General features: G+C 34.5%; 9 protein-coding genes across 9 annotated transcripts in view; 4 read left to right on the top strand and 5 right to left on the bottom strand.

The window, feature by feature from the left end:
• The window catches only part of LOC134262464 (low-density lipoprotein receptor-related protein 1-like), a 70,363-nt gene extending 64,550 nt beyond the window's left edge, over nucleotides 1–5,813 (bottom strand). The window contains exon 1 of the mRNA XM_062744854.1: nucleotides 5,581–5,813. Within this exon, the coding sequence (XP_062600838.1) occupies nucleotides 5,581–5,656 (76 nt within the window). The 5' untranslated portion in view covers nucleotides 5,657–5,813. The remainder of the gene's footprint in view (nucleotides 1–5,580) is intronic.
• Nucleotides 5,814–9,852: 4,039 nt separating this feature from the next.
• Nucleotides 9,853–13,530, bottom strand: LOC134262468 (uncharacterized protein C7orf57 homolog). Its single transcript, XM_062744858.1, has 7 exons — nucleotides 13,415–13,530; nucleotides 12,879–13,058; nucleotides 12,478–12,601; nucleotides 11,554–11,877; nucleotides 11,170–11,397; nucleotides 10,821–10,931; nucleotides 9,853–10,571 (listed from the first exon to the last, which is right to left on the bottom strand). The coding sequence occupies exons 1-7, from the start codon at nucleotides 13,443–13,445 to the stop codon at nucleotides 10,505–10,507; spliced, it is 1,065 nt and encodes a 354-aa protein (XP_062600842.1). The 5' UTR covers nucleotides 13,446–13,530; the 3' UTR covers nucleotides 9,853–10,504.
• A 92-nt stretch (nucleotides 13,531–13,622) lies between these two features.
• Nucleotides 13,623–15,346, top strand: LOC134262470 (protein N-lysine methyltransferase METTL21A-like). The gene is made up of 3 exons (XM_062744859.1): nucleotides 13,623–13,913; nucleotides 14,436–14,547; nucleotides 14,653–15,346. Exons 1-3 carry the CDS (start codon nucleotides 13,623–13,625, stop codon nucleotides 15,033–15,035), a joined length of 786 nt encoding a protein of 261 aa, XP_062600843.1. The 3' UTR covers nucleotides 15,036–15,346.
• Nucleotides 15,302–25,160, bottom strand: LOC134262467 (2-oxoglutarate and iron-dependent oxygenase JMJD4-like). The gene is made up of 7 exons (XM_062744857.1): nucleotides 24,884–25,160; nucleotides 21,424–21,589; nucleotides 20,185–20,313; nucleotides 19,773–19,858; nucleotides 19,490–19,671; nucleotides 17,988–18,131; nucleotides 15,302–15,813 (listed from the first exon to the last, which is right to left on the bottom strand). Exons 1-7 carry the CDS (start codon nucleotides 25,158–25,160, stop codon nucleotides 15,388–15,390), a joined length of 1,410 nt encoding a protein of 469 aa, XP_062600841.1. The 3' UTR covers nucleotides 15,302–15,387.
• A 349-nt stretch (nucleotides 25,161–25,509) lies between these two features.
• On the bottom strand, nucleotides 25,510–42,359 carry LOC134262466 (rab3 GTPase-activating protein catalytic subunit-like). The gene is made up of 24 exons (XM_062744856.1): nucleotides 42,312–42,359; nucleotides 40,861–40,913; nucleotides 36,283–36,358; nucleotides 35,921–36,089; nucleotides 35,630–35,708; nucleotides 35,432–35,551; nucleotides 34,616–34,781; nucleotides 34,310–34,409; nucleotides 32,737–32,818; nucleotides 32,548–32,616; nucleotides 32,270–32,343; nucleotides 31,757–31,846; nucleotides 31,281–31,450; nucleotides 31,058–31,153; nucleotides 30,774–30,946; nucleotides 30,430–30,484; nucleotides 28,476–28,847; nucleotides 28,134–28,354; nucleotides 27,633–27,811; nucleotides 27,392–27,513; nucleotides 27,195–27,291; nucleotides 26,931–27,031; nucleotides 26,598–26,816; nucleotides 25,510–26,125 (listed from the first exon to the last, which is right to left on the bottom strand). The coding sequence occupies exons 1-24, from the start codon at nucleotides 42,324–42,326 to the stop codon at nucleotides 25,907–25,909; spliced, it is 3,117 nt and encodes a 1,038-aa protein (XP_062600840.1). The 5' UTR covers nucleotides 42,327–42,359; the 3' UTR covers nucleotides 25,510–25,906.
• A 12,327-nt stretch (nucleotides 42,360–54,686) lies between these two features.
• Nucleotides 54,687–66,448, top strand: LOC134262463 (glioma pathogenesis-related protein 1-like). Its single transcript, XM_062744853.1, has 6 exons — nucleotides 54,687–54,783; nucleotides 62,550–62,614; nucleotides 62,739–62,885; nucleotides 65,085–65,229; nucleotides 66,074–66,177; nucleotides 66,329–66,448. The coding sequence occupies exons 1-6, from the start codon at nucleotides 54,687–54,689 to the stop codon at nucleotides 66,446–66,448; spliced, it is 678 nt and encodes a 225-aa protein (XP_062600837.1).
• A 247-nt stretch (nucleotides 66,449–66,695) lies between these two features.
• On the top strand, nucleotides 66,696–111,710 carry LOC134262465 (fibrocystin-L-like). Its single transcript, XM_062744855.1, has 54 exons — nucleotides 66,696–66,805; nucleotides 67,398–67,593; nucleotides 68,037–68,151; nucleotides 68,461–68,675; nucleotides 69,032–69,105; nucleotides 69,429–69,474; nucleotides 70,004–70,185; nucleotides 70,326–70,415; nucleotides 70,653–70,918; nucleotides 71,425–71,516; nucleotides 71,892–72,024; nucleotides 72,737–72,896; nucleotides 80,240–80,398; nucleotides 80,817–80,983; nucleotides 81,345–81,563; nucleotides 81,894–82,027; nucleotides 82,703–82,857; nucleotides 82,965–83,134; nucleotides 83,823–83,919; nucleotides 85,593–85,750; nucleotides 86,192–86,417; nucleotides 86,642–86,908; nucleotides 87,560–87,684; nucleotides 87,926–88,055; nucleotides 88,439–88,628; nucleotides 88,877–89,127; nucleotides 93,363–93,551; nucleotides 94,026–94,199; nucleotides 94,462–95,937; nucleotides 96,201–96,350; nucleotides 96,671–96,842; nucleotides 97,738–97,885; nucleotides 98,462–98,618; nucleotides 99,106–99,185; nucleotides 99,364–99,493; nucleotides 99,931–100,299; nucleotides 100,564–102,056; nucleotides 102,316–102,478; nucleotides 102,738–103,001; nucleotides 103,166–103,423; nucleotides 103,987–104,229; nucleotides 104,442–104,609; nucleotides 104,844–105,077; nucleotides 105,165–105,458; nucleotides 105,844–106,263; nucleotides 106,366–106,531; nucleotides 106,731–106,963; nucleotides 107,057–107,302; nucleotides 107,474–108,028; nucleotides 108,201–108,511; nucleotides 108,667–109,041; nucleotides 109,160–109,553; nucleotides 109,681–109,859; nucleotides 110,051–111,710. Exons 1-54 carry the CDS (start codon nucleotides 66,778–66,780, stop codon nucleotides 110,312–110,314), a joined length of 13,350 nt encoding a protein of 4,449 aa, XP_062600839.1. The 5' UTR covers nucleotides 66,696–66,777; the 3' UTR covers nucleotides 110,315–111,710.
• A 2,399-nt stretch (nucleotides 111,711–114,109) lies between these two features.
• LOC134262462 (small ribosomal subunit protein eS25-like) lies at nucleotides 114,110–121,861 on the bottom strand. Its single transcript, XM_062744852.1, has 4 exons — nucleotides 121,796–121,861; nucleotides 119,665–119,757; nucleotides 114,575–114,758; nucleotides 114,110–114,219 (listed from the first exon to the last, which is right to left on the bottom strand). The coding sequence occupies exons 1-4, from the start codon at nucleotides 121,796–121,798 to the stop codon at nucleotides 114,137–114,139; spliced, it is 363 nt and encodes a 120-aa protein (XP_062600836.1). The 5' UTR covers nucleotides 121,799–121,861; the 3' UTR covers nucleotides 114,110–114,136.
• Nucleotides 121,862–122,091: 230 nt separating this feature from the next.
• On the top strand, nucleotides 122,092–136,724 carry LOC134262460 (etoposide-induced protein 2.4 homolog). The gene is made up of 16 exons (XM_062744851.1): nucleotides 122,092–122,274; nucleotides 124,356–124,500; nucleotides 124,828–124,888; nucleotides 126,471–126,537; nucleotides 126,865–126,989; nucleotides 127,100–127,216; nucleotides 127,506–127,617; nucleotides 127,825–127,936; nucleotides 128,176–128,250; nucleotides 129,698–129,849; nucleotides 130,706–130,879; nucleotides 131,703–131,756; nucleotides 133,972–134,107; nucleotides 134,306–134,527; nucleotides 134,659–134,859; nucleotides 136,622–136,724. The coding sequence occupies exons 1-16, from the start codon at nucleotides 122,211–122,213 to the stop codon at nucleotides 136,698–136,700; spliced, it is 1,896 nt and encodes a 631-aa protein (XP_062600835.1). The 5' UTR covers nucleotides 122,092–122,210; the 3' UTR covers nucleotides 136,701–136,724.
• The last annotated feature ends 7,455 nt before the right edge of the window (nucleotides 136,725–144,179 follow it).

Raw genomic sequence — 144,179 nt, 5'->3', positions numbered from 1 at the left:
CACCAATGCACCAACTAACTTTTATATTCATAGCATGCAAGGTTATTAATGAATTGGCAAACATACCAGATGGAACTTCAATTGTACTTAAATAAATTATTATGAGTTGACATTTGAGGGTAGGCCAAATTGAATTGAATACATAACATAAAGTGCATAAAAACAGCCAGAAAATACAAGCTTTCAGTGGATCCTGATTTCTTTTGTTGGGGAGGGCCCATAGAGCTCTAAGACAAGGTGTTTTACAGGAGAATACCTGGTTTTACATTACAGAGGTGAACGGACCCCATAAATTTTGTCAAACCACCTCCACAATTGTGGGGACAATGACTTTATACTGTTGTATTAGCAATCAGTTCACCAGCTTGAAACGTATTGTCCAGAGGACCTTGTGAAAATTTGGGACTCATACTAACCTTCAATTTTTCCTCTGCACTGTCAATTATAAATTCATGAGTAAAATGCATAGCCAATCAAACTATTGTAAAACTGCATTGTACTGATTATGGTTGGTCCATTTTGATTTTTTTTTGCATGTCTACCCATCTACCCATCTATAAATAGTCTATCTACCAATTTAATAAAAACACACCAGCCAAAAATTAAAATGGAAATTTTTTTAGTCAGAAAAATATTTTCCATGCATTCAATATATTTGACTTCATTAATCTATTTTTCTAATATACATGTATACCTAATATTACAGATTCTAGACAAATACAGAAAGAAACAGAATTCAAAAGTTTTGGCCAAAAGAATCAGTTTCAAGACTATTGAGATTTTTTGAATGTTTTTTTTCTGAACTTAAATGTCAACCCTCCACCGATGCTTGCAGATGCTTACAAACAAAGAACAATCTTGGAATGGCCTTGTCATGAAATATCAATATATAAATCAAGATATTATAAACTGCATGAGGAACCATATTCCATATTCCATCCAAGCACAATGAACAGTTCTAGATATTTATTTGATTGGTAGATGCCACTTTGATTCCTCTATTTCCACTATCTTATGAAAACCTCTGGCATACAAATTCCTCTCTATCCCACAGCTGTCCAACACTATGCCAAACTATTGACAATCTTGCCATAAAATCATTATCTGTAGCACTTTCTTTGGTTTCTCTGAGACTTGCATGGTCACAAGACAATAAATCTTCTATACTACTGAAAATCATGCAAACTCACTCTAGAATGAAATGCACAGTTCATTGGGAAAATTTCAAATCAACATTTCTTTAAAAAGAGGTAAAGATAAAGTCATCATTTAGTTTGAAAATAAATTTTCTTAAGTCTGTGTAAACATGAGTAACTAAAAATTTACAGTTCATACTGATATTAATTGCTTTCATTACTATACCTACATTCCTGTGATGTCATAGATTCAAGTCTTGTTGAGATTTAGCAAGTGTATGTACCAGTGATGCATATTATATGATTACTAATTTTTGTCCACTACTTTCACTGAAAGTGGGTAAATATTAATTTGGGGCTGTCTGTCCATCCATCTGTGAGTCTGTTTTTCTGTCAGTCTCTGTAACACTTTCATTTCTGTGCAATATCTCATGAAGCATTTAACCTTTTGCAATGTCTCTATGACATGAGGAAGACCTGAACTGATTTTGAGGTCAAAGGTCAAGGTCACAGATTCTTAGATTCTGTCTGTCTGAAACTGTGTAATACTTGTTTCCACAAGATATCCCGAAAAGCCTTTGAACTTTTGCAATTACATTTTATACCAAAACTCCCTTTACTGATCCATCTAATGTCTTTTTCAAATGAGTTATGCTTAAAGTTATACAATTACTATTCTTGCCAACTGCCAATCTTAACTTTGTGCATCTTCCTTTCTATTGAATTTATTAAATCTCTAACTTCCTCCTTTAATAAAATGTATTTGCAAGTTCATATTATACTAAATTTGGTAAAGAGCAGAACAAGTCTCTACAGATTCACTTTTGACAACCAAATTTTTTTTTTTTCAGTGAAACCATCTTTAAGCCTATCAAAATATATGAAAGTTACTATCTTGAGGCTATAAGTGATTTTTCAATTTTAAAGTGGCTCTCAAGATTGACAAAATAACATCCTCATTTTTACTGTATAAAATTTTGTTAGTTCAGCCTCACATCCGTGTCTCTAACAGTCAGCTAATGCATGAGAGTTAAAACCTGCTAGATGCAGGTGAGTAAAGTGGATCACAGGCCTCTTGTTCTGTAATTCTTATATCACAAAATCCTTATAATAAGCTCCTATTTTAATGAGGATTCCAACACTAAATCTGTTCCTTTTCAAGTTTGTGATTTATGGGAAACAAGAATTTTCTGCTAATTGGAACATTGTAGGTCTAATGGAAACATACATAAATAACATGGGTAAAAGTTGTTAAAAGTTTCCTCTTCCTTAGATCTTACATAGTCTTAGGTTTCATAAAAATGCAAAAAGGATTAGTTAATGCATGTTTTTTCAAACCAAATAAAACATCAAATGACTACCTTGATGTGTTGAATTTAGAATAATGAAGAAAATAATCTAGAAACATGAACTAACTACTTAGCTTTATAATTATCATCCTGTTCGCTTTCTATACCTGAACTCGAAACTCAGTTTGTCAGATAACTTTTTACATGTTACATTTTAAGGTCATACGCAATGTAGTTTGAACTTTATTGGGTTCTTCCTTGGAGTTGAAGAGTTCCACAAAATGAAGGACCCCTGTGCAATACTTTTAATGACTATGTATGGATTTTTATCCCGCTTCAGACAAATTTGTAGATTGCTGATTGGATAAAAGCTAATCACATGACGCCCTGAAATTTTCCGTATTACGTCTCCGTCGAGGCGTAATATGAAAATCGGGCACGCGATTCCGTTCGAAGCGTTGTTATTGTAAATAAAAATGGCGGCTAAGAAATGGTTTACGTAGGTAGTTTAGTTAAATTTCTTGCTACCGTAATGATATTATATGTTGATTGTTATTGGATTAAAACTTAATACTTTCATAATATGCACAAATATTTTTTTTTTATCCCGCTTCACACATATTTGTCGATTACTATTGGATAAAAGCGAATCACGTGACGCCCTGAAATACGTCTCCGTCAAGGCGTAATATGAAAATCGGGCACGCGATTCCGTTCGAAGCGTTGTTATTGTAAATAAAAATGGCGGCTAAGAAACGGTTTACGTAGGTAGTTTAGTTAAATTTCTTGTTACCGTAACGATATTTTATGTTGATTGTTATTGGATTAAAACTTAATATTTTCATAATATGCACAAATATTTTTTTTTTTTGAAAAAGGTCTTCAGCGGGATAAATTCGTAACACAGTCAGTTAGTGACCTAATACAGATTCATACAGGGTGAAATGGAAATCCGTTTCCATTTCACACCCTGTATGAATCCGTATTAGGTCACTAACTTACTGTGTAACTAATAGTACACCTCCTCTAAAACATTTTTTGATGAAAAATAATCTGGAATTTATGTTTTGTAATTTTTGTGCATTTTTCTTTAAATAATGCAAAATTTTTCACAATTTGATATCTTTTCAAAACCCCTGGTAACGCATGCTGATTTTTTTGTCTAAGAACAATTAATGATATTGTAAGTTTAAATTTAGAATATCTTGAAACATTATCAGTAGGTGAGCTACCTTGTGTATGTCCTTAAAGCAAACTTGCCAGAGAGCCTTCTTTGATAGAGGCCGGGATTCGATTTTGGGTACATGTATCTCAAAAGGAAGGCTTAACTTGGGAGGTTAAATTCATAAATAGGAAAATATGATGAGGTCATAAAAAAATGATAAAGTCACTTTGTAAAGAACCACTAAGCAAAATAAAAAAGCTTTATATATGTAAGCTTCTTCAATCCAATATGTAAATTTACAGTCTGAGGCTGGACAGGTAGAGTCTGGCAGTCACAATTATGGTATAGGGAGATACAAGGAATAATGAGTAAAACATGGTTATAAGTAATATAACCAATACACTTAAAATGAATTGACACGAATAGCGAAGTGATTTCATTGCTTTAAAATATACTTCTGAATCCTTATAATTACAATATATGGTTGCGGCCCTATGCTTGGTCGTGGCCCTATGCTCCCCAAGGAGTGAACAGGAATAAGTCAAGTCATTATAATCATGTTGTATGGTATTATTTTCTTTTGACTCCCACTTGTCTCCCCATCCCTGCGGTTCAGGGTGAGACCACAAAAATGATTTAATTGAAACCTTTTCTTTAGATCATGAATTCTATTCCAGTCAGATCTTATAAACTGGTTTTACAGATATTATAACATGTATATCTTATATAACAGTAATCTGTCATCATTGAAATTCTTAAAAAAATGCATATTAACAAGATACATGTAACAGTTTTGATATTACTTAGTTTAAATGGATGGTACATTCATATTTGATTTCATCAAATCGTACCCCTGTGATCCTACCACTGACTCACAAAATTCTAGGGCCTATCGGCTTCAGTGTCAATCTGTAAGCAACCTTTTGTGAGATATATTATAACACAAAATCAATTCAAATAATTTTTTAATCATTTTATATTTATGGAGTTATCAACTTTTTCAACAGTTAAACCATCTAGAAAACTAGTCAACCTATTACCTGACCAGCATAATCCATAACACCAAACCATAGTCTATATAATTATTCCTCTGTTTGATAAAAGGTGTACCCACCCAGCTTTTTTATGTGATATGAAATAAAAACTGGACACAAAAAAATCAAAACACAAAGTGGGCTTAGTATTATTCATGTGTTTATGTGTTGAGTTTAAATCTGGCTGTCAAAGATTTATAAATAAATTTGTCTACATACTGAAGATAACATTTATCTCGAGTATTAATATGTCATACTGTGCATGCATATCAACCATACACAATAATAAGTGTGTACCGCATGGATAAAATCATCAACCGAAAAGTCAGCCATTTCTCTACAGGTATTCATAAAAAATTTGCATATCAAGCTTAATGCGAAGTTTTTTAAAACTGAAAGTTTAATACCATAAATATTTGATGTCACATATCAAAAGCACAAGAAAATCTTGTCGAGATCAAAACACATGCAAGATGGACAAATACTAGATAATTTTGTTACAAACTCATCATCATCAGACATGTTTAGGTTTGTAATAGTCCTAATATCAGCTGTGTTTACACAAGGAGAGTATGGGGTCCCTACTGAGCAAGTCAACTAAATAGCCAGCTGACGTTTTCGGTCACCTTTATTCCGAACAAAGGCTTTAAACAAAATTACTAAGTTTAACACAAAATATTCACGCAATATTGTGCTCTATCCATTCACCAGACCACCGTGTACCCGATTATACAACACCGTATTACAATATAGCACCGATCACAAGGATCCATGTCCCCAGTTTGAAGGACATTTATAAACACCAATAAAACATTAAACAATTATATTTTTTCGCTACGAGAAAGTTAATCCGCTTTTATAAATAACCAAAGACGACGACTATAAAATAGTGTTTAAAATAAAAATACAGGTGAGACGACCCCTCGGCGATCCCCAGGTGTGACAAAATTCCTTACCTCTAGAGTATGTGACGGCAGTTACCCAAATCAAAAACACGGTGGGGAAAAGTGCAGACGGCAATTTCGCCTGCATGGCGGGCTAAGAGCCTTCCCTGATCCTTTTAAGTTGCACTCTTACTTAATCTGAGGATTTGCACACACATAGGAAATTCACAGTAAATCCATTGCATTTCCCACACCATGTGCCCGTGTTGAAGTTTCCACTAAGAGCGTTTGAATGATGTTGACTCGGAAATACGTGACGTCAGTTTTCGTATTTTATTTTTAGAATGGGGAAGTCGCAATTTATTTAAAGAGGGACAACTCCAACTTCCACATAGGCTATTTATTTATTTTCCGAAAGTACATTTTTTAAAATAATTATATAGCATAGATTTAAAAATCTATTTTATACCACAAAATAGCCCCTACTTTTTCCCAAACACAACATTTTTTTTTCAATATTGAAATTGTTCTTTGAAAAATTGACCCCCCACACACACTTTCTGTTGCCCCCCTCCCCCACCCCCGCTTTTGATCTCGTGACCTTGACCTTGATGTTAACCAATTTTTCAAGAATTTTAACATTACTTCAAATTGGTCATAACTTTTGAAAGAGAAAAGATAGGGCTTTCATATTACAATTGAAGACCATTCTAAATATATAACCAAAAAAAGAAACCTGACCCTGTGAGCCTTGACCTACTTTCAAAAAATGTTATCTTTGCTTTTAACTTTTAATTGAAAGAGAAAGGGCTTTCATACCTGACATGTATATTACCTATTTGAGGTACTATGATGTTTTACCCTGACCTGTTTGACATATAATTTTGTATATGTCAAACAGGTCAACTTTAACTTTAACTTTAGTGGTTACATGTACTTTGAATGACATATGATAGGGCATTCATATTTGATACATTATACCATAAATAATGGCATCCCATCCACTAAGACACCAAAAACAGGGGACCAAATTTCTTTGAATTTGCTAATGTTCTTAAGATCAATTTTTATGCCCCCTGGGGTAAGTATGCAGGCGCGTAGCTGCCTATACGCAAGTACGCAAGTGCGTACACATCATTTTCCAAAAAAAAAAATAGAAAGAAAGAAAGAGGGATAAAAGAAAAGAAGGAAAAAAAGAAAGAGAGAAATTTATTCGGGAAAAAAGAGACACTACCCGTGTTTCAAATTATTTTGCGTGTTATTTTTTCGATTCAAATTTTTTTCAGCATGTCTGCACATTCAAATTTAGTCCTTTATAAAATCAATTTCAAAACATCTTTCAACATTCTTGAGAAAAAAAAATACACATGTATTGTTGAACCAAAATTTTCCACTGTTATTCCGCGTAATCCTGATTATCCGGACAAATATTTGATGAAGGAAAGCCATCTAAGGGACTTTGATCCAAAGAAAAAGTTAGAAAGGTCTTGAACGACTATACAAGATTTTTAATATCCGTAGAGGTAATGAATAAATGTCGGTAAACAATTTAAGTTATGGTGAACAAAATAAATAATAATATAGCATCTCTTAATGATGTTACCAATTTAAAGAATTATATTATAATTGAAGCATTCTCGAATCGTTTCAGCCATCAAATATGAAGGTAATCAAAAAACAACAACACTCCCTATATATTTTGAAATATTTAAACTCCAATGATAACGATATTATCTTGATACAATTGGAAACTTTTTCCAATACCAATATATGCGTATATTAATTTGATAAATTATCGTTCTCTTCCCGAAGTATCAATGGAAGCAGTATAACTTAGCTACGTTAGTAAGTGTTTGCTCGAGAAAAGTGATATTATCATGATTTCTTTTGCAAGAAAATGACTGAAAAATTTCGTAAATCCAGGAGCTTCCGGGGGCCTCGCCCCCTGGGCCCCCACCAGGGCTTCGCCCTGGACCCACTGGGGGCCTCAGGGCGGCCCCCAGACCCCCGACCGTTTTCTGCGTACACTTCATTTCCATGCTGACTATGCGCCTGGTATGTCCATCACTCTGGCTACTGGTACCAGTCTGTCTGTTTGTCCAAAAAAATTTAACCTTTATATGGTATATTTGATTTCTAGACCTTCCAGTTTGACATATGGCCACTTTTAGAAAAATTTAGCGAACTTTTTTCTTGACATTAACTTTCAAACAGTTGGAGCTAGAACTTTGAATTCGTATTTCACATGTTTATTCATTGTGACAAGACCTTTCCATGAATATAAATATTTGTTGACCTTGATCCTTGAGGTTGACCCATGTTGATCTTGGACAATACTTTTGAAAAGTATTAAGTAGTATGGCTTTTATATTTCACAAGTATATCCATTATAACAAGGCTTTCTTTTGGAAAGCAACATATTTGACCTTGATTACAATGCCTTACCCTGTGTAGCTTCTTTGACCTTGACCTTCAAGTTTGACATTGTTTAAAAACTTTAACCTTGGCTATAACTTTTGAATGGTTAGAGCTAGGGCTTTCATAATTAAAGGTACAAGTTCTTTCTTGGGGTAACCATTTTTAATCTCTATTGAGGAACCTTCAGCCTTTGTCAATGCTGGGACATCAATGTGTTGTTCAGCATATTTCAGAATGTAAAACACAGACATCCCTTTAATGGCTTGTCCTCCCCATACCAAGAGTTGAGGGAAGGGGACATGATTTGAAGAATGTAAACTTAACCTATTGGTAGCTTTCATGTTAAAATGCCATAACATGATTCTACTGTACTAAGAGAAGAAGACTTCCAAGATTTTCCCCCTATATATTCCACAATATCAAGCCTAAATTTGGCCTTCTATCAGTGCCGTTCTTGTAATAATGATTCTTAGAAGATTTTTCTTCCTGTTGCTCCAATTTAAAATAATTTAACACCTTTAAGTGGCTTAACACACCTGCCCTCTCCTGGAGGGCATGGACTAAGGAATCTTGAGTCCACACATCTTAAGGATGCTTCTATCAAATGACTAAACATGGCGCTTAGTTCTAGAGAAGAATTTAAAATGTTTCCAGTATATTCTCATATTAATTAAACTTTAATCCCATATTGTGACTAAAATTTCTACCCTATGAAGCTACTGGTATATTTGTGACAAAAGTGAATCTGTACTACCTGAGGATGCTTGTATAATGTATTAATTCTCATCTTACTGTTCTCGAGAAATGATCAAGATTTCTTCCAAAGCAATATTTCCTGTAAACTCAGTTCTTCTTAATGTGGCCCCCCGATTTGAACAACCTTGAGTCTACACTACCTGAGTCTGCACTACCTGAGGATGGAATGTTCTTTATCAATCCAACTTATCAAGGCATGTGTAACTTTCATACAGGTTCTTTTTTAATTATTATTTATTTGCAAAATGGCAAATATTATATTAAAAGTAAATAAAGTAACATACTGATTTTTCGTACATTTTTTATACATTGTAATAAAACATTAAAGAAGTTTTTTTTTTTAGAAATCTTGTTATAATTTTATGTGACTGGTTTTATTTCATGTGGTTCTCAAAAAGTTTTTTATTTTTTTACAAAGATAATGCCATTAATTATTTTCAACAATTCTTAATCATCTCTCATTGAAAGAAGGCTTAAACTCTCAGTATAAGTACTGGTAAACCTGGGATTGATGTGTCCATTTGTAAAGGGTTGCTCTGTTTTGTGATAGCCTAAATTGTTTTACTTATAAGTAATATGGAAAGGGGAATTAAAATGCACATAAATAACAAAAATAAATTTTAACCATTTATTTCATTTAAATATTTAAAAATTGCATTAAATTGTTAAAACATATCTACATATATTTATATATACAAATAATCAATTGGTTATCTAAAAGCAAATTAAAACAATACTTTAAAAAATGTCAGACTCCAAACTGTTTTTCTTGTTTTGTTTCTCTTTTCTCATTTTGTAACTACCTATTAAGAGAAACTAGGTCTTAAATTAAATTATATAAATGAATTACATACTCTTAGAATATAGCTTGGGAACTGAATCAATTCAATATAATCCTTATAATAGAAAATAAATACAGAAAAAAATTAATCTTCAGGGGTATTTTTTTTTATTCTGAATAGTTCATAGATTCTGAGACACTGAATTTACTTGCATTCATTAAATTTCTAATACATGCCACCTTTCATTTGCTGGAGTGACTATTTTGGATCTAAGATCCTAATTTTTTAGCCTTAAACTTGTAGGAAGATGCTTTAACATCGATATGAAAATAAATGAAAAATTTATATTTTTTCTTATCATAAACCAACAGTGAGATTTTTACCCCCCCCCCCCAAAAAATACATTAATCTAAATTCTACATGCTGTTTAGATTTTGAAGTCCTAATAAAATTCTTCCTGCATAGCTACTGGTAAAAAATACTCATCAGCCTATTTAATCCTTTTTTTTAAAGAAAGCTTCTTTGTCGCACTTGTTAATACTGTTCTTTTGAGACATCATGGTTCAATTAATACCCTAACAAATTTATCAAGTCATGATAATCGAGATAAACCATAATGGAAATATTATGCACCAGCATCATAAAAATTGGATGCATTGTACAAGTAGTACTCAGTGGAAATATGCATACAGGACAAATCCACAGCCAAAAATACAGTAAAACATGGTTACAGTGATTCCACTAATAACTATTTCATGCTTATAGTGAAATGATTTCATTACCTGTAGACTTAAAAGGCATTATAAATTTATAATTTACATAATTACATAATGAATTATGTTTAAAAAAATTCAAGATGTTCCACTCTTACATGTTTTTCTGTATGTACAGTCATCAAATGCATTAATACTGACAGCAGCATTGAAAATCTTGTCCCAGCTGTGAGAGCTGATAATCAACTCAACCCTGTTTTCTTAATTATAAAAGTAATTAATTAGTATCACAGACAAAAAAAAATCCAGAGATGAATATGAAGCACGTTAATTTGTTGCAGCAATCATGGCCTTCGGCATGGTCTGGTCAACTCTAGAGGAAACATTTTTGAACCTATAAAAAGAAAAAAAATATGCTGCATCATTCTGGATTTTAACCTTAGCTGTTTACAGGATACACAAAACTAGCTCTTGGAAATTATAGTAAATCAACTCAAAATTCAGACTATGGTATAAAAGAAAATGAGCAATTTGCCACAGTCATAAAAACTGAGTAGAACAATTAGTGTCTTGTCTGTTCAGCATTAAAAAATTTCTGAGGTAAAATGTTGAATGCAATGACCTGCTCCCTATTTTGACTTACTTGGACATTTTGAAGAGCTCCTTCTCGGGGGCGGTTTTCTTTGAGGCTGTTGTGGAAGACACGGCTGAGCGACTGGAGTTATGAGCCGAGTCTACAGCATGTCCTCGTCTCCTGTAACAAAAAAAATAAAAATTATCCTGTCATCTCCACACAGAGGATTTTAACATACCAAAATTTGAATTTATCTATAGGTTGGAATTGATGGTCCTTAGCACTTTTTTTATACATTTAATTTCAATGTGTGAATCCCTTGAATATTTTGAATTTTTCTACTCAGTCTTAATTTGTTTTGAGATAAAAAGATTTGACTGTAGTATAGAACAATCTTAATCAACCAAATCAGACTTACTGTGGCTGGTACACGGGTTGCCTGGCTTTGCCGATGGTTGTGTTATACTCAGACACTAGAGGCTCCTTATTCTGAGGCCCCTGTGAAGCTATCATCTGTCTGTGTTTTTCCCTCAGTCTGTCCTGCTTATATTCCCATTTACGAACTTCATCCTGCCATTCTCTGTCATAAGCATAGGACAAGAGTTTGGTCATTTTGGGCTTCTCTGTCTTATCTGATGCTTCAGGTCTGTACAAATAAAAAAATTTCAAAAAACAATTCTAGATCCATAAGTAAGAAAGGAAGTTTTTTAAAGAATGGTGTGAATACAAAGTTCATAGAATTAATGACTTAAAACAAAACTTGACCACACTTCACTGACAATAAATTTTTTCCTATACATACAAAGGTAAGTATTTCAGTCTGTCTCGGCCATCTTCCCTTGTGGCCATTTTGGCAGTAGCGACTTGCTGGGAGGTTTTCATGCCTGCAGGGGGAGGGGGAGCTTTCTTGGTCCTGAAAGGTTTACTGCTTCGTACACCGTACCCAGGCTTGATCACTTCTGGAAGCTTGACGGTTTTGTCTGTTGCCCCCTTCCCATCTCGCTCAAAAGCTGATACATTATCAAAACCATAGGGTGCTCTTCTTGGTCTTTCATAAGAATCTGACTGTGCATCTGGATTGAACACTTCATGGTACATGTACTCAGGTACGGTAAACTGGTATGGTCTAAAATTAAAGTATAATTAAAGTCCTCACAAGTATGTTAAGTGTAGATATGAAGTACTTCTTTGATAACATAAAAAATGATGATACATTTAGTGGAGTGTATCAATAAACCTTAAAGAAAAAAAGGTACAGTCAAACTTTATTAGCTTAACCTTGATGGGACCAAAAAAACTTCAAGATTTCAAAGGATTTAAAGAATAACTGATTGGGACTTCAAAAATCACTTTGACATACCCATGGTATTTAACATAATAGTGTTTGAGATACCTAAGTTCAACTGTATCTACAAAATTGATCTAAATTATAATGTAAAAATTAAACCATGAACAATGGTAAACACAAAAATCAAGTAATATTTAACAATTTATATATATAGTTATACAATACTTCACTTTTTTTTTTTATATTATCAACATATTTTTTTTCCACAGAGGTCATAAATATGTGGAATCACAATTTCAGTACAAGCCATGGGTATAGTGAAAAAAAACTATCACACACAGAAAAAAACTATGACTACAGTATTTCACAATGAATAATCCATTTTCTACCTCACTTTTACTCTAGTTTACCACTCCCAGAATTAGATATTCCACCTACTCTGTTTTTTCTTTCTCCTCCTCTGCTTCCAGTCTATTGTCTTCTAGATAAAACCATTCATTCCTAGGATACGATACAGGCTCCCTCTCTCTCATGTTAAGATTCTCCTTGAATTGGAGTAAAGCTAAGTAAACAATTAAAAGAAAATGAATAATCTTATATAAAAAAAAGAGATATTGGCTATATATTTTTTTAACTTTTAGAATCCTGCATATTGTCATCCTTGCAATGCCAGGGGTTCTGAATCAAAATGTTCGGTCCAACAACAATTAGTTGTTGACTCAGGACCCCTGGTATTGTGAGAATTGAAAATTGGTTGGAGCTGTTTTTCTACAAATGTAAATGCACAAAACAGAAACAAAATTTTCATTGTATCTGATTAATCACCACTATTAGCTTACTTTGTCTGCCACCAGATTTGGCTAGACGAACATATTTGGTGTCGGTGTCTTTGAACAAAGACCTCTGGGCCTCCTCCTCAGGGGGAAGATCAGTATTCAGCCCTGGAATCTGGGAGGTGTAGGGAACTGGCACTGGTTCAGATTTTGGCTGTCTTTTAGCAGGAGCATGGTAAAACCAGCCTAGAAGGAAAGTACAAAGAAAAAATATAATTCATACATTAAACCTTCTTGAAATGTCTTTAATTTCTTGAATCTATGACTAAAGGTCCAACCATGACACCGTTTGTAAAATTGTGTCCCTTTGAGGTGTCATCAAAAAAGAAACAATAAATCTTTTCTTTTGATAACAGTAATGTATGTTAAGATCTTTTTTTTTGGGGGGGGGGGGGTTATTATACAGATATTTTTATTCATAAATTAAATCTAATGAGTGCATTGTTGAACAATTTCAATAAACATTAAAGCAATAGTAGAAATATCACAACGACTTAGCGATATAAATATTAGGGATTGTTCTTATAAATATGTATACTTACCACATTCCTTTATATTTTTATTCGTGGCCATTGAAACTGTTTGTAAATATCCTTTGAATATATTGCTACTGATTGTAAATACACATGGCCGACATAATATAAACGTCGTTATGGATACAGCTGATTTGCTTTTCGAACCCGACGATATTACATGACCAAAAACCTGTTTCCGGTGTAAACAATACAACGTGGCCTGCTACAATAATTGATGTTTTCGACTTTTATTACCCGTCTAGCTCTTATTGGAATATTTATTCGAGGTGACTGTTCTGGCATTCATCACTGTGTGAAGTCGAATTTTGACGATAACAGCTGTACTGCCGCGAAAGAAGGGTTAAAATCCGATGAACTGACAATGGCATTAGTTCCATACGATGCCAATAAAGATATTCTAGCTATCTTTAACAAACCAGAGCGAGTGTTTCATTTTGCTGGAAAGGAATTAAAGATACCACAGGACTGGAATAACTTAGGCGTAGCGGCTGTTGTCTGGGATGCGGTAGATTTATTTACACATATTCTAAAAATTTAATTTGTATCAAACACACACTGATTTAGGTTAAAAACTTGTCACAGACATCTAAAAGTGTATCAATAGGCTGCATATAAAGAAATATATGAAAAAGCGTTGCCTTTGACTATGATGAGGGTCAGGTGGCAACTTGCTGATAAAATGTTCAGGTACTTGTGAAAGTATGAAATCAATCAGGACTGGACAGGACTAAGAGTCATAGGCTATGAGTAGGCTAATTTAGTTACTACTATCATAGAGTAGATGACTCTTTTTAGAAAGGTTATGATGAACTATTGACTTCTCAAACAGAGATAGGCCATCTCGGTCTTTGTTTCCCATCTGTGTGATACTGCATATATAGAATTTCTTGAAATTTCAGATAGGCACAGTCATAACCTCAATGATAGATTTTGGAAGCCTTGGCTCAGGTGAGCTAAAAAGGCTCTTTATTTAACAACTACGATATATGCAAATGGTCTTAAAGACTTATTATTTTCTGTATTGTAGGCAGTTGTTCTTTCTGAATACCTAGAAGCAGGGCATGTACATTTGGAGGGAAAGAGAGTGATAGAACTTGGAGCAGGATCTGGTCTAGTTGGTATGGTGGCTACATTACTGGGTGAGTTCTGCTCAGAACTTCAAATCGCTTGTACTTCATGTCATACAAGGTCTCAACCAGATTCAGTATGAAAAGACTGTTCTTTATCATTTGCGTTTCAAACAGGGGCTGAAACGATTCTGACAGATCAAGAAAAAGCAATTCCATATTTAACTAAAGTAGTTACCAGCAATCTACCTGAGGAACTTAAAGGAAAATCTGAAGTGAAGGCCTTGGACTGGCAAGGAAATTTAGAATCCTACCAAGAGACATTTGATGTGATCCTGGGAGCTGACATTATATACATTGAAGACACCTTTCCTGACTTGTTGAGAACTATTGAACACCTTAGTAATGAAGAGACATTAGTTTATATTTCTTGCAGAATAAGATATACAAGAGATTCAAACTTTTTGAAAATGTTTTCAGATGTGTTTGAACTGAAAAAGGTTCATGTTGATAGACAGCGGGATATTACAATCTACAAAGGGAGGAAAAAACCTAAATGAAACATGGTACATGTATATAAATATGGTTATCAGAAAAGACTGCAGAAAGTACTTTTATCAGATATAAGATTGAAAGGCCAGAATGCATTGTTTTTAAATTTGTAAAAATGTTACACTGAGTAATTTAAATGATGATATCTTGCAAAGGTTATACTCTAGAATAAGCTTGTCATTTATCACAGTTTCATGCAGAAGCATTCTCTTATATTGTTCAAAAAATGAGTTCAAATGAATTTAAAGATAGTCTTTTACTGATAAGTAAGAATTTTACATAGTATTTTCTCTTGTGAAAATAAAGTACATATATTTTAAATATATTAAATAAAACATTAAGAACAATAAATTTCATATTTTACAAAAAGTCGTTGATCATTTCTTCGATCTTTAAGATTAGTTTATTAGCCCTGCTTTCACATTCAGGTAAAGAAGTAAATTCTGAAGTACAAATCATATCACTCAATATGTCCTGGACACTGTGAAGATCAAATACACAATGATTTATCTGCCCCTCATCCATAGGCAATCCTTTATCTATAGTCAAGCTCATAGAATTATTTCCCTTTGTTTCTCCTGTTGATTTTTCTTCTGGAACACAAATGGCATTACCATGATTACATGTAATACCTTGAGTTTTGCCTGGTTCATTTTGATGTATGTCTGATTGATTTGTCATAAGCTTTATCTGGTTTTGCAGAAGTTTTATCCTGTTAAGGGCAATGACTTCCATAAACTGTAGAAACTCCTCATAATCAATTCCACAGCTTGCCTTTAGGATCAGCTAAGTCATGTAAAATTGTAGAACAATGTCATTGTTAACATCACTATAAACCATAGCAAAGAGTCAAAGATCTTAAAAAACAGCAACTATTTATTCATCATAATTATTAACAGTGATTCAAAATACCAATTCTGTGTGTCTGTCATGTCAAGATTTTTACCTAAGTGTGTTTGTCTGTCTGTTATGTCAAGATGTTTACCTGAGTTTGTCTGTCTGTCATGTCAAGATGTTTACCTGAGTTTGTTTGTCTGTCTGTCATGTCTAGATGTTAACCTGAGTTTGTTTGTCTGTCTGTTATGTCAAGATGTTTACCTGAGTTTGTTTGTCTGTCTGTCATTTCTAGATGTTTACCTGAGTTTGCTTGTCTGTTATGTCAAGATGTTTACCTGAGTTTGTTTGTCTGTCAGACATGTCTAGATGTTTACCTGAGTTTGTTTGTCTGTGTGTTATATCAAGATGTTTACCCAAGTTTGTTTGTCTGTCTGTCTTGTTTAGATGTTTACCTGAGTTTGTTTGTCTGTCTGTCATGTCTAGATGTTTACCTGAGTTTGTTTGTCTGTCTGTCATGTCTAGATGTTTACCTGAGTTTGTTTGTCTGTCTGTCATGTTTAGATGTTTACCTGAGTTTGTTTGTCTATCTATCATGTTTAAATGTTTACCTGAGTTTGTTTGTCTGTCATGTCTAAATGTTTACCTGAGTTTGTTTGTTTGTCTGTTCTGTCAAGATGTTTACCTGAGTTTGTTTGTCTGTCCTGTCAAGATGTTTACCTGAGTTTGTTTGTCTGTCTGTCATGTTTAGATGTTTACCTGAGTTTGTTTGTCTGTCTGTCATGTTTAGATGTTTACCTGAGTTTGTTTGTCTGTCTGTCATGTTTAGATGTTTACCTGAGTTTGTTTGTCTGTCTGTCATGTTTAGATGTTTACCTGAGTTTGTTTGTCTATCTGTCGTGTTTAAATGTTTACCTGAGTTTGTTTGTCTGTCTGTCATGTTTAGATGTTTTTCAATGTGTGTACACCTGTTGTAACAGAGTATGTGTGTTCGTGAGAGTACCCCTCTGTTGTTACCTGAGCTTGTGTGTCTGTTTGTGTGTACACCTCTGTTGTAACCTGAGTTTGTGTGTACTAGTGTGTGTGTTCACCTGTTGTAATAGAGTTTGTGTGTTTGTGAGTGAACACCTCTGTTGTTACTGATTCTGTGTGTGGTTACTGAGAGTCCGTGTGTCTGTCTGTTTGTACACTTCTGTGTTATCTGAATCTGTGCATCTGTGTGTACATCTGTGTAGTTACTTAGTCTGTGAGTCTGTATATCTCTGTGGTTACCTGAGTCTGTACATCTGTGTAGTTACTTAGTCTGTGTGTCTGTACATCTCTGTGGTTACCTGAGTCTGTACATCTGTGTAGTTACTTAGTCTGTGTGTCTGTACATCTCTGTGGTTACCTGAGTCTGTACATCTGTGTAGTTACTTAGTCTGTGTGTCTGTACCCCTCTGTGGTTACCTGAGTCTGTACATCTGTGTAGTTACTTAGTCTGTGTGTCTGTACATCTCTGTGGTTACCTGAGTCTGTACATCTGTGTAGTTACTTAGTCTGTGTGTCTGTAAATCTCTGTGGTTACCTGAGTGTGTACATCTGTGTAGTTACTTAGTCTGTGTGTCTGTACATCTCTGTGGTTACCTGAGTGTGTACATCTGTGTAGTTACTTAGTCTGTGTGTCTGTACATCTCTGTGGTTACCTGAGTCTGTGCATCTGTGTAGTTACTTAGTCTGTGTGTCTGTACATCTCTGTGGTTACTTGAGTCTGTACATCTGTGTAGTTACTTAGTCTGTGTGTCTGTACATCTCTGTGGTTACCTGAGTGTGTACATCTGTGTAGTTACTTAGTCTGTGTGTCTGTACATCTCTGTGGTTACCTGAGTGTGTACATCTGTGTAGTTACTTAGTCTGTGTGTCTGTACATCTCTGTGGTTACCTGAGTCTGTGCATCTGTGTAGTTACTTAGTCTGTGTGTCTGTACACCTCTGTGGATACGTGGGTCTGTACATCTGTGTGTGTACCTCTGTGTAGTTACTTAGTCTGTGTGTTTGTACACCTCTGTGATTATCTGAGTCTGTACATCTGTGTGTGTACCTCTGTGTAGTTACTTAGTCTGTGTGTCTGTACCCCTCTGTGGTTACCTGACATTGCTGATCCCAGCCTTCCATCCCTCTACAGTCCTCAATCTCCCGCTGGACTTGGACCAGGTTGTTCTTGATGTACTGCCAACAAATGTCTACATTACAACCATTCAGCCAGTTATGATTAATCGAGATGGTATCTTCCTAAATTGAACAGAATTATCATAACCTAGAAAATACTCATTGACATTTAGATATTTAGGAAATAGTAATATTAGTAAAAACTTTTTTAAATACCAGTATTTATTTGTTGTCAGAAGTAAATGCATTTTCTATGCATGTATAATAATGTATTTGTAACAATTCATCTTAAAAATATCTGATATACTTAACTTTATTTCTTTCATAATAGATTTGAAAAGTGCAACACAGAAGACTTCAGCTTCTTTGATTTTCTATGATTAAACACAATGATAAAATGGTAGAGGAATACAGGTGTTTCGGGTTAAAAGATTAAGTATCTTTAAAATAATTTATATAAACACTTTCCCAATACTTTGTGTTAATGGACAAACCAAAGTTCATGTATTAGGATATCAATCATACCCCTCCCCAGTTCTAAAGCTCTATTCATTAAGCAAATGTTGTTTTCAAGTTTTCATCCACTGTGGTACTTGGATATACATGTGCAGTCAAAAGGAATATCAAACATGAATTTATTCTCAAGATTACTTTAAGGGGGCCGACTATAGTTTTTTTGTGTGAAAACTACAATAGCGAAACTCTTCATTTTTATACCATATATAACTCACATTAACTTCAGTGTACATGCAAAGTTTGGGGGAAATCTACCGTCCAGGTATTTTTGAGGGACCGTCTCAAAATACAGGTACATTTACTAAAGGATTATATAGGAAAATGCCAATTTTTAGCACTTTAAAGCAAATTATACAAATACTACAATAGACATTTTGTTCAAACTATAATATTTGATGAGTAATACTATATTATACAATATATGTAAGAAACACAAAATTCTACCGTCTTGTTACCAGAGGGGGCATCTCAAAATGCAAAAAATTAGCAATTTTTACTATTTATATAGAGTATTACAAAATATGACGTACACAATGGATTCAAATGAAAACATAATAAAAATATTGGAGATATTCTCAAATTTCTATGTTTTAAATTTCAAGAGCGTATGTTTATTACTTTTTCTTCAATAATATTTTTATTACCCCTTTCTTTAAGAGCTACAGATTATCATAACGTCAAAAACACACTGCAACGACGTCAACCTACCTACCAATTGCAAAACCGGTTAAAAAATCAGTTATATCAAATTGTAATTACATTTGTATACCTATAATTAATTATTTTTGTTTAATTTAAATAATTAAGCGAAAAAAGTTGCATTAAAACAGTAAATACGCTTTATTTTACTATGATGCGCGAAATATTGCGCAATGAAAACTATAGTCGGCCCCCTTAAATCCTAGACTCAATATCCATGCATGCTATAGTTTGTGAAGATTTTTAAATGAGAAGGAAGTTCTCACCAAATTATAGACTTGGTGATGCCATCCACTGGGAACATAAATTATCTCCCCTGCCTCTTGTATGATTTCTATCCTAGATTTCACTTGAGTATATTTTGGGTACAAGATTACATCATCCAAATCACTTGAATTCACATCATAAACCAAATGTCCATATTTATTGCATAGATTTTCTTCTTCACCTGAAACAATATTTACATGTATATCAGTATAATGCATCTTTCTTTATGTGTGTTTTTTTAAACTTGTACAAAAAAGAGGTTAAGAAAAAACAAACATTTACCTGGAGGATAGAATATCCACCTCTTTTTCCCACAAATATTGGCAGACCAGCTAAACGACCTGAACACATCTGCATGGAAAGGTGTCCTGAAAAATAAATTTCCATCTCCGACAAGTCAAATTTTGTTGTCAGCTAATGCTCACAACAAATATTTTGATAAGGTACAGGGAATACAATTGAACTTGGGTATCTTAAACACTGATATCTCGTGAATATGTTGAAGTGATTTAGAAGTCCCAACCACATAATAATATCTCTTATTAAGTAATTTACCCTTGATATCTTGAATCTTTTGATATGTTGCATTTCTTTCTCAGTCCCATGGAGTTTGAGAATAACAAGAATTGACTATTAATATAAGTCATTATTATATGGAGGTAAGAAGGTTACTGTTTAGATATTCCACATTTACCAAGAGCCTTTGGGTCCCATGTAAACAAATCTGTAATCATCCCTGTCTTCCCTTGTGTCCCAGAACTCATTCAGCCAGTCTGACGTAAAGCCACACGGAGTCTCGTAGGCTTTGTATTCAGGAAACTCTCTACAAATCAGGAAATTTATGATCTTAATTGTTAAGAAAATGGTTGCAAAACCCATGTTTATCTTATAAATGCTGCAAGTGTTGGAAAAAAATTAAATGAAATCCTGCCTATCTTTTAGATGTGCCCATCTTAAAGGGTCCCTCTCTTTCAGGGCATTATAAAAGGGCTTTTAAAGGATTAAAATTGGTGTAAGACCTTGACATTTAGCTTAGATCTTTACTCACAGAAACTCTTTGGATAAGGTATGGGCCAGTTCATTGATTTCACACAAATCTGCAATGACCTTTACCTTTGATATAAAAAAATAGTTCTAGGTCACTGCATATCCTTTACCCATTGCATAGGGACTCTGCAGGTAAAGCATGAATCTGATATGGTCAAAAGAAAAGTATATATGCTTTGGACAAGGATTTTATCACAGACTACATGGCACAGAGGATCAGAATGAGGCATTATTTTTGCGAACTTGTTCACCAGAAAACTTGATGGACTCGCATGAAAGTAAAATTCTAATAAAAGCAGAAGTTTGAAAACTCAACTCCTGCTATTGAAAGTTGTCAAACCTGAGAAACTTTGACTTTTTTAGCAACATAAAGGTTGGGTGACAAAATTGAGACAACAAATCTAAGCGACAGAAGTTTACTAAAAAATTGTGACATCATTGTTTTTACAGTGTGCAAAGCCAAAAGATAATGTTGGATTCATCTGAGGTGAGTAGAATTTACTAATGATTACACAAATAAAACTGTGCTTGTCCTTACAGATTCACTGTCAAATATATATACTGTGAAATCACAAATTTTCGGCGGGGGGGGGGGGGGAGTAAATTTTCGCTCATCATTGCTTTCGAGGTATGAAGAGAACCACAAATTCATTTCCACCATGAAATGTAAAATGTACATACATAACTACTCAACAATTCTTTCATACACAAATTCAGATCCCCACGAACCAAGAGTTTTTACCCAAACCACGAAAATTTGATACCACGAAAATATATTATATAATAGTATACAAGAAAATGCTATCCTCCTTGTACATATGCTTATGGACTCTATGCATTATTTACAGAAAATATTTATCAACAATCTGACTTGTAGGACACCAACCTTATGAAGTGCCAGTCTTTTAAATACAAATTATCCATGCTATCAGGGTAGCCTGTCTCTATGTAGCTTTGCCAATAGTCCAAGAAATCAGAGAAGGTTTTCTCTTCTTTGGGCTGTGAAGAATATTTCTCCTTTTTGCAGTTTGCAACAGGCACACAAGCATGACCTTTGAATACAGACAACAATCATACTTCTCTCACAAATTCAATTAATCTATCAAAAATTTTAGTGAAGCTTTGAAAACAAATTACATGGATCAAGTTAGAAAAATTGTTGATCATGAAATCTGGATATAGCTAGTGTATAACAGGTGTGCATACAAGTTTATCACAGGCACTTAGCAAGAAAAGTTTTGGCACTGTTTACAGAGAGTAAAGAAAACTAAAACTGTCCAAATGGGACAAAAGGCCCCCACTGGGTTTTTCAGAGGTGCTAAATCATGAATATTTTATGGATCTATTAGAGAAGAGAGAAATGCTAAAACATTCTTAGTGCAAATGAAATTGCTCATTATATTTTTTTTATAAATGAAACGAAGGCACAGCCTAATAAAAAAAAAATTGACTAAATATACGGACCAGACAAGAGTTATGAACTTTTTCTGTCAGTGACCTTGAACTTGAATAAATGACCTTGATCCAAAGTCATGACACAGCCTCAGGTCATAAGCAATGTTTGTGTGAAGTAGTCGATTCAAGTTTTTCCATAATAAAGATATGTACCAAACATGAATTATGAATTTTTTCTTTCAGTGACCTTGAACTTCCCCAGATGACCTTGGGTCAAGGTCATGACACACCCTTAGGTCATGAGCAATCTTTGTGTGAAATGAGAACCTGCCAAGTTTATCCATAAGAAAGATATGGAACCGACACAAATTATGAAATTTTTCTTCCAGTGACCTTGAACTTGCCCAGATGACCTTGGGTCAAGGTCATGACACACCCTTAGGTCATGAGCAATCTTTGTGTGAAATGAGAACCTACCAAGTTTATCCATAAGAAAGATATGGACCAGACACAAATTATGAAATTTTTCTTCCAGTGACCTTGAACTTCCCAAGATGACCTTGGATCAAGGTCATCACACACCCTTAGGTCATGAGCAATCTTTGTGTGAAATGAGAACCTACCAAGTTTATCCATACGAAAGATATGGAACGGACACAAATTATGAAATTTTTCTTCAGTGACCTTGAACTTCCCCAGATGACCTTGGGTCAAGATCATGACACACCCTTAGGTCATGAGCAATGATTGTGTGAAATGAGAATCTACCAAGTTTATCCACATGAAAGATATGGAACGGACACAAATTATGAAATTTTTCTTCCAGTGACCCCCAAATTACCTTGGGTCAAGGTGATGACATATCCTTAGGCCATTTGTGAAATGAGAACCTACCAAGTTTATCCATTAGAAAGATATGGACCGGACACGACTTATGAAATTTTTGTTTTGTGCTTTGTGTTGAGTAGTAGATTCTAATGTTCCTCTGTAAGAAAGATATGGACCTGACATGTTTGCACAGACAGACGGACAAGCTGATTTCTATATACCCCCTCAAACTTCGTTTGCAGGGGGTATAATAAAGACAAGCATGCCATACCCTGGTATATGGTTTTGTAAATAAATTATCTTAGAAAACAATGGTAATAAACAGTTTGCTCAACATGCTCATGCAGTTATTGTGGTACTATGGATTGAAAATTATTTTAGAATATTTACATCCGCTGAATATTTTCTCCTTTATTTCTTAAGAAAACCGATTGCGTTAATCACTGCATGAACTACAGTCGGCATGTCGCCTGTACAGATTTCTTGATCAGTGGCTGTTCCATCAATGAAACGTATAAAGACATTCGCATCATTAATACAATAATTAATTTTTTTAATCCTACTTTAAATGATTATTTAAACAATATAAATATAAACAACAAAATGCTTTCTTTGTTTGTTATTACTGGAATTAATGGTCGCAGCTACTGCAGAAAAAATTTACATATCCCATTTACGTATTTAAGTATTTTTTCTGCAACAGCTGCTTCCAATAATTCCAGTAATAACAAACAAAGAAAGCATTTTATTGTTTAAAACAAGTGCCTCCTGTGATGCAAATGCATACAATATACAATGTACTTCACAACCCAATCACAGGGGCTTACCACATTATTACTATTGACTGTTTATCCTGCACCAGGGATGGGGTCAATTACATAGGAAAGTAATTAATTAAATTACAATTACTCTCCCAAAACCTTCAATTAAATTACCATTACCATTACATGGATTTTGAAATGTAATTAATTAAATTACAATTACTTTGCAAATGTAATTAATTAAATTACAAATTACATTCAAAAATACACGTATAAAAGTAAATAGTCATGTATATTCCTTTACATTTATAGCAGATTATTTAACAATATTTTTTACAATAATATTATTAAAAGCTTCATACATTTTTCAAATACTGTTTCCCCTAAAAAAATTTGAAGATATCCTTTCCACTGTATTTTTGAGAAAAATGCATAGTATTACATGTAGATACTGACTATAGCTAGTAGAAAGTTTACAAATCGTTTTACCTTAATTCATGTTTAAATTTTGGAATCATTTTTAAGTTTTCCCATAAACAAGTGATAAATTTATGCTAAATGTACTTTTGATGCTTTATTTGCCTTTATATTTCCTTATTTCAGCATCATAGGTTTACCTCAAAATGTGGGTATGCAAACTACAATTTAAAGTCAAAGAGTACAATCAAAGGTAAAAATGTACTTCACAACTTCCAACACAAGCTCCAACAAAAGGATTAGAAGCCATTTGACTTCTTATTTTCATATGGATTTATTAAAAAATCAAAATATGAATTTCATTTGTAAACTTTACAAAGATTAATTTGATTTAAAAGTTGTTTTTTTTTTAATGAAAAGGGGCATTGTATTTAAACATCAATTGACATAAAAAGGAAAATTCTTTTCAAGAAATTTCACTTTTAAAATTTTTGGTCCAAAATATAAGTTATCAACCTTTCATAAATAATGTTTATGAAATTGATTGAGAGGAGACTATTTTTCATTTATTTAAAATCAGTGTAATTGAATGTAATTGAGAAGCAATTGTGAATTACATGCCTTTTTGGAAAGTAATTAATTAAATTACCATTACTTGTAATTGAAAACTTGGTCAATTACACATTACTTTCAATAACATCGAAATTTGTAATTAATTACAGTCAATTACCATTACACATTACCATTACCCCATCCCTGTCCTGCACTATAAAAGTAATGAAATACACTCTCTATTTTTTAATGTAGGGTTGGTCAAAAAGAACCATTGAGAAGCCCTTGTGATCATGGTGATCACGAGTTGCAATTTGTTCTTCCTACTCCTAGAAATTTACAAAAAAACAGTGTTAATCTATCTTTTAAAATATCACATATAAAAACTCATACCAAACTTCTCCCTCAAAAACTTAAAGTTTGGTTGTCCATTTTGGAGTACCCAGTCCTTCCTGCTGTTCCATGTGTCAGTATTCTGAGATGACAAGATGCAGGGCCGATTTCTCAACAAATAGCTTTCAAAGAATTCACTGTATGATTGGTTTGTAAGCACAGCACCTATACGTTCAACGTATATCTTTGAATAATCCCGCAACTTCTTCTTTCTTGCTGTATTACTTGCATCAAGTACAGAACTAGAAAGTTTGTTTATAATCATGGGGGCCGCCATTGTGATTTCTATATATTGTATCTCGATCTCGATCTTAAAGTTATAGCCTTTGCTATTCAAATTATTAATAATCTCATGAGATTTAGATAATCCAGGAGTGTGTTTAGTGAATGTAACAACTAAAAACAAGAAACGGTTTATTATAATAAGCCTTCAACTTCCAAATCTGGCCTAGAAATCCTAGTGTATATAAATTAAAGCAAATATGTTATTTCTGTAATGCTATATATATTTGCAGACTATAAATAAAACTAAATTGACTTGATTTACTTGACTTGAGTTCAAGGTAACTGCATAGCCAAATGTTTAACTCTTATATATATGTACTGAAAACACTGGTTCACATAAACAATTTTATCTATTATTTATTGTGTACATGAAGCACATTTATAGCATAACAATTTATATCAATAACTGATTTACATTTTTAAGTGTATTATAAATTAATTAATAATTAAGAGTACCAGGTAGTGGATATTTCAATGGATCAACCTGAAAAATCCAAATGTGAAGTCTTCTTCAGATAATTCAATTCCATATAGAATGAATTCTCTTTAACAAATCAAATGCTCCTTGTTGATAAAATGAAAAATAAGTTAAGTTTTTATAAATATATTATAGTGCATTATGGCCAGCACTCCTAATAAATAAATGCTCAGTCCCTAGACCTGCTCTACAACTATGTTTGACATCCTATATACTGCATACATAGATAGATAAAAAATTATTTACATGAACAGCTATGATCACTGAAATATTGTATCAGTAGCAAATGCTCCTGCTAGTCTGAATTCATGTCCTTCAATAATAGAACAAGTCATTTTATGTGGAAGGGATTTAGAATAGGGAGCTGGTCTAGGTGCAGCTGTCCTCAGTATATACTCGCGAGCTGAGGGGCGAGGAAAGTCTGGCACAGAGTTAAGTCCTGTGTCTCCTTCCTCATCTTCTATCACCATGTGCAAGTCCTGAAGAAAGTAAATTACGATTGTCAAGTTAAATTTTCAACACAGGAAGATTTCATAGATAGGTAACTTGTTTCAAGCAAACTTACTAACTTATTTGGTTAAATAAAATTGTGAATGCAGTTTGCTAGATTTAAAGTAAGAAGTTCATAACAATGTTTTAATGGTGTACTTAATTTTAATATAGTCATATAACTAAACTAGAGGTTCAATTGTGTACTTAAAACCACAAGACTTTGTGACATGTGACATTCAAAAATTCTTCATGGAAAACGTCCGATAGTGCTAATCAAGCATCTTAATCTTCGTAGAATATACATCTATCTCTTATGTCCCTTTCCAGGAATAATCTGAACACAGTAAGCTGAATTACTTTGGAGAGAACTCTTCAAGCTAACCATTTCTTTGTATAAGAACATTATTTACTCTACATCAACACTATCACTCATCTTTGAGTTTGACATTTTTATCTTACCTTCTGAGCGGCCACAAACAGTTTGTGTATCATGTCCCCAACGGGTCCTGAGGGTCCCCCACTGATAGGGACCTCTGTATGGTGAATTAGGTCACTGATGAACTTCTCCACCTCATCTTTTCCACTAGAACTCTCAATCAAAGATGCTGGAAATTTAGTCTTCAGGGATGTTGCTCTGGCTATTAACGTTTCTGTTAGGTTCAGGAGCTTGAATAATTCCTGATAAAATGAAAGTTATTGTTAGTACTGATGCTGATAAAAATTTTTGAAAGTAAACCTTAAGGGCATAATTATAATAATACATGTATATTTTTGGACTTTGAATGCATGTACCTCATATCTGCGGACATCTTGGTGAGGAGTTCTGGTAACCATTGCTGCCTTTGAAGCCAGGTGTTCTATCATATCTTTCAGTTTTTGGATATCTGAGTCCTCTACGAAAGTAAAATTGATTCTCTGTGTTTAGACTCCAATAGCAATTCATGTACTCTATCAGACAAGAAACTGGAAGGGCAGGAATTTCAAAGGCATAATATATTTTCAAAAGTGTAAATGCCTTTCTGTGTGCATGCCTGCTATTTTTTTTATTTCACTTACCATTATCAATGACCTTGACAACAGATGAATGAACCAGTACTGGTAATAAGTGGACCACAACATCTGATGGCTTCATGGCAGACAGAAAATGTAGTACCTAAAGAATTGTGAAGATCAAATACTTTACATGGATTTAACAGTAGAAAATTTTGATAAATATTTACACATGCTTTTGAGTCTTATTATCGTCCTCTCACCTTTTCCGCTTCTTTTGTGTCATCAAACAGTCTCTTCTGTCTCCTGGCTGGTACTGGTTTGGCACTCTGCCAAGCCTCGGTCCAAATGTTCCCAGGAATCTGCATCCTGGTACTCAAATGACCTTATTAAAACACCAGTATGATAAATATATAGTGTACAGTTCTTATATTTTTCAGAAATCTAATATTTTATTTCCCTTACATTTTAATAAATGAAAACATTCTTACACCAGATTCTCACCTTTGGGATTTTCAGTTGTTGATTCCTCATCCTCTATCCAGTCTCTAGGTGAGTACCACCTGACAAAGTCCTCGATCGTACAGCCTGGATTGGCGGCTTTAAATGACTCCATATCTGATACGAGACAGGCACTCTGCATCCTCGCTCTTAGCTGGGCCCCCTCAGATGATGTGCCTAACCTAAATAATGCAACAGACTGCTGTATTTATATATAAGCGGAAATCATAGGAATCATTCACAGAATGATAAGAATGTTCATAAAAAGCATATGCATTGTTATCATTAAACTTGTATAGATGTAGCCTAAGTTTAATTTTGGGAGATTTATTTTGATAAGGCTATACATTCTCTGTGTTTTGTGAATAGTGTAAGCATTTGTTTTGATAAGGCTATACATTCTCTGTGTTTTCTGTACAGTGTAGAGATTTGATTTGATAAGGCTTTATATGTTCTATGTATTTTCTGAACAGTGTAGGGATTTGTTTTTTCTGCACAGCGTACCTAGCTAGGACCTCAGCATGTTCCTCCAACATGTCCTCTGTCATGGGGGAGGGGTCCTGGGTGATAGGAATGTACAGGGGCTCGTCTATATTTAGAAGTCTGAGGTCGCTCGACTTGGCCAGCCGTCCTTCGGGTTTGTGTGTGACAGAATCTACGAAGGAGGAGGAGCTGGTCACAGAGGTTTCCATGGAAACCACCTCGCCCTCTGGTGTACAAGTTTCCTACAATATAAAACAACAGCTTTTTTATGAGCAAAGCTCTACATGCACCATCATGTGATATTAGCTAACAATATTGTGTTGTCAAAAATAGTACATGAACATGAATTAACAGCTTCTTTACGTTTGCTTTCAAGGTTTCCACTTCCATCTCTGAACTGTCCCCCTCCTCTTCTTCCTCCTCTTCCTCTTCATTCTCACACTCAAAGAACTCCTCCTCACTGGAACTGTCTAAGTGGGGCTTTTTAGCAGGAACATCCTCTTTATCCTTACTATTATCCTGTTTCTGCTTCTCCCCAGAAGGCCGACGCCCACTTTGTTTGCTTTGATCCAATTCTGAAGTAGCACCGGTTTCAGAATCTGAGGTAGATAAATGACTAGATTCCATTTCACCATCAGGACTTGCAGAGTCCTTTTGTTCGTCAAGCGTCTGTCCAGTGTAGCCCTTGTATAACTGTTCTCGCTTGATTTTTCTCTCTATACAACAATTCAACATCTGAAAATAAAACGTGCCTCAAAAATACTAAATGAAGCCCTCAAGATAAACATTACATGTAGTTGTAGAAGCACGTTTAGCCCATTTCTTTTATGTTTCCTTATGCAAAGTGTAAATAATTTATTGTCATTCAAGAATAAGCCACGTGTTACTCGTAGTCATGTAACAAGATCTGACATGTATGTCCTGCACGAGATAAAGCTCCTTGGTAAATACGAGGGTTGTTAGATATTTATTGTGTATTGTACGATATCTCACAAGCATTCGATTCAAATAGTCAAATGGACATTACATCCCTTCAAAGTATTCTCCGTGATTTGAAATACACAATTTTAATCTCTGAATCCATTTCTGAAATGCATCACGGTACACTGATTTAGGTCTACCTCTGAGGCACTGACTGATGACTGACTGACGGCTGAGCCAAGGGCCTGTCGGGACTTGTATCGACGACCAGATAAGAACTTTTTAAGTTTTGGAAAAAGGAAAAAGTCGCATGGTGCTAGATCCAGAGAGTATGGTGGGTGTGGCAAGACGGTAACCTTCTCAGACTTCAAAAATTGCTTCACAAGCTCAGATGTAAGTGATGGAGCATTATCATGAGGAAGGCGAACATGCCTAAATCCCGACACAGGACGTCGTTTCTAATAATATTTCTTGAGCTTTTTCAGTACAACATCTCGGTAATACCGACCTATAACACTTTTGCCCTTCGGCACCGGAATTTGCACGGCTAAACCATCACCAGAGAAGAATATGCAATAAAGGAGCTTCTTTGTGCTCATTGTCCTTTTGGCAACTACAGGCCTTCTACCGTGTTTGGTTAGCCATAATTTGTTTCCAACTTTTCTTACTGGTTCGAAATAGTGAACCCATGTTTCGTCACCAGTAACTATGTTTGCAAATTGTCTTTGATTTTGAAGTTTGGAAACATTTTTAGCAGTCGCTTAGCGGTTTGTATTCGTACCTTTTTTGGTCATCTGTCAATATATGGGGTATCCATCTGGCAGAAATCTTTCGTACTTTCAAAATACGCTTCAAAATGAAATGCACCCGCGATAGCGATATGCCAACAGCTTTGGCAATATCACGAATCGTGTACCTGCCATCACTTTCAATTATTTCCTTGATTTTTGAGACATTTGTCTTACCTGATACAGTCACAGGTCGACCCGATTTTGCTGCATCTTTGACGGACTCTGTGCCAGTCAGAAATTTCTGTCTCCACCTACGAACTGTCTCATAAGATACCTTATCAGACCCATAAACTTCCCCCAATTCAGTAAAAATCTGCTTTACCGAATTACCAAGTTTTGTGCAAACTTTTATATAAGCTCTGATTTCTTCAATATGCTCAACCCGTTTCCCAACCATTTTTACAACAGTGGTCAACAACTGGCTCTATTGAAATGACGATTATTTTATAACCATGTGTAGATGAAGGCTCGTGTTTATACTGTTGGCAAGGTTTTGAATAGAGTTATCCAGGCATATAAATATCGACGAAATCGTGCAAGGCGTTATCACGCTGTGGTACAATACACAATACATATCGAACAACCCTCGAAGACGAATGACTTACCTGTAACTTTTGATAGAGTAGACATGTTCCTAAGTTAGGAGACCCTGGGTCAACTCTGCAATAAAAGATAAAAACTTACTGCTATTAACAGTTGGAGATAAAAAACTAGGACTAGGGTAAGATAGCATTAAGGATAAAATGGTACCATACCATACCATGTACCGGTACCAAATACTGCCTAGGTCCAGTGAATGAGTTAACCCACTCACCCAATCGATTACATACTTGTTCTCTCACTGGAATCTCATCTTAGATACCGGGGGTAGTCCTCTCGCATCATACCCCAACATCTAATATCACTATAGATCTAAAATTAAGACCAGTGATCAAGATAGCATACTCACCCATCGATTAAATACTTGTTCTCCCACCGGAATCTCATCTCTAGGACAAACTCCTGCCATAACTGAGCCACACCACGGATTCCTCCATGATGCATGTTTACCATCACCAAGGCAACAACTAATTTATGGAGCAGACTGTCCTCAGGAGCAGACTTTAACTGTTTAGACAAATCCTGGACAAAGAGAGATGTGATTAATGGGAGAGGAAAAATAAACCACAGACCACTATTCACATAGACAATGAGATATTTAGAAGGTACCGTATATAACACATTTCTTCTTACCTCTGTAATGTGGGAGTATTTACTGATTGGTTTTTCACTTTCATTATCAGTCTTATCATCCTTCTCTAGTTTAGGTTTTGCATCAGGAAACAGAAACTGCAAATATTCATACCAACATTTCAGTATACATTTATACATATCGTGGATGAAGCAAGATTTATCATATTTGATGCATTTTGAAGGTCCATGAATAGGTTACTTTCAGCGGATGAATTGTACTCACATATAACAGGTCCGTGAGAGTGTCTCCATCTATTGGTGCCTGTCCAGGCTTGATAGCCAGTTTACTGCTGGCGGTATGAACCACATTACTGAAGGAAGGAATGCCATACATTTTAGACACCTTTGGTTCAGTCAGTTTCTGTAAAGCCTGGCTAATATCACCTGTTTGATCTACAAAACAGAAGTGTTAAAACTATGTTAACTCTAGCGATTAATTAATTTGAAAGTAATGGAAAGTTAATGAAACTTGAAGGCTTTTTCCATTACATAGCTACAGTAGAGACTTATTAATCTAAATGCTTCATCTTCTGAATGAAATCTTTAGGGAACAGAATTAATATTTATATCTGCAGATTTTAATATGTCTGTTTCAGATGTTCATTAATCTGCCTGGGAACACAAACACCTTTATCAATGAGGTTCAACTGTTACTAAATACTTTAACCTTACAGCTAGTGAATGCTATAACAATCTCACCATCTTCTTCTTTAGATAATACATTCCACAGTAAATCCTCAACTGTATCTTTTCTGTGTGAAATTTTCATAAAATCACCCAAGTATTTACCTAAACCAAAGACACATCCTTACTATTGAGTTATCATACTTTAAACATATATAAGATATCAGCAAATTTAATACACATAAGCATGTTCTTACATTGATTCTAATCAAAAGCTCAATCACTACTGTTGACTATGAAAAGAGAAGAAAGTTATATTTCTTATACGAATAACTTTGGTCAGACAATGGTTTAGACACAAATCAAGGAAAATATTTCCTTGCCAGAGGAATGTGAACTTTCTCAGAAGTTAATTAATTTAACATCAAAATGCAGTAACTTACTACATCTTTTCTGAAAGAAAGTAAATCTATGCAAAAAATGCAATTAATTTACCCCCTACCATTCAAAGAGCACCTGACTTTTTCTAGCACTAAATTAGTATGTAAAGTTAATTACAAATAATTGACTTACGGACAAATGACTCACCAAGAAGACAGTTAGGATCCTCTGTCATGATGATACGTACAGCCCATTGTGGGGCCTGCATGGGGTCAAGGTCACTGAAATGTCAACTCACAAACTTTACATGAGAGCAATGAACAGATGTCTCAAGTATAATAAACAGTTTGATTTAGGCATGCACTTAAATTTATATGTATTATCAATGAAATATGGCATAAATATTGCCAACTCAGCATAAACCAATGGACTATAAATTATAAATAGATTTACCTAATATCAGTTATGAATATGTAAATATATACCTGTAGCTCTGGTTTTCAACAATCATGTCCTCAGATAAGCTTGGCCAAGTGCATGCCAGCTGCATCTCACTAAAATGTAATGCATATGATATATACAAATGTGTACTGGTACATGGAATACCGAAAATTCAACATAATTGTAGTTTTTACTTTATAAGCATTCTTTTTGAAGAAATGAATGTGGCTCACCTTACTGGATCTTCGCATGCCCCAAATGGCAGATTCCCGAAATCTGAACAACCAACTTCATCTTCCATTGGAGATGACAAATCTTCGAATAGAAGAAACACATACAATAGATATTTTTTCCTTTATGACATGAGAAAATATAATTTTTAAACAATTAAAATGAAATATAATGGAATAACAGTATCTTAAATTTGAGGGAATTCGGCAAAACGTCAAAATATCCATAGGTTTGAGATATCCAAAGTTGTCTTTCTGAATCATTAACTTCCTGTATGTTTGTAAATATCTTTTCATATACGTGTGTATGTGAAGTTTTGTCAATCCATGCTATTAGAATTAGAAATATGTCCATAGAATATGCAGCATACAGGGTTTATTTGTATTGCAAACATGAAAATTTGTTGAAATGTATGAATTCCAAGAAAATACATGTATCTTGAATAGTTTCTTTAAACCTACAGAGTAAGTTTTATACTCAATAATAAGTAAAGTCAATGATCACTGGAGAGGGCAAGTAAATAAATTTGGATACAGTTGAAGTTGATAAATTTTTCATCAAATTAAGTATCACTGCAGAAGCTTACACACTAATATTTTGACTTGCTTCTTCGAAACTGAGTGCATTGAAGGTGACAATATGACTAATCATGGACCTGCTGTTCCTGAGAAGACTTTTTCTACATCATTTCTTATTCATTCCTGTATAAATCAATATTTTACATCTGATCTCTCTTTTGAGTGGTTAGAGACTTGGAACTGACATGTTATAAAATAGCTTGCATTCGAAGGAAGGGAACTCTAATCTTAAAGCTTCACCTGTAAAAATCACAGAAGCACACTAACATCCTGTCACCATGCATTATCTTACCTGTAGATTTAAACTGTACTAAAAGTAAAGAAATTCATAAAATTAAGCCTACTGGCATAGGTTTTCATCAAGTGACCTTTATTACATATGATATTACATTAAATAACCTATCAGGGGAACTACTTGGAATTTAATGTTCTTGAAAGTGATTACTTTTGTCATTCCTTTAATATTTCTAATAGCTCTAAATAAAAATATTTTTATGGGCCCAAATCTGTCTGTCTGTTTGTCTGTCTGCTGTCAACTTTAACCTTAGACATAACTTTTGAACTGTGAGAGATACAGACTTCATATTTGGTATGCGTACTCCACTTATTAAGCTTTTTCAAATGACACCAAGGTCATTGACCTTTTGACCTTGACTTTGACCTATATGCTAAAAATAGCTTCTTCAAACTTTGTTGCCGCCGGGCGCATTGTGTTTCACAAACACATCTTTGTAATAAGAAATGGATATTCACATAATTATAAACATTTTAGATTTTAATTTTTTAAATGGGAAAAGGGCAGTTTAGCCACCTTTATTGAAAATTAAATTTAGACATCTTCAGTGGACTTATAGTTCTATGACTTTTTTTTTTGGTTGATAAACCTTGTTGCCACAGGATACAATCATGTGATACTGGTACTTATATTTAGTCTTGAAATGTTATTTTTTTTTAAATCAGTGGAACAATTCCAGGGTTATATTATTCATGTACATACCTGGGGGTTCCTGAGGCCATGCAGCATTGTGCCACTCTGTCAATATATAAGTAAACCTTACAGCTACCATCACTGTAGGTCGTGGCATTACTTGTGTTGCCTAAGAAACAAAAAAATCACAGATATTTATTTAAACAAATCAATGAGGTAGTGCAGCTACAAAAATTATGAAATTTTCTCAGATTTTTTCATGATCTGTTGTTGTTTAACTCATATCTGTTACAAAAACGTTTCCTGTTGGATTTATATATATTTAAGTCTCTCCAAATGTAAAATGTGAGGAAAGAAATAGAATAGTTAGGTCACCATCTTGGCCTTGAAGATATCTAGGAGTCCTGAGAGGTGGTTGAACTGAGGGGGAGGTGATTTAAGGTGGATGACATCAAAGTCTATAGAGGAGCCGGGTAACACACAAGCTCCACAGAACATCTGTCTCCGGTACTGCTGGACTTGTATGAACACTGGGACAGGACTGAAATATTGCATAATCATTAAAAATAGTAATTCAGGAGCACCACATGCTTATACATTATGAAACAGTCAATCAATATCATACACTTGAATGTGTAGACTCGTTAAGAAGCTCATTAGCCATGATAAAGTTCCCATTAAAACTTTGATTGCCTTTTTTACCCAACCCTACCACTGGGGATCATGATTTAAACATCTTGAATCTACACTATGCAATGAAGCTTTAATATAAGTTTAAACTTTCTGCACAAGTAGTTCTTGATCAGGTGATTTTTGAGTTGAAGTTGAAAGAAGTTGAAAAAAAAAGAACATTTTACATTCAGAGGGATACCAGAAAAATTGTGATCAGAATACTGTAAAATCACATATTTTTGTGGGGTCAAATTTTCGAGGTTTGAGAAAAAAATATTGATATGTGGAAATTTGATTTTGTGGTTAAAGAAGTGTTGAGTAATAATGCATATTTAATTTTACATTTCGTGTTGATTATGAATTCGTGGGTCTTTACATACCTCGAAAACAACAAAAATTAACCCCCCACGAAAACTAGTGATTTCACAGTAGCTCTTGTTAGCTTTCAGCTCAGGTGAGCTGAAAATAAACTTTTTTAAAATACAAAACTGCATATACATTTAATTAGATCTGCCTCACCTTCCTGTGTTGTTTAAAGCAATGGAGACTGAACTAAGCAGAATCTTAACCCTGCTTTCTGAGTCTATGGCGGCAGCTGACTGGGACGGTGTAATCACCAGAAATTCCTGTAATCCATACCTGTAATGGTAACATATTTATCACTGTGGAGTTAGATTTTAATGCTAAGAAATATATCAATAAGAACTTACGACCTACCATCTTGAAAGACAGTGTGCTTTTGATGGGAAGTCATTGTCCAAACTCATCATGTCTGCCATCACTGTGGGTAACGTCTCTAGAAAAATCAGTAAAAGCTATTAAACAATTTATATTTAACTAAAACTGCAGTGATAAAATAACGCCTTCTTTTCCCACCTTTAACAGTTCGAAATCTTAATCTTTCTATCTTTTTTTTAATTCTGGCTTTCCTTGAAGGAGTTTTACTGCATGGTATTGTTCAATCTACTTATGTTTATCATAAACTAAAACAAAAATCAACCTACATACCCTCTGAACTTTTTTTTTCTTCTGAGTCATCGTCAGGACTTGGCCTTGACTCTTCTCTTGACTTTGGGAGATCATCTCGCTCCAAATAATTGTATGTCACTAAAAAGTCAAAGTCTGCAAAGCTGATAGGTTCTGTTCTCTCACGCCATTTCCCTGTGGTAAGGCTACCCTGTGATAGAGGTTGTAAAATCACATTGGCTTTTAAAGATATAGAACATGATTTATATAATTTTTCAATTCCTTTTTTTAGATGATTTAATAATTTTTTCAATAATTTGAACAACAATCAAAGGCAGCAATGTTCCTGTAAATATTGATTTCATATTCAATCTTTTCTGAGTTATGTTTTTTTTTTCTCTCACCCTTGGGGCTGGTGGTAGAGGGCTATGGTTTACTAACTTCCATTCATGTAAAACTTCCTCAAGGCGAGCCACAAATCTGCAGCAAATGACATCATATTATATTGATAGCACTCAAAATCATTATTCCAGAAAATAACGTATAGTTATGATTATAAGTGGAATTTTCAGAGACACATAAATTAAGGGATTTGTCTATCAAATTCAGTATTTAATTTACCAAGAAGTATATTTAGCAATTTTATGGTGTAAAGAGAGATAATGGTTTCCTTGAGTGTGAAATAAATTGTTAGCAATATTCAACTTTAGTGATCTCAACACACTTGCTAAAAATGCCGAAACTGAATTCTTGCTGAAATTTCTGACTATACAGTAAAACCTGACATTGCATCCTAACTAAGTATAACTCTGTACACATTGTAACTGGTAGACTACATAATACAGCAATATCTAAATCATTTCATTATTACATGTAGTAGTTAACCAATCTAGTGTCTTGTTTATGATACATGTACCTCTATATTCTCAGACTTACTTTTTTAATTATGACTTTTCTCAAATGTGAAGCATACTAGTATAATTATTCAATTTTATGTCTGCTATCAAGATTAAGTGAATGTCACTCTGATATTAAAATGAGCTAAATGATTATTGAACCCAGTTCTAAATAAATATTTCTGACATAGATAAATAAATGTATATGAATATATCAAATATGAATTTTTTATCCAGTATAGCTGTGATTATCTCCCCCTAACTATTTCATAACTTTACATGGTGTTCCAACATATCACTGATGATTTTCAGAAGAAAACTTTAAATTCACTTTCCCATGAAATACCATGGACTACTTTATCACACCTAGACTTCAATCTTTATGATGTTTTTATTAAGCGTGTCTGGGTTCATATTAAACTGTGTTTTATGCACCTATGCCTAAAATGTCATGAATTTAATATCATACAGAGATTACCTGGAACCTCAAATTTTCATATCTCAAGGATATAAAAAACTGTTGTTTATAAAAATAAATTCACAATAAAATCCAACCATTAACATGGAATTTAACATTTATAAGCTTTTTAAAGGTACTTGGACACAGATTTGAAGTAAATATTTTCTGTATCATATCACGAATTATATACATTGTATTTTAAAAGCATTTCACACAAAAATTAATTAAAAATCTTTTTTTATTTAAAAGTTATTAAAACTTCAAATTTTTTGGCGGGTTTGATTGACACATCCTTGCACTTTCACAAATTTTAACTTTATTCTTAATCCTTCGGTAAAGTGGCAATCTTTTTGTGTATTAATGAGAAATATTAAAACTTTAATCCAGAAAAATAATTTTTTCAGAGTAGAAATGTTACAAAGCAAAATTCCTTCACAAGTACCGTCATTCCGAACTAAGTCTTGTGTGCAAATCGATCACACTCGTGTTATGTACACAGTTTTTGTAAACATGGCAGGAGCTCTGTTATTGTTGATTGTTTACGATTCACTGGGTGCGTTCAATGGTCAAAGTCTGCTCACCACAACTGCACAGACTGAGAATATATTGTGTGTTTGTTTTGCTTTCGAACATGTCTACCCTGATTTTTCTGGATTATAGTATTAATATTTATCATCTATACGCAACAAGATTGCCACTTTCCCTAAGTATTAAGAATAAACTTAAAATTTGTGAAAGTGCAAGGATGTGTTAATCAAACCCGCCAAAAAATTTAAAGTTTTAATAACTTTTAAATGAAATAAGATTTTTAATTAATTTTTGTGTGGAATGCTATTAAAATATATAAGTCGTAATATTATACAGAAAAAATTACCTCCAAATCTGTGTCCAGGTACCTTTAAAATCATTGAATGCATTTTTTCAATAAAAACAAGGGACCCTTGGGACTTGACACTGACATGAGTGATCTTAGTTTTAGTATTCATCGCAAAAAAATTAAAATAATTTGTTTCTTGTCTTTTAATTAAAAAAAAAAAAATTGCACCTCCCCCCATATTGTGGGCCCACTCAAGTTCCAATGAGTCACATTTTGGAGACTTTTTTTTCTTTTTTACATATGCATTATGAAAAATTTGAGTAAAAATTGAAACTTGAACAAAATTAAATTCTTACAGCTTGGAGTGCATTTACCCAGGAATGCTTTTTGGAAATTTTTCTCTTTTTTTCGGAAAGAGCTCAGTTCACTTTATGCATAAAACTACAATATAAATATGCCAATTTATTGACTAACACTTCATGTTCCATTTTGAACATCAAAATAAAGTAAAAACTTATTACTTTCATTTCCTATTAAAATTTTTCTTCTTAAACTCCAGGTCTTGGAACACAGGCTTTATGAAATTGCAATGTTCTTGAATCTTAAATTTTAATGGAGACGGGTATATTTGCTTACATTCAGAGAAGAAAAATAATATGAACCACCCTCTGATCTAAAGAATAAAACATGTCTTGTAATCCTCAGAAAGAGTTCTATCATTCACTAGTTGCTTATTTTAGATCAGAGGTTGTGATCTATATAAATTATTGAAAAATAGCTTTACAAATTGGCTGTTTTCGTAGACTTTTCAGAATATGAGGAATTTGACACATTTTGTGGCATCATAATGCATTGACTAGCCAGAAAATTACGTCATTTTTGGTAGACAAGCAATCACCAAAGGTCTAAATGATATTTAATGCATTGTTAACTAAATTAAGCAGTTTCAGTTTTTCAGAAATTTACAGGGCCAAAAAAAGGGCATAAGTGAACCTTGTTCTTTGTCCAGTGGATATGGAGAATAATCCAAAATGTGGAGAGTTAACAGATGATGAAACAAACTGACATAGACAGAGAAAAGATAAACAACTGGTGATTAAATAACTGCTTAAACTCAGGACAGCTAAAATGAGACATTTTTTTTTATTCAAAGGTTCAAAATGTTATATTATTTCATCATATAGAACAAACAGGAGGCCTATGGGTCACATTGCTCCCATGAGCACTGTGGCTAGGAAAAAAAACAGAAATCAGTTTATTATTGAAAAGTTTATACCCAAAAGTGGTCCTAACCAATCCTTAAAGGGCATGATTTGAACAAACTTGAATGTACACTAACTAAGGATGCTTGCATATTTCTTTGACTACCTGTGGCTTTATTGCCCTTCACATTTGAACTTAAATTGTGCAACCGCATCATGGCTTTGCTATCCTTAACAAGAAGATTTTTTAAGAATTTTCCTTTATATTTCTATGTAAAACTTTGATCGGCCATTGTGGTCCCACCCTACCCCCAGGGGTCATGATTTGGAAACTTGAATCTACACTACCTAACATGAGGATATTTCCTCATAAGTTTCATCTTTCCTGGCCCAGTGGTTCTTGAGAAGAAGATTCTTAAAGCATGCTACCAAATTTTCTCTATTTCTGAATTATCTCCCCTTCATTTGAACAAACTTTAATTCCTTTTACCCAAGGATGCTTTGTGGCAAGTTTGGTTGAAATTGGCCCTGTGGTTCTGGAGAAGAAATCAAAAATGTGAAAAGTTTACAGACAGATGGGCAGCTCGACAGACAGACGGACGCCAGACAAAATGTGATCAGAAAAGCTCACTTGAGCTTTCAGCTCAAACAAAAAGCCCTTGCGTCTTAACTGAGTATCATATGGATGGGGTTTCTCCAGATTTTTGTGTTGTGATATATATACAAGCATGGTAAGAACACCAAAGGATGAAATGTTAAACAATACAAATATACAGATCTCTGAAAAAATCAGAGTTGGAATCAGGTGTCATTGAAGAGTAAGCATTCCCTGACAACCAAATCTATGAAAAAAATCAGACATGGGACCAGGTGCCATTGAGGAGTAAGCATTCCCTGGCTACCAGTCACACTCCTGATGGGCTCCTTGTAATCAATGGATAAATGAAAGAATATGTAGACAATTAAATATAAAAGCAAAGGCCTGACAATTTGTATGAAAATCATTCAACAACATTGAACCTAATGAGAGTTTGTATTTGTACAAGTAATTATGAAATGTTGAATCTGAACAAGATTGTTAATACCTTTGATTAATCAACTTACAACTGTATTTATCAACAGACTTCTTTTTTTTAATTGTAGGTACGCAGATATGGCAACAAACGAGAGACATCATATACATGGTAGATATATATAATATCGCTATATATAAAAGGGAAAATGAAGTTAGTAAAGTTGAATTCACCAAAGTTTGTTGTTCTCCTCTTGTGCAATATCCAAATACATGTATAAAACAGATGTGTCTGATTCTGGAGTGTCTTTTATTTCAAGTTCAGTTTGATGTAGTGTATTTTATTATTGTCTATAGCTGTTCGATATTTATTTTAAATCAAACAAAAACTCATTCATTTAACATAAACACGTTTTAAATAAAAATGAGAATACTAGAATTTTTTTTTTTTTTTTTATAAAATTGGACATCCTCATCACCATTACCATTAATCAAAATGCACAAAATTTAGTCAATGCATTTTGTGAGTTATACACACTATTCTATAACAATTCTTTCTTTGATTTTGACATTGTTGATAATCAGGAGTACAAACCTTTCCCAGTCAGAAGCTGTGGTGAAATCTGTAATCTCAAACACATCAGCATCCTGTTGACAGAAACAAAGCTGTTATATTACTGGGGGTAGACATGCAGAATTTAAGCAAAAGCTCTAAAGGCTTTAATAAATAAAAGCTCCTTTGCTCAAAACTTAAAAAAAAAAATTTATAAACTCCTTTTCATTTTATTTAATTTGGGTAAAAACCTGGCTCATCATTTCAGCACTTTGGAACTTAAAACAGTGGTTAGAGCATTTGCATTTGCTCTACAGTCATAGAGTATTAAAGGAGTTGATTGTGGGTTCTATTCAGAAATCAGGTAAAGATTTCAGTGGCAGATACAGGAATTTGGTAAGGGGGGGGGGGGCAGTAAAAGGCACCCCCCTCCCGTTTGAATTTTTTGTATAAAAAAATCTATATGTCCATATTATCCTAAAATCAAGGAAAAGACAAAAACTTGTATTTGTAAATTCAAATGGAGGGGGGTTGCATGCCGGTACAGGATCCTCCTTTTGATTTCATGAATCAATATTTCAAAATTGTCTCTGTAAATTTTGACTTCATGTGCCATCACAGTCTAGACTGTGTCTTCTGTGGTCTGCGGTTTGATGTTTGAAGATCGAGGCAGAGCAACGATTCAACTGTAAACTGACTTTAAAGGACTGTGCTCACCCCAACGGTCACACATATTATTTATTATATATTCCTTAAAACTTTTCAATAAAGAATTTAATTCTAAATATGACTATACAGTTTCTAGTGATTTGCCACGGCTCTCAATTCTCTAAATCTGCAATATCAACACTAAAAGATAGTTATGAAAAAGCTAATGTAGTTTCATAAATAGCCTACATAGCCATGTTTGTTCTATTTAACTGTTTATTCAAAACCAGAGTTAAATTGATGACAAAATGCTAGAAAAGTTTGAGGATTTTTTTTTAATGAATGTTGGTAATCCAATTTTTCCCAAAATGACGATAATTTTCCCAATTTGAATGGCCCCTGTCCCAGTCCAAAAAAATGGTGTGAGAGCCCTGAATTTGCAGAAACTCATTTTCAATGATTTGGTTATAAATATGATATTTTCTGTATTTAAATAAAAACAAGACTTGTTTACAATATGAAGAAAGTTCGATCTGTATCTCCTTTGTAAACCAGTAAATGATGTTCAATTTTTTGCTGATCATTAGAATTGTTTTAATTAGGAACTGTAAACATTGACATTGGATTTTAAATTAGGTGAAACTGTGTCTATCACTATCACTATCAGATGTCTATGTCCCTTTAACAAGTTAAATGCCAGTATTGGTTAAACTGACATTTTGATACAGATCATTCATAATCTAAAAGATTTAATACACGAGGAAGGACAATTACATCATTTTATTCATCATTTAGCAAAGAGGGAATGTTACAATCTGTAATTTTCATGATTTTTGTCCACTTACTTCGTCAGCTGCCATTGTATTGATAATATGGATTAAATGTATTCCGAGCCCGACCAGAAAAAAAAATCAAATGAAAACTTTCACGCACTTCCCCCAAAAATCTTTTGACGAAAAAAAAAATCTCACATAATGAGGAGACGACACACGTATTGAGGAGACACATCCACCAATAAAATACTTGTATTCTATGAACAACACACAGGCACTTGATTCTTGCATTATTATTTTTACTCAAAGGATTTACAGGGACGTAGCAACAGGGAGGACCAGGGCAAAAAATTGGAATTGTAATTGAAAGTAACTTGGCTTTGAAAAAGTTGCCCCCCCCCCCCACCCCCACGAAATAAGATTTTCGAGTTTGGGCAACTTTTAATTTTCCGTTTTTTTTTTTTTTTTTTTTTTGTTTGTTTTTTTTTTTTTTGCTTGTCAACTTTTTCGGGTTAGTGAAAAAAAATTTCTCTGGTTGCCCCCCCCCCTTTGAAAAACGATGCTACGTGCCTAATTTACTATACATGTACATGCATGGGTTATAAAAAAAATATTACAGAATTCAATAAAAGTGCTTGTGGCACAGTATATTAAACAGGGTTGGATCCACGAAAGAGGAAAGGGTCTAAAAATGTCAGACTCATAATTTTTTTTTTTTTTTTTTTTTTGACATGGAGAAATTAGTAGTATGAAACAATTTGTTGTCCAAAACCTGAAAATCCTACTCACCGAAAAAAAGGGGGGTGTTCAACATATCCCTTTTAAATACTTAGAAAATGACTTGTTTATAGTACTACATTTTTGCAGTTCTGAGATTACAAGGAGGTCCCGTCCCTCCAATAGATCCTACCATGTTTATTAATCTTGAGTGTCTGTGGGAGGGATCGTTTTCTTTTTCAAATTTATATGTTATTAAACCATGTCTATATATGAGATACTTGCCTTTAATTTCTATTTTTGCACAAAAACTACGTATATGTAGGGCTTTCAATCTTTCGATGAAACCTTTTAGTCAAGAAAAAGAACTTGAAAGTATTCGGACCTATACCCATAATCTTAAATTCTGGAGCAAAGGTTTTTCCTCCCGGCGAGCAAGAGTAAACTTTTATTACAGAAACGACATACATGGAAGAAAGCGATGTTATTTCACAGTGGAGAATCAAGAATATTCAAGGGGTTGGGGATTCTTAGCAGGATGAGGAATGGGCTTTTGAGGGCGTAAAAAGTAACTAACAAATATACAAGTTTGAAACAAGTGCGGATCCAAGATTTTTTTCCAGGGTGGGAGTTACCCTCAGTTGAAAAATCAACCAAGAAGAGGGGGGTAGCTGCTTTCTTCTTTTAAAAGATAACTGCTCACTTCTTAAGCTTCGATCATAAGTATGACTTTTCAGTCCTCATATATACCAACAATACGGGTCAGAGTTTGAGGTGGGAGGGGGGTCACCCGTAACTCTGCAAATTGTGGGCCAAATCCATCTAGATCCATGCATAAGCATAAAATACAAAAGGTATAGATTCTTATAGTTCCTTATTTATTACGTCCAGTGTCTAGGGGTTTAGATCACTCCTCCTGAATCTCGCGTAAGTATGCTTTTATTCAAGTACATGTATCCGTAAAAACTAATCAACCGTGCCTATCCAATGATCAACAATCCTTTCTTGCATAAAAAATACATTGCTAATATTCAATTTAAAGAAAAAGGTGAAACCCTGGAAAGAAAACACGGATGTAAAAAAATATATTTTTATGCTACAAAAAAGTTACATTTAACATTCGACTTATTGTCGGAGTCGTCGCTTCATTGGTTATTCCCGGTACATTAATTCTCCTAAATGGAATATTTATACTTTATTTATTTTCTAGCTTTTTGGAGAACGTTTTGGGAAATGACGTCAAATAGAAACAATTGAGGATCCGTGTACCCATGGTACGTAAAAAAGGTATCTTTATTATTAAAATTTAAAGTGTACATGATGTTAATGAACTGTTTTATAACTTACTTTTTCATAAATGTCACGCTTACATTTTATATAATTGATGGTCTATCAGCCTCTGAAGCATGTCGAATCAAAGTCTCAATTTCATAAATTCCAAATATTTCTCAAACAATTTTGTTCTTATGTTTTAATTTTGATGCAACTATAACACGCTTTTTTCGAATCCCATGTGTCTCAATATAGTATAAGAACCATAAATTAGAAATAAAACAAATCAAAACATTAAAATTAAAATTAAAATTACTAACATAAAGTGCAAGAAGTAATTTTGATATTAAATTAAAGATCTTCAAGTTCACAGGTCGGATGCAAAGAATATTGATTTTGAATTTAATGATAAAACTTAGAGTTTCCTTATACTTGTATATATAAATCTCTATACCAGGGACAAAACATGATTTCACACAGCTAAACACCAACCAGCAGAATAATAACAGTGGGGGATCCAGGAATTTTGTAACGGGGGGGGGGGTAGAAGGCAGGGGTTCCTGGGGATTGCACTTAAGCCCCCAGTGGGTAAAGGGCAAGGCCCTATAATTGGGTTCAGCTGACAATTTCTTACAAGTATGAGATGTTTTTTTTCCTTGATTTTAGGATAATGGACATATAAATTCAAGGATAATGGACATAATAAATTTTACATACAAAATTCAAACAGAGAGGGGGGGGAGGGCACACCTAGCACGCCAGGCCTGGATCCGCCTTTGAATAAATGAACAAGTTTTATTTAAAAGACACAATCAAACAAGGTAAATAGAAGACGAACAGCAACGAAAACACGCTCTCCTCTCTAGAGCCAACATTTATCATCAATCACCTTCTAGGGTTCAACATATTGCATATATTTTTATCCTCCCGTTGAAGATCAGGGCCCCCAATCAAGGTTATATAGTTTTTGACAAGTATCTCCATTCGTCGGTTTATTTGTCTTCAAATCTGTGCCATTTGCCTATATAACTTTTGCTTGGGCGGGGCTAAGGCTTTCATATTTCACAAATCAGGGACGTAGCAACATTACTTTTACTATAGTAAATGTTTATTGAAAGGATGGTTGCCCCCCCCCCCCCACTTTTTACCATAGTATAGTGATATGAAGGAATTGGAGGGAAAAAATTGGAAGTGAAAGTAAGTTGGCTTTGAAAAAGTTGGCCACTAACCCCCCCCCCCTCCCCCCTCCATGAAATAGGATTTTCGAGTTTGGGCAAATTTTTAATTTTCCGGTTTTTTTTTTTTTTTTTTGCTTGTCAACTTTTTCAGGTTAGTAAAAAAAATTCTCTGGTTGCACCCCCAACTTTCAAAAACGATGCTAAGTGCCTGCAAATGTATTCCATGTGACAGGACCAACTTTGAATTCTCGACCTTGGAGTTTACAAACAATTTTCAAACTTCATCCCTGACCATAACTTTTGAACATTTGATACAAGGGCTTTAATACTTCACACATGTATTCACTGTGACAAAACCTTTCAATGGGTTTTTAATATTTTTTACCCTTTGACCTTGTCCTTTGAGTTTAACCCACTTTTTATCAACTTTTACCTTGGTCATTACTTTTTACGAAAGTCCAATTAATGAGCTCATTTTCGTAGGTAAGAAAAATATTTTTTTTCGCGTTATAACGCAAAACTTTCACAAATTAACGCGTAATTTTCGCGTTAAAACGCGTTACTTACGCGAATAAACGCGTAACTTTCGCGTTATGACGCGAAATTTTTAAGAAATAAGGTATCATTTTTTGAGTTTTATTGAGATGTAAAACGGGTTGGTCACGTGATCAAATCCCATAAAGCCCGAAGGGCTTTATGGAAGATTTGATCATGTGCCAACCCGTTTTACATCTCAATAAAACTCAAAAAATGATACCTTATTACTTATATTTACATTTGTGACTTATTCATACTTTATATTTGCCTGATTGTTACTATATACGTGTGAAATGCGTTATTTTTCAAACCCAACGGCATGTATGTTATCCACTAAACGCGCGTCGACCCTTTATGACGTCACAGAGAAATTACGTCGAACGTTTATCCAAACGCACATCTTTGACCTCTTGACCCCGTACCTGTATTTAAACACTTATAAAAACGCTTGCCTTCAGTAGTGTTATATAAAGGAAAACATTTGCAAATGTAAATATTCGCGAATAAACGCGTAACTTTCGCGATATAACGCGAAACTTTCGCGTTATAACGCGTAACTTTCGGGTTTTAACGCGAAGCTTTCGCGAATAAACGCGTCACTTTCGCGAAAAAATATGATGCGAGAATAGGACAGCTTAGTCATCAGAATATTTTATTTTTAAAACCTTACTATTGAATGAATTTTACTTTCTTGTACATGTTTTACAATTGTTAAATTCTTCAGACTGATTATTTCGCAAGAAAAAATCTCCACTTAACATTTTTAAGATTTTTTCTATTTTTTAATCATTAACATTTACTACAACTGTACCACTAGTTTAAGGAATCACTGTCTAGTTAGGAGAGTATGCCTGGGCATCAACAATAGTGGGAAACATGGGATAATTTGAATAACGGGCGAAGCCCGTTATGCTAAAATTATCCCATGTTTCCCACTATTGTTGATGTCCCTGGCATACTCTGCTAACTAGACAGTGATTCCTTATATTTTCATTTCATTGCGAAATAAAATGGTAGATTTAGACTTTAAAAATGTAGATATAGACTTAAATTACACGAGGACTTCCATGCCAATTTCAATAGTCCTCGCCCAATGACGTCAAACACCTAGGCAGCATGCACATTTTGCCTCCTTAGCGTCAGACATAGAGACAGATGCGCACGAGATTTGCATGCATTTTAGGCCTCCTTAGCTCCTGACCTATCGACCTGCCTAATTTACATTCCGGCAGAATTATCAAGAAATAAACTCCGACAACTTTCAAAGAGTTATCGCAGAGAAAAAAAATTAGAAATGGAAATATATATTTATTAATCAGTTAACCATTTTGGACAAAAAAATATACACTGAAGAACCATAACTTAAAAGTGAATGAACAATGTATAATTTCATTGTCTCCAATATTTTTATATTGTTTATAGAGAAGTTCGTGGACTAGCCATAAATAAAAACTATGGAGGTATACAGCAGAGTTTGCGCACTTTGAATTGTAAATGTTTTCGTAAGCAATAGAATGACAACGTGGTGCAACCTCAAAATAGGATATCGAATTTCCACAGTGAATCCAACGGAGACAAATGAAAATCTGCTATCCAATTTTCACAAATGCGGTGGGACACAATTGACAAATTAACCTCATTTTGTCAATTTTCTGAGATCTTGATCTCTATAGAATAAAATTATTTCAAATTCTCTAGAGAGTGCATAAAAACCGGAAAGCGGTGATTTTACCCAAAATTAATAATCTTGAAGTTAAACTTTTAGAAAACTCGCATAAACTTTGAATTGTTTGAACAGCGTTGAGAAAGACAAATTGTGACGGTAAAGATGGATTCAATAGCAAGAAAGTTTAAAATTTAACTTATGATAGTCCAAGATCAAAATAGCCTTTTGCTTATCATTGTAATCACAGGAGTCTGAAGTTTTTATCGTTCAAAAAAAAAAAAAAAAAAAAAAAATCCGGAAAAAAATTTTCCTACCCTTTACTAAAAAAAAACCCAGGATGGCAACGTGTTTTGGGGTGACCCACCTAAACAAATAGATCTGGGCCTGGCCAGAAAAATCTCGCGACTAATTCAGTTTCGGAGCGTTTTTGTTATTCATTTAATTTGAAAAATTCTATCTGCTTGACGACTACGGGCCGTTCCTAGCCCCTTTTCCACTTTGATAGCTCATCCTGGACTCCATGCCACTAAACCGGAAGAGAATCTCGCAGTGTATATTTGACGTTTATGAAAACTTGTTCAAATGAAATAGAATAAATAATTGTTCAACATAATTTTATTCAGTTATTTTAAATATATTTAAGTGAATTTTAAAAAGTTATTTATTCTTTTTCTTACTTGTACGACGATGTGAACCAAGGACAGATAATTCAGTTTTTACAAGCGCCAAATTTAAATCACTGAAAAGCCATGTCGACAAACAGCCAAACAGTTAGACTAAGCGCCCTTATAAAGCATTATTTTGTTTTATTTTATTGATCACGTATGGTAACATAAAATTGTACATGAAGTTTTACATGCATTTTTTGGTTTTTTTCTTCAATTACGTCATATATTTGTCACGATTGTGACAATGATGCCAATTGTTTTATATAGGATTCGTGTTACCCTGTTTGTACATTGATTTGATACTATGATTTTGTAGATCGCATAAATGGTTAAATTTCTTATTATGATTCACTGTACTTACATGTCTAGAAGAGAATGATCTTATGATTCTAATTTTATTATCCTGGTTTAATTTCAGTAGTGTAATACGCTAGATTTGTTGTAAATATCTTTTCTAACTCTGTAAATTTATTTATAGAAACCGCCATCATGATGATTATTTTGTGGAATATCACGCCCGATTCTAATTGTTATTTCTCTGTACTAAACATATTTTTATCGAAATCTAATACTTAGGGGATATTGACATATTGTATAAATGTTTTACATTATGATTGTCATATTTTTATGTTGATTATTTATTGTTATTGTTAAACATATTTTGACAATGATTATTGCCGGTGGCTGCCGGTGACTGCCGGTGATACCGGAGATCTGCCGGTCGTCCCTAGGGAAGCGTGTGGGTCTCCGGGGGGACTCTCTAGAGCTATATAAGCAGAGGATAAGAACTGCCGGGGGGACTCGGCATTTAGATTTTGAGGTTAGCGGTTGTTTATTTGATTCTTAGCATTTTTCATTAGGAATTTAGTAATTTTTGAATTAATTCATAAATTTTTCTTATAGTGAATACGGGTTAATCTCGTTTCACTATTAATTACTAGTATTTATCGTAGGGCGTTTATATTGGGTTAATCTCGATATTAAACGATTAAATAATTTTGTTACGGTTTGACTGAAAGTAAGTCTTGAGGTCTTTCCGTGTAAATAATTGTTTATCTTTGATAGAATTTAGGAATTCAATCAATTTAAAGTGATAATCTAGTTGCGTTTATTGGAATATTCAAGCAGGAATTAAGGCTAGGAGTTGATATAGAAATTATAGAGATAAATTTCTTGCTTTAAATAGCTTTTATAGATTGTGTAGATTCTTTCAGAAATACTTTGGTTATTCTAAGGTATTTCTATAGTATTTAATATTCACTAATCGGGTCATTCTCGTTTAGTGCGCCCCCCCCCCCCTTTCTGTTGTATTAACGTAATACGAAGGTTGTGTTAATGTTAGTGTAGTATTTCACTGCGAATTTGGGTGATTCCCGATCTCCAGTGAATTTTATTGATTGAATATTAATTAATACATATTGTGACTTTTATTTATTGAATAAATTTGTAAACTTTAAATAAGGCTTATCATTTAACTTCCCCGTAGTTATTTACGAGTCCAAACACAGGTAATTCTTGTGTTATATATTATAGGAGATCTTTATTTGCGGGTTATTCTCGTTAATCATCAGAGTACTACATGGGTTATTCCCGTGTAGGCATCTAAAGTACTTGTGCGTGAGATCCAAGCAGCTCAGGTCCGTTACATTTGGTGGCAGCGGTGGGATCTGCCATGTACATCGGTGGATCCAGAGATACGTAACCCAGAACCAGTGTTGAGAAAAATCCATGCATAGGTACTATACCAGATCCAAGACTAGGATGGAGCCATCCGTTAATCCCGGACATTCCAGAGGACCACCCACAGATGAGGAACTCCTCATAGATGTATCGCCGTCAGCGTTAAACAGATCACTCCGAGGGGAACAGAGCATGTCCAACAATGACAACTCTACAGAGGATGAAGATGACTCAGATACTCAGGCTAGAATATCAACGCCTATTAGAAAAATAAGAAGATCCAAAAGGACTGTACGTCAGCAAAGGGAGATAATCCCTACAGACACAGAACTGTCAGAACCACTCACACAGTCAAAACAAAATAATTCTGTCTCAGACCCTATGAAGATAATGATGGAACAGATGGCCCAGACAATAAAAGCCATGCAGAATATGATGGAAGCAACTACTCAAACTCTCAGACAAGTGAGCGACCAGACAATGAAAGTCATGCAAAATATGATGGAAGCGACTACCCGAAATATCGGACAAGTGAACTGCCAGTCACATACTACAAACTGCGAGCTGCAGCCTAAAATATCAAGAATCAACTCAAATAATAACAAGTCAGAGACGGGAACCACAGAAAGCCATCATAAGGAATCAAACGAAGATTCAGAACAGTCTGAAAATGAGCAAACTGTCAACTCAGGCGCCGCAAGAAATTTGATCAAGTCCAATGAGTCGTATAACCACAAGCTTGACTGTAAGCTTCCGCCTTACACAGGTTCCGAGAAATGGAGAGTTTGGCTGAATCGCTTCGAGTCTGTAGCCAAGTTAGCCAAGTGGACTGCTAAAGAGAAGTTACAACAGATATTACCAAGAATACAGGGAATTGCGGCTGATTTTGTTTTTGGTCAGCTGAAGAAGGAGACTATAGGGAACTATGAGACCTTAGTCGCAGAAATAGAATCCAGATTTGGAACACTGGAAAATAAGAGAGTCTACAAAACTCAATTCAACAACAAAAGACAAGGAAAAGATGAAAGTCTTGAAGAGTATGCTGCTGACATTAAACGTCTTTATGACTGGGCTCACCCTAGTAGAGATGCCAGTACAAGACAGGAAGACTTAATTTCAAAATTTTTGCAAGGACTATGGGATCCTAAGGCAAGGCAATACATCGAATTACACAAAGAACCATCAACAATTGAAGAGGCAGTACAGCAGGTAGCTGCTTATATGTCAGTGACATCCAATTTAAACACCAATGAAGAGAGACGCCCAATTAGACAGGCTAAGTCTTATGGAAAGGGAGACAATTGCTATGCTGAAAAGGGAAATGCAAATTCCGTGAAGATGACGAAAGGGAATTGCTTTATTTGCAGCATGCCCGGACATTATGCCAGAGAGTGTCCGGATAGAAATTTTCGCAGGACAGAGAGATCACAGTACAGGAAACCTCCAGAGAAAACCATGTCATCATCTCTACCAAGTACAGATGAACAGCCAAACACAAGTCAAAGCCAAGCTACAAGTACCATGTCAACTGATGCACCAGAATTTCAACCAAATCATCAATCTAGATGGAATGTAGACTTGGATAACGATTGCGGAGACAAACAAGAGAAACTTTTAAACTAGAAAGGGTCAGCTCCGGAGGCCAAGAGACGACCCAAAGTAACAAAGGCCAAAATGACTGTAAAATTTTAATTGAACCTATTTTAAGTGGAAATTTAGATGAATCCGGGGAGGAAAATGAAAACCAGGGGAAATTCCAGCCTTGCGTCAGGGACGTTTCAGGGGAAGAGGAACTGAGTGCTCAGAGGGAGTACATTAGGAGACAGCTCCTCAAGGCAGATGGAATTTATGTTCAGGGAACAGTTCAAGGGATAAAAGTAGAGTTCACAGCAGACACAGGGGCTGCAAGAACTATATTGTCCGATAAAATATTTTGGAGACTCCCCAGGAACAAAAGACCAGAGCTAGAGGAATCTTCAAGTCTTGTAGCCGTCAATGGAGATCCACTTAAAGTATTAGGAAAGGCTGAATTTGCAGTACAGTTAGGAAATCTAGCATTTCAAAGGGAGATAATTGTTGCGGGAATCAAAGATGAATGCCTCTTAGGTATGGACATCTTGCTGGACAGTCAATTTGGACCTGTAGTTATCAATTTGAATGACAGTTTCATTTCTATCAATGGCTATAATATACCTTTCACAAAAGTGAGTCGAATTCAAGATGGTGATGGAAGATTCGTGTACAAGACCTTTGACAATGGCTAGCAGACCAGCGTTGAAGTCTTCAGCAAAGAAAATTAGTTAGAATGTGGTGTAAGTATGGTCAGAGTTTAGGTATATGCATTTTGTAATTTTGCTTTAATCGTTGTATATCAAAAGAAAAATTTCTAACAATTGAAGTAATGTTAGGATTGTGACACTGAGGAAATTATATGATTTTGTCTAGTGTACCTTTTTTTTTTTTAAAATGTTCATTTATTATTGATGGAGAAATGTTTTGAATGTATTGTTGTTTTTTTTATCTTAAGAATTTGGTGAGGATGTAACGTGAAGCGGTCACCCATCCAAGGGCTAAACAGGCTCGCCGTTGCTTAACTTGCCTGACATAGAGGGAGACTCTACCGCATCACCAGAAAAGCTAGCTCACTGGCGAGGCAGTATAAGTTCCCTATTACTGTCCGCTTTTCCCCCCGCTTAGGGAAGCTTCTACCCGAAGCTTAGCATGATTCTCTCTTAGTGTCTGGGCCTCTTCAGTTACGGCAACCAATGCCGTTCCCGGACATATATACCTGGAAACAAAGTCCTAGCCATAGAGCTTCCTGAAGCAGAACACCAGACACAAGAGTCACTACGCTGCCACCAATTTTGTAACGTGAAGCGGTCACCCATCCAAGGGCTAAACAGGCTCGCCGTTGCTTAACTTGCCTGAAATAGAGGGAGACTCTACCGCATCACCAGAAAAGCTAGCTCACTGGCGAGGCAGTATAAGTTCCCTATATACTGTCCGCTACATATTCACCTCGGAGTTCACTTCCGGTTTAGTGGCATGGAGTCCAGGATGAGCTGTCAAACTGGAAAACAGACCATGAACAGCCCGTAGTCGTCAAGCAGATTTGATTTCTTAACTTGAATAAATAGGACAAACACTCCGGATACTAAATTAGTTGCGAGATTTTTCCGACCAAGCCCAGATCTATTTGTTTAGGTGGGTACCCCCAAAACACGTTGCCATCCTGGGGTTTTTTTAGTTAAGGGTAGGAAAATTTTTTTCCGGATTTTTTTTTTTTTGACGATTAAAACTTCAGACTCCTGTGTTGTAATGAATAAAATCGATGAAAAAATCAAAAGAACGTTGAGACTAAAGCAAATGTCTGGTTAAACAGCAAAAGTTTCGCGTTATAACGCGAAAGTTACACGTTATATCGCGAAAGTTTCGCGATATAACGCAAAAGTTACGCGTTTATTCGCGAAATTTTCGCGTTATATCGCGATATTTTTTTTTCAATCCACAGCTTAAGAATATTATTATTGTGGTTTTCATAAACACGCTTTACTTAAAAATTGAAATACCTGGCCTTTTCGTGTTTCCATAAGATTTTAACTGTTGACTTTTAACTCTTAAGAGGCAGTCCACAGAAAAACCAGGCAGTGGATGGCACATCGAATGTCACAGACATTATTCCATTTGGACTACATCGATATATGGTTTTCAATAAAATATCTAATATTCGTGACATTCGATGTGCCGCTTATAAAGAAAAAAAATATTCAAGAGGTGATATTGGTTTTTATTGTACATATTTTCTAAATGTACCAATCAACAGTTTTTAGAAATGTATCGCACTATTTGTAGTACACATTTATTTTCACATACTCAGTACTCCATTGTTATCTTCTTTGGTTTTCAGCCCAGGGTAGTGATTACTTACTTAGTCCTCTTCGTGCTTTGAGCACATAAGACCTACGTAAAAGATATTTTGTTCTTTAAAGGAAGATAACAAATGATTTCTTTTTTTTAATATTGTTAAAAAGATGCAGTTTTTACTGACCTGGAAACACATCAGACAGTGGAATTAAACACTTCGTTTTTTAGTAGGTTTAACCATGTTGCATTATTTATTGCCAGTAATGCGTGTGGGATTTTTTTTTTCGCTTTTCGGGAGTCAGGCACCCTTTGGTGTAAGTTTTTGGTTGATATTACATATTCTATATGACTCCATTTCGTTCTAATAATTTTCTTGAATACATAGAATTTGGAGGCTTAAAAAAATCAATTTTTATGCTATTTTAAATATAAAAATGAAATTATTTTAAAGTTTGAAAATATAGAAATAAAGAAAACAACAAATGCGACCGATGGACTGTAATTTTTAAATGCGTTTTAAATGATTTCTTAAATGTGTTTACAATTAAATAAACTAACGATCCGCTGCAGACAGACTAACATGGCACAATTTTTTCCCTTGTTTGCCATGTATGTATATCAAAATCAAAGAAATGCTGCAATCTCCCCCTGCTTTGAAACATGTTGAGTCATACTTTTTTAATGAAAGTACATCATTGGACAGAATATTTCACACGTATTTTTATTGTCAAAAATCTCACACAAAATGCTCACCCTGACTAATCAAACAGAAATCAAGAGTTAAAGTTCAAAATCCATTAACGCGAACAGGATATAAAATTTTAAAACTTAATTTTTGTGAACACTTTATAGACTTTTATCTATCATGGCATACTGCAAACAGAGAAGAAAGCCAACCATTGTTTTTACGACGATTCTCTGTGTTTTTCTTACCCAATGTATTATTTCAAGATCTGTCTACGGTAAGAATAGATTTATGTCTTTGATTATCCTATTTATTTTCTTAATTCATTTATTTTTCCCCGTATTTCTCTATTTTTCGTTGGTCATTTTTCTTTTATTTGGAAGGGAATCCCCCCCCCCCGCTAAAAAAAAAAATGAGATTTAACCTAGCAGGTAAAGTGTCAATTTAGTTTTTTTTTTTTTTTGTTTAAAAAAAGGTCAAAAATTAATATACATGTAAATAAATTCAAAGAGAATGGAGAGAGTGTATCAGGCTTTAATGTTTGGTTTGTCGCAGACCCCCCCCCCTCCTAAAAAGAACCCATTGGATTTTTACCTGTCAGTATGGCGCCACAATTAAGATATTAATGAATCTGAGAACTTCAGTTAAAAGAATTCGAATGGCTATTAGGTCAAATATAGTTGGAAACGTATTGAATTGAATTGAAAGGTGCAAAAAATGCAAAGCCTATAAAGACTAGCTGCAGAACTGTAGCTCTCCAAAAAAAAAAAAATGTATATTGACAAACCGGAGAGCTACAGTGCCACCCATTGAAAAAAAAATGTATATTTAATGCGCACAAAAAAGTGCGCTCGATTCTGGATTAATTCTTCCAAATATCTTACCTCAATTGCAAAAAACTAGATTTCAAAATATTCCTTACTCCTCTATCAAGTACTTTCATAGTTTACCTCTGTACGAAGCGCGTTGGACCGAATTATCATGCAAACCAAAATGGCGCCATACGTGTGTAAATGGGCGAAATTTTCAATGATTTCAATTTCAGGGAAAGAATGGCTATTAAAAACATTTATATGCATTGTTTTGTTGTTGAAACAGTGAAAGAATATGTTAGGAACAAACGTTTAGTAATATTTTGGGATGACAGTTTTAAAAACACGGAGAAATAAATCGAGAAACAGCGCACTTTTTTGCGCGCAATAGATATACAGTTAAGTCAGTTTTTTCAATGGGGGGCACTGTAGCTCTCTGGTCTGTAAATAAATATTTTTTCGGAGAGCTACAGTTCTGCAGCTAATAAAAATCGAAATTATACATTTTTTTAAAGGATCAACAAAAATCTAATTAAAATAAGATCTTTGTTTCCCTCCGATATTCTGATGGTCGCTTTGTACAGAGACTATAAGATTGGGAGATGCAGAGGGGGTGTTCGGAAGTTGACACCCCACCCCACCCTTAGATTTGCTAAAAAGAGAGAGCAAGAAGTATCCCAAATGTTTGTTATATATTAATGCTATTGTAGTATTATATGGAGAAATTCTGTTTTGAAAACAAAACGGAACCACACCGGCCCTGCCACTTACAAATCAAAGTACTGAAAGTACTGAAAAGCGGTTAGCATGCTTTCATCGAATATGTACAGTGTACAATAACAAAAAATGCATTGAATGATGATTTTAAAGTAGGCATGCATATCTTTTTCCAGTGTCATCAGCGAAGAAGCAGACACACTGAATTTTGTGGTACTTAACTAAATGGTATAACCAATAACATCCCAGACTGATGTCACAAATGTTTGTTTCAAAATATCAACCTGAGATTTTCAGTTTGAAAGACAGGAAGTTCAATTTCAAAAATTTCTCCCTAATTGTCTCCATTGGTGGCGTCCAAAAGTGCTCAGAACAAAAAAAAAATTATGTTGATGTTGCAAATTTTATTGGCTTTCATGCTCTATTGATTCTGAAATTAGGTAACTGTAAAGGCTACTATAGCAAACAACTCAAAAAGAAAATAAAATGATAATTCAAATTCTTTAGATTAATTGATTTGGAGTATACTGTATATAGATCTTTAGCTGGCTAGTCTGAGAAAAACGGATGGACGAGCAGAGAATTAATTAATTTCAGAGAGCTTCAGTTTCGTAGGCTCACTGCGGGTCAGCAGGTGTGACCTGTCATCGGGGATGCTTACTTCTCCTAGGCACCGGAACTTTCAAGGATCCGTTTTTCTTTTGAGACCGATCACTGTTCATTCTGTATTTTGATACAGATACTGAGTACATCTGTTTATTAATATTATGAACAATTTCTCTCACAGGAAGAAAGACAAGTAAACAAGATAATAAAGTTTTAAGAAATGTACATTATTGACTTTTCATACAATTAAATGTTCGAATAAGTAAATGGTGTATGACAATTATTTAAAACAGAGTCTTGCACGATATGCAGTGTATAAACGAACATATACTGAGTATTTGGCAAATATTTTTCATGAAATATTGTTAAAAAAAAAAAAAAATATTTCAAAAATTCAAAGGTTCACTAAAAGTCAGTGTATAACAAACAATTTAATTGTCCATTGCAAAAATTACCTAGGTATCATTGTCACTTTCTTCAATATGTCGCATAAGCAATACATTGTTTTTTGTTTGTTTTTTTTTTTTTTTTTACTAAAAACAAGTATGCGAATTTCTCTCAATATATCTGTAAGCATCTGTATCTTAATTTTTATTTCTTCTCAAAGGCTCAAAATGATAATGGACAAATTCAAATTTAAAAAGTATTTTTACAACTTATACCTTGCATAGGAATTTAGCAAACTTTCAAAAATAATCATTCATTAGATATAATTTTCAATTTGTGCTTATCGTCAAGATTTTTCATGCCTCTTTTTTCTGTGCATATTTTATATCGGCTGATTTTTAGAAAAGGATCGAATGCCGATTAAATTTTTTTCTCCAATTTTTTAGAATTAATTTTAGTATTTTCAGGCTCCCATTATTATTTTTTTTTTGAATAAAAATGTGATCGTTTAAAATCGTTTGTAATAATTAGACTGAGTACAGAATTTATCCCTGGAAACAAAGCTTTTATCATCTTTTAAATGATTTCAATTGACAAAAAAAGGAGAAGAAAACAAACGTTTCATTATGGAAGTAATCCATAACTGTACAACTTACAGATGTATTCAGTATTTTTATATAAAGGCTTTCTTCGTGTACTAGTATTACTTAAGTTAATTAAAGGGATGCCTTAATATTTTGGAAAATGAAACTCGATCGAGAGATTCTCCGATGTTTTGCAGTCGGTAATAACCTTCAACCCCTTTAGCCAGTAATTAACCCGTCCTCCCTGTGCCCAGTAGCATAATTCGGTCAAATATTTATTGTTCATGAGGGGTGCCTTATAATTAATCACAGGCACCTGCATTTTTATCAGTAAGTCTCTAAATTAGCCAAATATCGAAACATTCTACCCCCTCTATATATAAATACACAAGGTGTCCAACGCCATTTTGACCACCTGTTCGATTCAGGCTTCAATTTAACACATAAATCGGAAATGCCTACTGGTTTTCGTGTAGCACTGGGTTCAAATATGATATTTCTCGCTATACATTTCTTCCTAAAGTTTAAATCTAACGCGTTGGTAATGTTATCAGCTAAACTTCATGCTGACTTCGAATTTCGTCACAGGGCCCGATCGCCATCAGCTGATGTCACGGAAATTTAATCTCGACACCAAATGCTCCTATACATAAACTTTTTTTAATACAACAATTATAAATTTATTTCATTGACAAACAAAATCAGAAAAAAATTTAAAAAACCGAAAGATTATGTTGTTTTGATAGTCTTGATTTTATTTAACATATGTTATATGTGTTAGAAACAAATCATAGGTACTAGGTAGAGGCTTTGTTGAAGTTTCCGTTGTCGATAGGTAGCGCCTTATGGAAGTTTCCGGTGTCGATTAAAATCGGACACATGCCATAAAGCGGTTAGCGAAGCTAACCGCTTAAAAAGGATTTTCAGTTTCGGAGATTTATTATTTTTCCTTTCTTTGTCAAAAACTCTAAGGTAATACATACAAATTTTTCCCCAGGGTGATCACCCTCCCACTTTTAAAAACCATAGTATACCGCTGTATCCTATTAAGTTATTAAACTTACATGTACCTTATAACAACTCTTTTCTCCCCCCTTTGAAAAATGTCTAGATCCGCGACTGAACCTAGGGAATTGCCCACACAATAAAATCCTATTTTTGTCGGGGTATTGTTGAAGGGAGAGGGGGCGGCTGTGCAGATTCCAACTTTTTCAGACATTTAGAAAAAAAACAGCATTAACGTAGAAGGATTTGATTTGACTGAAGACAACGTTTAATAAAAAATACCAGTATGCGTGTGTGAAAGGGGCGGGGTTCTCACTGAGCATTCTCATACTATATTCACAATAAAATATTAGGTTAATCAAAATGAGAAGTTATTAGAAGGTCTGTCAAAACACAACACGAAAAAGATTTTTTTCACTCTCTATAACAAATTTAAAAAATATTTTATCAAGATTAATCATGCCCCCATTAAATTTTGTTAGCTTTTAGAGGTAAGTAAATTATCAGGAATATTAATGTATGATTAATTGTTAAATGCCACTTAAAACTAATTTCAAAGCTGGCAAAGTATAAAATACAAAAAAAAAAAAAAATACCCGTAGTGAGCGACAAAAAAAATCATCGGCGTAAATCGGAGGATTTTACAACGCTTGGATCTGTAGCTCTCTGCTTCATGTGCTTTATCTGTCCGAATTTTTTCAAGCAGAGAGCTACAGTTCTGCAGCTAAATATCGCGCTGAAACGAAAGTGTTAAAACATAGAATTTACAAGTAAAATTGATGCAAAGCATCAAATCGGCCGCTAACAAAATTTAGCATGTCAAAAAAGTACTTTCACAATTCAAAGCATCCATGCAAGGAAAGCACAGGATATTCAAAGCTGAAATAGTGATCATTTTTATTTCATGACTTCTTCAAAGCAAACTAAATAATAATTTTTTTAAAATTATATACAAATTTAGTTCATTTGCTCATTAAATGAATTTATCGATCTAAAAAAGGTCAATGATTAATATGAGGAGTTATTGTTATCAAAATAAAGATGTATGCATCTTAAGATGAACCACGTGCTGATACCCTGGATTTTTGTCACTGGTTTCTGCATGCAGAGTAGGCTATGCTGCATGGCGCGGTGCAAAATGTATAAAAATAATCTTTGTGTCATTCGCAGGTGTACAGCATATTCAAACAAGTTTTTATTAGTTGAGCAACTTTTCAATTTTTTATTCACCATGCACTTTTACCACGTCATTATTATCCGGAAAATCACGACTGTATCCTTTTGTATGTTACACACTCTCAGGATGGAGAGTTCCTATTGTAAACTCTTTTTATTCAACCATAAATTATCAATTATCTGATGCGAAATGATAATGAAATTGAAACATAATTACACGTTTAAAGTAAGTTTTTAAAATATTTTACTCATGATTTTATAATGTAATCATTTGAGAATTATTTTACTGAACTAATAAAATAATAACATCTCATTTCCCCATGTGCACTTTCTAACACAACCACAAATAGATCAGCCGTTGCTGCGGCCGATAATGAATTAATTACCTTGACCTTTAACCTCAGAATTGTTGTGTAAAGTTGTGTTACCATCGTCAGTAACCCACAGATGATTTACGCGGATTCTCTAGCTTGCGAACTCAAAACCCGTGGTTTGCGACGATGTTGTGTTACAGACAGAAATGTTATTACAGATCGACAGGCGGATGGACAGAAAAACCGAAATTAATATCAAGCACTTTCAGTTAAAGCGGGGGAACAAAAAAGTTTCAAAAAGGTTCCAAATAATTTTTCAAGATAATTATGAGTAGGTAAGACTTATGAATATCCCAGGCCTAACGTTTTAAACCCTGGCCGGCAGAGTTCAGTTCAGTACTAGAGTTCCCTCCTATGTATAAGGAGCACCCAAGACACTAGTTAGAATTCTATCTAAGTTGTACCATCAAAAACACTTGAGATCAGCCACTTCGAACGTCAAGCCGCACGAGATATCTTAGATAGAATGTTCTATCGTTAAAATGATATTGTCCTACGGACCCGGTTTATATGGATTATTTTTTGGGATAAAAGGCATAAGCAATCTCAAGAAGGTTTGTTTTGATTATTTTGGTAGTTATTCCCTGTGCAAATCATTTTATATTCTTCAAAATCGTTTCGGAGCGGATCCGCTCCGATTTGCTACATTACAAGTATATGGGACGTATTCTAACTGTGGTGAGGGCCTGTACCGAGACACAGTTAGATTATTCTAACTACCAAGACACAGGCACTTGTTTCGTATACGGGATACCCCGTACTTATATTTACTAAGTAGGGGGTATCCCGTATATGAAACAAGTGCCTGTGTCCCAAGAAGGTGGTTTTATAAAAGACATGAAATTAAAATTAAAAGGAGTAAAGTGATGAAAAAACAGTCACTAAAACTTATTCTAATGTAGTAGAGTAAAAATAAAATTAGAAGTGATAAACAAACTAAAATTTGATTTAAAAAGGCTTTTAAACACTGTACAGTAACTTATAAAGAAGACTTTACACAATGTGCAGTAACTTTGCTTATACTATAAAAGATATTTTAACACTAAAAGTATTTACATATCTTACTTTAAACAAAAATTCAAGAAAAATAATTATTTTTTTTTTAGATCTCTTATCTCTACAAAAAAATCATACCCAACCAAATTTCTTAGATTCAACCCTAACATATTTTGTTACGTTATCGTATAGTAGAAAACTAGAGTACTGTATGAAACAACGTGCGCTTGTGGTTTTACGGGAAATTTATTGCCCATTTTCAATTCCCGCTTTACATTTCGTATTTGACATCCGGTGCGGGAAAATTGCTAACTTACGAAAGTCATGGTACTCAGCTTTTCCATCCTCCATTTCTTTCACACGTTTCCGTGTATTTGCCAGCTATTTTTATAGCCAGTATTGGAAAAACACTTTTAAATCAATTAGTATTTCACGTGTAGCATTATTTCCAAGGGCTGTTGAGGATGTGAGTACAGAGAGGTTATCGGTTTAACAATCTTTATCTTACTCCAGTCTTTAAGGACCCTCTCTACACCAGTACAAAATGTTTTTTGGATACTGAGAAAAATATATTCTATAAAGGTGTTGAGCTTATTTATATGACTTTCAACATATGGTGCGTTGCATTTACCCCCATGGCCCCAGGAAAAATAATCAAACACAACACAGTATCAGTGAATAGAAATCACTGTTGTTTACTTCCATAGAGAAAATACATGTAAATAACATGTTCAATTAATGTTAAGGATACCTGAATTGATTCAAATTGTGTAATAAACTGTGAATTTCTAATTTAAAAAATTTAGATCTAAGGGCAGATCACTCTAACTGCAAAAAAATACTATAGAATCAGAACTCTTTAGTGTGCAGTGTAGAGAGGGTTCTTAAGAATGATAATCATAGGTGTCAGAAACGGAGGGGCCTGGGGGGCTAGGGAGGGCTTAGTCCCCTTTTTTGCAAAGACGGGGTGTAGGTTTAGCCCGAATCTCGCTGAGATTAGTTAGCTACCCCCCCCCCTTACCCCATCTCAACATGCACAGGTTGCAGTATGTGCATTAAAAGAAGGTAAAATGGTAGGGTTTTTAAAAAATGATACTGAAAGAAGTGTATTTAGAAAGGTCTTATCACAGGTAATACACATGTGTAATTTGATATCTCCTTTGATTCAAAAGATGAAAGTACTTGATACCCCTACATTATAGATACAAAAAAGACCAAACTCTTCATAACACCACTTGATAAAGTGCTGCAAAAGAAAGATACAAAATTTTTCCATGTAATAGAATTACAGTTGGTGTGAATCAGAACCATAGATATAAAATCTTTTTAAACAAAGAATATAAAGTGAGTATTATGATTTGCACACTTTCTTCTTTTAATGTGCAGGTGCTTTGGATTCTGAGGTATATAGAGTAAGCGTTGCTGAGGATGACCCCTCGCTGGGACTGGAGGTAGGTCATGGAGTTAATCTGTGACAGTAATATATAGGACATGTTTGACAAGAGTGAAGATTCTTTTCAGCTTGGTGATGTTTCATTTGCACAAGTGGTGATATATTCTGGACATCTTTTCCAGATTAGCAATCCCCAGGGTAGGACAAGGGTGGTACGCAGCCCTCGACAGAAACGAGAAACCCCCGCCGCTACACAACAGCAATATTTAGATGCACACAACAATGCCAGGGCTAGTGTCATTCCAACAGCAACTAATATGTTGAAAATGGTGAGACACATCCATATTTTATCAAAGTTAAAAAATTTAATTTTAGCATTTGAGTTGAACATAGTTGAAAACACCCAGGGATTAACAATGCCATTAATTGTCAGACTGGTTGTTCTGCTACCAGGACAATTCCTTCATTTGCAAGAAAGTGACCAGACATTTTGAATGCTTATTTGTTCACAGGCATTAATTAATATCATATATAAGATGCATGTGTCACATAAGAGAGAGGTTTAATTACAAGTGACATAACAACATGTACACGAAACTTTGATGTACAAGTTATATTTGATATCAACGTCAATAATATGATTTAGTTTTACATACATGTGCATGCAAATTTTCAAGAAAGTTGAGTACAGTAAATTAATTGTAAGGCATTGTATTTATGATTTCTAATTTAGAAAAATCAAAGGTGAATTGAAAATCATAGATATGAAAAATAATGAATAATTATTATATGTATTGTCATTTCACTGCAGTGAAACCCTAAATATTTTGTTTATCTCTACAGGATAAGCTTTTCTGCAACACTTTAAAAAATGGGGGCAGTCATAAAGATACCATATTGACAACAACAAAAAAATAAAAAGCGACCACATTCTGCACTTTTGGGAGGGGGGTCCAACAAAAAAGAAAAACTTTCGAAAAGGATAAAATGTAAGAGCTCAATCATAATGATGTCTAGAAAGGAGGCATGGAATAAAATTTAATACACTGATTCATTGTTATAATCAAAATATGTGTCAGACCCCCCTTTTTTGTTTTTACTTTTTTTGTTACATGTTTGCTATTTACAAATAAATAGTATTTGCTAGTATAAAAGGGAAAAATAGTTAATAATTAGATACAATTTCCACAGGCACTTGACATAACATATTGTTCTTATTAAAACATACTACCCATACCTTATTAGGTGTGGAGTTATATTTTTGTTAATTTCAAGTACCTTTGACAATTTCTTACTTATTTGTAAGTGGAGAGAAGGTATTCTTTTTGTTGTCCTAAAATGCATAGGCTAAAGGTACATGTTATTTTATAGGAAAAATTTTATTTGAAATAAAAATTAAAGATTATAACATTAGAAGTGTCAGAATGGGGTTTGAATAAAAAATTAAGGAAAAATTCACCACGAAGGATTTTTATTGCTTGGGTGGGGTTTTCTTCAAATGAATACTGCGCACAAAATAATGCTGCTTGCATGGTATCAGTTTTCATTGCTAAAAATACAAAGTTTTTGATGGAATCATTGAATTATCATTCATTAAATATTTAGATCCTGTTCTTGTTTTATTGCTGAAAAAATCAATCAACTGAATCGAGAAATAAAGAATTAAATAGGTAACTTTACTTGTTTATGTCGTATGTGAAGATACATGTAGTCTATTGCACGCTCCAAAACTTGTAGCTACACGTCAGATTTGAATTCATGATGTCGAAGAACACAACAAATGATGATGCCATGTGTACAAGTTTGCCACAAAATGTGTAACTAAACCTCTCTAATGTGACATAGGTACCTGTACCTGGTACATGTGTTATTTGCACTCAACCCCTGCTTTATTTTGTTGTGTAAATTACTTTATTCACTGTTTAATTTTCTTTTAAATAGGGCTGGGTATTGGCCCAAGATTTCGTATTGCGATATATTGCGATATTTTAAATTGTATTGCGATATGTATTGCAATATTTTCAATGTAATTAAAATGGCATCTTCTTACCATATTTACTTAATTTACATGCAAAATGTACATAACTGTGATAAGTAACCTTGAACACGGAAAAAAATCTTGTTGATTTCATCTAAGTTATGCTCTGAAATGCTCCCACAAAACTTCTGTCTTACTGTTTGGCTTAATAACAAACTTTCATAAGTCTATTCTTATACTTAATGACAAAATTCCTTAATCTAAGCATATTGCCAATATATCGATATTACAAAATCGTACTGCGATACGATATTTTGTGTCATTGTATAGCAATATATTGAAATATCGATATTATTGCCCAGCCCTACTTTTAAAAATGTTGCACGAAAAACAGTTTTTGTTTTAAATTATTTTGATAATTTTTTTTAAACTACAGATTTCAGATTATTTTTAACAATTCTGAAAGCCTTAATTGATATTGAAGTCATTCAATACCTGCATGAACTTTTCTTGGTTAGAAAATTAAAATGCTATTTCTATTCAAATCCAGAAATGGAGCAATGCTCTAGCCACCGTGGCAGAAAACTACGCAAAGAAATGTATCTGGGGACACAATGCAGCAAGGACGACGGAGACACAGGCTCTAACATCAGATTTCAATTACGTTGGAGAAAATTTGTATTTAACCTCGCAAAGTGAGTATGCTTCAAACTTGACACTTGACCAGTTAACCTCTAATTTTTTTTTAAGGAGTACCTAGTTACTTGGAGGATTTTTCCCTAGGAACACATTTATATAAAAATCTTGGCAATGAATGTTGGAAACAAATTTTACTGTACTTTAATATCAAAGATATATCCTTTCATTTGTTCAGTTGTTATAGTTTCAATCTGATTTGTACATAACACAAATTACTTACTGCGTTTCTTTCTTTTTTGTTTTCAAAAAATAAATAAAAAAAAATAATTTAAGATTGTAATAAATGAATTAAAAATGTTATGAACTAAAAGGTTCTTATCGTCCTTGAATTGTCAATCAAACACAATTTTATCAATCAAAATTAAAAATAAAACAAGTCTTTTAAAATTTGTGTTTTCCATCTCTGAAGTATCATAAGTAGTGGAATGTACTCATGCATGAATAATGCTGGAACATTCAATTATTGGGGTGATTGCAACTTAGCAATCAAAGCCATCAATTACACTTAGATAAACTACTGTAAACCAACTTTTATTCACAACAACTTAATTTCGCGATTAACCAGGAGTAAACTACTAATCTACTTCGCGACTATTAATTTTCACGAATAAGTTTTTTATATCTGTAATTAATAGTCATAGAGACTTGAAGGACCGGTTTGCAGTGATAAATATTCATGATTACGAGGGTCTCTCGAACCTCGCGAAAATTTCTCACACGCGAATAAAAGTTGGTTTACAGTAATCAATTAAATCAATTTGAAAATATGCATGAAATTGCAGCTAATCCAGATTTTAGTTGATATCGGGTATAGCTAATCCAGATTTTTGTTGATATCAGGTTCAGCTAATCCAGTTAGTGTGGTTCAGAGCTGGGATGATGAGAAAAGTGACTATACTTATAGCTCTAACACCTGCAATGCTGTGTGTGGACACTACACCCAGGTACAACACTTTATTTCATTATTTCTTTTATTAATTTAAGCAAGAAAAATAACTTCATGAAACAAACGTCATCTGGAACTATTACGATATAAAATAAATTGCATTTCCTTTTTGTTTGTATAGAGGTGTAATATTTGAACTTTTCCTTAAGGTGGTATGGGCCAGTTCGGAATACGTAGGCTGTGCAGCACACACATGTTCCTCTTTCACAGGGGTAGGCTCCGCCTTCGATGGAGGCACAATTGTTGTTTGTAACTACGGCCCAGGGTAAGCGTATTAATTAGAAGATTAAGCTCAGTTTGTTATTTGTATTTGGACTGATGCCTTCACCAATTGCCAGCGTGGTTCAGACACCAATTCAAATATCCCTTTCAAAAGAAATACCTGAAGCTGAGATTTAAATGACATGAAAAATGTACAGGGACAGAATTAATATTCTGTTTACTCCTCAAAGAATGCTTCTTCAAAATTATTTTATGTAGTATTGTTAAAGCAATTGAAATTATTTTCAGGGGAAATTTTAACAACCAGCGTCCCTACCTGACTGGGACTGCCTGTTCTGCTTGTCCTTCTGAGTATACGTGTTCAAACAACCTGTGTATGGCCCCTGATGAAAACGTAAATACTGGTAAGTTCTTATTTACCTGGGTACATGAACTGAAATGTAAATTTTTTGTTATGAAAACATATTTTTCTGGATATAAAAAAATTATAACGAAGCATGTGTGAAACATCTTGTAGTGTGTTCTGTAGCTTCAGGAAAGATTTTTTTTTAAAATAAGTGTAGCAGGTTCTTAATATTTTTAGTCCAAAAAATCTGACGTTTTCCTTGCTTTTTTTACGATTTTGATATTTTACATGCCAGGAAAACTCACAAGCATGTAAAATATCAAAATCATAAAAAAGCCAGGAAAACTAGCATGTAAAATATCAAAATCATAAAAAAGCCAAGGAAACATCAGATTTTTCGGACTTAATGTTTTTAAGCAAGAAAAAGTGTACAATCAGGAATATTTGACAAAATAAAAAAACAACCAATTTTGTGACAGATCTCGTATTGTTTGATATAAAAGCAGTCAGTGGAGATTGTACATTCACATACAGAACCAGGGCCACAGCTTCAGGATTTCTATAGCAGAAAAAATCACATCCCTTCAAATTTCAATTTCAAATCTTAAAATTATGTTTTTTTAATGATCATTTCACTGTTGTATGTGTAGGGCCTGAGGTTTTCTCCATTAATCCTCACTTTGGGAGTGCGTGTGGAGAAACAAGAATTACAATCTCTGGTAAAAAATTTTCCCTGGACAAGTTAAATGAAGGGAATAAGGTTGAACTTGTGTCAGCTACTACTTCATACGAATGTTTGGTCAACAAAGATGGAACCATGGAAGATTCGATCATGTGTTACACTGTGTAAGTCAATGTTAAAATAAGCAGGCGGATAAAAATGTTCTTTACAATTTTTTTTACTTCTTCCACATTGCTTTCAGTTTAAGAATTTTCTGTTTTTACAATGATTTTAAAAATATGTTCCCAAATTCCAAAATTTGAACTACATATTACAAGCCATTTAGTCAGACATACAAATTCTATGTAAGAGGATACTGTAAACATACTATTTTCCATACTTCCGCAGAATCACAATTTGTGTTCAATTTGTAGGTAGGAAATTGTGCCGATTTCTTAGATCATCAATTCATTTCTTTAATGCAAAGCAAATATTCATTGATTGCTGATCTTTATGTTATACAGGCATCAGTAAGATCAAAAATATACATTATACCCCCTCTTCCATATAATATGCACCGGTAATACAGTATTTCATTAAATACAAACTGAGGCTTCTGTTTATCCAGGCCTGGAATGGTGGAGGGGGTGTATACTGTTAAAGTGACTGTGGATGGTGTACCTATTCCTGATGACAAACTGTGTAAGACTGGAGGTTCAGTGGATAGTGACTGTCAGTTTGAGGTAAGTGTCAGAATGTTTCTAAATTAAATCCATCTCGGAAATATTTTGAGGTTGATAATTATGTACTGTAGATTACTAAATTTGCGCGATACCTTATTTTCACGAGATAGGCATTGGTTCTTGATAAGAGAGACAAAATTTTCACGAATTGTGGTTATTGCTCTATATAATCCTAAGGAATACTATTATATGCAAGAATTAAATTTTCGCGAGCACACTGTCTCGTGTAATTACGTGAAAATAAAGTTCTCGCAAATAAAAAGTGATTTACAGTATTTGTACAGTGATAAAATTATATTAAAATTTCAGGTTAGAAAACAGAACACTCCTGTGATAAACAGTGTGACACCTGTTGCCTTTCCCCCGGGACCGGAGTCTATTTTGGAGATGAGGGCGCTGATGTTCACAGACAGATACACCACCAATGTGGCCACAAGTTCAAATGGCAGAGAAGAAACTATCAATCGGGTTTATGCAGGCCCTCTTCTGTGTGATCTGATAAAAACTGGTGAAACTGATGTTTTGTGAGTATAACATTCAACAATTTTACTATAATCATCCTTGAGTGAATGGGGTTCAAGTTTTTGTAGTTGAAGAGCCACAACCTTTTTCAATTGAAAATATTTATGGACTTTTTGTATGGGGGCTAAAGAGTCTACATAATACAGTGTACTTAAAAACATGGAAATTAAAAAAAAAAAACTAAACAAAACAAAAAAAAAAGGAACAGAAGACTAAGTTAGTCATAATGATAGTCAGAGCCAAATGTAGTGTGGATACAAGTTAGGTTAAGTCATGTTTCTGTTGAGCTAGGATGAGGCCAGAATATTAGGACACAATTTTAAAATGGAATCAATTTTTTAATGTTTTTGTTTATCAGTTATGGTCTTCAGCTAGATTCATCTTCATCTGATTATGGTACAATGAAGTGTAGGTACCAGGGGAATTTTATTGGTAAGTAATACACTGGTATTATTTACACATTTGGTCATTTATGTTCAGTTAATGATAAATGAGACATAATACAAAATTCAATCACTCCAAACTAGAGACTCCTTTGAAAATATTCAAGTCTGAATTTGAAAGTCAGTAAATGAAGAAAATAAAGCATTTTTAAGTTTAGTACAGGTAATGTAATGAGATACTCATACATGTATAAATGTTAATTTTAAGATGTATTTTTTGTAGACTCTCGATCAGTGGTTTGATATATGGATGGATGTATTCTTTATATATATACATGTACATATGTATTTTTTTTCTCGTCTTTTTTAAAGGTAATTCCAATGCCAGTTTTATTGTTGGTGGTGGACCATTTGGGAGGTAAGAAGTTCATTAAAACTTCAGAGATTCCAGAAAAGGATTCAAAAAAAAAAAAAAAAAACAACAACATATGTGTAGATACTTTTTTCAACACTAGATATACTGTAAGCATGAAGACTGACAATATGAAAATATTGCCTAAGTTGACTGAAAACAACAAATTTTCAACTTGTCAACTTTCACACCCTTACTAAAAAAGAACATATTAAATTTACTAGGACAAAATCTTTACTTGCCTAATTTCTGAAATACTGAACATGCCAAATCCTGAACCTTTAAACAACTTTTCAGTACTTTGTTTCTTCTGGCAGTCTTGTCTTTAGTCATGCAAACATTGAAAATACTTTACAATACAATGTAAAACTGAACCACCTTTAATACTGCTACAATGTCATATAAATGTTTTCAAAATCATGTTTAAATTGCACAATAAATTATCCACAAAATAACTACTTAATGAATACATTAATGGTACTTTAAAACTGCTAAAAAATGTTTTTATTTAAACATGTCTTCATTTGATTTTTAGGTCTTGTCGTAATTTGGACACATTGCTGGTCAGCATCAACAAACAGATTTATCAGTTCCAGACCTACGCTGAAATCGCAGGGGTAGCCCCGGCCACTGGGAGCACCTCAGGGGGAACAACTCTCAAAATCACAGGAAACTATTTCACAGGAAGCATGGCAAACACAAAGGTCTATGTTGGAGGTGAGCCACAGCCTTAACTTTCAAAATTTTCCATTATTCAACAAAAAATAAAGTCTTCATGAAGACTTCATTTAGTTCTCAACCACTCAGTAGAAATCTGATAACCACTAAATGTTAAAGATGTCATTGATTTGTTTCAGGTGTTCTGTGTGAGGTCACCTCAGTCACTGATACAGAGATACAGTGTGTTACCCCTCCCAAACCTGCCACTTTACCAACTTATTTCTGTGGTATGTATAGCAGAAAAAAACTCTATTCAGCTGACTTTATCCAATAATTTATGTACTTTAATTGACAAATATAAAACGAACATAAATAGCTAACTGTTGATGTATATAACCTCTTAGAAAGTTGATCAGAAAGCTGAAACTTGAAAAATAATCAGTTCATTTTATTGCATTTGACAGTCAGTGGTTTTACATGTGTAAAAGAAATGGAAAGTTACATCACTGTTATTTATAACACAGGTAACCGAGGACTGACTTTAGAGGTATGGACTGGTCAGACTAAAGCCTACGCTGACCTTGTAGACATTGAAGCCCTGACCAGCTCTGACGCCGGCTACAGTGTCCACCAGACCGGTCAGTCTTACTTCAGTCATGCCGCCAGTAATTACGTATCTCGAGCGCAAGGTTTCTTCACAGCCCCCTACTCTGGAGAGTATTCCTTCACGATCAAATCAGCGGATGTAACAAGCCTCAGACTGAGCACAGACATGAATCCAGCTAACAAGGTTCATATTTAGGATTTTTTACCCAATATTCCAGTTCTATTTATAATAAACACCTGTAACAGTCAATAATACAGGTTATTAGTGCAAGGATTTGCTGAAGCCCCAGAGTAATCACTTTGTCTGTCTGTCCGTCTTAAGTAACCAGTGACCTGAAAAGAGTTTTTTCATGCTAAGTTTTTTTTTTTTTATTTGTAAATCAGATTCAATTTACTTTTTAACTGTTGCTTGCAGACAAGAAATGTTCACATATTTTTTTTATGAAATAAAGGCCATTTTCCTTATCATATATCACATAAATATCTTCTTTTGAACATACTATGGTTTGATGGTACAGATTTAAAACTATATCTTAACTATACAGAATGTACCAAATATAGTACAATTAACACTTGAGAATGACCAGGTAGCAAAAATGATTACACCAGAAAAAGAAATGCACTGAAAATACAGGAATATTTTGTAACTTCACATAGATTATATATATATATATGTTTGTGGATTTCCAGGTAGAAATAGCTAAGTGTGAGGGCACCTGTCCGGAGTATTCATCAACACCAGGTCAAACCTCAGCCAGAGTAACCCTAACGGAACAGCAAAAGTGAGTTAGCTAGCTCTTAATCTAAATGGAAGTCAACAAAAGATGTAAATTATTTAGATATCAATCAGTATCAAACTGTAAATATTTCTTTCCTTGGAGTGAAATTTCCCTCACTCACATGTGTAGACTAAGAAACCTCGTCTGCTCTTTATCTATAGGAATGAAAAATTTCAAAGCAAGACTTCTGTTTTGAAAATCATTGTTCAGAGAGTCACATGTCTCAGAATCAATGTTTAGTGATACAGTGTTGATTGATTGTAGATACTGTATGGAGATTTTACATTCACATGGATCTACTGTATTGTTGATTTATTGTAGATATTACATGGAGATTTTACATTCACATGGATCTACTGTATAGTTGATTTATTGTAGATATTACATGGAGATTTTACATTCACATGGATCTAGTGGGGACCCCTCTTTTCAAGTAGCCACTCAATTCTATGACACAAAGTTGACCAACCAGAGCACAGGAATAGTTGATGTGGAACATCAATTAGTGAAGGTCTGATATTTCTTAGATAAGTACTGACTCAGGCAAGTGTTATGGCCCTTGAGTCTCAATAAATTCCATGAGCATATAACAACACGTTGAATAGGCCTCTTCATCAAAGTGTATATTCTCAGATCACTGTGTTCATCTCTGTCTACTCTTCAAGTCTGACAAAAGGTAAAAGCATCAAAGCTTCTGATGTCCTTTCAACAACCTTAAAACTGCACAATTTATGATTAAAAACAGACATTTTACCATTGTGAAACATTTTAGCTCATGAACTTGAACTAAAAGCTCAAGTGAGCTATTCTGATCAATATAAAAATGACACTCAGGCATTGGTATTTTATAAAAGCATAATAATTATCTCTGCAAAAATTTTGAAAATTCATACTGCAGGAACTACTCATGAAGTCATGCATTGAAAGTTTGAGGTCAGAAATATTTATATTTAAGAGTACTCTTCTGAGTAGAACAAAAAGTTAGTGTATTTCATACTACTTGCTTCATAATCATGATAAATAGTAGGTATATAAACAATTGTAAAGATGAAAAATATATAAATTTTGATGTTTAAAATTTATGTTAAACTTACATTCAGTTTAATCTCGAGAGGAAAAACTTTTATGAATGTAGTAAGCAGATTGTGGATTGGCTGATTTATTAATTTATTCTTACCAGTTTCCAATCTTTCATTAAGTTTCACTGTGTTCCCTTTTTGTAGGTGAGATCTACAGTTGTTCGTGAGGTACAGAAAATATCACTGGGGTTAGGTACTACTGTTGGAAGTATTATAAATGAAGTACAAATGGTGGAAGTCAAGGAACTAAGTGGCCAGTATTCTGATGCTACCTTCAGGCTGGGACTGTATGGGGTTTACACAGGTATATTATTGATTTGTTAATAAGTAATTTTCTATTAGGTATTCCACAGATATGGACTGGTTATTTATGGCATGTACATTGTGTTTGAGTACACATCAAATCTATATAAGCACATATGAAGTTTATACAGTTATGCCCACAAATATGTTCTCAGAATAAAATACATATGTGACGCGCCAAGCAAAAACCTCCCTTAACGAAGAATTTTGACATTTTCAGTTTTTTATTGATTCTTGTAGAGATTTTCTTTCTCTTTCATTTGATATATAACATGACATATATTTCTGTATATTAATGTATAAAAGAGCGCATGACAAACACGGAATATTAACTTTGATGTACAGTGTACCCGTGCGTAACTGCATGAATTTCATAACGTAAAATCGTAAAATGACGTTAAGCTATATAATAATTTGATGATATTCATATCATTAAACTTTTGATTTGATTCCCTTAAAAGTATCAACAATCAAGAATTTTTTCATCGTAATTATAGAAAATAAACATTCTAAAATATATCTTTGAGAAACGAAAGACAGGAAGGGGAGGGGGGGGGGGTGGACCGAAATAATCGTCAAGAGAAAAAAGCAAAACTCAAGACAAAATCAAAAATCTTCTCTTCCTCTGGGAGATCTTACAATTTATGGCTTTTTAATGCAGTAAAATGGCAGAAATGTACATCACTGCAATAGCAAAAGAAAATAAGCAACATTTGGATTAAAAAATCCTATTGTGGCGGTACAAACGGCACATCTACGGCTTCCTACTCGCTTGGGCTAGTGGGTTAACCCTTAAGCTCATCGGTAAAGCACAGCGGCCTCGGGTTCCCGGCCCCGAATTAAGCAGAGGCACTTAATTGTCTCTGTTACACTATCAAAGTATTTATCTTTAAAAAGTTCCAGACAGCCCCCCCCCCCCCCCCCCCCCCCCCCCCCCCCCCCCCCCCGGGCATTAAAAGTCTATACAATACATAGAATAGATAGAAAGTATTGTCATATTTCATGTTTTGAATACCTGAAATTCTAAAAAGTGCAACAGGTTTTTTTCCTATCTAAGAGAAATTTCTTTGACCGCAAGTTGACTATTTACATGTTTTAGTTTCAAATGTTTTAATACTGAACACTTTTTGGCTTATTGAAAAGATATTCTTCACCCAAGAATAAATTGTATTTGTCTTTTGTAGTAGAGTTTGATCCTTTTCTTCTTCGGGTGTCCTTATGAAATGTCTTTAATTCACAAGAAGAACTTGAAAGTTGTCAAACTTGTTTCCAATCCGTTTGTATAATTCATAAATGCGTGTTTAAATCAAATCAATAAAGATTAGTTGCATCAAATTTTAAAGTGTTCAATCATTTTTTCTAGGTAATATTTTTAACAATTGATTCATTTTTCCTGGCCATCCGTTTCCTATTTAATATTTATGTTTAAATTATTTAAAATAAATATATTTAGAATTATTTTCCTAACTAAATGCTTCTGCATACTTTTCAGTGAATCATAATGTAACACCCTTCCCCACCTAATAAAATATATGTATTTTCAAATCTTGTTAAATAAAAAAAAAACTGCAATTTTTATGTATGTAGTTAATCATGAATTAATTTTGAACCGATCATTGTACATAAGCCGAATAACAAACCACAATACCCAAATACATATGAATCCCCATAGGCGTCGGAAGCAAATTGAAAGCGGGGGTGGGGGGTGGGGGGGCTAAACCAACGAAAAAAGGATAATCCCCAATTTTCAATGCCTATATAATGTCTATCTTTGCAAAAAAAAAAAAAGCCCCCCCCCCCCATTCCGATGCCTATGATCCCACAAGTGACACGTACTCTCCAATTCATTTCTGGACATAGAATATAATAAGACATATACTAAGCTTCACTATTAGCTTTCTGAGTAAGTACATGTACACATGATGATTTATTTTAATCATATTAAATGCTAGTGTTGCATTTTAGTATAGGTTAAAACTCGCATGTTAAAAATAGCAACAGAAATTAAGAGAGCAGATAAAACATTCTTAATATAATATTCTTCAATAATCGTAAACGGGAGGGGGGGGGGTCTCTCAGCTATGGACATTCACGCTTAATTCATTACCTGAATTAATCAAACAAGAACAAGACACACATGTACAATATTAAGCTGTAACTTTTGTTATTGTTTAAAAAAAATAATTAATTGTTGTAATTTATTCATTTTTTTGTGATACACGATAAGCTGTATGAATTAGATAGTTGATCAAGCAATATTCAAGCCGACCAACATGTATTTTTTATGGTCTATAAATCCTTTATCTTAGAATATAGAGCGTTTTGATCATTGACTTTAGTAAAATATATTCAGATGTTTATATCCTCCAACTTCTATATATCTTGAACAAATATAGGCATATTATCACTGACTAACATATTTTGTGCAGATTTGTTCTAATTTTGCATTAAACTGCCCATGCATGTACATGTGTACACATGCTCAATGAACTTTTGCAGGAAAAATTTGTTGACATTGTTAATGTTTGTTACATGTATACATTTAATAAATTACGTGTACTTGATAGCAAATTTTCATAATTAGAAACGCATATACATATTCATTAATTGCAATTCAACAGAAGGAAACAAGATTATTATTTTCCTAGGTTTATGTTCAATCATGAAATGTTGGTAGTCAAGTCTCTGTCGGGGAAATAATTATTACAGATTAAATACCGTATATACTCGCCTATAAGTCGGTATTTTGGGAGTTAAATTTTAGTCCAAAAGTCTATGTCCGACTTTTAGGCGAGTCATATAAAGACAGATATTTTTCTGGATAGCGAATCGTAGTATTCTATAAACATTTTCAATAGCTATCGTTGAACAAAGTATGGATACATTATATAATTTATGTATTATAAGATTAAACATAAATCATAAGTATTTTATATGCACGTATTTAATAATTTTATTTTATTTTTAATCTTGAGAGGGAAGTATTTATTTTTTTATTATTTAAAGTTTAATATCGATTTCATATCTTAAAATATTAATTGAAATCAGAGTAAAACATCAGAGCATTTATTAGAAATTGTCATCTGATTCTGCCAAAAAATTGCACCGACTTATAAGCGGGTCAATGGCAAATCCCTGCAAAATAAGCTCAAAAAGTACAACCGACTTATAGGCGGACCGACTTATAGGCGAGTATATACGGTAATCATTAAAAAAAAGATCTTTAAACTCTAAAATGTTTAATGTACACTTTCATACTGCATTGATGTTTTAAGTTAAAGGGGGGGGGGGGGTGAATTAGCACCGGAGACGTTACAACATGTACATGCAACAGTCTGATTCAGCGATTTTATAAATGACCGAAATTATGTTGTTTTCAGCAATCCAGAACTCCAGAATATTCTTTAGTACATGTAGATAAACCATGCACAAAATGATAATAGGTTGGAATGTTTTAAAAGTGTTTAAACAATGTGTATGAATTTGTAACAATTTATATTAATTATAACATTTTAACTATGTATCATATTTGTCATTTTTACATTCGGCGTATTGTGTATAAAACCTCATCAAACAGATTATGAAAAGGTCGATAAACATATGTTCAATCAGTTTAATTCTCAATCATAAAATATCTTAGATAGTTGGACTATTACTTACAATATATGCATGAAGTATCCAAAGAAATAAAGCAGATACGTGACACAGGAGAAAGGGGGTGGATTTTTTCTACATTTTTTTTTGTACAACATGAGAAGGTGTTCAACAATAAAATAAATTGATAAGCTTAAAAGGTCTTTCTTCAAAATATTTATTTTAAATCAACAGCTAAAACTACTTCCGGAAGAAGTGTCCAAATCAAATATCAAAAATCTGTGTTTTATCTATAGAGAATACTTTTATAAAAACTAAACTTAACTATTTATCAAAAACAGTTCACGTTTTATTTATATAAACGGCAGCGTTAGCTGTTCAGTTTATACAGTATAAATTGGGTACCTATTAAATTCATTCCATAAATAAAAGAGAAGTAATTTAAAACAATTTTCATTGCATCGCTATTTTAAAAAAAAAAAAACCTTAGTTTAATGTTAAATTTTTCTTGCATGTGCATCATGATGAAACAGCTGAACATTAAATTTTAAAAAAAATCTTCAAAAACTTGTTTGTTTGACTTTTTAAAATGAACTGACTAAAATCTTTTTAAAACTTCCAAATTATTCATTCCGGAATTTTCTCATCCTATCTACAACTTTTATTTTCGGTTCAGAAATACCTTCAATCTTTTTCCACACCGAAAGTTTTCGACAAAAAATATTCGACCTACCTACTGATGCAATTTTTTAACCCGAATAGGGAGAGGGCAAACAAATTTCATTTTAAAACGGCCTAGCTTACGGGAATTTTTCAGCCACCACTGGAAATCTTTAAAAAATACACACTTAATTGTGAAACGGAAAGATTACACGGACACTTGACGGAAACTAAGTTCTTAATGAATAAACTACATCAAATTACACCCAAGAATCTGTCTTAGCATATAAATAAAACAACATCTCCTTGTTCTACTGGGGAGTGTTTCTCTCAAGGAGACGTTTTTATGTCGCATTTACCTTGCTGACTTTAGACTCGTCTTTTGACGTTACGTCATAATAGAGATAAGGGAGGTTTTTGCTTGGTGCGTCACATATTAATTTATCTACTCCTCATACAGTGACATCATAATTTATCTCCTCCTCATAAAATGACATCATGATTTATCTCCTCCTTATACAGTGACATCATGATTTATCTCCTCATACAGCGACATCATGATTTATCTCCTCCTCGTACAGTGACATCATGATTTATCTCCTCATACAGTGACATCATGATTTATCCCCTCCTTATACAGTGACATCATGATTAATCTCCTCCTCATACAGTGACATCATGATTTATCCCCTTATACAGTGACATCATGAGTAATCTCCTCCTCATACAGTGACATCATGATTTATCCCCTAATACAGTGACATCATGATTTATCTCCTCCTCATACAGTGACATCATGATTTATCTCCTCCTCATACAGTGACATCATGATTTATCTCCTCCTTATACAGTGACATCATGATTTATCTCCTCATACAGTGACATCATGATTTATCCCCTCCTTATACAGTGACATCATGATTTATCTCCTCATACAGTGACATCATGATTTATCTCCTCATACAGTGACATCATGATTTATCTCCTCATACAGTGACATCATGATTTATCTCCTCATACAGTGACATCATGATTTATCTCCTCCTTATACAGTGACATCATGATTTATCTCCTCCTCATACAGTGACATCATGATTTATCTCCTCCTCATACAGTGACATCATGATTTATCTCCTCCTCATACAGTGACATCATGATTTATCTCCTCCTCATACAGTGACATCATGATTTATCTCCTCCTCATACAGTGACATCATGATTTATCTCCTCCTCATACAGTGACATCATGATTTATCTCCTCCTCATACAGTGACATCATGATTTATCTCCTCCTCATACAGTGACATCATGATTTATCTCCTCCTCATACAGTGACATCATGATTTATCTCCTCATACAGTGACATCATGATTTATCTCCTCCTCATACAGTGACATCATGATTTATCTCCTTATACGGTGACATCATGATTTATCTCCTCCTCATACAGTGACATCATGATTTATCTCCTCCTTATACAGTGACATCATGATTTATCCCCTCCTCATACAGTGACATCATGATTTATCTCTTCCTCATACAGTGACATCATGATTTATCTCCTCCTCATACAGTGACATCATGATTTATCTCCTCCTCACACAGTGACATCATGATTTATCTCCTCTTCATACAATGACATCATGATTTATCTCCTCCTCATACAGTGACATCATGATTTATCTCCTCCTCATACAGTGACATCATGATTTATCTCCTCCTCATACAGTGACATGATTAATCTCCTCCTCAGACAGTGACATAATTTTCTTAATATAGATTATTATGATTCTGGGCAGAATGCAGTACACTGATGAATATGTCTGATTTACAATCATTATGGGCATAAATGTGAAAAATGTCTCATTAAGGTATCTGACCCATATTAGGACCAAAATTTCTAACCTTAAATATCAATTCTTTTTAAAATATCCTGATATTATTTTAAAGCATTTTAGAGTAGAAAGGGATTTACCAAGAGAAATTTTCAAAAATTTTATTACCTAAGCAGAAATTAATTATTGAAGATTGCATTGAAATCTATGGAAGGAAGTAAGTTTTTTAAGATAAAAAAATAAATACTTCTAATATCAAAAAATGCTGTGGTGGAAAGATGTATTTGATCATTAGGAATAGAAAAACAATTAGAAATAATTTTTTTAACCAGAAAGATTTTTTAAAATTAATTTCTATTGAGTAAAATCAAAGGGAGATAACTCGTTAAGGGCAGGACAAGGTCATAAATTAGGACATGTCCCACTCTTACATTCTTATACTTAAAGATGAAAATTAGTTCTCATTACACTGATTATTCAGCCCATACATATCTATTATGCATTCAATTCCATTGAATCTGAGGCTAATATGGATCAGATACCTTAAGGAATTTTTAAATGTAATTATAATTATGAGACACAGGTGTAGCTGCAGATCTGTAGCTTTCCAAAAAAAAATTATTGACAGACCAGAGAGCTACAGAGCCACCCATTGGAAAAACTGTATAATTATTTATTGTGCACAAAAAAATGTGCTCGGTTCTCAATTTATTTCTCCATGTTTTTTAAGATGTAATCTCATAATGTTACTAACTGTGTGTTCCTAACATATTCTTTGACTCTTTCCACAACAAAACATTCCTTATTATTTTTGTTAATAGTCCTCCTGGCCCTGATATTGCAATCATCGGACATTTCGTTTATTTATACTGCCAGTTTGGTTTCAAAAATTATTCGGTCCAATATGCGTCGTTCAGATGTCAACTACGAGAGAACCTGATAGAGGAGAGAGTAATTTTTTTGAAATCTTCCATTTTTTGCAATTGAAGTAACAACTTGGAAAAATCAATCAAGAATCGAGCGCACTTTTTTGTGCACAATAAATACACAGTTTTTTCAATGGGTGGCACTGTAGCTCTCCAGTCTATCAATATATATTTTTTCGGAGAACTACAGATCTGCAGCTAACACAGGTGTATAGTTTATTTAAAAATGTAATAAGTAATTTATGAAATTGCATATCTGATTAAGGAAGAGGAATTATTTTGACTTATAAATACAGTAGTAGATTTTATTCAAGCTGTTTTCTTTACAGAACCTCTGAACACCAATATGGATAACATAAAAATAGCCACAGCCGTTCAGAGTCTCCCATGGTACGGGAATAGTGGTGAATTAATCGGCGTTTCCAAAACAGAGGCAACATCTCCAGATTTCAAGATTACACTGAAGATCCAGTTCTTCTCTAAGAGAGGTGAGGTACATTTAATATCAATCGTCTCATGTTGGGATTTAGTATCACTGATTTAGAGTTATCTTTAGATCAGCTTAAATGTTAACTCAGATAATAAGAAAATTAACTGAAAAATTTACATATTCTTATAAACATAGCTCAAAATCATTTGGAAGCCATTTTGACGGCCTGGCATTTTAACTGACTGATCCACAGAATCAGTATGACCCTGTAAAAATATATAAATACTATACTGGTAAGAGTAATCAACAATGAAAATTGAAAAGTCTAATGTGCTGATATGTAAAGATTTATTGTAAAGCTTTCATTTACTTTTGACTCGTCCTAGTTTGATGTATATTCCATGAAGACTGAAATTTCAACATTGGTAACAGATTTGTCAAGCTGAAGTTTATAGAATTCCTTTGACTATTTGCAGGAGATATTCCCCTACTTGAGTACTTGGTGTATGATGGCTCCCAGGGAGAAAAACTAGAAGTCCAAGTGACAGAAGATATAAAGGGGAATCCAGAACCCTACACCTTGACCCTTCAAATGGAAGGAGTTGTCTCTCCTGTAATTCCAGGGGGTAGTGACATAACTGCTGTATGTATTGTATTTTAAATGTTATTTTAATTTGCCTTTAGATCAAAGTACTAGTATCTCAATCTTCTAGTTTCTACTTATCAGCCTATATTAAAAGAAATGCTTAAAATATATTAAAATCTTCAGTAGGTGCTTTATGAGAACTTATTTTGATACTGGGAAGCTCATAATTTCAAATTTAGATATTTTATGAAATAAGAAATAGCTTCATGTAATTGTTTGTTTCACTGAGGAGGAGTAATTTTATTGAATCTTTAGACCATTGAATATGTAATGATCTCTCTGAATCATGTCATTAACTGTTATATTCCTGATTAGAAGACCCAGAAAAAACTGTTTCAAGAAACCTTTTATTTGACAGGTAATAACGGCAGTAGATCAGATGTTCACCACCAGGTGTCCTAAGTATCTTGGAGTGACGGGGGTGGTACATATCAGCTTCGAGACCAACTCGAACACAGCTCAGGGCGGTCAGATTGTAGATGATAAGGAGGCTTTCTGTGGAAGAAAATCTGTAAAGAACCCGTCTTACCTGTACTCAAACAATGACGGATTGCTACTGGGCTCAGGTGTTAATACAGTAAGTTCTTATCAGCTCAATTGAGCCAAAGGTTTAGAAAAGTGAGCTTCTCTATTCAAAAATTGTCCAGCACTTGAACATCATTCGAGCGGTGGGTCTGTCTATTATGTATCTTTGTTTTTGTTTTGAGTAATTTTTCTCATTCTTTACTCATTTCCCTTTCTTATATGCCAGTTTTATTCAAATCTGGCACCATGTATCTGTGGTTTAAGAGGATTGAATTTTGTTCATTTGGAAACCCATTTCCTTTTCGAAGGTACACAATGATGATATAGATATTTAGAAAACTCTTGTAACTTATAAACACTGAAGGAGAATGAATTGTTGTAGATATGTTTTGCCTACCATGGAGCCCTTGCGAGTGGTTTGGTTGTAAAGTACTCCTACAAGGCGGGGGAGGACATGACTAGCGTAGATAACAAGTACAGGACGTTCTCTATCAGCATCGCAGAGGAATCAGATCAGTAAGAATAGATTAATGACTTAACAATAACTACATTAACTACAATTCTTCATTCCATTTCAAAGGAGTGGTTAGAGCGTCTGCTCTAGAGTTGTGAAGTAAGAAGTTGATCCTTACATCGCATGTTCGAATCCCACAGTTGGATGTGAAGACCGGTCTTTTGGATGAGACCATGTAAACTGAGGTCCCGTTTTGCACTAGGTGCTGGCAGGAAAAAGATCCCTCCCTGCTCAATGGCCCTAAGTGCCTAGTATAGGACAAAATTTTTAGCTCTCCACCTGCAAGTGGTGGCGTCTCCATATGAATTTCTTGAGAGGGACGTTAAACAATCAACAATCAATCAATCGATTTCAAAGGGGAAGTTATCTTGAATGGATGCATAGTTTCATGCAGTCTCAATCTTGCTTATTAGATGACCAGAGAAGCATACCATGTCCATTTGTTTGTCAAAAGTTCAAATGTCAAGGATACATTGTAATGATTGGTGATCATTACTTCATGAACACTGTATGAATTCATTACTCAATAAAAGTAAAAGTCTTTTGTTATTGTAAAAATGAAAGTGTACGATGTGAGGGCTGCTCTACTTTTTCTTAATAACCTAAGTATTAAATGATATGAAGTATGTATTACTTTACTACCTTAAGCAAAAATAACATTTTTTTCATTCTAATAGGTGGAAATACACATGTTTTGACATGCTGACAGCACTTACTAACCTTGTTACTGATGGGCAGCTGTTTAGAGTACATTATATCAAGGCTTCAAGATCAGGAGATGTATACATAGACGAGGTATATATTGGTAATGGACCAACTACAAACGACCAAGGTATTTAGTTAGCCAAAGTTTTCATTTGTCAGGATGATTTGACAATTTACATTTTATTTCTCTAATTAAAATGTTTGATGCATTCTTTTCACATAATTCTTTTGAAGAGAATGTGAACTTACTGCGACTGAAACCTGTGAAGCCTAACGGTCATGTGATACACCGTACAGAGGGAGTGGTGACTTCTAATGCACCGCCCGTGTTCAGTGTGGATATCACATTCATCCCTCTGGAATGTGGATACGACTTCCCTCTGCTTAGTGCTGTCCCAGGACAGGTCTGAATGAATTTTCTTCTTATTGACTCAATTCAAATATCAACCAGTTTCTCTGATTGTGAAATGAAAATTAATTTTAAAGATTATGTTGCTGACACATAGTGTTTATCATATTTATTTTCTGTTTGCGCCACTTTGAATTGAAATCAGATGAATTCCGTACACAGATACCTGTAAGTCTCATTGAGAGCAATGTCACTGTGTCATTCTGACCTTGACCTTCTCAGTTATCTTGAATTCACTTTCCTTTTTAGAAATTTAGCAGTTTAGAGCAATGAATTTTTATGAAAATTTTGTTACCTTGACTCTTTCTTTAAATTTCTTCAACCATTTTCTTGAAATCATATGCATTGTAAATGTATACCATCCAAACAAAAAGAATGCAGAAAAATGTCAGTAAGTTTAGGATGTGATAAACTGTTGTGATTAGATGCTGTGGCAGGGTAAAGAACTTGGAAAATCATTGATTTATCATTGACCTGTACAATGATTGGTATGAGGAAAAAAATATATGAACCATTAAAGTGATTTGCAATTGATGGAATAAAAATAAATCTTACATACATTATGTATGTATCAATGAGTAGGTTTCATGATTACACAAGTTGATGCAACTTAAATTAGATATTTGTTTTGGAACAAACTTTCCTTTAAAGGATTATGAACAAAACTTTTTCTTTTGTTAAAGGTCAATGCCTTGATAGTAACTGTAGAGCGCCTGCATGCAGCATCGCCCCCAGTTACAGGGACCTTCAAACTGAGCTATGGGGGAACTGAATCTTCTGGTATGTACTGTCAGTATTAATAGTAGTGTATGTTAAGGTGGTATCACCCCCAGTAACAGGGACCTTCACACTGAGCTACTGGGGAACTGAATCTGCTGGTATGTACTGTCAGTAAGGATTTACATGTAGTTTCTTTTGGTGTTATCAACCAATAATATCTACCTCACTGTGAATTGTGAGGGAGCTGTTGGTAGGCATTGTCAGTTATAATAGATAATAAAGAATGGTAACTGTGGAGTCATCATTTTTGATGTAGTGCCATTGTTTGTGGATTTTTAGCTCTACTGGTCAGAGACCAGAAGAGCTTATGCGATAGTAATGCGTCCGGCGTCCGTCCGTCTGTCTGTCTGTCTGTAAACAATTTTTCAAAATGCTACTCCTCCTACAGTTTTGATCTGATTTCAATATAACTTGGCATATAAGTAGATTACACTAAGATACATAATTCTGTGTATCGGTTTTTGATTTCGACGAACGGTGTTGGCGTTGTTACTAAAAATAGAAATTTCTGTGAAATTCTTCCAAAATGCTACTCCTCCTACAGTTTTGGTCTGACTTCAATATAACTTGGCACACAAGTAGACTACACTAAGATACATAATTCTGTGTATCGGTTTTTGATTTCAACGAACGATGTTGGCGTTGTTACTAAAAATAGAAATTTCTGTGAAATTCTTTCAAAATGCTACTCCTCCTACAGTTTTGGTATGATTTCAATATAACTTGGCAAACAAATAGACTACACTAAGTTACATAATTCTGTGTATCGGTTTTTGATTTCGACGAACGATGTTGGCGTTGTTACTAAAAATAGAAATTTCTGTGAAATTCTTTCCAAATGCTACTCCTCCTACAGTTTTGGTCTGACTTCAATATAACTTGGCACACAAGTAGACTACACTAAGATACATAATTCTATATATCGGTTTTTGATTTCAACGAACGGTGTTGGCATTGTTACTATAAATAGAAATTTCTGTGAAATTCTTTCAAAATGCTACTCCTCCTACAAATTTAGTCTGATTTCAATATAACTTGGCACACAAGTAGACTACACTAAGATACATAATTCTATATATCAGTTTTTGATTTCGATGAACGGTGTTGGCGTTGTTACCAAAAATAGAAATTTCTGTGAAATTCTTTCAAAATGCTATTCCTCCTACAGTTTTGGTATGATTTCAATATAACTTGGCACTCAAGTAGACTACACTAAGGTACATAATTCTTTATATCCGTTTTTGACTTCAATGAACATTATTACCTTGGTTAATAAAGATAGCAATTTCTGTTACTCTCAAATTTGCTACTTCAAATACAGTTTTAGTCTGATTATAATATAATGTGGCTTGCAAGTAGACGACACTAAGAACATAAAGAGACTTATTCAAGGATCATTATTCTCTTTTTTGCCTGTGCAAATTTTCAATTCCCAACTGCTTAAGTACTTTCCTCTTCCTTTGCTATAAGTACAAACCAGTAGAGCTTCAGTCTCGACAGAGACTTCTGGTTTAAAATCACTCTGATCAATGAATTTATATTCCAATGAATGGTAACTTTTTCAACATTCTGATTTTGAATCTGCTGTTATAACAGAATGTATTTTTTCCCACAAATATTGACCCCTTCATGAATTAAAATGTTTCCACTTTATGAGATTTCCTTAATTTCAGCCATTTCTCCTACTGTGACTGGAGAGGAATTTAAGGAGATTCTGTTGTCAACTATACCAACAATGGGGGAAATATACACCTACAAACATGGAGACTGTGCAAACTTTGACCTCAGTGTAGCATTTCTGTCCAAACCTGGGGATCTTGCAGAAATCCAGGTAATTGTAATATGATGAGTAACATGAAAAAGCAAGAAATACAGATGTAATATAATTTTTTAGTATATAGCCATATATATACTGTATACAGGGTTATTTTCGCCCCGTGTTATTTTCGCCCTTTTGCACTTGCAAACAATTTTGCCCCGTTTTAAATTCGCCCAGTCATTGTTTTGTTTAAGAAATTATGCTGTGTAATTTGAGTTCGCCCCGTTTTAAATTCGCCCAATCAAGAAGAGGGCGAAAGGGGCGAAAATAAAACGGGGGCGAAAATTTCCCTGTATACAGTAATAACATCAATTCCTTCCAGTATATATTGTTGTTAGTAAAAGAAAAATCTGTTTAAAATATCTTTTTACATAGAATTATAAAATGATGACTTGGAGATACTTTGTCTCGAGTCGCTGAAATTATCCTGTCATTTGTCCTTTTACTCTTCAGTATACTAGCCAGTTGTCAGGGGAGAATGTTGCTATAGAGATAGAAACAGTGGTTAATGGGAAACTGAACCTGGACCCAATCCAGGGAGACATGTTGTGTGGTTACAGCTCGTCTCCTCAGGTGGCGGCCTTCATTAATGAGATTCCTACACAGTGTTCCTCGGCCACTGGCTGTTCCTTCGTCTGGGAGGCTGCCACTACACCCGTTATAAACTCCTGCACGTCTGGTAGGTTCAAGATCTTGATTTTATCATAGTGTTAAGTTAAAAACGTGTCCTGTTTCTGTATTAATGTACATATTTGCATTTCAGTTTTAGTATCGATGTACTACTTTCTTTTATGGAATTTGTTGCAATGATTTATTTTATAAAAGAACACATATGACAAATTAAACTATTCACAATGAAGATGATGTATTTCAGTTTATGTTTGTAATCTCTGCTCTCTTTAGGTTCTGGCACCCTGACTATTTCTGGGACTGGGTTTTCAACAAATCAGGCTGACAATGCAGTGACAATAGCTGGTGTTGAGTGTACAGTCACCTCGTCTTCTGATGTAGAAATCGTCTGTACCCCCGGACAAACGCCCGCAGGCACCCATACAGTGGAGGTCACGGTGACAGGGAAAGGGAAAGCTGTCATTGATCCTGGAGCTACCTGTGATTTTGTATCGACAATTTCAATTTCAGCCGTGTCCCCCAATTCCTGTAGTATTGGAGGTTAGAACTGAGGTTTTAGTGTAGCTGTTATGTAAATAAGGAAATATATCCTTTGCTATAATTAGAAGGAATGGGATTATACTGTTTTAGCCCTGTGTGTCTGTCCGTCTGTCTGTGTGTCTGTCCATAACAAAAGTTTTGGTTGCAGTTTTTTCAGCAACTACTCATCGCAGATGCTTGAAATTTTAGCACATTCTTTGCTGAGGCATACCATATGTTGGGATTCATTTTCATTCAATCGGATGTCAACTTCCTATTTATCCATGCATCTGCCCTAGACTTAACTTGTGTATATATCAACATGATAGTATATACTGTAGACGTACTTTTTTCCACGGGTTCATAATTCCGCGGAATCTCAATTTCTGTTTAATCCGCGGGTAGAAAATTACGCGGATTTTCTAGATTCTCACTATATGCCTTACATATATTTTAAGTACGCTTGGACAAATTTCCGCGAAAAATTTGTGACCGCGTACATAGCGTAAATTAATACCACGCGGAAAAAAGTACTTCTACAGTATTCACATGAGAGGGGGGGTTATTAGCTCATAGACTTCTTGTTGTGTCTGTTATTACATGATGAATGTAAGAAGCTGGTTTTGTGTGCTTCTCTGTGAACTGATTGTAATGATGGGGGTTTTATTACAGGAGGATGTGAGGTCAGCATTCAGGGGTCAGGGTTTTCTTCTGAGGCCAGTGTCTCGGTGGGAGGAAGTCCTTGTGAAGTTCTGTCCTCCACATACAATCAGATCACCTGTAAAGTTCCAAGCTCAGTAAGTAGACAGGATAATATTTAACTGGATCTATATTATTACACTCCTCACCAACTTTAAATTTCATAAAAATCTTCATTTTTTTCTGTACAGAAAATTGCTTTATTTTAAAAATGCAAAATCACCCGTAACAATTCTATAATTAAGTGATATGCATGCTGCAAGATAAGTTCATTTAGCTTGCTTTAAAGCTTCTGATGTTTACATCTTTGTTAGAGGAGTATCCCTTTCTTTGTTTTAGGCTACAGCTGGTCAGCAGACGTTGACTGTGTCGTTAGATGGGACGTCAGCCACCAGTTCCTTCACCTACAATACAGGTCCTACCATTAACGATGGCAGCATCACCCTGACACAGGAGACTCAGGACGGAGGTATGAAGACTGGTCCAGCAATGTTATGCCTATTATCAAATGCTATTTAGAAAAAAATATTAAAATAAGACAAAGGTCATAAATCTCCTGGGTGTGTTTAATTTGACAATGAAATTAAAGCTTACTGTATACAAGGTAATTTTTACCCTTTGTTATTTTCTCCATTTTACTTAATACACTTGGAAAAAATTTTGCCCTGTTTTAGATTTTCCCAGTCATACTTCTTTTGAAGACCTTATACTGGGTTCTTCAAATTCTTTGTTTTTAATTTGCCTCACTCTTTAGGATGAAAGGGGCAAATTAAACTGGGCCAAAAATTTGCCCGTATGCAATATATGGTAATCATAATTTGTGAAATAATGGATGCCTCTTTTTTTGTTCAGGACTTGTCCACAAATTAACATTTACTGGAAGTGGATGGGGCAATCTAAATACTGTAAAGCTCTACATCGACGGAAAAGAAATTATCCCCACAACACTGACAGCCACCAGCCTGGAGGCTTCATTTCCGTTACTCTCCCCAGGAACTTACCAACTCCGGCTCCTCACCGATACAGGCTATGCAGTAGATAGGTCTGTGTTGCTCTGATTAATTCACTGTTTATGTATTTGTATGACTGGTTAGGTATTTCGGATGGTCTTACTATAAATATGGTAATAAATAAAAAATATTTTTAGCTTACAAAGGTAGTGAAATTTGTATCATTTGCTGCTCTCAGTGATTTAAGTTGCTTTATTTTCTAGAGGGTTTTGAGTCTTATTTGCCCACTTATATAATAATGAGATTTACCTGTGATAATGGTGTGTATCTCATTTGACAGTTCTGGCAGTATACCCAGTGTCACAGTACAGGTCCGTAAGATCACCAACGTGTTCCCAACCTCAGGATCACTACGAGGCGGTGCCACATTAACTATAACGGGTCAAGGATTCAGCCCCGTGACCTTGGAAAACAAGGTCAAGGTCGGAGATCACAAATGTGACGTAAAGACTTCAACCTCGACGGAACTCAAGTGTCAGATTGTAGATACTGGAAAAATACACCATATTACAAACCAAGGAATTCATCCAGGTAACATAAAGATAACTAACAAATCTGTGGAAAAAATAGATATAGAACCCATTGTTCAATCCAACTCAAGTATAACTAGTGCTAATTGTAACGGGGACCATTACAGATGTTCCCCAAACGCTCCCCAACTCCCTTTTGGTGCCATATTCCCTGTTATCTCTATTAGATAAGAAATACTTTATGGAATTTAGACTTAATCAAGGTCTTCCAAGAAAAATACAAAATATATTTTAAAAAATAGGCATTGCACGCGTGTTCATGTGCATAACGACCATCTTATCTTGTCTACACTATCTAAAATTTTAATAATATCAAAGCATTTAATCCAAAAGTATTAAAAAATGCACTCATTCGAGTGTATTTTTAGCTCTACTGGTCAGAGACCAGAAGAGCTTATGCGATAGTTATGCGTCCGGCGTCCGTCCGTCTGTCTGTCTGTAAACAATTTTTCAAAATGCTACTCCTCCTACAGTTTTGGTCTGATTTCAATATAACTTGGCACACAAGTAGACTACACTAAGATACATAATTCTGTGTAGCGGTTTTTGATTTCGATAAACAGTGTTGCCGTGGTTACTAAAAATAGAAATTTCTGTGAAATTCTTTTAAAATGCTACACCTCCTACAGTTTTGGTCTGATTTCAATATAACTTGGCACACAAGTAGACTACACTGAGATACATAATTCTGTGTAATGGTTTTTGATTTCAATAAACGGTGTTGCCATGGTAACTAAAAATAGAAATTTCTGTGAAAGAACTTTATTCAGTAATAACCAATATTTGCACCCCATATCAAACTTTGATGGAGATATATTTAATTAGGTTCTTAAACAGGGGAGTATATGCTGACTTCAAAGCACTGAATATTTTCATAAATAATGACGCCATGTGTACGTAATGACGTCACAAACATGACGTAAATTTCAGTTTTTTATGAATTTTACAGAAGAATGTACATATTCCGTCGATATTTTGAGTAAAAGTCACCGAGCGCATGTGTGTTCAGGATCAATATTTTGATATAGTGTGTAGAATGATAATATCAATGAAATATGTCAATATTGTTCCTGAACAAACTTGCGCTCTATAAATTTTAAAGCTAAAATTGTTGAAATTTTGTCCATTTTGTCCTCTTTCTGAAAAAGGATATAAAATCGGACTAGTTCGTGACGTCATTAAAAAAAAAACTGTGAATACACTGCTTTGACACTATAATATTTTCTGTTAATTTATATTTCTCATACAATTTATTGAATTCAGCACATTTCAGGAAGTTTTCAAAATTTGACTTTTGTGGGGGCAAATATATGCAATATACCGCATATAGTTCTTTCTTTCAAAATGCTACTCCTCCTACAGTTTTGGTCTGATTTCAATATAACTTGGCACACAAGTAGACTACACTAAGATACATAATTCTGTGTAGCGGTTTTTTATTTCAATGAACGGTGTTGCTGTGGTAACTTAAAATAGAAATTTCTGTGAAATTTCTTTCAAAATGCTACTCCTCCTACAGTTTCGGTCTGATTTCAGTATAACTTGGCAAACAAGCAGACTACACTAAGATACATAATTCTGTGTAGTGGTTTTTGATTTCGATAAATGGTGTTGCCGTGGTAACTAAAAATAGAAATTTCTTTCAAAATGCTACTCCTCCTACAGTTTTAATCTGATTTCAATATAATTTGGCAAACAAGTAGACTACACTAAGATACATAATTCTGTGTAGTGGTTTTTGATTTCGATAAACAGTGTTGCCGTGGTTACTAGAAATAGGAATTTCTATGAAATTCTTTCAAAATGCTACTCCTCCTACAGTTTTGGTCTGATTTCAATATAACTTGGCACACAAGTAGACTACACTAAGATACATAATTCTGTTTATCAGTTTTTGATTTCCCTGAACGGTGTTGTTGTGGTTACTAAAAATAGAAAATTCTGTAAAATTGTTTCAAAATGCTACTCCTCCTACAGTTTTGGTCTGATTTCAATATAACTTGGCACACAAGTAGACTACACTAAGAACATAAAGAGACTTTATCAAGGATCATTATTCTATTTATTGCTGTCGTAAAGTTTCAATTCCCAACTGCTTAAGTACTCTTCTCTTTCTTTGCTATAAGTACAAACCAGTGCTTAAGTATTTTTCTCTTTCTTTGCTATAAGTACAAACCAGTAGAGCTTCAGTCTCGACAGAGACTTCTGGTTTATTTTACTCATTTCACGTGCACGCATGTGCATAATGACTACACCTTCTTGTAGGAGTCCCTTATATTTATCCAAGTTCTAAATCCCATCCTGTTTGGTTGAAAAACAAGAGAATTATAGCCATTTGAAGTTTCAGCCAATCAGATTGCAGCACACGTGAATGCGCGTGATTTCATGAATATTTTCTATATCATATTTTAGGATATCGTAATGCATGACTATGTTTTAAATTTCAAAGCATTTCGTCAAAAAACAAAGGAGATATAGCCATTTAAAGTTTTAGCCAATCAGATTACAGCACGCACGCATGCGCATGCTTTTATTAAAATTTTAATATATCATGCTCTAGATCTTCATAATGTAGGACCATGTTCAAAATTTCAAAAGATTATGACAAGAAACAAGAAAGATATTGAGACTTTAGTTTCAGCCAATCAGAGCGAAGCGCACGTGCATGCGCGTGAGATCTTGCTATTTTGACCATGCCATCTTGTCTATACTACTAATGTATCCTTACATTATGAGTTTCAAAGCATTTTATCAAAAAATAGAAAAGTTCCGACTATATCTATTATATTGGTTATTTCAAGTGTTGCACGTGCGCGCAAAATGACCTTGATTCCGCAAATCTGCATAACATGTCTACTTACCCTAAAAAGGTTTTACCTACCTCGGACGAACAGTTTACAAGATCATTCCCGGACAAAAAAGTTCCAGGAAGAAGAAGAAAAATAATAATAATAACTAGATGCATTCTTGTTGCTAGAGCAACAAGCAGGTCTTCCGACCCACTTTTCTTTAGAGTTCTATGCCGTGTCATCACAAGAAATAGATTTCAGAATGCATTTTTTTCGCTTACGTTCATTTACAGTAGTCTATCAACACAGATCATAATAATAATAATTATTTCACAAAATATCTCAAAATACAGCTTTTAAAATTCGGCAAAATCTTCCATACATGTAATAAAAGAGAGAAAAATAATTTGCAAATGAAAAAAGACAAAAACAAAGAAAAAAAATTGCAACGCCCCCAGCGGGATTCGAACCCCCGACAGTGGGACAAAGTTTGGTTCGGTCATATCGTTTCAATATATGCACGCATCAAGATACTGAACACATATTTAGAATTCTCATAAGACACACTATAAACCCTCTAAATCCTAAAGAAAAGTATTGAAAAACAAAAAAGTTGAGAAATGGGACTTTTTGAATTCACTTCCGTTTGCGACCGGAAGTGCCGACGACGAAAAATAAAGGTCGTTGCCCATAACGGAGTTCGATGTTCTATCACCTCAGCGAGTTTCACTTTCATATCTTTAGCCGTTCTTGAGAAAACCGCTGGACAAAATGCTTTTTAAAAAATACAAAAATCCCCAAAAATCGCGAACGAAAGTGATTTTTGAAAAAATGAAAAACACGTCGGGAGATATTCTCATGATGCATCTACCTTGAGAAAATCTTTGAAATCTGTCCACGCATAACTGAGATATCGGCTGTACTATGAAAAAAGAATAATAATAATAATAATAATAATAATAAAAAACAGAAGAAAAACAATAAGGTCTTCCGAAGGAAGTCGGAAGACCTTAATAATAATAATAATAAGAAGAAACAGAGTAAAAACAATATGTTCCCCAACTTCGTTTGGGGAACATAATAAGGCAAAGTTTAACATAACAAGTCTAGAGTTTTCCCCAATTTTCTGTCTAATTTCATCACTCTATTTTTCAAATGTTGACATAGTTTTGATGACGCAACTTTTTTTTTTAGGAGATAAGTGCACTGTTTTTAGAGCTGGGCAACTGAATGTTAATTTTGTGATTTCAGCATTGTGATCGCAGTTTTGCATGCCTATGATAGATATTAAGCTATAAACACATGGTCTTCAACAAAATAGGATGAATATTTTTTTGAATTTTACTTAATATGGTTGATATTGAAGATTTCTCAGGCTCAAAATTGCACAATGTGCTTGCATTTATAATGGACTTTTAATTTTATCTTTCTGTTTTAAACCCTTCAGAGATTGGTATCAGTGGCTATGCCTGGACACCTAAGACTCTGGAGATTAGTGTTGGAGACACAGTATCCTGGAGCTGGGAATTTAAATCCTTTATCCAGGGGATGAAGGTGAGGGTGGTTCAGGTGAAGGAACTGTTGTCTCAGGAGGCGGTGGAGGGGGGGTTCAATAGTGGTCCCCCTACAACCAGAGGTAAGACTTCTACAGCTGATGTATAATACTCTCTGTAATCCAAATACTGAATCTCACATGGTTCACAGACATGTTACAGATAAAATTAGATACATGAGAGTGCCCTGCTAGGATTTTATATGCTTGAGTATTTTTGTGTACAGTGGAGCCTCATTTATCTGGACGCTTCGGTTCCTAGTTAATTTGTCCGGATATGTGAAGCATCCGGCTACCTGAATTACCAGTTAAACAAGACAAAATAACATTTAAAAAATTCCGTTCTGATAAAAAATCGTCTGGATACTGAAGCATCTGGATATCTGGCGTTTGGATATCTGAAGGTCCACTGTATCCCTTTGTTGGTTGGTATTGATATTACTTGACCACACTTTCTGTGTTACCTCCCCTGTTTTATAAAGTACTCTGTCGGTAGGGGCCGTTTTATAATGAACTCTGTCTGTAGTAGCCCTGTTTTATAATGTACTCTATCTGTAGGGGCTTACCAGTTCCAGTTCCTGGTGCCTGGGACCTACCATTACTGGAGTGACTATGTGGACTTTTATAAAACAACCCAATTCTCTGGCGTGATTGAGGTCGTAAGTCTGGGTTCATATGCTGCAGAGGTACAAGTGATGGTTCAAAACATTGAATTCAGCCATGAGAAACCAGGTAATTTATGATAAAAATTAATTCATCCTCAAAAAAAAGAGATTAATGCTGGTATTGATCTCAGCCATGAAAAACCAGGTAACTTATGCTGATGTTTTGAAAATTTTGTTACTTGATATTTTTTCATGTACTAATATAAAAAATCAACAGTAACTTGTTCAACTAAGATAAAGCTTTTTTTCCTTATTCAAAAAAATGAATTCCTTTGATAAATGAAACTTCAATTAAAATTAATTGGATCAAATCACTGATTTATTGATAGGAACTGCTGATCCTACACCTGGAGGACCCTGTCCCGGGGGTACTGGTGACCTGGGATTCTGTAACACCCCTACCCTTCCTACAGGCAATCCTAACAGATGGAACTTTGCATTCTGGGAATGTGCAACACCAAAAGTCACCGGGGTATCTCCAAATGAAGGAACGACCCTTGACCCGATAACAGTGACAGGTCAGGGAGTCAGTAACAACATTTGTGAACTAGAGGTTAAGTTTGGAGACAATGTATGCAGTGTAAAAGGTCTAGGTGATGGAAAATTTGACTGCTGTATTGATTCGGCAAACAGTCCAACTGTTGGTCTATTACAGGAAATTTCATTACTTGTAAAAAATAGAGGGTATGCTCTGATAGAAATTGAGAAGAGATTGGAACGTTCCTTTGCTCTGGTACCCGCAGTGAAAACCATTTCTCCAGAATCAGGATCCACTGCTGGTGGAACACCAGTCACAATTACAGGAACTGGGTTCTCTGAAGATAAAGGAAGAATGGTAGTGACTGTTGGTGGTTATATCTGTCCAATAGAAAGCACATCATTCACTCAGATCACATGCATATCTTCAGCTCAAATCATAGGTACAAAGACAGTGGAGGTTAAAGTCATTACAACAACAGGCACTCAGGTTATGGCAATCTGCAAGCATACAAGTGGGGCATGTACATTCTCTTATGCCACCTCTGTGACACCAGAATTGGTGAGTGTAAATCCTGGGTCTATCACGGGTACCAGTCAGACGACCTTGACCTTGACTGGTACTAATTTGAAGTCCGCTGTAGAGGGAGCCACGGTCCACATTGGCAGCGAGGAATGTGGCGTCCAATCACAGACCGTGGACACTATTACATGCACCATTACAAACCTCCCCCTGGGTCAGAATGCTGTCCGTGTCTCAGTGTCTGGCTTTGGAAATGCTGTGTCATCACTCGAGGTAGTTTCACCAGCAGTAATAAGCAGTTTAACTCCAACCTCTGGCAGTGTGTATGGTGGAACAGAAATCCATATCCAGGGAAATGGCTTCACAGAAAATGCAGTTGTTACTATAGGAGGTGTGAATTGTGAACTTGTTAGTGCCACTCTGTCTGATTTAAGGTGCACTACTGGTGCTCATGCAGCAGAAACCTCACAAGTTGACATACAGGTGGGTTCAGAAACCTATCCACAACAAACATTTACCTACAGTGAGGCCATATCTCCAAAGGTCACCAGTATCTCTCCCAACCAAGGTAGCCATGGTGAAACTGTCACAATCAGTGGTCAGAGTCTCAGTCCTGTCCAGAGAGTGACCATAGGGATGGCGGAGTGTACCGTGGTCACCTCGACTGCCACTGAGATAACGTGTACCACCACTCCTCACGCGGTGGGACAGCAGAGTGTGGTAGTCCACACAGATCACGGGATTTCCAATGGTGACATCCAGTACGAGTACTCACTAGAACTCTCAGCTGTCAGCCCTGACTCAGGTGATCACAGTTTTATATTTGTTTTCTTAAGACAATCATGTGTGGTAATTCCTTTAATGCCTTTGAAACAATCTTCTTTATCTTGTTTTATCCTATGGAGTTCAAGCAGTTAACTTAGTCATGTTTTTTGTTGATACATGAATTGTTGTATTGAACATTGGAGAAATTGAACATGTTTCTGTAATGAATGATGACTTTTTTGTAGTAAAACAAATCAAATAATTACAAAATATTAGATATTAATGTAATGTTTTCCTTTCTAGGAAGTATTTACGGAGGTCAGACATTGACTATTAGTGGAGCTGGGTTTGATGGGAATGCAGAACTTAAGATCTGTGATGAGATTTGCCCTATAGAGTCTAGTTCCCTCACTCCAACAACATTCTCCTGTTTATCTCCCCCCTCATCTGATTGTAAGAATACCTTAAAATCCGTTTTCATTGACAAGTTTGACCTAGACCTGATTGCTGTATAAAGGTTATAGGGTCAAAAGTCATGGCCTGTGTTGCTGAAAATAAATAATTAGTTTCCATTATTTTAAACTGCTCAACTGAGAAAGATTTTATGTACAGGGTGGTCAAAGAATCAGTTAAAAAAAATTCATGTTTCCTTAGCATAGTTTGGGCTTGGATGTTTGTATATGACATGCAGCTTTGATAGGTGTGTTTTGGCCAGTGTTGCTTTTACTGATTTTAAGTCTACCATTGAATTGAGGCTGTTTTTTGATATGTAGGGAGTGTTAAAACCTGTGATGTTGTCCTGACGTCCAGTGGTGAAGTGCGAACACTGAGTGGTGAATTCAGCTATCAGCAAGCTAAGACAGCGGCAGTGACAGGCTTATCTCCCCTCCGCGGGGGAACGGGAGGGGGCACACCTTTGACAATAACAGGCTCGGGATTTGGCAGGTAAGTTTATCAGGTGAAAAACAGTGCTCTATTATGGGTTTGTAAAGTCATCATTCCTTTCCTGGAAGTAAAATACTAAACTAAACTTGAATATGATAGGTTTTTGGAGAAATTCACCGAGTATTAAAAATAGTTTCTCAGAGTTCTTGAAATCTTTTTTTCACTGTCAGTCATTTGGACTGAATGCCTCGTGAAGTTTGTCAGTCCAGACAGATTTCTATCAGTCCAAAAAAAAAATTCAATAAAAAGTGGAAAACTGTATTTGAGTTTTATTATCAATACATTGTGCACTCAGCATCAATAAACACTGCACACTTCATGTGGATTTGATAGACGTATAAGATCTTTCTTTGAATTCTTGTGGGGGTCCATTTTCTTCATAAGTTTTTTTATCTAGTTTGATTTTCTCACCTGGCTTACCTTAGTGCCGTGAACAAACTAGTTTACCAATCATAGTTTTGCACTTGCGTTCATCAAGGAAGCCATTACAAGATACAGAAAGGTGTTTGAAAGATTATGATCGGTCTGTTATAGGGAATTTTTACGAAATTTGGTCGGATTGTTGTAGTTCCTGTCAAAACTTACCGGTCATTTGGACTGACAGAGACACAAAATGATCGGTCCTTGGTTGTTTTTATAGGTTTTGCCGACAGGACTGAAAGATTTCAAGAAGTCTGGTTTCTTTGTAACGTTACTTAATCCTCTTGTTAATTTTGAAGACCCTGCAGCATTTATGGGTTTCCCATAGTAATACTCTGTCCTTTTTATGCTTATAATTATCAATGTGTGTTATGATGTTTGTGTTGCATTAAGTAGTTCATTATGATATTTGTGTCATTTATAGTAGTTCATGTGAATACACACTTGTGTAGTTTATAGAGTTATTTTATTTCAGTGCTGAAGGACAAGTTGTAATAGATGGCAGCATTTGTTCTGTGACAAGCTGGACAGATGTTCAGATTGAATGTGATACTGACCAACACACAGACACTGGGAAGTACAAAGTCAGTGTGACCGTGCCAGGAAATGGACTGGCTAATCCAGTAAGTGTAGAAATCAGTAAGATTACACAGGAGATTTACTCTGGTTTTGTTAATATGCTGTCCAGGTCATCTGAGCTAAGGTTTCCATCCTTTATAAGCAGAATTTTTAGCGAGGATTTAATTTTGGCAATATTAGAGAGGGTGTTGATATCGCTAAAATTGAATATCGCTAAAAATTATTTGCGCTATATTTGTTATAGCTTCTTTGGTGGGCATTTTTAAATTGCTAAAATAACATCTCCCTAAAAATAAAATACCAGTTTTTAAGAATAAATGGCAAAATTTGTATTTTGCTAAAAGTTCCACTTATACGATATTTGTTTGGCCATTCTGGCGTCAGTAAATTTCATTAGAACAATTTCACATAGATTATAAATTTCACATAGATTATAAATTACCGGTAGTATGTTGTAGCATAAAAAGACTAATTCGTAAAACAAACGCAACAAAATGATATTGTACCTTATATTATGCCAATTTCACTCATTGTTATTTTCACACTCTTCGACATGCAATCATAAATTAAAAACTTGCCGAGGCACTGAAACATTGAGTCATTTGTTAAATCTTTTACAGGGAGGGTTCGAGTTCTTTTATGTGGACATTTGGTCTTCACCATTTACCTGGGAAAATGGTATACTTCCAAAAGAAAATGAACTAGTCGTCATAAAGGAGGGGCACACTGTTTTATTGGACATCAGTCCTCCTGTGCTGGATACAATACTTATAGATGGTAAGATATTAATTACTTACAAGATTTATAGATGGTACTTACAAGGTTTATATCTTATAATGGATGGCTAGTTCATTGGGTACACGTCAATGTAAGGATTTATGTCTATACTGATAGGGGTAATGTAGACTAAAATTTCAAGAATTTATATGTTGATGGTGAACTTAAGGATTATTCATTGAAAAGACATGTATGTGCTAGCATATGGTAAATTCATGAATACTATAGTATGAGGAGTCGTACATCTTCTCTTTGATAAGCTTATGAGGTTCTTATGAAAGATTCTACATACTTATTTATAGTGGTGAATTACTGTAATTGCAAACTTATAGAAATCCAGATTACTGTCTACTTACTGATTCTGCTGTCATTGAGATTTAGAGTTATTGACAGTGACTTAAGTCGGTTCTCATAATTATCAATTTTTCATACACTGCAGCTAGGATAATATTATTGGAAACATTGCAATTTGCATTTTGTATTGCAGGAGGCAATCTTGTTTTTGACACAAAAGACATTGAGCTTCAGGCCCAGAGAATTCTAATAACTAAAGGAGGAAAGTTACAAGTAAGTATTCCAATATCTATAGTATATATGGCTTGGTAATAAAACAGGCTAAGCTTTAATTTTGTAAATCTGATCATTATCTCCTTAATGCCTAAATTCTGGTGAATGAAATAGATAAAAGTAAACCAAATAAAGCATGTGAAGTCCATCTTTTATTATGTTGTTTATTTTATTTTAGGTAGGAAGTAGCGATGCACCATTCCCAAATAAAGCCAAAATTACTCTACATGGACATGTAAGGTCTAAGGAGCTACCTGTGTATGGGACAAAAATGATAGGAGTGCGGAATGGATCACTGGAATTACATGGTAAATCATACCATAGGTTTACAACCATCTATGTAGAACTTAAGAATTTTTTTGTAGACCTGATTCTGAGGAAATTCAGCCATTTTGAATTTGGTCTGACTGTTGAAATGTGTGATGAATAGACCCTTTCACGATAACTGCGGTACTGCTCTTTTGCAGGGCAAAATGATAGATTTTGGTGAAATATGACGTAAAAGCAATTGTTTAAAAACGTCATATAATTATCTATCAACAAAAACTCCGCCAAACGTTATTAATTTGCCCTGCAGAAGAGCAGTACCGCAGTTACCGTGAAGGGGCTAATTTCATATTTTTTTCAGAAAGTTTTACACCAGTCACCTAAATTTCTTATTCTAATTTTGCATTCACTTCATTTATCCTTTAGTATATAATAACTTTCATACAGAAGTTATAGCTTGTATGTATTCTGTGAACAGGACAAAGAGTTGTAACGACCTGGACACGACTACAGACTACAGCGGCTGTCGGGGCTACAGATATAGTTCTGACACACCCAGTGGACTGGAAGACAGGTGATGTCATTGTCATAGCAACAACAGGTCACAGACACACCCAGCAACAGACAGAGCAGCGCACGATTAGTTCCGTCTCCGCTGACGGGATAACTCTGACCTTGACCCAGCCACTGGGCTATGAACATCTCGGGGTAACAGCGAGGTATGGCGAACATGACATAGAACTGCGAGCAGAAGTGGGGCTCCTCACGCGAAATATTGTCATCCAGGGGACTAATAACGAAGTGTGGAATGATCTTATTGAGGCATGTCCAGATGGATTTGACACTGGTAAAATTGCTTATACTCTGTTTTAATATGTTTAGATAGATTCTACTTTATCTTCTGGTATTCTTAATAAATTTTTACATGATGAAAATTAAAAGAAGTAAAGTGAGAGCACAACAAACAATTTTAAAAAATGTTTGTTATTGGAATGGAACTTGCAAGAGAGACAATTCTTAACTTTAATTTGATACTTTAATTTTTTTTACTTTAGATGAAAAAATTTGAAGTGTTTCATAATTTATCAAGTCTTGTATGTGTTCATTACAGGTGAGTTTGCTAGGCGGAAGTGTTTCCAAGGTTTGTTTGGGGAGGAGATGGGCACGGATCAGTTTGGAGCCCACGTCATTCTTCACGCTCCGAGTCCAGACACGGGCAGTGTCGCAGCCCACATCCAGTACGTGGAATTCAATTACGTAGGGCAGGCTTTCCGTTTAGGACGTTACCCTGTTCACTTCCATATCAATGGCAACATGTCTGGGTCCTATGTCAGGGGCTGCAGCTTCCATAAGTCCTTCAACCGTGTCGTCAATGTTCACGGCACTCACAACGTACTAGTGGAGTATAACGTGGCGTACGATACAATGGGTGGTGCCATGTTCCTGGAGGACGGGATAGAAACGAGAAACATCCTGCAGTATAACCTGCTGTTGTTAGTGAAAGCAAGTTCAAGTTTGCAGAATGACGATAATGTTCCAGCTGCATTTTGGGTAACGAATCCTGACAACACAGTACAGCATAATGCAGCTGCTGGTGGCACACACTTTGGTTTCTGGTACAGGATGCACAAGCATCCAGACGGGCCTTCATTCACCACCTCCATCTGCCCACAGAATGTTCCTGTTGATATATTCTTCAACAATACTGTTCATTCCAATGGATGGTTTGGTCTGTGGGTGTTTCAGACATTTACTCCAAAAGATGATGGGAGCTGTGGTTCTAAGACACCACAGCAATCCTTGTTTTCTAACCTGACTGTATGGAATTGTGAGAAAGGGGCCGAGATTGTGGAAGGAGGGTCAGTTAGGTTAAAAAACTTTGTTCTCTTGAACAATGAAAAAGCTGGTTATGAAGGCAAGATGGTAGCAGAGGGAAGTCAGGTAATTGAAGACTCATTGATTATTGCTCATGCCACAGAGCTAACTAGTACAGGACAGGGAAGCACCCAGTTTGGTATCAAACTTCCTTACAAATATAATTTCCATGTTAAAAATGTGCAGTTTGTCAATTTTGACGATAACTTGGCAGCATTTGGTGTGACCAGAATCACAGGAACATGTTCTGTTAATTGTGGTGGTTACCTGTACACCACTGAGGGGCTGACTTTTATCAACTCACCCAACAGGGGGAAGTTTTTCTGGGCATGGGAAGCTTTATTCAAAGATTTAGATGGTTCCTTGATAGCTAATGGTCCCTCAGCACCAGACGCAGGAAAAATTGTCCTCCCCACCTCTGAAACTCTGCCATCAACCTGTACATCATTTCCAGCCTTCAGTCAAGGTGCCATTGCAGCCGTGGTCTGTCCAGATAATCTCAGATTCCACAGGTTTACATTTAACAAAGCTCCAAAGTCTCTAGATGGCAAGAACGCAATATTTACCAATCAGTATGGCAGCACCAATCAGCCATTCCGATTTAAGGCAATCACCCACAAGCAGGGCTGGCTAATGGTCTTCTTAGATGGTGAAAATTACACAATGGAATTCCAAGATAATCCAGGATTTACTAACTTCTCCTACCAAGGGAGAATCGACAATTTTGAGGTAACTAATAGTTCAAGTCAGAGCAGCATTGTTCAATATTGTCAATGTATTTCTGATTAAGATGTATTTAAATAATTGAATTATTCCTAGTGTTGATTTAGAATTCAAAACTAAATCATGAAGTAGATACATGTATAAGACTTGTTAAAAAATTATTTTTCTTGGAATTTAACAATACATGTAAGAAGTATGATATGTAATTAGGAATTGTCTCATTTGATACAGAAGAATATTGAAGTGCCTTTTGTAATATTTTCAGACTAAGGATGAGTATGTGATAATTAGGCAGTCCCTTGACCAGCAACCTAGCCGTGTGTTTTTTCAGAGTTCTAGCCATACACCAAAGCCTGATACAGCCATAGATCCTCTTACGAGCAGTCATGGTCACTGGGATTATAAATCTACCATCTTACAGTATATAGGTAAATTCTTACCAGGTATATCATGGACTCGTGATTAAACCTGGGATGTAAAATTAGCCAGATTTTCCATTAACTGTTGTTAATAAGAATAAATATTTTTAGTTTGAATATGTATGTTTGGATATAAAGATTTATGTTAATTGGCCAAAAAATTTAAAAGACCTTTAACTTTTAAAGTACACAGACCAGTGTTATAGAAACATAGATTCAAAGAAACTCTGTAGAAATGTTTCATAAACACTGATTATTTTCTTTTCAGTTAGAGGACATGACCCATCAATCAATGACCCCACCACAAATAAACATGTTAGTGTAAACTTCAATGCTTACAAGTGCTTCTTCCCGAACTGTCAACCCCCGCCTGACCCCAACACTGTTCCCCCCGAGGAGTCTCGTCCTGACCACGCTGTGCTGTGGTCCGAGAAAGAGACGTGGGCAGATGCAGAGGAGGGATGGGGAGGGAATAAAGGAAATGGAGAATACGACCTGCCAGTGGATGGTGACAGTGTCAAGATACCAAAAGGTAGGGTAGGGATGGGGACAGTGTCAAGATACCAAAAGGTAGGGTAGGGCCCTTCATTGTGATGTAAGGATACTATGTTTTATTCTGTCCATACTTGTGAGTTATTAATTGTAGCATTGCTCTGATAATTGTCTTTAAATAGTACATGTTATTTTTTTTCGCAGATCAATGGGTGGTAGGAGACATTGCAATACCACGCATGGAAAAACTGGTTCTGTATGGTGTGCTGGAATTAGACGATAATAATGGAAACAGAGACTTTGAAATCCGGTGTAAATACATTGTAATTTATGGTGGACGACTTATTATTGGATGGCCAGATAAACCTTTCCTGTCTAATGTGCTGGTTATCCTGGAGGGTGATAAACAGACAGAGAATTATGAACAAGACAGTGGTCCTACTATAGGGGCCAAAGTTTTAGGTGAGTTTTGTAAGCACACCAAGTTCTCACAGAACTAGTATGTGGACAGTGCTGGACACCAGTAAATTTTTATGATAAGGAATTTTGAAACTTGTAGTTTGTTAGAGTTAGGCTGGGGTCATAATATAAGATCATTATTTTTCATGAGAATATTAAGATATCTTACAAATCTGAGAAAAACAGCAGTGCTAAAGCTATAAGGTGAGCTCTTTGCCCTATGGATCGCTCATTAATTAAAACTCAAGTTTCCTAATTTATGGTGGCATTAAGCAATAGGAAAATTGTTTTTAATTTGGAAGGGCTGATTTATGTATGTTTAAATGATTTTACTACAGGATCACTATTTGTTTATGTGTCTGGACAAAAATAGTATGGGTGCGAAATTTCTCAATAGTCATTTGTTTTCCTAGGAATAGATAAGTAACTTTTATAATCTAATAAATTAACACTTTTAAAATTTTTTTTCAAGACCAGTACATTTTAGTAGATTTCTTTGGTAAAAAACTACTGTCAGTGCATGGTCATAGTCAGCATTCATTTACTTAATTTTCTCTCATTTTCAGCTGCTTTTGGAGGAGTTGACATGCACGGTGTACAGAGAAATGATTCCTGGACTCGTCTCGCTCAGACTGCGAACCCTGGGGATAATCAGCTGACCCTGGCCTCGACTGTAGACTGGGTGGTAGGGGACGAGATTATCATCGCCCCCACAGGATACAAACCCGAGGAGGTAGAGAGATTTACTATCACAGTCGTCTCTGGAAATACCATTACATTAGATGGTCAATTGCAGTATAAGCACATTGGTAAGTGTTTGTATGATAACTGATGTTTACATGTAAATTGATAAGATTGATTTGCAATATCAAGGGTTGAAGACTTAAAGAATATTAAGTAGCTGGAACTTCTTATTTACTTTTTATTATCCATGAGATATAAGTGTTCAAGATACCAATGTTCAACTGTAGCAAAACTATGGGGAATATTGCATGATTATAAGTCAAATGTTGATTTTTAGCACACACTCATACTGCCAACGGTAAAACAATAACAATGGCTGCAGAGGTGGGGAGACTGACGAGGAACATTCGCTTTGAGGGAGCAGTTTACCCGGACATTCAGGACGAAGCCTTCGGAGCCAGAATGATGGTGTCCAGAATGGTCAAAGACGGACAGCTTTACATAGGTACCTAAATCATTCTGTCAGATTTATACAGGAAAATAAACTAAAAGTTTGAGTATTTCTCCAAGGGCATCAGTATGTATTCAGTTTGTATCTCTTGCCTCATTCAAGTTCTTGAAAAGAAGCTTTAAATGTACCAGCACTGTTTTTAAAGAAAACTCTCAAACATACCCAACATTGTAATATTATTTGATGTTTTAATACCAATATTAGAGAATTGCTAACTTTAAATTTCAGGGTATGCCCGACTCAGTAATGTGGAGTTCCGGTACTCGGGACAGGAGGGGTATGTGGAGCGCGGGGATTCCAGGGCTTCCCTGGCCTTTACAGATGCCGGGACAGTCAGCAACATTAAACCATCAGCTGTCAGGGGCTGTTCCTTCCATAAAAGCTTTGCCCCCGCTATCACTGTACATGGCACCAACAAGCTACCAGTGGAATGGAATGTCATGGCAGACTCAGTGTGGTTTGGTAGGTACATGGATTGTTTCGACAGATTTATTGATTTAGACAAAATACATCCAGTTGTTATTTGTTTTGTAATTTGACTTTTTTCAGCCTTGGAGACCACCAGTGCTAAAACCAAGTTATCTCACAACTTTGCCACAAATGTGCAATGGGAAGGGTGTTTTAATGGTAGATTTGAAACCATGAATGTGCGATACAATGGTGCTTTCAATCTGAACCATGCCAAAGACGTGGAGTTGGCGTATAATGCAGTGGGAGGGGCTCAGAGGATTGGTTACAACATATTAGGGGAGGATTGTGGTGAAGCAGCGGCCTGGGAAAGCAATGTGGCTCATACTACACTGATAGGGGTGGCTAATATCCAGTCACAAACTCCCATTCCAGGTAAAGGAGAAAGCTGCTACATACTGAATCAGTGCAGCAAATGAAATAAGTGTGACACTGATTAAATTAATGTATAATTTATAAAACAGTCAGACCTATTATCTGACCTTTTTAGGGAAATTTTAAAATAAAAAGTAGTTTCTTAGAGCAGAGAGTGCATTCTAGAAAATTTTGATGTATATATGCATATGAATTACATGTATAGAAAGTAATCCAAATTAGTAAAATTCTGACTAAAGAAATTTAATGGTTACATAAAATTGATAGTGACTTAACACAGGTGGTTGCTTTGCTGGGTTTGACAGTATAAAGACAGAAAATTATTCTCTTTATGACTCTGCATGTTGTTCTCCTGTTATAAACTTTTTAAAAATTGTTGATACAGCTGGTATGGACTGTGTACAAATAAACAACTTTGAAGTATGGAAGAGCGTGGACTATGGAATATACTACAACAACCTGGTAAACAATGTCATAAAAGGCGTGAAGGCGGCAGATAATGGGGTCAACATCTTCCAGTTCATTATTGGACCTCCATCTGTACTACATGTGTATGAAGACAAATTTGCCAAAGTCGAGGATTCCTTGATCATAGGTACATCAGACGCCTTCGACTGCACTAATGATGTCTCCAATGCCAATGACTGTAACATCAAACTCAGCAAGCAGAGCCGCGCCCACAGTGGGTCAAGGAGACTCGGAGTTACCATGCCAACGTTTTCTTCTGGAGGAAACAAGGCTACTGAGAAACCATTGGCTGATATAAAGGCCTACCAGGCAATCGGAGGAAGAGCCTACGTGTCAGGTATATATTTATAGATTGATACATTTACAAAGTGAGAGAAATATTTTTTTGCTTTTTAGAAAGAAAATGTCTGTTCATTAATTAATCTTTGTTTTGTTGAAGGTGTTACTTTCTCTAAATTTGGTGCCCGTTGCTCCGGTGGAAGAGATATAGTAATCGCCCCGAATTTTAAGAATGATGACGGGAACCACAGGATGGAGACATCCAATGTGGTGTTGGTAGGTGTGGAGGAAGAATCAAAGGTCTTCTATCCCAGATCTGAATTAGGGTAGGCTTTTTGTAACTCTATGGAATTAGTTTGCTGTTTTGCACATGTGTACCTGATATTTTTTTCTGATTTCTCAAAACTTGGAGTATATGGTCTTTTGTGGGTTTCTTTGTTTAAATATTGAGATGATGGTGTAAATCTGTTTATTTACTGATTACAAGTGATTCCTCACAGTAATGTACCAGTTTACTACTTGTAGGAAGATAAATCCTTCTGACTGTGTGGACATGGCTTGCGACGCTAAGATAAAGGCCCTGCTGGTTGACAAAGATGGCAGTTTCCTGGATCAGGCGGGCGCCGTCATCCCTCAGTCCGAGTATCAGTGGAATGGAGACCCAGCGTACGGGCTAGGGGACTACAGGGTGCCTAAGGAAATGCTGACCACTCTAGATGGGGAGAGAATTGACATTAATACATTGGCCCCCAATAAAGGTAATTAATCTTAACTGTATGATGTTTCTCTGTTACTGTAGGTGAACACAGGTGTTATAGGTAACTAATGATCTTTATTCTATCTTTTGTCAGGTATCATTAGAGACGGCAGCTGTACCTATGTCTCCTCATGGCAGGCCTACAAGTGTCCTAACTCTAAACACTACACACTGACCATAGAGAGTCTGGACAAAGACACAGAGACACGGCGAATCTCACCTGTCGCCATCCTGGGAAATGGTTACCTTGACCTGATTAATGGCCCACAAGATCATGGCTGGTGTATGGGGTACACCTGTAGAAAAAGACTCTCTACATTCCAGGCCATTGTTTCTCTAAGTAAGCAATTTACTTCAAACACCTATCCTACTTTCAAAACAAATTCCTTCCATAATTTTAAAATATGTTTCAATGAAATATGGGAATTTATAAGATATTATTACATTTACGCAAATGACTTTTGAAAAAATTAACTTTTTTCTTTGAATATGCATCATATCTCTATTTCAGACGAGAATTATCTGATACATTACACTGGTACCTCCCCTCAGAATTCTCGCTTTATGATGCTGGATGTTGGACAAAATGACTGTATCCAGCTCTCAATCTGGTACTCCCAGCCCTGGCGTCTGGACGTGTATCACGATAATGTTTATGTCATGCCAAAAAATGCTAGACATGTTGGAGACATAAAAACCATTGTTTATGATCCTCCCCCGGTCGGGGAACCAGACAAATTTAAGCCCAGTGCTGCCACCTGTGTAGATAACTCTGGGTCTAACTTCTATGACAGAGATGCTGGTATTCTGGTCCTCCTCATCAAGGGACCTAAGCCAGTGAGTATCATCACGGTGGAGTCTGTTATCGTCTCCTTCCAGTTCCCCGCGATGACTCTCGATGAGTTCTACGGTAAAAATATCATCATGAATCTGGCAGCCTTCCTGGATATTGATCCTAATTTTGTCCGAGTCACAGACATCCAAAGGGAAACTCAAAACAGACGAAGGAGAAGGAATGCTGATGAAAATATTGAAGGTGCTACCATTGAAATCAGCAACCCTCCAGGTATAATGTTTAACATTAGTTCATTAGTATATACAGTATATAGTTATAGTTAAAAGTTTCACCTTTGGTTTATTTGCATGACTTGCAATTATCCTCAGACATAAAGAAAATATAAATCTTTAAATCAGATCAGATACTGATGTGGAGTTCTGTGCTTTATTGTGTGTTTCAGGTTCTCCTGTTGATTCTAGCAGCATGACGAGTGACGATTTACAGAAAACACACACTGATCTCATCAATGCAGTACAGCTGACAAATTTTACAACGGACACGCTCGGTTTGAGCTCCGGCACTTCTGTCTCCATCTCGAGAGAGATGCCGGCGTCTGACAGCCCCGAATGGCAACAAATGGCAAGCGATGGTTCGGACGGCTACGTGGTGATACAGAAGGCAGATCACATGACATTCCACACGGAACTCCAGCCTTTACATGAAGGGACTCCATTCACAAAACAACCAAAGATCCAAGTTAGGGACAGCCAGGTAAGATAAGTATAGTACGTAGCATCTTAAAATCAGCATTTGTTCATGTTTCATCATTGTATATAATTCTAATAAAAACATTTATTTTCTAAATAGCAGAACAAAAGTCTAAATATGGAAGCCTTTAATTATTTTCAATATTCTTTTATTTAAAGGGGGAGATAATCACAATGCTGGGAGCAGAGGAGAACACATGGAAGATAACCGCATCAATTCGGGAAAACACAGGAAATCCAGATGCTGTTCTTCTGGGAAATAAAACTGTCCAGTTTGTCAATGGCATGGCTACCTTCACCGACCTTGCTATCTCCCATTTTGGTACAGACTACATACTTGACTTCACGGTCACTGAACCAGAAGTGGGAGAGCCCTTTATGATTGCCTCCCAGGCCTTCACCCTACCAGGAAGACCTATTGTGGGAGCTGTTGTGTCAAAGCCCCCCATCATAGTGGAGAGGTCATCAGCTACTATCACACTGGAGCTCAGAGACAGAGTAACTGATGAAAAAGTTAATGATATTGACTGGAGGGTAAGGTCTGATGAAAAATCAAGTCGCTTACAATTCTTGTACATTGATATTTTTTCTCTCTCTTTGTAATTACTTTGCATTTCACCTACAAATTTCTAGAGCAGATTTTTTCTTTCAGGGTCATTCTTGGACAGTTACAGCAGAAATTGGAATGAGTGAAATGTATGATGCAATCATCATGAATCCTAAAACCACCACATTTGATGCTAATTCTGGACGGGCAACATTTGATGACTTGTTATTCTTCACCTCTGGTGTGTATGTTGTCCGATTTAACATAACATCCAATCCAGTTGATTATAACATCGAGCTCCAGGAAATTGTGGTTGTCAGGGGAATCAGTCAACAGGGGATAACCAGAGACACGGTGAAGGAGATAGGACTCAAATTTGATGCAGATTATGATAGCATTGTAGGAGAAAGCAGAAACAAATACTTAGCCGCTATGGTCCTGAACTGGGTGGCTAACAACTTTACCAATGTCATACCAGAACCAAAATTAGTTTACAAAGGTAAGGCTCGATTTTTACTAGGAAATCTCTATTTGTACAAAATACAAAATATTGAAGTTGCAATCAGTATGAAAGCTGAACTTGTGAATTTGGTGATTTACTTTGGGTTTACATTATTTCTTTTCAGGGAGTATTATGGTGACCTTCAACTTAGGAGGTAATGAGGTCAATGTCACATCGACCATCAGCGACTTGTGCATCGCTATCCAGAACGGCACAGACTTTGTATTTGTGGGACAGAGCCTCACTCTCAGTGGTTACATGACGGTGGACGGAAATAAATATTACGGAGTCTCGTGCGGGGTGGTACGTCATCGTAATACATACATAAAAATTATCTGTATGAAACAAAGCATAACACCTGAGCTGGAAAAAATTCAAAAATTAAATGTGTATAGTAATGCATAAAATACAAATTTTTAATCTATATAATTGTTCAAACTGTAATACTCAATTGTTAATTGTAAATCTTGTATTATGATTTTTTTCCCCTTCAGATCTCATCCCCTGATGGTACAGACAGTGCTATCCCGATCATAGCAGTGGTCGCGGCGATTGGCGGCCTTCTGTTGATAGCAGTCATCATCTTAATAGCCTGCATGTTACATAAATCCAAAGTCGCCCCAAAAACTAAAACACATGACCTTAAGGAAGTTCTCTGTAATGAAAAATCCTTTACGAGTATTCGGAAACAGGCCCCTCCTTATTCCACCACACTGACTGGTGAAAAACGAACGGGGGCCGATTACTGGAAAAAGTAACAATCAAAAGACACCATCTCAAAAAAAAACTTTACTCTAAGAGTTCAGGATCATGATTTACATCTCTTTTCATTAAACACCTAAATTTCATTTCATACATAGTAACTTCTAAGGATTATTATGTACATTGTATATTTGAAAAAAAACATGAATACTTATGGTATAAAACTTTATGCTGGCTTATTATAGGGCGAATTTGTTGCACATAAACTGGTTCAGGTTTTGGTTTAAGGTTTAAAACTAGTTTTTCAAACTGGTTTAAATTTCAATCCGGTTTACCTAGGTAAAACAAATGAACAGTTTACATGGTTTGTACAAGATGGCGTCAAAAAGATGCAGAGCAATTAACCAAATTACACATGCAAAAAATGTGTTAAAATCTTTTTCTAAATAAAAAAAATCCAAGAAATTATAACGTATTGTATTCTTTGATTATCTTACTTAGAGTTAAAAGTGTAGCTTTTATATTTTGAATGCCTCAAAGATTAATCAAATGAACAATTTCCACGTTTTAAACACATGGAAAGATAAACACTCGGGTATAAATAATTACTCTTTAGATTTCCAGTATTTAAGCTGTTTTTACACATGTAACAGTATGTTCTACAGTTTGCCAGGCATGTTGAAGTTTGTCCAAATGATTCAAAACTTGTTTTTGAAAAGGAAAATTTTTACATATTCTGTTCATAATTATTGAACAAACACCATTATTTCAATATGCAACATTAATTCATTCTCTGAAGCCTTATATATAAAACATCAAATATCAGAATGTGACATTTTAGTCAAAAGAGTTGTTTGTCCTCGAAAAAACAATAATTTATAACTTTTTTCTTTATTATAATAGTCACTATATCTTTCATCACCGCCATTTTGGAATACTTCCCGCTCTTTCGTAAACCAAATAAACCACCATCGGAGGTGGTTTGGTTGGTTTAACGAACTGGTTTCAGTTACAGCAAAAACAAATGGAAAACCGGTTCTGGGTTTAAACTGGTTTAAAACCAGTTTGTGGAACAAATGAACAGTTTTACAAAACTGGTTCAAAACTAAAACCCGGTTTTTGAGAAACAAATTCGCCCTCAGATTCTGTTTTAGTCCTTTTACATTTTTTTTAATGTTCCAATTTTATATAAGAATTTAACAAATGCTAAAAGTATACTTTTAGCTTTCAAATTTAATACATTTATTTCCTTTTAAAATGACAAAAGATGGATTATCGACTTTTTGATGTCCATTCTTGCAAAATATTTTCTCTGTCCTTTGAATTTTTTTTCCTCTCTGCTTGTCAATATTTAATGATAGGATTTTGAGGAATAATGCTGTGATACAAAGAATTTGATCTGTGATATTGTTTGTGATACATGTATTTGAAATATATTTATAATGTTCTTTGTTTTTACTTGTTATCATCTGTACATATAGAAAAATGACTGAGATCTTTGTTATTCTTGCTCTTTGTGTCTGTAACAAATTTTCAGAGGTAGAAATAAATTAATCTTCATATAATTACTTGATGTGCATGTTCTTATTTTATATTGTTTACTTTTAGCTTGTTTGGAGTTGGCTTTTGCTTTCCCTTGTAGTAATATTCTGTGGCTAATTTTTTTGAAGAAAATTTCAGACCTCCTTCATTAAAAATGCAGTTTAAAATAACTTATTTTCAAGATATTTTGATACAGGAACACAAATTGACAAGAGTAATCCAGCTGACATTTAAGGTCTCTAATTCCTATTTTGTATCTCATTAATGCAATAGCCAATCAGACAGTCTACATATATTCCAAGTACAAACACATATTCTTCTGTCATATATATTGACAATAAACAAGATTAATTAATGATTCATTGCAATGTGCAAGCTTTAGAAAAGCAGGGAGTGGCTCACTTTCATTCCCAACTTCATAAAATCTTCATTTCAGTAACGTAAGACTTGTGTTGCTAGTAGCAGAATAATGTCATAACATTTAAACAAATACTTTGATCAGACCAAATCATTTACTTCAACAAAAAATTTACCACATTAAAGAGCACTGTAGTAACTGCTAATGATAAAATGCTACTTAACAATATTCTATCATGCATTACAACACGATGCTAAATTATTGCAATAATAGTCGACACTCAACTCTTAACGATATCTTTCATCAAGAGGGTATTTGGCATTAGCAGTTGAGAATGTCAACTATAATGCAATAATTGCAACTCATATTGATATTTCCATCATCAAGCAGTTTCAACATTAGCAGTTGCTACAGTGCACCATTGTGGAGGTACACAACGCCTGTCACCTTCACCTTTCCTCATTATACTCCAATCGTGCTGGTTACCTTGCATAACCTTTGTTTACATTTTATTGCAGTTACATGTATCCGTGTTTGTTTACTGCACTGTCCTACTATAATTGTAAGTTTCTTTGGCATCTTACTTCCCTGCATTAAACGAAGCATCAATTTTTGTCGCTACAGAGTGCTGTATAGCATACATCCATCTACACCAGTGTCCACTGATTAAATTGAACAGTGTCCAAGACGAGCCCTATATAAAGGGGTCTTCAGATATAGCAAGAATCCGAACAATCAAAGGCCTGAAGGGCCTGCGAGTTGACTCGCTCGAGTTAATTGAGCTTTTTTTCATACATTTGGACACCATACCTTAATATATTCAGTTTATTTTGCATCTTAAGAGATTAAATATAATATGTCTCTATGTTCGGTTAAAAAATAACGTGTATATTGCCTTTTCAATTTAAATATACAGGTTGGCACTAATAGGCTTCCGTACATATTATTGTGAAAAGCAGCACTGCAAAAACCTGGATTCCATAATGAATTTAAGCACACTAGCTGAAGTGGTCAGTGTTATGGAGTAATTAGTTTAAAGATTCCCACAGGAAATCTGGATTTTAAAAATACATTTTTCAAGCACACTAGCTGCAGTTAATGAGAGCAGCAGGTGTTTTTGTTAGGGAGTATTCTAGGTCAATTATACATAAACTTCAGATGGGAAGATTAGATCCGCCTAACATGCTTGAAGTTGAACATATATTCATACACAGTAATTGAATTAAATACTTAATCAAAAAATTCTTTAAAAGCATGAAGACATAAATAAGGTAACAGTATGAAATTTTATACAGTTTTTGCCTCCTAGTTTATACAATCACTCAAATAAAAACATTTTTGCTAGAACTATCATATCTAGTGTATATGGATCACCTTGAGGAATGCGTGAAAAATTTTACAGCTCTGAAACGGCTGCATCAACAAAGAGTAGCTCGCCACGCGAGCTAACTCAAAAATGGCGACACATTTCTTTCACAAATCGTGTTCAGCTTTAAGTCATAGAAGGTACTTTTCTACTAATGAACCCTGCACCATTCATGCCCTCTTAAAATCAAAAATTTCACTTAGTCAAGTTAGTCTGATTTAGGACTGAGGAAGATGCTCCACAATCATCCTTTGCATGTACTCCCAACGAGAGCTTTTGCCTATGCCACATTGAATTTTAGATGAAAAAAGTTAGGACAAAAGGCCTTAAACATCAGACTGCAAAAGATTTCCACTGTTCCAAGTTTTCTAGTTTCATTATTTCTACAAATGCAGTACTATTCCATTTTCAAAACAAAGGTCAAGGACAGTGGCTGGTAATTATTTCCTCCTTTATTTCTACAAAAAAAAATTGATTCCCCTTAATCAATTCAATCTAGACAAGGTAACTTGCCAAGTAGTTACCTGGAATCTATCACACCCTATACCTGTTTCAGGGTGTAAAATAATGAAATAATGACAAGACTTCTTTGTTTTGTGGAGACAAGTTTATTTAAGCATCTTCTCCTTCATCCCCCTTGGTCATCCGTGTGTAGATCAGCTGTGAATGATGCTTGGAAACCAATCTGATTTTACCTAAAACAGAAAGTTATGTCTTAATAATATAATGCAGTACATATTTCAATTTATTTCTCCTAGTCCAACTGATTTTCATACTTTGACGAAGGTTTTCAACTAGAAGTTCAAGCATAAAATTATCGAACAACTATATCTCAGTAGTATAGTGTGAAAACTATTAATCTCATTTATCTTACCCATTTTGAAATACTATATTAAAATATTTTTTCCAAATCTGAATTTCTTCTCTTTCTTTAATTATGCAAAATAAAACACATGTTGAAAACCAGTTTTAGTATTTACAATCACTTTATCAACTAAATAGGAAGTTATATGATTTAAACACCCCCACCCCTGTAAGATCTGTCCTTACCATCCTTGCACAGAGATCGGAGAGCCTGCTTTGCCAGGGATCCTCGGACCTTCATTCTTTCTGACACTACGGATGGGGTGATTAGTTTGTATGTGGGTACCTCTTTCAGAAATTTGTCATATGTAGCTTTATCAAATAAAATCAAGTTGTTCAACTTGTCCCTGACTTTTCCCTTAGACCACTTCTGCAAACAGAAAATTAGAAAACTTTAACATATAGGTTACTTATAGAGAGCATTAGTGAACTGTTATATCAATACAGCATTACAAAGGAAATGTACAACATACACTGTTCTCCATATTCTTATATACGCTGTATTCCAAGAATATTTTAAGCTGTTTTCTAACTGTGTTACAATAAAGGCATCAAGAAATCATTATAAATAAAGAAGACAGTTGTTACACGGTGTAGTACCTAAACGGTTGCTATCAGAAAAAATTGCGCGTTCTTTACTGCTATCTGAAAATTGAGCGGTTGCTAGTGGAAAAAAATGGACGAAATTGTAAGTATTTTTCTTCGCTGGCTCAACAAAATGGTCAATAATTCAATTATTAAAGTTTAGCCGCTTGGTATTTCACCCTTACGGAACGTTACATACATTTTGAAACTAACATGTATATTTAGAATTTTAATGAATTGAAGGATTGCTGATATATAAGACGAAAACTGTCGAAAGCGTTGGACACATTTACATGCACGTAAGAAATATATTAAAATTGCGTCAAAAGTTTTAGATATTTGATAAAAATGAATAGACAGTTCGTTGTGTATTTGTAAATATTATTGGTTATTTTATATCATTCTCCGCTTTGATGGGTTTCTGAAAAACTAGAGCGTTTTTATTAGGAGAATCTTGTGTTACGGCTACTATTAGACAACGGCACCGGTTACTATTTGAATAGGTTTAAGTTTTCAAATGTTTTCAAAGTTTTCATGAAATCACATCCTCAATTTACATAATTATGTTATGCAATTATACATGTTATAGTTCCTTAAGAAAACTAAATATTCACCGTATATTCTTTCTTAATGATTGACTTGTCGTGTATGTTACTTTCGATCATATAATGTCAAATTAATCGTATATTTATATGTATGTTGTAAATAATGGAGTTTGTATGTACATGTACCCTGTACACATAGGCTTTGGAACAGGGGGAAGCTAAGCTTTCTCACTTTTTTTGCAAAGATACAGACATAATATAGGCACTGAAAACTTGGGCTAATCTTTTTTTTATTGGACCAGGTGTAGCCCCCCCCCCCCATCTTTCAATTTGCTTTCGACGTCTATGGCACATGCACACACACAACTGTTTTGTATTAGCCATTAAATCATGTGACCATTCAATTTATTATATTCCAGCTATGTTATTATGCCAGATTGATTAAATTTACGATTTGGAATTTTAAAAAATCATAATTATCGATTCACAAACCACGAGAGATTATTTGTCTCAAATATTTACGCAACCCACCTCTACAAATCTAAACATAAACCTACAAATTAGCAATCTCTATATCTGATTTTAAAAAAATATGAATTGAAAAATGAATAAAGCTCACATAAAGTTATGAAACAATGCATCACCGTACTTCGAAAAAAGAAATATGGAATTAGAAACATTTGACAAAGCTTATACTTTAACTTGACTAGATATTATATATGTTTTTAAGTATACATGTAGGCTACAAAAATCCCCAAAAACTCTAACTTAAGAAAGGTTTTAAAGAAATTATTGTAATTGATTGTAAATATATATTATATGCTATTTCAAATTGATTTACGGGTCACTTCGTGAAGCTTTCTTTTTATTTGTGTAGCAATCCTTTTCGAAGATCAGCTCTACTTTGCAAAAATACGATACATTCGAGTTACAGACGCGCCCCCTCAACATTTTGTTCCAAGCATAACCTTTACCTTCTAAAATGTTCATTGAAAGGCCTGTTGACTTTCTTCCAAGCATAACTTTTACTATATTGTCTGAAAATTTTCATTGAAGCCACCCCCCCCTTTTTTTTTTATTGCAGTATAGTCAAAGAAGGGTAGGCGGTAGTGCGTGAGAAAAAATGGTACTGAAAGAAGTTTGACAATTTTCCTTTTTTTCCATGTCAGCCTTTTTAAAAATAGATTTGAATTTTTCTGCCCCCCCCCCTTTTTTCAAAATCGAAGTTACACCCCTGAGTTAAGATGGTAAAAGTCAACTGCATACTAGTATAGACATCTTATTTCACATGCAATTTGGGATATTTAAAATGTATATTTTAGACATTTGCTGCCATAAGTTTGTTTCATATCTCTGTTAAAAAGGAAAATTTTCAAATAGCAGCCGATGGGATGTTTTCAGTTACTAACCGGTGCAATATATTCTAAGACACTGATAGCAACCGTAACTTTAAAATTTCGTGTTTTATCCAAAAATCTCTTTTAGAATACACTTTTCAATTTTTCAAAATTATTTTTAAGTATTATTATAGATTGACGCATCTTCAAATACCAAAATACCCACAATCTGAATAATAGATGATTTAAAAAAGCATGAAAACTGGGTATTTATTGACTTAAGATTTGGTACAGGCTTCGGAAATTTTACTAATTCTAAATTATTAGAGGGCTATTCTGCAAATTACACATGACAACATCTATAGAAATACCTTACTTGTTCCGTACACCCGGACTTTTCAGAGACTATCTTGATTTGGGGTCATAATTTCACTGTTTTACAACTTGTTATAAGAGTTTTCAACATTTTTATTTCTGCTAGCAGCCGTACAAATTTCGAATAGCAACATTGAACGCGGTTTTGTTCCGATAGCAGCCGTTTAGGTACTACACCGTGTGTTAAGGAAAGTGTTCATCAGAAGTACTGTATTCCACCTTGTACCATATTAATCATTTATATAATTATTCTTTGTTCAGACTTGTCAAAATCCGTCGGTCCTGTCGGCAAGGCCGGTTAAAATTTGTCTGGACCAATATTCAAGAAAACGTCGGTCCAGATGACTGTTTGAAAGAAATTGAGCGTAATGCAAATTTAATAAAGGTTGGGATCGGGATGCGTAATTAAAGGTCACAAACCCAGAAAAAATGGCCGTGTACACAGCATGTTGACGATAGCTAAGTAAATTTGTTATAGCAAAGTCATAAAACTTGTCATTAATGTCTATGTAAAAGACTGTATCCCAAGAAAGGAAACTTGATAGATTGAAGGCTATTGAAAATAATAAAGTACATTTTGGTGCTGTTATTCATATGACTTTTTCAGCTTGAAAATAAAGGTACAAGTATCTGGTCTGACAAAAGTTTGACTGGTCCGACAGACCAAATGTCTGACAGTAAGTAAAAAATTTCGACAAGTCTGTTGTTGTGCATACCAAATGTAAAATCTAGACCAGTGTTTGAAATAACCATGCACCCAACTGCCATACATGCCAACTTTCCCGATTTAGGCGGGATTCTCCCGATTTTACCCTTTCATCCCGCCTTCCTGATCGGGAAAGAAAAATTGCCCCAATTTCCCGCTTTGAAAAAATTCAGATTTTCAGTTTCCCTACCGCCGAAATTTGTCAATCGGGATAAGAATATCAGAGTTGTTTATTCAATGCACACAGATAAGTCTCGTTGTTTATTTAGTATGCAGAGTTAATTAGCCACAGGAAATCACTTCTCGCTTCAACGCACACGCTGCTGTCCAGGTACAGGTAGCTTATAGCCTGGAGCATTTAGGGGGTTAATCTTTTCAGTTTGAAGGGGTATGCGAAGTGAAACATATAGATTAAGGGCTTAATTATTAGTTATTGTATTAAAAACAAAAATTAAAGTCAATAAAATGATAATCAAACAATAAAATTGGAATCCAAGAAGATCGTTTTTTTTGAAAACGAAAGTAGAAAATTTCAAAGCATATATAGCTGTTGATTTTAACTGCTAATAATAAAAACATTGTATAGTTTGTCAATTAAAAAAAAATATTGAAAATAATATAGATTAAATAATACTCTCATGTTAAGTACACTAAATTTCTCTCCCCCCCCCATTCTTCCATAGATCATACTCATATTGTACATTGTATTTCTTTGTTACATATATGTCAAGGAAATACCAGAGACCCATATGGCATTGCCAAGACTGCAAAAGTTCATCATGTTCATGATGTAGTCTTTTACCATTTTAATTTTTCTTTGGGATGGGTGGGGGTGGGGATAATGTGTTAAAAAATTCATGATTTAATTAGGCCTATTTCTTCAAATTGTTTAGTGTGTGAGATAAAAATAATCATGCACTGTCTATATACTTACTTATAGGAAATAAAGTGACACTTGTTTTAAGGGTACATACCAGAAACAAAATGTAAATTGATAGAACAGAGTGACAACTATTAAGTAAAGATATTTAAATTTGGAAAAATAAAACTTTAATTTGTATTGTTTTTTTTGTGCTGTATTAATAAGTGCTATCAATATTATAATTTTGAAAAAGTATTTCATAATCATTTATTTTCACGACAAAATGTCGCGAATTTAAAGCTTTGAAAATTGTCGTCACGCTCAAAATCCCCCATGGGAATTTTCAAAAGTTGGCATGTATGAACTGCCCTTGTCGTTGGTGAACAAACTTGCATGCATCAACACCCAGCTAGACGTGAAATATTTTCCATACATTAAAATTTAGATTTTATCTCTTGTATTGGCAGCAAAGTGTAATAAGCAAACAGATAGAATTCATCAGCCTATAGGTTCGGGATCAGAGATATGGTGATTTTGCCCATTTCAAATCAGTGCCAAAAATTTTCTTTTATAGAAGATAAATATTTTCTCGGGCTAATTGATTTTTGGCAGGGCTGACAACTTTTACTAGGAGTCAGCCCTGGATGTCTAGTTTATTTTACGGAGATATTGAAACACTGTTTAGACCCTTAAAAGGACATGGTAAGGTTAATCATTATAGTGCTCTCAATTTATTCATTTTAAGGTCAAAAGTTTAGACTTAAGTCAGCCCTGTTAGATTGAAGACATATAGATGTAAAAGATACCAAACTTAAAACTGTAAAACAGCCTATAAATGCATATGCATCTATGATAAAATAGATTACCTTCTTTTTGGCCTTTCCGCCACCTCCTTCCTTCTTCTTGGCGGGGGCTTTCCCACCCTTTGCCCCTGCTTTGGGGTCAGGTTTCTTGGCTCCCTACAAATATACATGTAAAAAATATCAGTCGTACTCTGAATTTTTTAGTCAACATGAATCATGCTCATATACCTTATGAATCCAAATAAACTGGACCTGTAAATAACTTTATCAGGGAAAATCATTTCCAATCATATGCCTTAAAATTCCTTCATCATTGGTAAAATTATAATATCAAGTCTGGCTTTTTCAGCAGCAGCCAAACTCCTTTTGTATTCTTCATTATCATTTCAGGGCAGATCCGCTCTGATTTGCTACATTGCGAATAATAGAAAGTATATGGTATGTATTCTAACTGTAGTGGGGGCTTGTTCCAAGACAAGTAAGATTATTCTAACTATGTAGCTATCAGTTTTTTTTTGTCCGAATTTTCTCAAGCAGAGAATTACAGCTCTGCAGCTAAAAATTACATACAGAATTTAGAAATATGTATCAGGTTGGGCACAGCCTACCATTTGGTACTTTATCCCCCGTTTGGTAGATAATCTACAATATCGGTAACGAATTTTACTAACCAAATGGGGGACTTTTTTATTCTATTGCAATTTTTATTAAAATAAAACAAAAGCGCATTTATTCAGGCAATGGGGGATTTTAGTGAATATATTCCTCTTACAATTAACATAAATCGGTCGAATTTCTATGTGTAATTTCTCCGTAACTTCGTAAAAACAATACCCGTAGTTGTATGTAACAGCCGAACTTCTTGATCAAACGATAAAAAAAATCTTTATTGTGTCTTGTTGGATAAAAATCCAATTTTATACAGTGATTTAACTCTTGATGAGTTAACTTTCAATCTCTTTTTGGATCTTCGTCATTGTTTATCTCCATAAAATCCTGTTAAACACGAGCTCCTCATGCCTTACCGGTATGGTGGGCACTTCCTGCTATAAAGTTATTTTTTTCCAGAGTTGTACGTAATATTTGTTGTTATTTTTCTTTTAGGATGAAGTTGCAGATTCTATGCGATCTTTTGGGGTTTAATATGCATATTACTGGTGAATTTAATAAATTCGAAAAATAATATTCAATAAAAGATGTACAAAATGGCTTTTGCCATTATTCTTGTTTTTGTTCCAAGTACATCGTTTTAAAACAATAATTATGTCATACTCTAACTGCATTTACTATTTCTATGAAGAACAAAGCCATTGTGTTCAAAATAAAAAGAAATGAAGGCAAAAGTTATTTTTCTTCTGATTTCCTTGTTGAAAATTAACACAAATGTGCCTCCGTAGTTAAATCCGACTTTTCATCAGGTTTAAAAAAGATCATCGTTTTGATTGGTTTGCACTAATTGATTGGTTGCCCGGATAATCGAAATAGAAAGTAAAGGACATGATTGACAGGTGCAGCATCGTTGGAGAAGGAGGGAATTTTCTTTTAAAGTAAAAAACGGAGAAACATTACACTTGTTTACATAAGCTACGTTTTTTGTCAAATTTTTGAACGACTCTGCGCAAAAAATTGCACATAAAATTTTTGATTTTTTTCACCCAGAACACCGATAAATATCTATATTTTATTCCACATGGTTTAAAATTATGCGAAGGTCCACTCCACTCTATGGAATTAAACACAACCAATTTTGTCCCCCATTTGGTTAGTAAAATTCGTTACCGATATGGTAGATTATCTACCAAACGGGGGATAAAGTACCATTTGGTAGGCTGTGCCCAACCTGTGTATTTTAGTATAGTCTACTTGGGGGCTAAGTTATTTTGTCACTGGACCAAAACTGGAGGAATGCATTCAATAACATTCGTATATATAACATTCAATTCATTAAACTTATTAATTCATTACTGTCATGATACATTTTAAGTTTTGATTGTGACCATAAAATGCAGATATGCATATTCATTATCCCCCCTTTTTCCATGTCACTAAACATAGAACTCGACGGTTAAAATTGATGCGTTTGGATCTTTTTCAATACGAAATGTATAAATTACTCTTTAATATTGCCAAAGAAAATACTTTGGGGAATAAAGAAAAGAATTATCAGGCAAGATTGGGTCTCAATTTGACATACCATGCTACTAGTTGAGAACCACGTGAAAAAGAGGCCAAATGAGCCCCACAATGCAATAGCCTTTTTTCCGGGTCCTTATATCATTACAAAAAAAGTTTCCTCTAACAGCACTTTTGAAGTAAAAATAAAAATGTCTCATAATATAGTATTGTAATTTTCAATGAATTCTACTCTGTCAAAAACGATAATTGAATTCCTTTTATTACTTTTAGTTATTTACAAAAATCTATTTTTATTGATACAAGCAACATGCGCAGAAATTCTGCGTAGTTTTTACCATAACAAAGAAGGAGGATAAGGAGATAGCTGAAAAATTTCATATTCAAATAAACCATACATATATCACTGATTAAAATCGTACAGCTGCACGACTATTTCATCCATTATGGTTGAATGACACGACTGAAGTCAAAGAATGGCCGATTCTACGAAAGAAATAATCAATGGAATAATTCAAGGATTTAGAGATAGCATTTTAGGTAAGATTTTTTTCTCCAGGCATCATCATTAGTATCGGAAAATACTCAAAGCAATTAAGTACATGCAAGTATTCGATTGTAAATTATTTGAAATTTAACAACTAGTCCACTTCAGAATTCTTTACTTGAGTCAAACTCAAAGTGTTGTCATCAGTATATCAGTATATAATATAACATGTAACTAGTTATAAATTAGAAAATAAGATGGATGTGTTCAGCAGTTGAGTTTTATAATACTGAAAAGATGAAAGCGCTTCACTGTAAAAGTAAAGTCTAATTGTTTTTAATGCCAAATCTATTAGCAGTTTCTGCTGTCATTTTTTCTACAAACTTAACTGAGATAACATGTTTTAAGATCACATGTTTTATTATTACCTAACCTACTATATAAAATGTAATTAGGCATTTTGAACTGTTTCACGATTCATTTTATGTTTTTGCGTGATCATGAAACAGTCGAACTGTTGACCGGGCCGCAGAATGAACTGTTGCCCGTTTAAAGCGTCATCGTGATATTCAAGCGTTTTGATGATCATGACATCATTATTTACCTGCTATATAATTAACTAAATTGGAATAAAACACTCAAACAATCAATTTATTAAGTATTAATTAAAATTATTAAATATTAATTTAATCTTTATTAACATTTTATGTTCAGCTATTTAATAGACTGGTATGTGAATAAATAGTTGTTAAAACTCTTTTCTGATTGTTTGTGTGTTTTTATTCCAATTTGGTTAATTATGTAGTAGGTTAGGTAATAAAACACTTATTTAATGACTACTTGCATCGTCGGAAACCCACGGGTGATCTCGTCTCTACTTATCACCCGTGGGCCAACTCGCCGAAAAATCATCGTATGTAATTAAATATGCATGAATCATTTGATTGGCCGCATTACAGAGTCGCGATGCGCAACAACGAATCACAGTTCACGTTACGTATGCAAGTTCGGCATTGCCAAAAACATGAAAAACTCATTCCGTAGTTAACGCAGCTGATAAATCCACTCACCGGTGCATTTTGCAGTTAGAAAGAGGTACTCCTTCATAATATCTGACGGATATTAATGTCAGTGACCTGTACGAATTGATTTTCATTGTTTTAAATCAAACTTCGCACGTTTTAACGAGCGTCAAAATATTTACCATAAATAGCAAAGTAATAAACGTATTTTTCAAAATTGAAGAGTTCCAACTTTCTGATTGGTTGACTAAAAACAACAAATTAGCATATTTTACGGCGATATTTCGGCGAGTTGGCCCACGGGTGATAAGTAAAGACGAGATCACCCGTGGGTTTCCGACGATGGACTACTTGGTGAAAAAGTCAAACTATTGTCCCTCGGTAGTGGGGAAGACCTGGGAATCTGTTGCCCTTGGCCTTCGGCCTCGGACAACGGTTTCCCAGGTCTTCCCCACTACCGAGGGACAATAATTTTACTGTTTACCTCGTAGTCATTAAATAAGTGTATACTGTTAGCACTATTATTCTAACTTGTACGAGAGAGGAGAAAGTCTGAATCTCTAGCAAGGTGTTCTTCTGAGTTATCTGGGGACTGAACCTATCTGAGACATTTCTTCCTCCTTCAAAGTCTTTGGCCCCAAAGACACTGATCCATACTCTACCAGAGTAGATCTTTCACTTCTCACTTTTTGGGCACAGTACCAAATATCCTTTTTTATGACTTACTGAGCATATTCTAGAGATAAACATACAAAATTGTACATACTGATGTTACAAGAAATTTGTGACCTTTTTCATGTTTAATGTGGCCTAATTTCTGAACTTGATAAGTTGATATGTTCTCTCTAAGTAGCTGTGACAACTTTAACAACCATATATATCTATATTTTGACGTCATGCAGTTATCATGAGTGATGATTGATGAATACTTTTGTCCAATGACTGTACCTTACCAGGGGGAGGGGGGCTGTTATAAACTGATCAACTCTCCATCATTGTTCCAAATACCTTTTGCTGCTATGGATAGAAACAAAGAAGAAAAAAAATCAATTAAAATTAAAACTGTTGCATCTTTAAGATTCAAATATATACATGTACTGATTTTTTTCCAGGTATATTGAAAATATTTAGATATGAAGCAGCTGATGCAAATATTGGTGGTGAGCAAAAGAAAGTCGAACCCAAGACAACTCTTGCACGTCGGAGAGCAGAAAAGCAAAAATTAAAGGGAAACTTGGAGAATAAAGAAACTAAAAAGTAAATATAAAGTTGATATGAAGGTCAAAGTTAGCTATTAAAGGATGTGAAAGTTAATTTCATGTTGTCAAATCTTGGAATTTTAATAATTAATCTTATTTTATCTGAATGTTAGCTATTCTGACATGTTGCCTATTGTGATGAAACCTTGAAATCCTTCCCAGTAAATTCGATTGATAAATCCAGAATATTGTTTAATCCACCAGATTGTTTAGATCGGTGGTGTTCAAATTTAAAAAGCAATATCACCATGTAAACACCACCAAAAAGTACTGCTGTCTGGAACAGTCGTATACATTTTTAAACGTACAAATGTATATTTTACAGGGACCCCACTGTAAAGCAGAGACTTTTCCAATGTTCTTTATGGAATGGAGGTGTATTTTTGGTAAGTTGTTTTGATTAAATACGGAGTTAACAAACATCTGTGACAGATTTTAAATATCTTAGCATAATAATAAAAATACTGGTATAAATAGACCAGAGGCTGTAATGAAAACTACAAAATTCATGTGACATTGAATTAAGGTCATAGCATATCCTTTGGTCATATGTAACTTTCATAGTGAAAGTGAGCTGCTGTTTTTATTTTTAAATAATACACACAGACCTGACTACCCTCCCACTTTTGGCATAATTCTTCCGCTTTTTACCACAAAATTACGCTATTACGCCACTGATATTAATTTTACGCTTTTGATATTTGCTTTAAAATCCATTATGAACGTCTGAATTTAGAGTCAAAGTACGACCCGCTGAAATGAATGAGAAGTTTTTAGTAAAAGTAATTAATAGAGGACCAGTTCAGTAACGTACGTACATGTAATATACCTAGAAGTTATATGTACCTGTAAACTGGTATGGAGAAGATTCGGAAGAACACGAGAAGTCACTACTTACGTTAACTATAAAATGATATTGCGATAAGTACAGCCATTTCTATGCTCAATTTAGTTTATTATACCCCCCGCTTGAAAAGTGGGAGGGTATATAGTGATCGGTATTTCCGTCTGTCTGTCTGTCCGTTTGTCTGTTACGCTTTATCTCTTATCCACAACTCCTCTCATACTACTGAGTGAAGTTTAATGAAACTTTCACAGAATCTTTATTACATATTGCCATTGTGCACCTCCTATTTTACTTTTTTGTTCGACACATATTTTAAGTTTCCCATAGCAAAACATGGACATTACCATTATATGTTTACCTATGACGTCACATATAGAAGCTTCTGGATAACATTTGATAGGACGAGTTATTCCTCTTTACACATTACCGTAAAACAATATATAGCAACGCATGGACATTATGGGAGGCGGGGGTATCATTTATTTAGCTCATTGCTCACAGTACCTCTAGTTTTAACATTGCTTAGAACAAGATAGAGAAACATGAGGGTTAAAAAGAGAAAATACCGTGCTATTATGTACGATTTGTGCAGACATGCAAACGCAAGCCTTTAACAATGAGATTTGATACAAATTGACCAAATTCTTCATTAAGGGTGTGTGTTTGATTTGAGTTTAATATAGGAAGCTGGTATTTTACAACAATTTTTTGCCAATAGATGATTAGAAGAAGAAAGGTTAATGCCAACTTTGTCTAGTATTATCCAATTGTAGTTGTTTTGAAAGAAAATAAAGTATTGCAGTAAAACAACAAAATAGGAAAACATGATTGATCACGCCTTAACCTCTGAAATTCCACCAAAAATTTACTGAAATTACACCCTTGCAATGAAAAGGGTAGGCAGGTCTGTACACAATTGATTGAAGACTATAACAGCTTTAGAAATTTACTACTAGTATAACTGAAGATTCAAGATAGTTGTTTATTTTAGTTGTAAATTTGTCAATGTTTGGACCATAGTGAAGTTTGCTGCTTTAAATTTTATGAGAATTCTACAAAGTTTCTTCAAAAATATATTTTCACTTTAGCATACCCATCTTACTGTTGTTATTTCTTTCTAGATGAGTATTATATTATTCCACTGGGCCTTACTACCATGTTTGCTGTGGTTTACAGAGTTGATATTTGGTGAGTCCCCATGGAGTTCAATGTATGGCGTGGCTGTCACTCAGTATTAAATTTGTTTTAATTATAAGTTCTTAAAATGTTGTTGACATCATACAGGTATTGTTGATTTCTTTTTCAGTGGAAATAAAGTTTAATTTACTGGTATATAGAATTTAAAACACATATCAAGTATGAAATGTCAAAGATGTTTAATTGTAAATGTTGATACATGATAGGGGAAGACCATTCATGAAAAATTAAGCCTTAATTGAACAGGATAAATGAAGAGTTTTTACCCTGACACATGAGAAGTAGAGAAGTAATAATTCTTACATGTATCTGTTGTAGCTGGATCAGAAAACATTCATGTGACCTGGCTCTGGATCAGCTCCATCTTGTCCTGGATTTTCGGAGCTCTCTGGATTTTACCTTTATTTGCCATCAGTAAGATTGTTAACTGCATGTGGTTTCAGGTTTGTATTAGCATTTTTTTCCTAAGCCACATAATAAATGTACAGTTTATTTGTACTTAATGATAAAAAAAAATATTGTAAGTGGTATGTGTTCATTTTACAATTTGCAGGATATTGCAGATGCAGCGTACATTAAATCAAGGGGTCGTCCAACTCCAATAAATCTGAGTGTATTGGTGGCTGATCTACTTTTCAGTGTTTTGCTCCAGGCATTCTTCCTAATCCAGGTAACTTTCCAAATTTATCATGTGCAAAATAACAGAGTAACAGCAAACAGTGAAGAAATAAGTGATGCATGTCCAAGGTACAGTAGGGGGGGGGGGGGTGTTACAAATAACTGACACATATTCTTAATCCAAATATATTGTTACATGTTTATTCAAAAATAAATTCAGTAATTTTCATTTTGTGACATTTTAGATTGTGCATTTCAATTTTTTAATGCTGTTTATATGTTCAAGTGTTTAAAATTAATAAAATAAAACAGATAAATTTATTTGTAATTTTTAATTGTAGAGTACTTTGGCCACATTTCTACCTATCCCTGGGATTGGTTATATGGTGGGCTTTCTTCACATGACCCTTCTCTATTCTCTGTATGCGTTTGAGTACAAATGGTTTAATATGGGTAAGCAATGTGTTATCCATAATTCCATATCACATGAATATTTTAAAATTTTTTCTTCATTCCAGATCAGTGCAATGAAAATAGTAAACTATTATATAAATTACAACATTAATTCTGAAAAATAAAAGATAAACCTAAGCCATTTTTGTTAATAAAATGAGCCGTTGCTGTCATTTGATCTCTGATTTTCTTGTCTCTAAACCTTAGGCTGGGAGGTACACAAGCGTCTAGCCTACATTGAGTCATACTGGCCCTACTTCTTTGGGTTCGGTATTCCTTTGGCCTTTTTAACGTCCATGTCATCCTCTGTGATCATAAGGTACAAAATTTTATCAGCAAATTATTAATATTTATAGGTAAATCCAATAAAAATTTACAGGTAAATGTTAATGTATAATGATGTCTTGGTAAATAAAATATAGAACAGAAGTATTGAAGATATTCTGTTTTGAATGCAATAAAATTATATGGTGGTGGTAATTATAACACATTGCAATCAGTAATGCATGGCAATGTTTATGTACTGTCCTTTTTTTCATGTTGTTTTCATTCTTTTAGTGGTTGCATTTTCTCCATACTCTTCCCGTTGTTCATTCTGAGTGCCAATGATGCAGATGAAAATTCACAAATCTGGTATGTCATTTCCATTCCATCATTTTTGAATTGTAGCTAAGGTTGACTGTAAGACAAATGTTTTCCCTTTTGTTTTATGCTCCCTGTAAAGAATTGCGGAAGAACAAATGCTATACTCCTGATGTGGACATTGACATTACTGTTTTAGGTTAATCATAATGTTTTAGAGCATGTTCTGAGGTATTAACTACAATCCCTTCAAGGATCAAACTTGCTTGAATGATGCATCAATAAATGCAAGCTATACACTTTACATATTCAGATTGATACTTTCTGACTAAATGTATGTTTGATGCATCTATATTTGCACACCAGTTACTTGTTCCAAACTTTGGAATAGAGATTGGAGGCCTGTTCAACTGGGGAATGCTCGTGAACATTTCTATTTGATGTATAAGAGATTTTGGCAAGCGCTCGTGAACGTTCGCTCTCTTGAACAGGTAAATGTTTTTGAAACAGGTACATTCCCAGATAGCTACAAGCTTTACATTGATCAAACTTGGATGATATTTCTAAAAAAAAATACTATCAGCCATACTTCACATGCTGCATCTGACCTATATTTTCATATGTGAAAAGTCAGAACAAAATTTTTGGAGATGGTTTCCTCCTTAAGTAGAATTAGGCCTATAAGGATAGTACTTACATAGAAGGTGCATGTAGGGAGGTATAGCACAAGATATGCTGAATCTTACCTGTATATCTTGGGACAAATAGCCAGATCAATTCTTAAGAGCAGGTACCGGTAAATTCCCTATTAACTGTATAAGGACTTCTGGACCAGACTGAGCATGTAGCATATTTTAGGATTGCTTTGGATGCTACAAGTACTGGTAATCTTTGGACTTATTTTAGTCTATCAAAAGGCCTGTAGGTCAAAAGACTAAATACATGTACTACATGTACTAATATAAGGTTAATGAAGTTATATACATAAATAAGAATGTGAATTTATACATGTGAATATTGGCTATAGACCCTTTTCCTGTGACATAGTTAGCCAAGGAGTTATTCCCCTTAGTTGCCATCTTGTATGGCAAAGTAGTGAATTTTCCTCTTTGAGCAACCAATTTTAAACATGCTTGCAAGAAATATATGGGGGAAGTATTCACAATCTTAATATCATGAATTAATAGATGCTATAACAAACATATATTCATAAGAAAATTAGCATTATCTTTACCTCAGTAGCCGGTATAACAAATTGAACTTAGATGAATAATGAAGGGATCTGGGAATGTTGCCCTACAGTATGGCGGCTAAGGGGAATAACTCCTAGACAAAATATGTCATAGGAAAAGGGTCCATTCACCAATACAAGTTCAATATCTCAATTATTATTATTTTTAACAATTTCATTGAATAATTGAACATTATTTAATTTAACCTTGTTATTACATTCAAGGTGACCCTTTCAAGTTCTAATTCCTTATATTTCTTTTTGAAGCCATTCACCATTGAGACTTTTTGCACCAGTTGTGATGATAACAAATATTCTTTTTCGACAATCGGTGAAATCCAAAAGTACATCTATAAATACTCAACAGACCTCATCTCCCAGGAAACAGACACGCATCGCTGAACCACCAACCTATAGATGACAAAGTGAAAACTATGAACTTCTGAATACTAAGTATAATTAAGTGTTGTGGGAGTGAATGGTCAGAGACTTTTCATATATAATAATTATTTTATAATGACAAAGAATGTGGTGATATTATTTGAATGAAGAGACATTGTAAAAGGAGAATGGAATTTGTGAGAAAAGTAATTTTTAAAATGGGAATGATTATGGTACAAATGGACCAATTATGTGTATTGCAGTGTGCTTTGTTTGTGTATGAGTCTCTATAATTGTCAAAAATTGCATAATGATTTAATAAAAACACATTATCATTGCTTGTAATGGGATTCTGAAATACTTTGACTTTACAAATAGTATTTTTTTCTTTTTTTTTTTTTTTACAAATACAAATAGTATTTTAAAAATTTCAAAAGGCACTACATGTATACAGTAACTTCCTTTTTCTGCCTTGAATTTTAAAATTAGTAATAGCGAAAATTTTAAACAGTCCTGTGACTAACATTTATTTGAAACAATTTTTACTGAAAACAAAATCTTAATTCACAATTTGTCAATTTGAAAATATATTAAAAAAGTCTCGAATTTAGCAAATTCGCATAAAAACTTACACCTCAGTGAAAGCTAGTTTTCACTACTTTGTCCATTTAAGGAACCTAAATGTAACATAGAGGATACAGTTGTATGTCGTGATATGGTGTTTAAAGCCATATATGGCGTAACTGATCAAAAAAATATATTTTTGAAAAATACAAAATTAAGTTAAGAAATATAGTTAATACATTTAAATTAAAGCTTTCCATGCAATTCTGAACACGGAAAACACCTTGTTTCATCTAATAATACAATTTTATCCACTCTGTACTTACTTAGGCCTGTCGTTCTGTGAGGAACATAGGCCATCAACGACCGTCCTCCAACGAACACGATTTTGGGCTGCTCTGGCTGCATCGTGCCAGGTCATATTCTGTGTCCTTAGCTCCGACTCCGAGTCACGCCTCCAGGTGTTTCTAGGTCGTCCTCGTTTTCTTTTGCCCTGTGGGCTCTGTAATGTGTTATTTAAATCTTTTGTATTTTCTTCCGAGTCGGAGAAAATTCCGAGAATCCAAATTAAATTGTGATATCTTTGTAACGCAATTGACTTAGATTTTGTAATTTACGGAAAAGTTCTATATTTATATAAAGTAATGATACAAATAATAAGTTCTTATAATTTTAGTCTAATAATTTTCATTGTACATACGCCAAATATGGCTTTAATGGAGCATTGCATTGCATTGTTTCTCCTTATTACAGACTGCTCTCACAGCCCCGGTCCTTAGTATACCTGGTACCTGTTTTATCACTTGTCTACTTGAATCTTGAATATTACCGACATCTCATGTCTGGTAAAAAGAGCTTGATCTCATATTGGTAGAAACCGTCTCGCCATGAATGTGCTTTACACCAAATTCTTCACTTATTCGCGCTTCGTCTAAAGCATACATATTTCTTGCCGTTTGTTTTAAAATTCGTTTTGATCTTTCAGTGAGATCTTTATTTATTTCTTTAAAATCGTTATTTTTAAAAAACAATAAAAGAAAAGAAACGATAAATCGCCGAAAGATCGTTATTAAGATTAAGAGCACAAAAGAATGCTTGAAAAAGTTCAATCATTCTATCTCTGATTTTAGAACCCTAAGCTTCATTCAACATTATGAAGTAACGTTTTTCCCATAGATTCGTATTTATTAAGTTTCCCCCCTTTTATTTATTAAACACCACATTTCGATTTAGCTACTATATAATGCTTCAAACGGTATGTCATTTCTCTTCATAGCGATAGGTCTTATTTTGAATGCTTGTTATCGTGCGACCTTTTGACACTTGACTTGGGTCGTGTTGAGTAAAAACATGTTGAACAGAAATCTCTTATTTTCCCAAGGTACTGTAAAATTTTATTGATATTAAGAAATATCCGAATGTCATGGCAATTTACATGAACGGAGTCACACTTAATAGCTTTGTTTCAATACCGGCACTTCGTTCAATATGTTAACAAATATTTTTATCATTTATAACAGCTTGCGTTCATCGGAACCTTTTCAATTAGTGATGTCAATAAATAAAATAAATAAATATTTTATGTAAAGCCTGAAAAAATATTTTATCGAGTGAAAAAAATGTATTATCAAAGTTTTTTTTTATTATTATGCATGTATGTATTTTATAATTTCATCTAAAGATATTGCAAACAAAATTCTTTTATAATTTTTTTTTGTGCATGCACCAGTGAAATGACAGTAAATTTACATCTTTATCTTCTCAAGTTTTATATCATGTCTTTTAAAATATTCTTAAGATTTTTGGATCATTAATAATAACTTAGTAATGGTCTTCATTGATAACAATCCGTTATAGATAATGTAAAGGCGCTAAAAGCGTGTATATTAGCTTATTTCATAACGTTGACTATTTGTATTTCTCAGGTTCATAAAATCAGCAATTAATGAAAACACAAAAATATCTGTGAATTCACAAAGTAAATTTATTTAGCCACGGTATCTCTTTAAAGTTCAACTGAAGTCATTAAAGTTAATAATTTTATATGAAAACTATCAAATCTCCAATATACATACTGGAAAAGCGACTAGAAAAATCAACTTGGGATTTTCTCATTAAAAAATCAACAAATATTTTTTGGATAAAAATTTACAGGTACCCAGGCATTCAGAGAGATATGCGTGTATTTTATAAATTTATACCTATTCTGTATTTTAGTTTTACTATTTCATTCACTTGTTAAATAAAAAACTGTGTAAAAAGAAAAGAAAAGAAAGTGCTATCATTGCAAGACATATCACAAATCACTTAATTTCATATCATGCTAATAAGCATTTCTAAGATTAGATTAAAAAAGAAAGTCCTATTTCTGTAAAATTGTATTTTTTTCTTTTATAGGGAACACATTCTAACATTTTTTTTTACCTTTTCTTAGACCTTTAAGAGAACTTTGAATCATATTTAAAAGACGCCATCCTCACAGCATCAGGGGTTCTACATGTAAGTCATCACACTGCCGTTTGGAACGTTTTGACTCAGGACCTCTGATGTGTGATTAAGACGCATAAAATGAAAATTTTTGCATGAATAATTTCATTTTCAAGCTTCATGTTGAGACTTTTCAAAATCAAAAATAGTTTTAAGAATTATCCTTCCTGGCTGGGGATCGGATATCATTAAGTCACGCATCATGTGCTGGTCCATGTAGGCCATTGACATATGAGGCGCCGTTTTGGTATTTACTGCCAAAAAGTGACATCACCTTTTTGAATAGGTGATATCACATATTCAGTTGGTAATATCACCTATTCAGATTCTTTCAGTATGTTTTGGTATTTACTGGCAAAAAGTGATATCACCAATTCGAATAGACGATATCACCAATTCGAATAAGTGAAATTACCTAATCTAGTAGGTGCTATCACCTGTTTGATTTGAATCGGTGATATCACCTTTTCGATCGAATAGGTGTCATCACTTTTTCGAATACTCAGTAGGTGATTTCACGTATTCCTTTTGAATACTTTTGAATAATTCCTATTCGAATTAAAAATGTGATATCACTCATTCGAATAGATGATACGTTGTATCACATTATCATTTTGAATAGATGATATCACTCATTCGAATCGGTGACATCACTTTTTGCCAGTTAATACCAAAACGGCGCCTCATATTGACAGGACCCCCTTATGTTGGAATAGACTCATAACTGTATAATGTATTACTGTAGTTTTATTTGTAAAATATCACTTTTATGTGTTGCATTCTCCCGCTCGTATTTGTAAAATATCACTTTTATGTGTTGCATTCTCCCGCTCGTTTTGCTTAATTGCCGAACACTGGCGATTTAGAGCTAGATCCCTTCCTCCTTCGAAATAGGAATTTTGAGTTTAGACAGTTTTTGCTCATCAAATTTAGGAGGGGTATTCGACCCCCTCCCTTTCCCTATTTCGAAAAAAGTAGCAACGGGCCTGATATGTTAATCTTACATCGATATATGGTTGGAGAAGCTTCAAGGACTGGCGAGAAAACAATAATTTAAGACGGATTTGGTTGGTACAAAAACAGATATTACAAGTTAACATCCCTTGTAGTTCTCTTGGTAGCAGTTTTTGCGGCTGACCAATCACAGATCTGCCAAGAAACCATAGCTTTAGGGTGTGATTCTTACCAGCCAATAGAAGCAGACGAGACAGTCTGTGCTACCGATGGATCACACTACAACAACTTGTGAGTTCAAAACATTTTACATATTTATTTTTAAAACTGATACATTTATAAATTTATTTCAAACATACAGCCAATTTTGTTCATTTTTTTTCAAAGAACAACACGTGTCTCAAGACTTCAGTTCTAACAACCGCAACAAACAATGCCGCTTGTTTTTTTTTTTATGAATATCATATGCATCTTGCATTTTTTTTGCAGTTGTGAATTTAACATAGCAAAGTGTAGGAATCCTGCATTAGATATTGCCTCTCTTGGGCACTGTCCAGGTATTCAGCAGACGACAACTCAGACAGGAAGTAGTTCACCTTCTACCACACTAGACCCCTATCAACAGATATTCTGCGATAACAAGGATTCCGTGGCCTGTCCAACCACTGTAGACCACGTGTGTGCCAGTAACGGTGTCATCTACAAAAACAGGTAATACTAAAATTTTCCTTCTATTATCTTTTTCTATTGTTTTTAGCAGATTAGAATACAGGATATATTCCTGTCCTATGGAGGGATGAAGAAAATTGAAATTGGTTAACTTGTAAATAATCTGTTAACAGTTGTGAGTTTGCCAAAGCCAAGTGCAGTGATGGTAATTTAAGCAAGCAAAATAATTCCTTCTGTCATCATACCACCACCACCCCACAGCCCACCACCCTGGACCCCACTCAACAGTTATTCTGTGATAACAAAGATTTCATTGTATGTGGGGCCACAGGAAGTCACGTGTGTGCAAGCGATGGTGTCCTGTATAAGAATGAGTGAGTACATATCCCCATGAAATATAAAAACGAACAGTATTCAAACTCAAAAAACCATTCAGACAATACAAATCAGGAGCAGAGCAAACACGGACCTCTAAAACTTCAGAGATGGGATCAGGTGTCATGGAGGAGTCTGCATGCCTTGCAGACGGGTCACACCCGCCATGTGCTTCTTGTCATGTTCGGGAAAAATTTAATTTGTAAATATTCGCCTAACAATTGTTGTGAAAAAAAAAATCAGTCAGCATTTGACTTAAGAATAGCTTGTATCTGCTTAGTGACAAGGTCCCTGTACGGACCATAGAACTTGCGAAATGATGGCTTTCAACGAAACTATTTATATTCTTGCTTCATCATCCTGTTTCTCGAAAACTTCAGCCTTGCCTCCTTACGTCGCAGGTTCGAATCCCACTGTTGGACTAAAAACCAGTCCTTCGGTTGAGACTGTAGAACCTGAGGCCCTGTGTCGCTGTAAATGCTGGCACGAAAATGATCTCTCCTGAGTGTCGAGCATACGGACAAAATTTGCAGCTATCTCCGGCAAATGGTGGCGTCTCCATATGAGTGAACAATTCTCTAGAGGGACGTTAAATACCATACAATCAAACAAACAAATTAAATAACACAGAGTCTGCTCTTGCGTATCGAATCATCTGAGAGACATCAACTATATATGCAGGTGGTAAGGATATATTGCTATAAAGCATGGAAAGTTCACGACAGAAAAGTTGAAATTGAATAAGATCCAAATATGAAATAGTTGTGTCAGATTGTGAATATTTTTTTAAGTTCACTGGGATACAACGAATTAACATATTAATAAAAGTATCTATTGTTAATTGATGGTAAACTGTCGGTAAATCTAAATGTTCAGTTGAAAATCACAGCATGCGTTTCCTCGTGTACATGTTTTGAATTCTGCATGATATGAAGGCAAAAAAGCCTTTTACCAACAGAGTGCAATTGGTAAACAATAGATTGTTGGAAAACCTGATCACCAAATTCAAAAGAGATACTTTTAATAAGAAATTCAAAATATTTTTTATATCGACTTTGCTCTATGAAAAACGTGATAACTTTAACTTTTCAATCGTCAACTTCCCGTACTTATGCAGCGATCTACCTTAATCACCTGCATACGGAGTTTATAAATCTCAGTTGATTCGATACGCAAGAGCATGCTCTACGTATGAACAATTTCTAAAACAAAGTATTGACAAACATATTGATGGAAAAACTAAAATTTCAGCAGTTTTGATTAAAGGCATCATGGTCGGTACAATGACCTTGTCAGCAAATACAATTTATCATTGAGTCAAATGCTGACTGACGTTTTTCATACCAATTGTTAGTCATTTATTTATTCACTGGATTGACGATGGATTTTCCCGTTGTTTCCCGATCACGACAAGGAACACAAGGCGGATGTGACCGGTCGGCAGGGGATGCTCAATCCTCCATAGCACCTTATCTCACCTCCAATGACTTGGAGGTCGTGTTTGCTCCATGCTCCTTATATGTATTTTTTAATGGATTTTCGATCTTGAATACTGTTCCTTTTATCCACATGTTTCATTTGGAGTATACATGTACTTGTTTGTTTAATCAAAATGTTTTTAATGCTAAATAATTTTGTAATGACTTATGGCAAGGTAAGTAAATTTTCAAGTTCCATTCGTATTGGAAAAAGTAACTGTCTACGATGTTAAAAAAGCTTATAATGCTCAAAATAGCATTTACAGTGGAATTTCTCTTTCAGATGTGAGTTTGCGAAAGCAAAATGTAGCAACGGGGCCCTCACTATTCAGACTTCGTCGTTTTGTCATCATAAATTCTGACTGGAATAAACAAATTTTTCAAAACTTGCATTTACTTATTTAAAACAAAATAGGTTCTCTTTTGCTTTTTATAGAATTTGTAAGATACAAATTAACAGTTTTTCTAAAACAATTCGAAGCAATATAACAAAAAAAAAAAAAAAAAACAAAAAAAAAAAAACGAACAAATATATCCAAAAAAATTATGATGAAGTTTAATTTGGCAACGATCGATTATTCAGAAATAATGTTGTATAAATCATCAACTGCCCTTACTTATGCAGCAATATACCTTCATCACCTGCATACGGAGTATATATATCTCAGTTGATTCGATACGCAAGAGCATGCTCTACGTATGAACAATTTCTAAAACGAGGTAAATTATTGACAAGCAAGTTGATGAAACAAGAATATCAGCAGTCTCGTTTAAAGTCATCGTTTCGTAAGTTCTATGGTCGATACAATAATGTCAGCAAATACAGTTTATAATTGAATCAAATGCTGACTGACGTTTTTCATACCAATTGTTAATCCATTATTTATACACTGAATTGACGACGGATTTTTTTCTGTTATTTCCTGATCATGACAAGGAGCACACGGCTGGTGTGACCGGTCGGCAGGGGATGCTCACTCCTCCATGGTACCTGAATCCCACCTCTGATGTTTTGGAGGTCCGTGTTTGCTCTGCTCTTATTTTGTATTGTTTTATGGACTTTGAGATTGTATACTGTTCGTTATCTCCGTATCCTTCTTGTTGTTCATATTTCTGAGGGGGCTTTTGTGATATACCGTTCAGTTGTATGAAGGATATGGAGAGTAACAGTATTCAATATCAAAGTCCATAAAACAATACAAAATAGGAGCAGAGCAAACACGGACCTCCAGAACATCATAGGTGGGATCAGGTGCCATAGAGGAGTGGCTGATACTACATTGAATAACGTGGTTAGTGTTTTAATACTAGTATGGCCAACAGAAATCCTTTGAGGACTTTCTGTTTGGAGCAAAGATAATCTGAGATCGTAACATATAATCCAAATCTTCAGGGATGGAGAAATGGTAGGCGAATTTCTTAGACTTAGAATTTAATCTATTGATTGAATTCTTAGCCCTTGACACTAACTAACTGTGATCTATTTATCTCGGTGACAGCTGATATCTTATAAGTCAGTGTAACAGGATGATCTTCTTCAGTTTGTTATCTCTGGTGTCATGTAGCTCACCTGAACTGAAAATGAACTGTTCTCACTGAATGGAATCGTTGTTTATATGCATGTAAGATCTGGCCTATTTAGAATTTTTAATCTTGTCAGAGACCAGAAGAGCTTATGCGATAGTAATGTGTCCGTCGTCTGTCTGTCTGTCTATAAACAATTTTTCAAAATGCTACTTCTCTTACAGTTTTGGTCTGATTTCAATATAGCTTGGCACACAAGTAGACTTCACTGAGATACATAATTCTATTTATCTGTTTTTGATTTCGATGAACGGTGTTGCCATGGTTACTAAAAATAGAAATGTCTTTTAAATACATTCAAAATGCTACTCCAAATACAATTTTAGTCCGATTATAATATAATGTGACATGAAAGTAGACTACACTAAAATATTTTTTTTTTTTTTGATGAATGATCTTGCCATGGTTACTAAAATTGAAAAAATATGTAAAATATTATTAAAAGAGTACTGCTACATTTTTAATCTTCTTGTAATCTTTCCACAAAAAGAGACTAAATCATGAAGCATTCTTCTATTTATTGCTGTTAAGTTTCAGGTCCTACTACTACTACATGGCTACTTTTCTCTTTCTTTGTCATAAGTACAAACCGGTAGAGCTACAGAGACAGAGACTTCTGGTTTTGTTATGCCCTAGTGATTTTTTCATCCAGTTTGAATGTAGAACTGTAAGGGACTTGGATTGCTACGAAAGCCCAGAAGGCTCATTCGAGATTCGAGATTCAAAATACGAGATTCGAAATTCGAGATTCGAAATACGAAGATTCAAGATTAACCAATCAAAAGCGTAACATTTGATTACTCCCCTTTATTATGTTTTTACTATCAAGAAATCGTTTAAAATAATTATAACCAATTGGTCATTTGATTAAATTACAATGCAAAAAAGAGTGTTTTATGTATATTAGAAGGAAATTTAAATAATTATTGGATTTTTGCAGCAAGATATACTTCAATTTATATTATAGCTTCTTAAATATTAAATAGATTACATATATCAGGAGTATATATATTTTTGTATTATCTTCTACACTTATTAGTATTTCCGCGCATAGGAAAACCACAGGTACTTGTGGAGAGGACCCTCCCCCCCCCCCCCCCCATCGATATTCAATACCAGGGCTTACTGGGCAATTTTTTTTAACAAATTATATTTATTACACTTATCAATGTGTACAATACGAAAACATCACGGGCTAAAACCCCCAGAATAATCGTTTAACCAAAAAAAAAAAAAAAACCATTATATATTACCCCACCCCACTATACAAGAGAGGTGTCGTTTAAGGAGAAAATATGGGATTATTACGAGATGCAGAGTCAATCTGATAGCATGGAATGTAGAGACAGTTAATTTTAATCAACATATTAAGTTAAAATAAATGCATGGTTTTAAACCTAGAAATAGCAGCGGGCGTACAACGTAAACAAACTGGAGTGCACGTGGCATATTTTCTCTTTTATAATGTATAGTGGGGTATTTTTTGTGTTGAGCGATTATTCTGGGTTTTTACGATTTTTTTTTTGGCATTGAACACACGATGAATAAGTGTATTAGATATATGTTGTGAAAAAAGTCCAATAAGCCCTGGGGTTGAATATCGAGAGGGGGGGGGATGCCCTGTCCACAAGTACATTTGGTTTTCCTAAGCGGGAAAATACATAAAAATTAAGTTTAGAAGACAATACAAATAAGTATATATACTCATGGTATAAGTAATTTTTTTAATATTTAAGAAGCTATAATATAGATTGAAGTATATTTTTCTGATCAAAAACCCAATAATTATTAAAATTTCCTTCTAATATATATAACACTCTTTCTTGCATTGTAATATAATTAAATGACCCACTTGTTATAATTATTTTAAACGATTTCTTCATAGTAAAAACATAATAAAGGGGAGTAATCAAATGTTGAACCCGCTTTTGATTGGCTAGTTTGGATCTTGAATTTCGAATCTCGAATTTCGAATCTCGTACTTTGAAACTCGCTTCTGATTGGTTAGTTTGGATCTTGAATCTCGAAACTCGAATTTCGAATCTCGAATTTCGAATCTCGTACTTTGAAACTCGAATCTCGAATGAGCCTTCTGGGCTTTCGTAGATTGCCCCCTTTTAATAATTTTAACGATCTATAAAAACGTATATTCTATAGAACCATAGTTATTCTATGTCTGCAACTCACTTCCCCTTCCCATCAAAAGGGAGTTAAACAATATACAATCAATCAATCAATCAATCAATCAATCAATCACTTCCACTTCCCACAATAACATCTGGTGAAATTTCCACCCTTTTAGGAGTTTATGCTTGGTTCCCCCACCAACTGAATATTTTAAATTAAAAACGTTTGATAGCCCCTCTCTCCGACTTAAATTGCTCTCTACAGTCGTGATTCGTCATAAAGATAAATCACGTATGCATCAGTAGATTTGTGAAATATCCGTATATTTCAATTTTCAGGCTGTACTTCAATTACAAATACAAAATAATATGTATAAAATGGACTAGAGAATTAGCAAATCGATGAAAAAAGTGGGCAGCTAGTCCCCGCCTCCCTGTGATATTGCATGCCTCTACAACCAAATGAGGATATAACATACCGACTTAGATACGGTTATATATTATACAATTATGGACTCTTTTGTGTTGAATATGATTTGTTATTCACCAGAAAAATATTCTTATTGACCGAGGCGAAGAAAAAATTGCAGAAAAAAATTACATAACCGCGGGTTATGTATTTTTTCTGCAACAGCTGCGACATTCATTTCCGTACTAACAACCAAAGAGAGCATTTTATTGTTTAAATTAATCACAACATATATTAAAAGTTAATATATAGTTTGTTTATGATAGTTTATGTTATATGTTAGGTATGTTCCAATTGTGTTACAAGGAGTATACTAGTATTTGACAACAATTGTGGTTTAAGACCTTGCAGCATTCGATAACATTCTGATTTTATCTTACTGGACCTTTGAGGGCATTTCTACTCACAATAGGATTTTTTGACACAATAAACACTCGTATGGCAGCTGTGCTTATAACGAAGGTTAAAGTTTGTCAAATGCAAGTTAAACATAGGTCAATGTCGAGAGATCACCATTTGTTCAAAAGATAAAGTCAAAGTTAAATTTTGACATTTTATGCGAAAGGGACAACGTTAAATACGTTGTCTTGTCACGTAGAATACACACACGAAAGCCGAAGTTTCGAATAAAATTAAAGTTTCTGCAGAGAACATCTTAACAAACAGACAGACGGAAGGACAGGGCAAAAACGATATTCCCTAGAATTTCAATATTGAGGGCAAATAAAAAAGAAGAAATTAAAATCCATTCAATAAATGAATTAGTAAAGAAACGGAAGACAGGAAAAAGGAAATAACGAATTGTAAATAACGAATTGACTGAGTTGATGTTTCAGGGGTGCCTGGTGAGGAAGGTTTTGACCAGTAGAGGTTGTTTTGGGAGTGAAGGAGGTACTGAACAGAATTTGAAGCTTTCTGCTTCCTACTTAGTACAAGTACAAACGTTCATCGCATTTCAATTTGCAGCCTATAATCATTGAATCCTGAAGATACTAAAACATCAATCTTTATAAACTGCTTTCTCTGTTGTAACAGAAAGTGATCAGATTTAAGTAGTTACACGGCTGGGTTGATATTTCCCAATACACTGTTTTTATTGTAGATCCATGAACAACTGTATACAGTCCGCGAATAATCCTTTGTTTTGTTACCCAATGAAATCTGTGATAGATGCAAACGACCGCCTGGTATAAGAGTATTGTCACATCAAGGATATATACTACATGCAGTATATATATTGAGTAAAGGCTTTAATTATGATTTCTTAAAGGGAAAAAAGTCGTGTTTCCATACTTTGTAATACAGGCCGCAAGATCGTCCAATCCAAACTCCAACTGACGGAATGTGTTAAGCTATAGTGAAGTTATGAGTCTTATAGTAAGCGTGATACAGGGTGTGGACTAAGACTAAGTATATTAGTTATAACAAGCCTCATGTTACCAGTGTGACAAATGCTAACTAGTGACACATTGATATTACTGGGATCTATCAAAGATGGATTCCCCCATGTTTTTGTTAAATTGCTTAAAAAGACGCAAGAAATCTGTTGGTTTTATCTTCACTTTCTTTTTCGTGTTGGTGCATTTGTTTGTTAAAGGTAAGAATTTACTGTTCTGTGATTTTTATAATTATAAATATTTGCTTCATTGTCTGTGATTTCTCAGAATTTGAATTCTGTTCTTCCGTTCTTCTTTTGTTTGTTTGCTGAACGTCCTCTCCATAAATCTTCACTCGCTTTTGAGACGCTTAACTGTATGGTACAAATTAATCATTCAAATTTTGCGGTCGAGAAAAAAAAATCTCTTGCAAATTTTATTGCACTGTTTTAAAACTTTATTTAATTTCACAACATGTAGCGCAATGAAGAGTTAGCAAAAAAAAATTCGGTTGTGACAATCAGAAAAATCTCTTAAAAATCTCTGTTCCTCTCTGGAGGAGACAAATTGGTTTTATATATCTGTCTGTAACAAAAATGTACCCGATCCCTGATTGGAATTGCTTGAAACTTGTAATTTAGGAGCAAAGATTCTGTACACTGGCGAAAAAGTGTTTTGGTCGGAGTCTGACACATCTGTTTCATATTTGGATATTTTACGTCTTGAAAAAGACGTTAATGGTAATCTAACAACCAAGCTCTATGATAAACATGTTAACTTTTCAATCGTCAACGACCCTTACTTATGTAGCAATATACCTTCATCACCTGCATACGGAGTTTAAATGTCTCAGTTGATTCGATGCGCAAGAGTATGCTCTACGTATGAACAATTTCTAAAAAGAGGTAACTTATTGACAAACAAGTTGATGAAACAAGAATACCAGCTGTCTCGTTTAAAGTCGTCATTTCGTAATTTCTATGGTCGATACAATGACATTGTTAGCAAATACAATTTAACATTGATTCAAATGCTGACTGACGTTTTACATACTAATTGTTAGTCCATTATTTATACACTTAATTGATGACGGATTTTTCCCGTTATTTCCCGATCGTGACAAGGGAAACACGGCGGATGCGACCGGTCGGCAAGGGATGCTCACTCCACCATGGCACCTGATTCCACCTCTGATGTTCTGGAGGTCCGTAATTGCTCAGCTCCTATTCTGTATTGTTTTATGGATTTTTGATCTTGAATACTGTTCGTTATCTCCACATGTTTCATTGATATATTTCATTTTTGCCATTCTACTTCAGGAAAATGTTAAAAGACAGCAAAAGTATTAATGAAAAAGAATCACTTTGACTTTCATAAAATGGAGAAGAAAGTATTTAAGTACTTTATCTTGATATGATATTGTTAAAAATACTTAAGCTAATTATTCAATTTTAAATTAGAAACCAGATCACTTTAAATGCAGAAAGTTTTTTTTATGAACTTAGAATTCTTTATATTTATTTGATAGAAGGCCGTTTAATCGCCGTTCCGAATGTGATAGGTACACGAATTTATTTTTTGGGAACTTGTTGTAATGAAATATCCCATTGAGGGTACTTAGGCACTGTTCATCCGCACAAAACCTTGAGCTAATTGAAATATTCTTAGAAAGAGGATAAAAGCTGATTCAATATATTTTTTCTGTACAGCTGAAAAGTGTCGAAGATGTTCATCAGAACTTTCGGTCATTTTTAAACAAAAAAGGAATCAATATTCCATATGACAAATCTGTTACGAAAGTATCATTCCAGAAACTAAAACTCGTCATAAATAAAGGGATTAGGGAAAAGCTGTGACGCTTATAAAGATTACAGAACAACGCCAGAGCATCATTAATATAGCTCTAGTCCACAGAAGGTTGTTGAAAAAAAGAGAGATTAAAAGTAAAAAAAAACACAAGGTAGTTCTAATACTAAAAAATATAATAAACCTTTCAAACTGATATAATAGAACTCAAAGTGTAAATAGCGTAATACTGAGCCAAGGAACCAAGTCTGAGTACTTTTTCGTATTATTTGTAATAACTAGTAAAAACTGAAGTATTGTTCCTCTAGATGATAACGTTGACAAAATGAACATGGTAGAAAGCCAACTATCACATAACTTCAGCTGGGTTCAGATTCAATCGTGGCCGTAGAACAAGAGTGGCGGATCCAGGCCTCCTGTAATAAATGCCCGAGTAAAAGTTCTGTAATTAATGTCAAGGAAACAAACCCTATTTTCAAA

The sequence above is a fragment of the Saccostrea cucullata genome, unplaced genomic scaffold (assembly GCF_032062105.1).
Source record: "Saccostrea cucullata isolate Sc308-1 unplaced genomic scaffold, CSIRO_AGI_Scuc_v1 ctg369, whole genome shotgun sequence".
NCBI classification, from domain to species: domain Eukaryota; kingdom Metazoa; phylum Mollusca; class Bivalvia; order Ostreida; family Ostreidae; genus Saccostrea; species Saccostrea cuccullata.
This window is presented reverse-complemented; position numbering and strand designations above follow the sequence as displayed.

Coding starts and splice junctions, on each gene's coding strand:
- LOC134262468 (XM_062744858.1), bottom strand. CDS start 13,445: ATGGCCACGAATAAAAATATAAAGGAATGTG. Junction 12,602..12,878: donor CAAATCTGGTGGCAGACAAA/GTAAGCTAATAG, acceptor TTGTTTACTTAG/CTTTACTCCAATTCAAGGAG. Junction 10,572..10,820: donor GAGCTCTTCAAAATGTCCAA/GTAAGTCAAAAT, acceptor TTCTTTTTATAG/GTTCAAAAATGTTTCCTCTA.
- LOC134262470 (XM_062744859.1), top strand. CDS start 13,623: ATGTTTTCGACTTTTATTACCCGTCTAGCTCTTATTGGAATATTTATT. Junction 13,914..14,435: donor CGGCTGTTGTCTGGGATGCG/GTAGATTTATTT, acceptor TCTGTATTGTAG/GCAGTTGTTCTTTCTGAATA. Junction 14,548..14,652: donor TATGGTGGCTACATTACTGG/GTGAGTTCTGCT, acceptor CGTTTCAAACAG/GGGCTGAAACGATTCTGACA.
- LOC134262467 (XM_062744857.1), bottom strand. CDS start 25,160: ATGGCGGCCCCCATGATTATAAACAAACTTTCTAGTTCTGTACTTGAT. Junction 19,859..20,184: donor ATGGGACCCAAAGGCTCTTG/GTAAATGTGGAA, acceptor TTTATTTTTCAG/GACACCTTTCCATGCAGATG. Junction 15,814..17,987: donor GCTGGGATCAGCAATGTCAG/GTAACCACAGAG, acceptor TACATGACTTAG/CTGATCCTAAAGGCAAGCTG.
- LOC134262466 (XM_062744856.1), bottom strand. Junction 36,090..36,282: donor CTCTACCACCAGCCCCAAGG/GTGAGAGAAAAA, acceptor CCTCTATCACAG/GGTAGCCTTACCACAGGGAA. Junction 32,819..34,309: donor ATGGCCTCAGGAACCCCCAG/GTATGTACATGA, acceptor TTCTATTCGAAG/ATTTGTCATCTCCAATGGAA.
- LOC134262463 (XM_062744853.1), top strand. CDS start 54,687: ATGGCATACTGCAAACAGAGAAGAAAGCCAACCATTGTTTTTACGACG. Junction 54,784..62,549: donor TATTTCAAGATCTGTCTACG/GTAAGAATAGAT, acceptor TTTAATGTGCAG/GTGCTTTGGATTCTGAGGTA. Junction 65,230..66,073: donor TTTGTATTTAACCTCGCAAA/GTGAGTATGCTT, acceptor TGTTGATATCAG/GTTCAGCTAATCCAGTTAGT.
- LOC134262465 (XM_062744855.1), top strand. CDS start 66,778: ATGGCCCCTGATGAAAACGTAAATACTG. Junction 72,897..80,239: donor ACTGTATGGGGTTTACACAG/GTATATTATTGA, acceptor TTTTCTTTACAG/AACCTCTGAACACCAATATG. Junction 98,619..99,105: donor GGATACAATACTTATAGATG/GTAAGATATTAA, acceptor TTTGTATTGCAG/GAGGCAATCTTGTTTTTGAC.
- LOC134262462 (XM_062744852.1), bottom strand. Junction 114,759..119,664: donor GCGGAAAGGCCAAAAAGAAG/GTAATCTATTTT, acceptor TTCTGTTTGCAG/AAGTGGTCTAAGGGAAAAGT. Junction 114,220..114,574: donor CCGATCTCTGTGCAAGGATG/GTAAGGACAGAT, acceptor TTTCTGTTTTAG/GTAAAATCAGATTGGTTTCC.
- LOC134262460 (XM_062744851.1), top strand. CDS start 122,211: ATGGCCGATTCTACGAAAGAAATAATCAATGGAATAATTCAAGGATTT. Junction 126,538..126,864: donor GTTTACAGAGTTGATATTTG/GTGAGTCCCCAT, acceptor TATCTGTTGTAG/CTGGATCAGAAAACATTCAT. Junction 134,108..134,305: donor GGATCACACTACAACAACTT/GTGAGTTCAAAA, acceptor TTTTTTTTGCAG/TTGTGAATTTAACATAGCAA.